The sequence below is a fragment of the Aotus nancymaae genome, unplaced genomic scaffold, assembly GCF_030222135.1.
Source record: "Aotus nancymaae isolate 86718 unplaced genomic scaffold, 86718_ANA_hifiasm-v0.15.2.pri h1tg000049l, whole genome shotgun sequence".
Classification (NCBI taxonomy): domain Eukaryota; kingdom Metazoa; phylum Chordata; class Mammalia; order Primates; family Aotidae; genus Aotus; species Aotus nancymaae.
Window position 1 is genome coordinate 4392895 of NW_026988463.1, and position 140591 is coordinate 4533485.

The 140591-nt window shown below is 48.3% G+C and overlaps 5 protein-coding genes, 1 non-coding gene and 1 pseudogene across 10 annotated transcripts in view; 4 read left to right on the forward strand and 3 right to left on the reverse strand.

The window, feature by feature from the left end:
* Positions 1-1225: 1225 nt before the first annotated feature.
* Positions 1226-19981, reverse strand: NMRAL1 (NmrA like redox sensor 1). 2 transcript variants are annotated; one of them, XM_012441869.2, is made up of 7 exons: positions 19889-19981; positions 15678-15901; positions 15340-15415; positions 8724-8962; positions 6117-6366; positions 4258-4436; positions 1226-1529 (listed from the first exon to the last, which is right to left on the reverse strand). In XM_012441869.2, the coding sequence occupies exons 2-7, from the start codon at positions 15843-15845 to the stop codon at positions 1350-1352; spliced, it is 1092 nt and encodes a 363-aa protein (XP_012297292.2). In that variant the 5' UTR covers positions 15846-15901; positions 19889-19981; the 3' UTR covers positions 1226-1349. The 2 variants fall into 2 exon arrangements, with proteins under 2 accessions (XP_012297292.2, XP_012297291.2); XM_012441868.2 differs by having other exon boundaries at positions 4258-4448.
* Positions 9999-10825, forward strand: LOC135269010 (large ribosomal subunit protein eL8-like). The gene has a single exon (XM_064362408.1). The coding sequence runs from the start codon at positions 10014-10016 to the stop codon at positions 10812-10814; it is 801 nt and encodes a 266-aa protein (XP_064218478.1). The 5' UTR covers positions 9999-10013; the 3' UTR covers positions 10815-10825.
* A 67-nt stretch (positions 19982-20048) lies between the features above and the next one.
* On the forward strand, positions 20049-63427 carry HMOX2 (heme oxygenase 2). 2 transcript variants are annotated; one of them, XM_012441870.2, is made up of 6 exons: positions 20049-20138; positions 53597-53720; positions 55001-55118; positions 55805-56296; positions 57514-57640; positions 57731-63427. In XM_012441870.2, the coding sequence occupies exons 2-6, from the start codon at positions 53638-53640 to the stop codon at positions 57856-57858; spliced, it is 948 nt and encodes a 315-aa protein (XP_012297293.2). In that variant the 5' UTR covers positions 20049-20138; positions 53597-53637; the 3' UTR covers positions 57859-63427. The 2 variants fall into 2 exon arrangements, with proteins under 2 accessions (XP_012297293.2, XP_012297294.2); XM_012441871.3 differs by lacking the exon at positions 20049-20138 and adding an exon at positions 47160-47711.
* Positions 59427-86843, reverse strand: CDIP1 (cell death inducing p53 target 1). 3 transcript variants are annotated; one of them, XM_012441875.2, is made up of 6 exons: positions 86746-86843; positions 62713-62799; positions 62189-62287; positions 61838-61993; positions 60910-61183; positions 59427-60802 (listed from the first exon to the last, which is right to left on the reverse strand). In XM_012441875.2, exons 3-6 carry the CDS (start codon positions 62271-62273, stop codon positions 60691-60693), a joined length of 627 nt encoding a protein of 208 aa, XP_012297298.1. In that variant the 5' UTR covers positions 62274-62287; positions 62713-62799; positions 86746-86843; the 3' UTR covers positions 59427-60690. The 3 variants fall into 3 exon arrangements, with proteins under 3 accessions (XP_012297298.1, XP_012297299.1, XP_012297297.1); XM_012441876.2 differs by lacking the exon at positions 86746-86843 and adding an exon at positions 86397-86500; XM_012441874.3 differs by lacking the exon at positions 86746-86843 and adding an exon at positions 62951-71307 and having other exon boundaries at positions 60605-60802.
* A 4919-nt stretch (positions 86844-91762) lies between these two features.
* On the forward strand, positions 91763-105975 carry LOC105709698 (ribosomal L1 domain-containing protein 1-like; annotated as a pseudogene).
* LOC135269131 (U7 small nuclear RNA) lies at positions 104846-104907 on the reverse strand. Its single transcript, XR_010337439.1, has one exon. It is a non-coding gene; the product is annotated as a U7 small nuclear RNA (small nuclear RNA).
* A 1631-nt stretch (positions 105976-107606) lies between the features above and the next one.
* Positions 107607-140591, forward strand: part of CUNH16orf96 (chromosome unknown C16orf96 homolog) — a 48639-nt gene continuing 15654 nt past the window's right edge. The window contains exons 1-9 of the mRNA XM_064362746.1: positions 107607-108026; positions 123781-123885; positions 127097-127177; positions 127340-127426; positions 127558-128875; positions 130289-130374; positions 131375-131485; positions 138481-138555; positions 140330-140494. Of these exons, the coding sequence (XP_064218816.1) occupies positions 107607-108026; positions 123781-123885; positions 127097-127177; positions 127340-127426; positions 127558-128875; positions 130289-130374; positions 131375-131485; positions 138481-138555; positions 140330-140494 (2448 nt within the window). The remainder of the gene's footprint in view (positions 108027-123780; positions 123886-127096; positions 127178-127339; positions 127427-127557; positions 128876-130288; positions 130375-131374; positions 131486-138480; positions 138556-140329; positions 140495-140591) is intronic.

Consider the following 140591-nt stretch of genomic DNA (forward strand, 5'->3'; position numbering starts at 1 on the left):
TTTTTGTGCCTAGAGGTACCAGAGCGAGGGTGGACAAGTAAAAAAAAAAATTGTGATGGTGGTCACACAAACCCAAACATGTCGAAATTCGTAGAACTGCTGGGCTCAGTGGCTCCTGTAATCCCAACTACTCAGGAGGAGAGGTGGGAAGATCGCTTAAGCCTGGGAGGTCAGGACTGCAGTGAGCTATGACTGCGCCACTCACTCCAGCCTGGGCAACAGAGCGAGACCTTGACTCTTTTTTTTTTTTTTTTTTTTTTGAGACGGAGTTTCGCTCTTGTTACCCAGGCTGGAGTGCAATGGCGCGATCTCGGCTCACCGCAACCTCCGCCTCCTGGGTTCAGGCAATTCTCCTGCCTCAGCCTCCTGAGTAGCTGGGATTACAGGCACGCGCCACCATGCCCAGCTAATTTTTTGTATTAGTAGACACGGGGTTTCACCATGTTGACCAGGATGGTCTCGATCTCTTGACCTCGTGATCCACCTGCCTCGGCCTCCCAAAGTGCTGGGATTACAGGCTTGAGCCACCGCGCCCGGCCTGAGACCTTGACTCTTAAGAAAAAAAATCAGAGCTGCCATGGACCGCTGTCAGGCAAATAACTGGTCTCTCGGCCTCTGTCCTTCTTCTCTGTGACCCACACCAGCAAGCAAGGTGGGCTTTTCTCTTTCAGTTTTGCTTCCCAACCTTTGCCACAGGCAGCGTCACCTTTTCCCAGCCTTGTCCAATTACTGTGCCCTGCGGGGCAGAGCTCTGCCACATCCGTTTTTCCTTTTTCCAACCTGTTTGAAGGTCACCTAAGTCCTGGAAGACACCCGAAGGTTGGCTCCTCCCAGGACAAGGATGAGGCAGGAAAGGGGGAGGCCTTTGTCTCCCCCCACCTCCTGCAGCACCTGTCCCCAGCTTACATGTGCAGGTGGCCTCACTAGCTCTGGAGATGAAGGGGATGTGTCAGAAGCACCGCTCCTGGGGCTGCTCTGTGTCCTGTGCTATGTCCCTGTCTGTGAATGAATTTCAAGTGTGGTGGGAACAGAGGCTGCTGATCAGAGCCACTCTACTAGCTGAGGTCAGATTGGGCCACTTCACACCTGTTTGACTAAACACGTTTAGGTTGCTCGTCACAGTCACCAAGTGATCCCTTCAGCCTTGGACCCCTGCTTACTGCTGTGCTGGTACCCAGCTACCACCCTAGCCAAATCCTGGAAGAAGAGTCCTTTCCTCCTGGAAGCCATCTGGGAGAAAACTGGCTTTATTCAGAAAGTTTTTTGGTAACATAGGGAAGGATGATGGTGCCTCTGCCCCTCTAGTACCCCCTCCCCCAACCCCCACAAGGGGCTGCAAGGCAGGCAGGTCACAGCAGGGTGAAGTCCCCTTTGTGCTGTTCCAGCCACTGGTCCAGCGTCAGGGCCTTGGGGTTGAGTCTCAGGGTCAGCTCGATGTCACGGTCGGGTCTCAGGGCATAGAAACGGAACATGTTGGCCAGGTCCTGGGCCCCAGGGAAGCCAAGCTTTTCGTAGTCCTCAGGAGTCATCTGGAAGCAGAGGATCCTGTCATGGCTGGCGTCCTCCAGTGCCCCAGGAGGTGGCAGGAGGAGGCCAAATGGGCTGGGGTCTCCTGACCTGCTACACCCAGAGCCACTATTGTCTCAGTTGCTGACGAGGTCCTCAGTACAAGGTCATTTGGAAATTTCTACAAAGAGCTCAAAGTTCAGAAACCACTGTTCTTGTGAGCTGCCTGGCATTCTAGATCAGTTTAAAGACTGTCCTTAGCCAGGCGCCATGGTTCATGCCTGTAATCCCTGCACTTTGGGAAGCCGAGGCAGGCAAATCACTTGAGGCCAGGAGTTTGAGACCAGACTGGCCAACACAGTAAAACCCTGTGTCTACCAAAAATACAAAAATTAGCCAGGCCTGGTGCTGGGCATGTGTAATCCCAGCTACTTGGGAGGCTGAGGTAGGAGAATTACTTGAACCCAGGAGGTGGAGGTTGCGGTGAGCTGAGATCACACCACTGCACTCCAGCCTGGGCCACAGAGTGAGACCCTGTCTCAAAAATGAATAAATAAATAAAACGACTCTTATTTTCAGATCATGAGATGAAAACATCTCAATCCCTTCCAAATCAGAAACCTGCCTGCATCACTTTCTTGCTCAAAAACCAAAGCTTGACCAGACATGGTGGCTCACACCTGTTATCCCAGCATTTTGGGAGGTGGAGGTGGGAGGATTGCTTGAGCACAGGAGTTCGAGACCTAGGCAACAAAGCAAGACCCCTTTGCCAGGCACAGTGGCATGCACCTGTAGTCCCAGGTACTTGAGAGGCTGAAGTGGGAGGGTTGCTTGAGCCTGGGAGGTTGAGATTGCAGTGAGCTAAGATTGCACCACTGCACTCCAGCCTGGGCAACAGAGTGAGACTCAAAAACAACACACACACACACACACACACACACACACCCACAAACCCAAAGCTGTTCCCATCCCTACTAAGCTGAATCTTAATTCCTTAGCGCCCCTAAATCCTCCATGACCTGGCTCAGATCTTTTACTTCTTTTTTTTTAAGCAACACAAGTCATTTAGTGCATATTTTTGAGGTGTTAGGCATAGCACTAAAACAAAGTTTTGCATTTTTTCGTTTAAACCTCACAACAAACTGAAGGGGTGTATACTATTGATACACTCATTTCACAGATGAGGAAACTGAGACGGGGGTGTCAAGGAATATGCCTAAGCCCACGTTGGCAGGTCTCAATGGCTCGAACCAGATCTCAGTCCAGGAGGCTGACCCATGTGAACCCTGAACCTTTCCATGCCATGGCCTCCTCCCATTACTGTTCTGGGCCTGGGTGAGCCTCTATGGGTAACTTTTTTCTTTTCTTTTCTTTTTTCCCCTGAGACAGAGTCTTGCTCTGTTTCCCAGGCTGGAGTGCTATGGTGCAATTTTGGCTCACTGCAACCTCCACCTCCTGGGTTCAAGCAATTCTCCTGCCTCAGCCTCCCGAGTAACTGGAATTACAGGCGCACACCACCGTGCCTGGCTAATTTTTGTATTTTTAGTAGACATGGGGTTTCACCATATTGGGCAGGCTGGTTTTGAACTCCTGATCTTGTGATCCACCCACCTCAGCCTACCAGATTATTGGGATTACAGGCGTGAGCCACAGTGCCCAGCCCAACTTTTGTCTTTTAAAGACTCTAGTGTTTCCCAGATTCTTTTACTTTTCCCCCCGAGACGGAGTCTTGCTCTGTCTCCCAGGCTGGAGTGCAGTGGTGTGATCTTGGCTCACTGCAACCTCCGCCTCTGGGGTTCAAGTGATTCTCCTGCCTCAACTTCCTGAGTAGCTAGGACTACAGGTACATGTCACCACACCAGGCAAATTTTTGTATTTTTAGTAGAGATGAGGTTTTACCACATTGGCTAGAATGGTCTCGATCTCTTGACATTGTGATCCACACACCTCCACCTCCTAAAGTGCTGGGATTATAGGCATAAGCCACAGCACCCAGCTGATTCTTTTTTTTTTTTTTTTTTTTTTAGTAGGAGTCTTGTTCTATCTCCCAGGCTGGAGTGCAGTGGCGGGATCTCGGCTCACTGCAACCTCTGCTTCCCAGGTTCAAGCGATTCTCCTCCCTCAGCCTCCCAAGTAGCCGGGACTGCAGGTGTGCACCATCACACCTGGCTTATTTTGTATTTTTAGTAGAGATGGGGTTTCACCATCTTGGCCAGGCTGGTTTCAAACTCCTGACCTCAGGTGATCTGCCTGCCTCGGCCTCCCAAAGTGCTGTGATTACAGGCGTGAGCCACCATACCCGGCTTCCCAGATTCTTTAATGAGTAGGTCTTACTTTCCTAATGGTAATGATAAACATTAGAAACCATGTACCCAGGAGTCTGTCCAGTGGGCTTCCTGCCCACCTAGCCAAGCCAGTGGGAGCAGGGGTTGGGCCTATCTTTCCAGCCTCTTTCCCTTCCAATCACCTCCCACAGAGGAGCCCAGCAGGGCCTGCATTTTCATCCCTCCTTGCCTTGGCTCCTATGGTCCCCTCTTCCTGGAAACTTTTCTCTCTACTTGGTCAAAACATCTAAGCCAGAAATTTCACTCTGTGACCAGAAAATAAACATTGCAGGAAATATACATTGACAATGAACAAACGAATTTAGATGCATTGCCCAGAGGGGCGAGTGGCCCTGGATACACCCTCCCTATTGGAGTTAGAAAGCCCTGACGAGGCTACCCAAGTCCCCAGGGGCGGGAGGCCCACCTTGGTGTCGTGCACGACCTTGCGGGTGTGCTTGGTGAGCAGGGCAGCGTACTCCTTGGCCGTGTGTCTACAAGTGCTCAGTCCGATGTTCTGGCCGACGTATTTTTCTGGCATCTTCAGCAGGCTGAGCACCACGGGACCCAGGTCGGACACAGACATGCCATCCATGGGAACGTCACCTGTGGGCAAGCCTGAGGGGTAAAGACAGGAGCTAGCTCTTGTCCCGAGAGCAGAAACGGGCAGGGCCAGAGCCCATCTCCAAAGGGTCCAAGCTGGTTTTTCCCAGCAGTCAGCTGCACATGCCAGCACTAGGGCATGGCTAAGACATGTCTTGCTATTTGTGGTAGCGCAGAGGCAGCAGTGGCATTGAGTCAGGAACGGATGGAATCCAAGTGCTGCCACCTGCGGCAGGCTGTTGAGGCTCTCTGAGCCTGGGTCACTGCATTCCTAGAACGGGGCTAAGAACCTGGGCCTGCCCAGCTCTCTCAGTGCTAAGATGATGGACAAGGGACAAAGGAAAGGGACTTTGAAAGCTGCTATGGAGAGTGTGGCTGGAGCCCAGGGTCTCCGCTGATCTCGAGGCACCAGCCCTGAAGTAGTGTCATATCCTAAATTCCTGGAAGCTGGAATGTCCACCTCTGGGTGGATACTCTAAGTACCAACTCACTTACTAGGAATCCTGATTAACCAGACACCAGGGCTGGCCCACAGCAGCACGTCCAGGATAAATCCTGAATGAATGACTCAACCTTCCAGGCTGAGGTTTTGTAGATGGGGAGGCTGGTGAGCGTCTGGGTGTGGCCCCAGGAATGTTTGGGTCCCATCCTCCTTACCTAGAGACAGGAGCCAGTGCAGCTGCCTATTCAGATCACCTGGGAGTTTGAGGGCACGGAGCTCAGAGATCGGAGCAAGGAGTATCCCTGACTGCAGCTTTGCAAAATAGAATAGACAGTGGTACCAAGGGGCTACCACTACCACCAGACTCAGCTCACCAGGTAGGCAGAAATCCCCTAAGCTGTCTTACAGCCCTGCAGGCCCTTAAGCTAGGGTGACCTGGCATTCACACAAAGGGTAAGGTGTAGCCAGCCAGAGGCACTGGACTTCCTGTCCTGATCACTGAGTGACCGGTAGGACACAGGTTGGGTGAGCCTCCTTCTCAGCCAGGGCCAGTGCACCTAACCAGTTTATAGACTTGCCAATGGGCACTGAGAAGAAAGAGCTTTCCTAGTTTGTGAAATCTACAACTGAACCTCATTTTCCAAATCCTCTCCTCCTTGTCTTTTTGTTTGTTTGTTTTGAGACGGAGTGTCGCTCTTGTTGCCCAGGCTGGAGTACAATGGCGCGATCTCGGCTCACTGCAACCTCCGCCTCCTGGGTTCAGTAATTCTCATGCCTCAGCCTCCCTAGTAGCTGGAACCACAGGTGCATGGCACCACACCCAGCTACTTTTTGTATTTCTAGTAGAGACAGTGTTTCACCAGGTTGGCCAGGCCGGTCTTGAATTCTTGACCTCATGTGATCCACCTGCCTCAGCCTCTCAAAGTGCTGGGACTACAGGGGTAAGCCACTGCGCCTGGCCCTCCTCCTCATCTTTGAAGAACTGACAATCACTAGATCCATTCTGTAAAGTCTTCCAAAGGACGGAGCGACCATCATGTCACCATTGTCTCCGTAGATCTTGCCACCCATGCAAATGTCAGTATAAAGCCCATCTCACAAAACAGGAAGCTGAGGTCCCACAAGCTGACAGGACGTGCTCAGTCCTGGGCCTAACGTGAGGAAGCCAGGGCCCAGACCCGGCACTAACGGCTTCACAAGGTGAGAGCTCTGCCTCACTGCGCACAAGGAAGGGCACTCACTTAGCAAGTAGCTCTTTCCGTCTGGGGCTTTCTGGGGCAAGAAGTGGGAGAGGAAGTTCTCGAAATAGCAGGGCAGCCGCACACTGGTCATGGGAACGCCGATGTCCCGGAAATATTCCTCCACCTCCCCTTTGCCATCAAAGTGCGCGGCGGTCAATCTCCCAGCCGTCAGCTTCTTGATGTTCTCCAGCCCACTGTAGACCACATAGTGGAGGCCCAGGCGCTTGGCCAGATCAGCCAGCAGCTTTCCCTGGAGGGCAGGGAAGGAGAGATTACAGGGCTCAGAGGAAGGACGTCTGTCCCTGGTCACGGCCCCAGCGCTCTAATCCCGGAGCGGCCACCATCTGCGAGGTTAACAGCCAGATCCCACTCACTCCTGAGGAGGCCCCCTTTCCTAGAATGATGTTCACACATGACACCATGCCTGTTAACACAGCCCTACCTTCTACCAGCTACCGACTCTGGCCCACCATGTGCAACATGGGAGGGGCAGGCAGGTCAGCTACGGGGGGACAGCCTGCACAGCAGCCCAGAGGACAATCCACACGTCTGATCATTGCTGATCCCAGAACTCCCTGCCCACGGAGCTCAGCCATCTTCCTCGAGAGCCCTGGGAGGCTAGACAGAGGCGCCACAGCTGCTTAGGTTCCAGTTAGGCTTTGCCATGTACTAGCTGTGTGACGCAGGTCAAGTGATGGCACCATCTGACCTCGTTGGTTAAATGCAGACGACAATGCTACCTGCTGCATAAGGTGATGCAGGGAGTCGGATGGTGGCCTCCAAAAAGATACGCCGCATCTTGTCTCCTGGAACCTGCGAATGTGACTTTATTCGGAAACACGGTCGTGGCAGATGTAATTATGTGAAGGATCTTGGGATGAGAAAGAACATCCCGTACTAACTAGATGGGCCCTAAATCTAGTAACCAGCTTGCTTATTTATTTATTTATTTATTTATTTTGAGAAGGAGTCTCGCTCTGTTGCCAGGCTAGAGTATAGTGGCACGATCTTGGCTCACTTCTCTTCCTGGGTTCAATTGATTCTCCTGCCTCAGCCTCCTGAGTAGCTGGGACTACAGGTACCCGCCACCACACCCAGCTACTTTTTATATATTTAGTAGAGATGGGGTTTCACCATTTTGGCCAAGATGGTCTCCATCTCTTGACCTCGTGATCTGCCTGCCTCAGCCTCCCAAAGTGCTGGGATTACAGGCATAAGCTACTGCGCCCGGCTCCATAACCAGGGTACTTATAAGAGATGAGAGAGGAAAAAAAAAAGAGAGAGAGAGGAGACAACTCCTGGAGAAGGCCATGTGAAGAGGGAAGTGGAGATTGGAGCTTTGTGGCCACAAGGCCAGGAATACCTGGAGCCATGAGGAGCCAGAAAAGGTGAAGAAGAAACTCCCTCAAAACCTTTTTTTTGCCAGGAGCAGTGACTCATGCCTGTAATCTCAGCACTTTGGGAGGCCGAGGCGGGTGGATCACGAGGTCAGAAGATCGAGACCATCCTGGCTAACACGGTGAAACCTCATCTCTACTAAAAAAAAAAAAAATTAGCTGGGCGTGGTGGCGTGCGCCTGTAGTCCCAGCTACTCAGGAGGCTGAGGCAGGAGAATCGCTTGAACTCAGGAGGCGGAGGTTGCAGTGAGCAGAGATCGAGCCACTGCACTCCAGCCTGGGTGACAAAGTGAGACTCTGTCTCAAAAAAAAAAACAACTCTTTTTTTTTTTTCTTTTTTGAAACAGAGTCTCGCTCTCTTGCCAGGCTGGAGTGCAGTGGCTCGATCTCGGCTCACTGCAACCTCCGCCTCCTGGGTTCAAGCGATTCTCCTGCCTCAGCCTCCCGAGTAGCTGGGACTACAGGCGAACGCCACCATGCCCAGCTAATTTTTTGTATTTTTAGTAGAGACGGGGTTTCACTGTTTTGGCCAGGATGGTCTCGATCTCTTGATCTGGTGATCTGCCTGCCTCGGCCTCCCAAAGTTCTGGGATTACAGGCTTGAGCCACCACACCTGGACTTGAAATTACTATTATTTCTGCCCCCCGCCCTTTTTTTTTTTTGAGATGGAGTCTCGCTTTGTCACCCAGGCTGGAGTGCGGTGGCCCAATCTCGGCTCACTGCAACCTCCGCCTCCTGGGTTCAAGCAATTCTCCTGCCTCAGCCTCCCAAGTAGCTGGGACTACAGGTGCCCACCACCACACCCTGCTAATTTTTGTATTTTTAGTAGAGACGGGGTGTCACCATGTTGGCTGGGATGGTCTCGATCTCTTGACCTCATGATCTGCCCGCCTTGGCCTCCCAAAGTGCTGGGATTAGAGGCATGAGCCCGGCCGAAATTATTTTTTTTAAAGAAACAACTTGTAACATTTTTGATTTAAAAAAACCAAACAGGGCAGGCGCAGTGGCTCACTGAGACTGAGACTGACTCAAAGAAAAGTCACTGGATGAGAAAGCAACCGCGTCCACCTGCATCGCAGGCTACAGCAGGCAGACGAATGAAGAGGGAAAGGGCTGCAGTGGCTGGGCCTCCCTGCAGAGTCAGAGCTCCTCCCAGATGCTCTGCTCCTAGCCTGGCGCGGCCTCCCTGCAGCTCCTGCCTGCCCTCACCTGCTTGACCTCCTGCTCCTGGCTGCAGTTCTCCCAGTAATTGGTCACGATGAAGGCAGCGTGAGCCCCAGTCAGGGCCAGTTCCATGCTGACCTGGTCATCTTGATCTCCCTGCACTACTTCTGCACCTTGCAGCCTCAGCTCCTTTGCTACCTTCTTCCTAGGATTTCGGGTCACCACTCGAACCTTGAATGTCCCATCTTCCAGGAGCGTGCGGGCCACAGAGCCACCCTGGGCACCTGCAAAGAGTCAGAAAGACCTCCCAGGTCACACCTGCCTGAAAGTCCCACTGAAGGCTGAAGCCTGAAGGAAGTGCTTCACCACAGCAAGGAACATCCGGGAAACCTGTGAGGATTCACATGCAACTTTTTATTTTATTTATTAATTATTTTTTTCAGATGGAGTTTCACTCTTTGTTCCCCAGGCTGGAGTGCAGTGGCACAATCTTGTCTCACTGCAACCTCTGCCTCCTGGGTTCAAGCGATTCTCCTGTCTCAGCCTCCTGAGGAGCTGGGATTACAGGCGCCCACCACCCGGCCAGATATTTTTCGTATTTTTAGTAGAGAAGGGATTTCACTATGTTGGCCAGGCTGGTCTCGAACTCTTGACCTCAGGTGATCCACCCACCTTGGCCTCCCAAAGTGCTAGGATTACAGGTGTGAACCACTGTGCCTGGCCTATTTATTTTATCTAAATAATTTTTTTTGAGATGGATTCCTACTCTGTCACCCAGGCTGGAATGCAGTGGCACTATCTCAGCTCAGTGAAACCCAGTCTCTACCAAAAAATGCAAAAATTAACTGAATTTGGTGGCACACCTCTGTAATCCCAGCTACTCGGGAGGCAGAGGCACGAGAATTGCTGGAGCCCGGGAGGCGGAGGTTGCAGTAACCCGAGATGATGCCACTGCACTCCAGCCTGGGGAGCAGATCGAGAATCTGTATCAAAAAACAAAACAAAACAAAAAACTCCTTCCAAGCAAAGTCCAAAAAAAAAAAGAGAGAGAGAAATATTTTTGATGTAATAAAGTAAAAAAAAGAGGAAAATACAAAACGATACTCAGATCTTGATGGGATTCAAATTCTTCCTGAAGTAGAACAAAAAGCCATACTCATACACATCAGAAGGACACAAAGGGTCAGATGTGGTGGCTCATGCCTGTAATCCCAGCACCTTGGGAGGCTGAGGCGGGCAGATCATGAGGTCAGGATATTGAGACCATCCTGACTAATACGGTGAAACTCTGTTTCTACTAAAAATTCAAAAAATGCTCTCTTCCCGCCGCCCAAGATGCCGAAAGGAAAGAAGGCCAAGGGGAAGAAGGTGGCTCCGGCCCCTGCTGTCATGAAGAAGCAGGAGGCCAAGAAAGTGGTGAATCCACTATTTGAGAAAAGGCCTAAAAATTTTGGTATTGGACAGGACATCCAGCCCAAAAGAGACCTCACCCGCTTTGTGAAATGGCCCCGCTATATCAGGTTGCAGCGGCAGAGAGCCATCCTCTATAAGCGGCTGAAAGTGCCCCCTGCGATTAACCAGTTCACCCAGGCCCTGGACCGCCAAACAGCTACTCAGCTGCTTAAGCTGGCCCACAAGTATAGACCAGAGACAAAACAAGAAAAGAAGCAGAGGCTGTTGGCCCGGGCCGAGAAGAAAGCGGCTGGCAAAGGGGACGTCCCCACTAAGAGACCACCTGTCCTTCGAGCAGGAGTTAACACCGTCACCACCTTGGTGGAAAACAAGAAAGCTCAGCTGGTGGTGATTGCACACGACGTGGATCCCATTGAGCTGGTTGTCTTCTTGCCTGCCCTGTGTCGTAAAATGGGAGCACCTTACTGCATTATCAAGGGGAAGGCAAGACTGGGACGTCTAGTCCACAGGAAGACCTGCACCACTGTCGCCTTCACACATGTTAACTCGGAAGACAAAGGTGCTTTGGCTAAGCTGGTGGAAGCTATCCGCACCAATTACAATGACAGAGATGATGAGATCCGCCGTCACTGGGGAGGCAATGTCCTGGGTCCCAAGTCTGTGGCTCGCATCGCCAAGCTTGAAAAAGCAAAGGCTAAAGAACTTGCCACAAAACTGGGTTAAATGTACACTGATGAGTTTTCTGTAAATAAAAATAATTAAAACAATGCAAAAAAAAAAATTTTTTTTCAAAAAATGTACTGGGCACGGTGGCATGTGCCTGTAGTTCCAGCTACTCAGGAGGATGAGACAGGACAATCGCTTGAACCCAGGAGGTAGAGGTTACAGTGAGCTGAGATCACACCACTGCACTCCAGGCGGGGAGACAGAGCAAGACTCCATCTCAAAAAAAAAAAAAAAAAAAAGGACACCAAAAAAATAGTTAACAGAAAGGAATACAAAAACTTATTCAGATCTCGATGGGAGCTTAGTTACACAGGGAAGTGCATCTGTCAGATGTACCCTTAAGATTTTCTGCACTGCAGCCGGGCATGGTGGCTCATGACTGTACTCCTGACACTTTGGGAGGCTGAGGCGGGCAAATCTCTTGAGCCCAGGAGTTGGAGACCAGCTTGAGCAACATGGCGAAACCCTATCTCTACAAAAAATATAAAAATTAGCCGGGCATGGTGGCATGTGCCTGTAGTTCCAGCTACCACGGAGGCTGAGGCTGAAGGGTAGCCTGAGCCCAGGAGGTTGAGGATGCAGTGAGCCGTGATCACACCACTGCACACTAGTCTGGGAGACAGAGTGAGGCCCTGTCTCCAAAAAAATAAAGAGATTTTCTGTACTTTATTATAAGTAAATTTTACCTCATAATTTAAAAAAGTCTGTAAACAAATACTGAACTCTAGCTACTGTTATGCATGCTTTTGTATGGAAGGGCAGTGTGCACATATCTGCAATTTACACAGAAATGCATCAAAAATAAGGACTGAGGCCGGGCATGGTGGCACACATCTATAATCCCAACACTTTGGGAGGCTAAGGAAGGCGGATCACGAGATCATGAGTTCATGACCAGCCTGGCCAACATAGTGAAACCCCGTCTCTACTACAAAATACAAAAAATTAGCTGGGTATGGTGGTGGGCACCTGCAATCCCAGCTTCTCCAGAGGCTGAGGCAGGAGAATCGCTTGAAACTGGGAGGCGGAAGTTGCAGTGAGTGGAGATCGTGCCATTGCTCTCCAGCCTGGGCAATAGTGACAGACTCCATTGCAAAAAAAAAAAAAAAAAATTAAGTACTGAGTCCAGGTACAGTAGCTCATGCCTGTAATCTAAACACTTTGGGAGGGTTAGGGGGTTGGATTTTGCTTGAGGCCAGGAGTTTGAGACCAGCCTGGGCAGCAGAGCAAAACCTTGTCTCTACAAAAAATTAAAAAATCAGCTGGGCCTGTTAGCGCTCACCTGAAGTCCCAGCTACTAAGGAGGCTGAGGAAGGAGGATTGCTTGAGCCTTGGAAGTCAAAGCTGCAGTGAGTGATAATTGTGCCACTGCACTCCAGCCTGGGCAACAGAGAGAGACCCTGACTCAAAAAAAAAGTGTACGCCAAGGGCAGGTACGTGGCTCACCCTGTAATTCCAGTATTTTGGGAGGCTGAAGTGGGAGGATTACCTGAGATCGGGAGTTCCAGACCAGCCTGACCAACATAGAGAAACCCCGTCCCTACTAAAAAAATAGGAAATTAGCCGGGTGTGGTGGCGCATGCTTGTAATCCCAGCTACTCATGAGGCTGAGGCAGGAGAATATCTTGAACCCAGGAGGTAAAGGTTGCAGTGAGCCAACATCATGCCATCACACTCCAGCTGGGCAACAAGAGCAAAACTCTCTCAAAAAAAAAAAAAAAAAAAAAGCGTACACCAGTGTTCATAGCAGCATTATTCATAATAGCCAAAAAGTGGAAATAAATCAAGTAGCCATCCACTGATAAATGGTTAAACAGAATGTGGTCTATCCATACAGTGGAATATTATTCAGCCATAAACATGAGTAAAGCTGTCAGGAGTTCAAGACTAGTCTGATCAACATGGTGAAACCCCGTTTCTACTAAAAAAATACAAAATTAGCTGGGTGTGGTGGCACACACCTATAATCCCAGCTACTTGGGAGGCTGAGGCAGGAGAATTGCTTGAACCTGGGAGGCAGAGGTTGCAATGAGCCGAGATCATGCCATTGCACTCCAGCCTGGGCAACCAGAGTGAAACTCCATCTCAAGAAAAGAAAAAAAAAAAACAAGAGTAAAGATGGCTGGGTGCAGTATTTCACGCCTCTAATCCCAGCACTTTAGGAAGCTGGGGTACACAGATCACGTGAGGTCTGGAGTTTGAGACCAGCCTGGTCCACATGGCAAAACACATCTCTACTAAAAATACAAAAACTAGGAGGGCATGGTGGCTCATGCCCACACCTGTAGTCTTAGCTACTCAGGAGGCTGAGACAGGAGAATCACTTGAACCCGGGTGGCAGAGGTTACAGTAAGCAGAGATCACATCACTGCACTCCAGGCTGGGCAACAGAGCGAGACTCTGTCTCAAAAAAAAAAAAAAAGAGTAAAACGTGGACATGCACTACAACATGAACAAACCTTGAAAATATGCTAAGTGAAAGAAGCTAGACAGAAAAAGCTGTATATTTTGATTTGTCATATGAAATGTCCCGAAAAGACAAATCCGTAGATACCAAAAGTAGATTGGTACTTTCTAGCGATTGGCTGAGAGGAGTAAGAATGGGGATTAACTGTTCATGGGTTCAGGAGTTTTTGTTTTGTTTTGTTTTTTGTTTTTGAGACAGAGTCTCACTGTTGCCCAGGCTGGAGTGCAGTGGCACGATCTCAGCTCACTACAACCTCTGCTTCTCTGGTTCAAGCATTCTCCTGCCTCAGCCTCCTGAGTAGCTGGGACTACAGGCGCCCACCACCACGCTCGGCTAATTTTTGTATTTTTAGTAGAGATGGGGTTTCACCATATTGGCCAGGCTGGTCTTGAACTCCTGACCTGTGATCCACCCACCTTGGCCTCCCAAAGTGCTGGGATTACAGGTGTGAGTCATTGGGTCTGGCCTTTTTTTTTTTTTTTTTTAAGACCAGGTCTCACTCTGTCACCCAGGCTTGAGTGCACTGGCACAATCAGGTCACTGCAGCCTCCACCTATTGGATTCAGGTGATCCTCCAACATCAGCCTCCCCAGTAGCTACAAATGCCTGACCCATGCCTTGCTAATTTTTGTATTTTTTGATAGAGATGAGGTTTTGCCATGTTGCTCAGGTTGGTCTCAAACTCCTTGGCTCAAACCATCTGCCCACTTGGTCCAATTAAAGTGCTAGGATCACAGGGTTGCGCCACTGCACCTGGGCCAGAGTTTCTTTTTTGGAGTGATGGAAATTTTCTAAAATTGATTGTGGTGATGGTTGTACAATTCTGTGAATACACTAGAAACCAGTGAGTTGACACTATTTTTTTTTTTGGAGATGGAGTCTCACTGTCACTCAGGCTGGAGTACAGTGGTATAATCTCAGCTCACTGCAACCTCCACCTCCTGGGTTTAAGCAATTCTCCTGCCTCAGCCTTCCCAGTAGCTGGGATTACAGGCGTCCGCCACCACACCCAGCTAATTTTTTGTATTTTATAGAGACGGGGTTTTACCATGTTGCCCATGCTGGTCTCGTACTCCTGACCTTGTGATCTGCCTGCCTCGGCCTCCCAAAGTGCTGGGATTACAGGCATGAGCCACAGTGCCTGGCCGAGTTGACACTTCATTTTTTTATTTTTTATTTTTTTTGAGACGGAGTTTTACTCTTGTTACCCAGGCTGGAGTGCAATGTCACGATCTCGGCTCACCGCAACCTCCGCCTCCCGGGTTCAGGCAATTCTCCTGCCTCAGCCTCCTGAGTAGCTGGGATTACAGGCACGCGCCACCATGCCCAGTTAATTTTTTGCATTTTTAGTAGAGATGGGGTTTCACCATGTTGACCAGGATGGTCTCAATCTCTTGACCTCGTGATCCACCCGCCTCAGCCTCCCAAAGGGCTGGGATCACAGGCATGAGCCACTGTGCCCGGCCCGAGTTGACACTTTAAACAGGTGGATTGTATAGTTTGTGAATTATATCTCAATAAAGCTGTTATAGATATTAAATATGTATAAATAAGAAAAAACAGGTAGGAGCAAAATAATATGCTATCATTTGAAAAAAACGACAATATATTTATGTTACCTACTCTGTCTGGCAGGATGTTCAAGAAACTTGGTAACAGTGATGGATGAGGTGGAAGAGGGGGCTAAGAAGATTTAATTTTGGTATCATGGTCAAGTACTTCTATTCAAATACATTAAAGTAATTGATTTTTTTTTTTTTTTTTTAAAGATGGGGTTTCACCATGATGGCCAGGCTGGTCTTGAACTCCTGACCTCAGGTGATCCACCCACCTCGGCCTCCCAAAGTGCTAGGAATACAGGCGTGAGCCACCACGCCCAGCCCTGATTTTTTTTTAATTGAAAAGCAATTCGGGCCTCATTCTTGCCGCCACATCCCCAACCCGGGTAGGGGGTCCCAATGATCTTACCCCTCCCTGCAGACCCCAGGGCGGGCGGTCTTCAAGGATGGGCGCCCTGGCTCTGTAGGAGCTTCAGTGGTCTGGGGTTTCGCTCACCTGTGCCTCCAAAAACCACCACCAGTTTCTTGTCCGCCATGAGGACGAGACCGGGACGAACGCGATCCACAGAGATCTGGGGGTAGCAGGAGGCGTGGAGTTGGGGGTGGGGCCGGGGTTCCCGCCGGGAGCCACAAGGGTGATACTCGAGTATCTGTCGAGTGGGGAGGCTGGGACCGGAGCAGCAAGCCGCCCATCCCGAGATCTCGGGGTCCCGCGACCCACCTTGTTCCTTTTGGGCCCAATCCTCTATTCCTTCCCGCCTCCCCCGAGTCGGGTCAGTCGACTCCCTGGCCCGGGTTCCACCAACCGGAGTGACCTCCACACCAGGCGCCTACCTCCTCCCCGCAGCTCCGGCCACACCCAGCAGAGCGCTGCCACCGGCCGCACCGCGTCGGAGGACCAGTGGCTACAGCCTGCAATACCGAGGTAGCGGCCGAGACTCCTCCCCTCCGCGCGGTTGGCTCCTCCAGGCTACCGCGGTTCTTGGCGTCCTTTCCGGGCATGTGCACAGTGAATTTGTGTAAATCGAAAACGCTCAAGGTGGAGAGCCGCTTAACGACTGGGAGGAGGAGAAAAATTACCTCTTTATCTTGCATGAACACCTGAATTTTCAGGTATTGGGTGTCAGGTAAAGATAATTAAAGCTATGTCTATGACTCCTATCCCTTGAGGCCTTGTTCGCTGGATTTCTTCATTGCCTAATTCACTTATAAAATTTTTATTTTATTTTCTATGTTTTTGAGACAGGGTCTCACTCTGTCCCTCAGGCTGGAGTAAAGTGGCACGATCTTGGCTCACTGCAGCCTCTGCCTCCTTGGTTCAAGCAATTCTCCTGCCTGTCTCCTGAATAGCTCAGATTACAGGTGCATGCCACCACACCTAATTTTTGTATTAAAATTCTAATATTTGTATATAAAGACAGGGTTTCACCATATTGGCCAGGCTGGTCTCGAACTCCTGGCCTGTAATCCCAGCACTTTGGGAGGCCGAGGCAGGTGGATCACGAGGTCAGGAGTTCAAGACCAGCCAGGCCAAGATGGTGAAACCCTGTCTTTACTAAAAATACAAAAAAATTAGCCCAGGTGTGGTGGTGGGCACCTGTAATCTCAGCTACTCAGAAGGCTGAGGCAGAGAATTGCTTGAACCCGGGAGGCCAAGGCTACAGTGAGCTGAGATCAGGCCACTGCACTCCAGCCTGGGCAACAGAAATGAGACTAGTCTCAAAATGAACAAACAAAAAACTAAAAAACAAACTGAAAAATGACCCTGGGCTTGGTGCAGTGGCTCGCCTGTAATTCTAGTGGTTTGGGAGGCCAAAGCAGGAGGATTGCTTGAGACCAGGCGGTCAAGGCTGCAGTGAGCCAAAATCGTGCCACTGTACTCCAGTCTGGGTGACAAAGTAAGACCCATCTCTTAAAAAAGGGAAGGGGAAGGGCTGGGCGTGGTGGTTCACGCCTATAATCCCAGCACTTTGGGAGGCCGAGGTGGGTGGATCAGTAGGTCAAGAGATCGAGACCATCCTGGTCAACATGGTGAAACCCCGTCTCTACTAAAAGTACAAAAATTAGCTGGACATGGTGGTGCGTGCCTGTAGTCCCAGCTACTCGGGAGGCTGAGGCAGGAGAATTGCTTGAACCCGGGAGGCGGAGGTTGCGGTGAGCCGAGATCGTGCCATTGCACTCTAGCCAGGGTAACAAGAGCGAAACTCCGTCTCAAAAAAAAAAAAAAAAGGGAAGGGGACCATAATGAATATATTTAAGCCTTCTTCATATGGTTAACAAGAATTCTGGACAGACATATAGTTATAATTAAGCACTAATCAGGCTTACTGTACTTTGACCCACTTCCTTGTAACTGAAAGTCACTGATAACTGACCTTTACCTCCCCATTGTTTCTATAGTTAGGATCTCTGACACTGGAATCATAAGCTCTTGTTTAAGAATTGCTTAAGATATTATGAAAGCAGATAGTGCATCATAAAAAAAATATTGATTAGGCTGGGCATAGTGGCTCAAGCCTGTAAGCCCAGCAATTTGGGAGGTTGAGGTGGGCAGATCTTGAGGTCAGGAGTTCAAGAGCAGCCTGGCCAACATGGTGAAACATGTCTGTACTACAAATATAAAAAGTTAGCCAGGTAGGGTGACGGGTGCCTGTAATCCCAGTTATTCAGGAGGCTGAGGCAGGAGAATCTCTTGAAACTGGGAGGTGGAGGTAGCATTGAGCCGAGACCACACCATTGCACTCCAGCCTGGGCAGCAGAGAGAGACTCCATCTCAAATAAAAAAAAAAAAAAAATTTGATTAAAAAATAGAAATAGGCTGGGTGTGGTGGCTCACGCCTGTAATCCCAGCACTTTGGGAGGCCAAGGCAGGCAGATCAAGAGGTCAGGAGATCGAGATTATCCTGGCCAACATGGTGAAACCCCGTCTCTACTAAAATATGAAAAAAATTAGCCACGCGGTGTGGCTCGAGCCTGTAGTCCCAGTTGCTTGGGAGGCTGAGGCAGGGGAATCACTTGAACCCAGGAGTCGGAGGTTGCAGTGAGGCAAGAGTGCCACTGCACTCCAGCCTGGGCGACAGAGCAAGACTCTGTCTCAAAATAAATAAATATATAAATAAATAAAAATAAAAAACAAATACGAACTTCAAAGAAAAACAAGAAAAATAGAATTGCTTGAGATATTTTTCAGATTCCAAATTCCAAGACAAAAGGTGATGTCAACCAGTTTGAAGACCCCATGGAGGAATGGAGTCAGCATGAGAAAATAGTTCCTTCATCTCCCTGTCCCAATGCTTCATTCTGCACTCTTCCACCAATCAACAATCTCCACACTATGGCCCACTTCAAAATCCTTAAAAACCCTACCCCTAAACTCCTAGGGGAGACAGATTTGAGGTTTCCTCCTATCTTTTCATTGGGGGGCCCTAAGATTTATTTTTTAAAAGACAGAGTCTCACTCTGTTGTCCAGGCTGTAGTACAGTGATGTGGTCATAGCTCACTACAGCCTCAAATCTCTGGGTTCAAGTGATCCTCCCACCTCAGCCTCCCCAGTAGCAGGGAATAAAGGTACATACCGCCATGCCCAGCTAATTGTTTTTAGTTTTTGCAGAAATGAGTTCTATGTTGCCCAGACTGGTCTCAAACTCCTGGCCTTAAGTGAGCCTCCTGCCTTGGCTTCCCAAACGCACTGGGGTTTTGGGAAGGGGCACTGTATTTCACTGGTGCTACTATTAAGCCTCTTTCTCTGCTGCAACCCTGTGTCTTGGTGTATTGACTTGCCATGCACATCTGGCAACAGGCTATTATGGTTATATTATTTTCACCAAAATTTTATTATGAAAATGTGTAAACATAGAATAGTTGAAAGAACTGAAAGGTGAACCCCCATATATTTACCACCTAGATATATTTATCCATCTACACTCATCAACTATCTTATTTTATTTTATTTTCTTGAGATGGAGCCGCCCTCTGTTGCCCAGGCTGAAGCACAGTGGTGTAATGCCGGCTCACTGAAACATCTGCCTCCCGGGTTCAAGCCATTCTCCTGCCTCAGCCTCCCGAGTAGCTGGGATTACAGGCACGCGCCACCACGCCCAGCAAATTTTTGAATTTTTAGTAGAGATGAGTGTAAGGCCGGTTGCCTCGCCGGGAGCTCGGACGCACACCCCCGCCCCCCGCCTTTTGTCTGAAAGCTCGGATATGCTTGGGCACGTTCCTTTCTCCCTTTCTCGCACAGCTTGGCTTTCCTTTAAAGAACCCAGTATGCAAGCGAGTCTTGTGATTCTAGCCAATAGTAGCCAAGTCTTTCTAGCCAATAGCAGCCGAGTAATTCTAACCAATAGCAGCCAAGTCCTGTATGCAAACAAAGGCTTGTAACCTTATCCAATAGTAGTCCTGCTCTCCCACAACCAATCGAGCTCCTTCACTCCCTATAAAACCCCACGTCTGAGAGGAGTCCTGCGACTTCTCCGGCCTCTCCTGTTGGACAGCAGAACCTTGCCCAGGAGCCTGAATAAACCCTTTGTATTGGATCTTCTTGTGTTGGCCTCAGTTTCTTCCTTTAAAACTCGGCAAGAACAAACCTTACAATGAGGTTTCACCATATTTTTTCGTATTTTTAGTAGAGACAGGGTTTCACTCTGTTGGTCAGGCTGGTCTCGAACTCCTGACTTCGTGATCTGTCTGCCTCAGCCTCCCAAAGTGCTGGGATTACAGGGTTTAAGATTATCTGTCATTCTGGCTGCTGTTTGAAGAATGCGAATAATGGGGCAAGACCAAGGCAGGGAGATCAGATACAAGACTGGAGGCAGAGATGTCAGAGTTGAAACTCACGTTTCGCAGTGAAGCCTGCACAGGGCTGGTTAATGGAATGCATTGGCAAGTGACCAAGAGGGCAGTGCCCCAGTTGACAACCCTATTTCACTGAGTGGATATAAGAAGATTAAACCACATTGGGCAAGAAAAGTGCTCATCTCTGAAGCACCCTCCCACACTTCGGCTCTTGTGAACACTAGCGTTCCTGCCGAAGCACCCGACTTACCGCGCTGAGCAGAGCCTGAGTCTGCAGCCTCCAGGGACCTGGAAAAGGAGCCTATTCCGCTTCCAGCCTCTCACAAGGACGTGTCCGCTACAAGGGGCGTGTCCTCCGCAGGCCCCACCCCGCGTTGCGTGCTCACGTCGCGCCGGTCTCACGCCCGCCCGCTGGGCTGCGGGGGCAGCGGCGCCTGAGGGAGTCGTTCACGGGCACGCTGCCTGGTGACTGGCGGACGGGCGACAGCGACTTGCGGCAGGTGAGCGGTCTGCGCCCTCCCGGGGCCTTCCTTCCGTTTGGCTCCTTGGGCCGCGCCGTGTTCTCCGTGGGCCCTACCTCGGTCCAGGCCTTCGGAGCTGGGCTCGGTCGGGCCACAGCCCTCTGCGTCTCCGATGCGGGCCTGAGGGGAGACCTGGCAGGGGACGGCCGGAAGCCGAGTGAGGCCAGGCAGGCGGACGAGAACAGGCGTGGAGGGGCTGTGAGGGGAGGGCGAAACCCCGGACGCCGCTCTTCAGAAGTCGTCTCTTAGGGGGCGCGGGGAGGTCTGAGCGTTTCCCTGGGGTTTCCCTGTTGGGCCCATCCCCTTCCAGCGTCACTGCTATGCGGGGCGAGGTGACCCTCGTAGCTGGGGACGTCAGCGGTGCGGACAGGGGGTGCTGGCAGAGATTGGAGCCCGCTTTGTCGGCTTCTCAGGCTGTTGGCATTGGCCGTTGGCATCTGCCCTTCCTCCAGTACCCCATCTCTGTGGGAAGTGCCCCTTGAGTTGGTATGGTGACTTCACGAGTGAACCCTGGTACGCCTTGGAGCAAAGTCAGACTGGGAGGGGTCAGGTGTGGGGGCAGCCGGTTAGTCCTGACGCGGGTTTACCTGTCACCTTCTGAGCGCAGTGCTCTGGGTGCATTAATTGTCCTGCAGAAGCTGCCGGGACCGCCTTGCAGCCTTTGCACGAGGCCTGCCTGCTTCTGGGCCGGGCGTGGTGGCTCACGCCTGTAATCCCATCACTTTGGAAGGCAGAGGTGGGCGGATTGCTTGAGGTCAGGAATCCGAGACCAGGCTGGCCAGCATGGTGAAACCCCATCTCTACTAAAATACAAAAATCAGTCGAGCCTGGTAATGTGCACCTGTAGTCCCAGCTACTCGGGAGGCTGAGGAAATCGCTGGAACCCGGGGGGTGGAGGTTGCATTGAACCGAGACCGTGCCATGGCACTCCAGCCTGGGCGACAGAGGAAGACTGTCTAAAAAACAAACAGGCCGGGCGCGGTGGCTCACGCCTGTAATCCCAGCACTTTGGGAGGCCGAGGAGGTCGGATCAAGAGGTCAAGAGATCGAGACCATCCTAGCTAATATGGTGAAACCCCATCTCTACTAAAAAAAAAAAAAAAAATACAAAAATTAGCTGGGCGTGGTGGCGCGCGCCTGTAGTCCCAGCTACTCGGCTGAGGCAGGAGAATTGCTTGAACCCAGGAGGCGGAGATTGCAGTGAGCCGAGAGTGCGCCACTGCACTCCAGCCTGGCGCCTGGCAACAGAGCGAGACTCTGTCTCAAACAACAAACAAACAAACAACACCTCTGACGAGCTGGTTGTCATGGCCTGTGGCTGTCCATCCTTAAGTAAGGTGTTTTGTTGATGACGCTATAAATGAGACAAGGTGGAATGTGATTGAAAAAAGGAACACTGGCCAGGCTCACTGGCTCACTTCTGTAATCCCAGCACTTTGGGAGGCCAAGGCGGGCGGATCACTTGAGGTGAGGAGTTTGAGACCAGCCTGGTCAATGCGGTGAATCCCAGTCCCTACTAAAAATACAAAAATTGCCCGGACGTGGTCGTGTGTGCCTGTAATCCCAGCTACTTGGGAGGCTGAAGCAGGAATCCCTTGAACCTGGGATGGGGAGCCTTGGCGATAGATTGAGACTCTGTCTCAAAAAAAGAAAGAATACAGAAGAAAAGCAATGCATAATACTTTCCTCTGGAGGACCCCTCTCCTCTCAGCCCCTTGCAAAGCCTTGGGAGTTGATCGTTTTTCCACGTGTAAAACAAGGTCAGTGTTAAGACTCAGCTTAGGCTGGGCAGGGTGGCTCACACCTATAACCCCAGCACTTTGAGAGGCCGACGCAGGTGGATCACCTGAGGTCAGGAGTTCAAGACCAGCTTGGCCATGATGGTGAAACCCTGTCTCTACTAAAAATACAAACAATTAAATGGTGGATTGGTGCGTGCCTGCAGTCCCAGCTACTCCGGAGGCTGGGGCAGGAGATTAGCTTGAACTCGAGAGACAGAGATTGCCGTGAGTTGAGATCGTGCCATTGCACTCCAGCCTGAGTGACAGAGTGCAACTCTGCCTCAAAAAAAAAAGAAAAAACTCAGCTGAAATGACCTGGCACAGATGATCTTGAACCCGGTGGTCTGCCTACAGATTTTGTGTTGTTTTCCAAATGGAATTATAGAGATTGGAAAAGGATTATTATTAGTAGTAGTATTTTTGAGATGGAGTCTTGGCTCACTCCATCCTCTGCCTGTCGGGTTCAAGCGATTCTCCTGCCTCAGCCTCCTGAGTAGCTGGGAATACAGGCGTGTGCTACTGCTCCCAGCTAAATTTTTAGTAGAGGTGGGGTTTCACCATGTTGGTCAGGCTGGTCTGGAACTCCTGACCTTGTGATCCACCCACCTCGGCCTCCCAAAGTGCTGAGATTACAGGTGTGAGCCACCGGCACCCGGCTAAGATTATGGTTTTTTTTTTTTTTTTTTTTTTTGGAGGGGAGACGGAGTTTCGCTCTTGTTACCCAGGCTGGAGTGCAATGGCGCGATCTCGGCTCACCGCAACCTCCGCCTCCTGGGTTCAGGCAATTCTCCTGCCTTAGCCTCTCGAGTAGCTGGGATTACAGGCATGCGCCACCATGCCCAGCTAATTTTTTGTATTTTTAGTAGAGACGGGGTTTCACCATATTGACCAGGATGGTCTCGATCTCTTGACCTCGTGATCCACCCGCCTCGGCCTCCCAAAGTGCTGGGATTATAGGCGTGAGCCACCAGGCCCGGCCGGATTATGTTGTTTAAGATGACTTCCTCCTTCCCTTAAACTGTCCTCTCAAATAGGAGGAAATAAGCTTACTTTTGAATTTCTAGTATAGTGTTAAAACGGTGTTTTGATGGAAATTTTAACTTCCTTATTGAAAATTTTAGTGTTTCTTTTGGAAAGGAGGATAAGGAATATAAGTTAGTGAGTCTGTGGTTTATTCATTAGGTTTTTTCAAGAATATCATGACAGCTTGGCGTGGTGGTGCCTTATCGCCACTCTCAGCTGTTTAGGAGGCTAAGGTGGGAGGATTGCATGAGCCCAGAATTTCGAGGCCAGCCTGAGCAACATAGTGAGACCCTGTCTCCTTAAATAAATAAATAAATAATAATAAATAAATAAAATAAAAAGGCCATGCACTGTGTGGTTCATGCTTGTCATCTCAGCAGTTTGGGAGGCCAAAGTGGGAGGATCACTTGAGGCCAGGAATTCAAGACCAAACTGGACAACATAGTACAAACCTGTCTTTGCAAGAAACACAGAAATTAGCTGGGTGTGGTGGCTGGTGCTTGTAAACACTGAAGGATCACTTGAGCCCAGGAAGCGGAGGTTGCAGTGAGCTGAGATCGCATTACTGCACTCCATCCTGGGTGACAGAGTGAGACCCTGTCTCAAAAAAGAAAAACATAAAGAAAAATACCACAAGACAAAATTTGTGCTTACCAGGAGTTCACAGTTAAACAGAACATGTAAGTTTACTTGGTGAAATTAGAAAAAGTTATCAAATACAAGCTTAGGTTAAAACACTGGTGAGGGTGTGGGAATTTGTGGAGCCTTGGAAACACACTCATTGAATGACTTCATCTAACTGGGGATGTAAAGAGGGAAATCCTGTGATTTCCTCCATTGTCTGACTTGATTTATTTTTCTCCTTTGCTGTGGCAATATGTTGAAATGCTATGAGTCACCAAAGGGGGAGAAAATGAGCAACTCTAGAAATGCGAGTGCCAAGGAGTTACAGAGAATAAAGCATTGACCACCTTTGGCTCACCCCTCATAAAGTCTGTTGAAAACTTGTGAAATTGGACAGCCAGAGCTACCTTGATTTTTTGGCTTCCTTTTAACAACTGACTCTTTTCACAGCACAGTTGGGCTTTACATCAGAATTGCATCTAAAACTGGAATATCACTTCTCCAGGAAGAAGATATTTAATTAGAATTGTGTATTTCAGTCTAAAATTTGAAATTCAGCTTCTAACTCCTTGGAGAGGAAAGAGATGAAAAACGTGACCTAGGGAAAAACTTGATCTGGGCTGGGCGCAGTGGCTCACACCTGTAATCCCAGCACTTTGGGAGGCCAAGGCAGGTGGATCACGTGAGGTCAGGAGTTCAAGACCAGCCTAGCTAACATGGTGAAACCCCTTTTCTACTGAAAATGCCAGTATTAGCTGGGTGTGGTTTGGGTGCCTGTAATCTTAGCTCCTGGGGAGACTGAAGAAGAATTGCTTGAACCTGAGGGGGTGGAGGTTGTGGTGAGGTGAGATTGTGCCATTATAGTCCATCCTGGGTGACAAGAGCGAAACTTCATCTCAAAGGAAAAAAAATTCTATTAGAGTGAAAAATAAGTGGGATGCTGGCACATGCCTATAATCTCAGCTATTCTTGGGAGGCTGAGGCAGGAAGACAGAAAGTTAATACTTGATGAGCCTTAGTTTTTGGTGTCTTTGGATGTTGCTTGTTTATGTAAGGGGTTTGCAAACCTTTTTTTTTTTTTTTTTGAGACAGAGTTTTGCTCTTGTTACCGAGGCTGGAGTGCAACGGCGTGATCTCGGCTCACCGCAACCTCTGCCTCCTGGGTTCAAGCAATTCTTCTGCCTCAGCCTCCCGAGTAGCTGGGACTACAGGCATGCGCCACCATGCCCAGCTAATTTTTGTATTTTTAATAGAGACGGGGTTTCACCTTGTTGACCAGGATAGTCTTGATCTCTTGACCTCATGATCCACCCGCCTCAGCCTCCCGAAGTGCTGGGATTATAGGTGTCAGCCACCGCGCCCAGCCTTAATTTTTGTATTTTTAGTAGAGACGAGGTTTCACCTTGTTGACCAGGATAGTCTTCATCTCTTGACCACGTGATCCACCCACCTGGCCCTCCCAAAGTGCTGGGATTATAGGCGTGAGCCACCGCACCCGACCTCTTTTTTTTTTTTTTGAGACACAGTCTTGCTCTGTTGCCCAGGCTGGAGTGCAGTGACGCGATCTCAGCTCACTACAACCTCCACCTCGTGAGTTCAATTGATTCTCCTGCCTCAGCCTCCCTAGTAGCTGGGACTACAGGCGCCCGCCACCACGCCTGGCTAATTTTTTGTCTTTTTAATAGAGACGGGGTTTAACCTTGTAGCTAGAATGGTCTCTATCTCCTAACCTTATGATCTGTCCGCCTCAGCCTCCCAAAGTGCTGGATTACAGGTGTGAGCCACTGAGCCCGGCCCCCAACCTTTTTTTCTTGGTAAAATTGGGATTATGACTGGGAATCTGTGTTTTTAGAGTTTCCCAGGTGATTCTTGTTTGAGGTCCTTGTCTAAAGCACAGGCTGGAAAGGGGAGGGAGTGGACTGGCAGGAAAGATAGAGAGGTAAGTGAATAGAATACCTGGTGAAAAGGAATGGCAGAAGAGGTGATTGTTGTATGGTGAACTGTGCTGTTAGTTTGTATGTCAGAGGCCAACGAAGTGGATGTTCTCTTCACTTTGCTTAGGGAAAAAATTAATTTTTGTTTCACAAATAGATTTCCTTCTCAGGAGTATCATAGGCCTAATTGTTGTCATAGTTCTCAGTAACTTTAAAAAGACTGTGAGAAAGAGTGACATAACAGACCCGTGTCTTGTACCCAGTCTGCCTTTTTCTTGTTTTTTTTTGTTTTGTTTTTTTTTGAGACAGTCTTGCTCTGTCACACACGGTGGAGTGCAGTAGTACAATCTCAGCTCACTTTCACCTCGACCTCCTAGGTTCAATCAATTCTTTAGCCTCAGCCTCCAGAATAGCTGGAATTACAGGTGTATGCCACCATGCCCAGCTAATTTTTGTATTTTTAGTAGAGATGGGGTTTCACCATGTTGGCCAGGCTGGTCTCCAACTCCTGACCTCAGGTGATCCGCCCACCTCAGCTTCCCAAAGTGCTGGGATTACAGGTGTGAGCCACCATGCCTGGCTTTTTTGTTTGTTTGTTTTGAGACAGAGTCTCGCTCTGTCACTCGGGCTGGTAAGTGATGGCGCCATCTTGGCTCATTGCAACCTCTGCCTCCTGGGTTCAAGTGATTCTCCTGCCTCAGCCTCCTCAGGAGCTGGGATTACAGATGTGTGCCACCACGCCCAGCTAATTTTTATATTTTTAGTAGAGACGGGGTTTCACCATGTTGGCCAGGCTGATCTCGAACTCCTGGGTCCAAGTTATCTACCGGCCTTGGCCTCCCAAAGTGTAGTGCTGGAATTAGAGGCGTGAGCAACCGTGCCTGACTGAGGGCCTACTGTTTTTTTTTTTTTTTTTTTTTTTTTTTGGGATGGAGTCTTGCCGTGTTGCCCAGGCTGGAGTGCAGTGGTGCAATCTGGGCTCACTGCAACCTCTGCCTTCCGGGTTCAAGAGATTCTCCTGCTTCAGCCTGCCAAGTAGCTGGGACTATAGGTACGTGCCACCACGCCCAGCTAATTTTTGTATTTTTGGTAGAGACAGAGTTTCTCTGTGTTAGCCAGGATGGTCTCGAACTCCTGACCACGTGATCCACCTGCCTCAGCCTCCCAGACTGCTGGGGTTACAGGCGTCAGCCACTGTGCCCGGCCTTTTTTTTTTGAGACAGAGTTTCACTCTTATCACCCAGGCTGGAGTACAGTGGCGTGATCTTGGCTCACTGCAAACTCCACCTCCCAGGGTCAAGCAATTCTCCAGCCTCAGCCTCCTGAGTAGCTGGGATTATAGGCCACGCCACCACACTCACCTAATTTTTTGCATTATTAGTAGAGATGGGGTTTCACCATGTTGGCCAGGCCGATCTTGAACTCCTGACGTCAGGTGATTCACCCACCTCGGCCTCCCAGAGTACTGGGATTACAGGGGTGAGCCACCTCGCCCAGGCGGGCCTACTATATTTTGTTTATTTTGCTCATGTTTACATGTCAGAGATAGAGGGCCTACTATTAAAGCACTGTGCTAAGGCTGTGAGAAGGTCCTAGTGTGATTAAAATAATCTGGCATCATAATGCCATCTGATATTAGTTAACCTAGTTGGCTGGCTGGCCTCATAAGTAGCTGTGATGATCATAATTTTTATGCCAAACACATGTCATTGTCTGAGCTTACAGGTTTACTGAGAGAATTGGTGGAACAGGATATTTGAAATCAGAATTGTTCTGGAAAGTCGGGAACATAAAGCTCTATCTTTAACACAATTGTCTGTATTGCACAATTAATATTTATAGAATGGTGCACCTTATCTTTTTATTTTTCCAGCTAACTCTCTCTCTAGATTGAAAGGTACTTGATGTCCAGAACAAGATCTTATCCTTCTTTGTAGTCACAGAACTCAAGAGGGTGATAAATGTTTGTCGATCATAGTGTAATGTCACCTGTCCAAGTGTAGCCATCGTCTCCAGTAGTTACTTGATCTACTGTTTTCTCTGGCGAGACCACTGTGTGCTGCTGCAGAGGAGCTGTTGTCACCTTGAACTATTTCTCTGGCAGTCTGGAGGAGGGCAGGGGAGACAAGGGAAAGAATAAATGAGCAAAACCGAGTGTGGATAGTAGTGTTTGAAGGCATATGAAAAGGCAAACTTAGTGACGTGGGGCCTGGAAGTTCCTCTCACTTCTACCTAAAAGACATTAAACCTTCACTCCATTCTTTTTATGTAGGAAGGCAGAGGCAAAGTCAGGCCTTCAGTCTGCTTGGTAATAGCAGGTATCCCGCTAATTAGAAAATAACTTTAAAAACTCAATTCCTCTTCCATATACTTGAGTATTTATCAATCTCAGCAAAATTTTCGAATATCTCTGCTCAGTGTCATGTTTGTCCTGCTTTGTAATTTTTTTTGTGTTTATGGAAATGTAAATGGACCCAGAAGGGGAGAATTGTGCTCTGCTGAGAAACTAGCTACTATAGGTTATACTTTTCTGTCTTTGCATGTGGCTCTTCTAGTTATTTGAGAGAGGCAAAAAAAACCCTAAGTATTTTTCCTACCCTGTTCCCACAGTCACTCGACACTACACTTCTGAAGTCAGATGTATGGGAGTTGTTTCCCCATGTACCAAGCAATTCTCTAATAACACCAGCGGGGTGTCCTTTAATTCAGTTAAATTCTGACACTCTCTATCTGCAGATAGCGTTAGATTCCACCAGTTGAGGGCTCAAGTCCCACAAAACTGTTCCACCTTGAGGCACTAGTCATAAGTAGTAGATTGTCACCTATACTTCTGACCTACCAGTTATAAATCAAGAGTTCTGACAATCCCACCTCAGTCTGCTAAAGTGGCTCATAAAACTCAGGGAAACACTTTACTTAAACATTTACCCATTTACTATGAAGGATATTAAGAAGGATACAGATGGCTGGGCGCGCTGGTTCATGCTTGTAATCCCAGCACTTTGGGAGGCTGAGACAGGTGGATCACCTGAGGTCATGAGTTTGAGACAAGCCTGAGCAACGTGATAAAACCCCGTCTCTACTAAAAATACAAAAAACTTAGCTGGGTGTGGTAGTGCACACTTGTAGTCCCAGCCACTCAGGAGGCTGAAGCAGGAAAATTGTTTGGACCTCAGAGGTGGAGGTTGCAGTGAATTGAGATCACGCCCCTATATTCCAGCCTGGGCATCAGAGTGGGAAAAAAGAGGATACAGATGAATAGCCAGATGGAAGAGATGCATAGGGTGAAGCATGTGGGAAGGCGAAGGGGCATGGAGGCTCTACACCCTCTCTGGAACTTTTGTGTATTCAGCCATCCTGAAGCTAATGCAAACCCTGTTGTGTGTGTGTGTGTTTGTGTGTGTGTGTATGCTTTAATTAATTAATTCATTTTTTGAGGCAGGGTTTCACCATGTTGGCCAGGATGGTCTCGATCTCTTGACGTCGTGATCCACCCACCTTGGCCTCCCAAAGTGCTGGGATTACAGGTGTGAACCACCGTACCCTGCTGTTTTTGTTGTTGTTGTTGTTTTATGGAGGCTTCCTTACAAAGGCATAATTGAGTACATTATTGGCCACTGGTGATCAACTCAACCTTTAGACCTTCTCCCCTCCCCTGAGGTTAAGACAGTGGGGCTGAAAGTCCCCAGGCAACCAGCCCCGATCCTGAGGCTGTCTAGGAGCCCACCAAGAGTTGCTTACTTAGAACAAAAGATGCTCCTATTACCCAGGAAATTCCAAGGGATTTAGGCAATTACAAAAGTTTTAGGAGCTCTGTGTCAGGAACTGGGGTTAAAAACCAATATCAGAACGAAAGATTCTCCTAGTGCCCCCATCTACAAAGGTTTTAGGAACTCTATGCCAAAGGCAAAAAAAAAGAAACAGAGGAACTCTATGCCAGAAACCTGGGATGCAGATCAAATATATCTAGACATCTTTTTTGTTTATTTGTTTGTTTGTTTATTTGAGATGGAGTCTCACCCTGTCCCTAGGCTGGAGTGCAGTGGCATAATCTCGGCTCACTGCAACCTCTGCCTCCTGGGTTCAAGTGATTCTTCTGCCTCATCCTCCTGAGTAGTTGGAACTGCAGGCGCATGCCACCATGTCCCCCTAATTTTTGTATTTTTAGTAGAGACAGAGTTTCACCATATTGGCCAGGATGGTCTCTATCTCTTGACCTCGTGATCCACCTGCCTCGACCTCCCAAAGTGCTGAGATTATAGGCGTGAGCCACTGTACTTGGTTGTTTGTTTGTTTTCTGAGACAGTCTTGCTGTGATGCCCAGGCTGGAGTGCAATGGCACTATCTTGGCTCACTGCAACCTCTCCTTCCTGGTTCAAGCTATTCTCCTGCCTCAGCTTTCCAAGTTTCTGTGATTCAGGTGCATGCCACCACGCCCGGCTAATTTTTGTATTTTTAAATGTTTTTTGAGATGGAATCTTGTTCTGTTTCCCAGGCTGGGGTGCAGTGGCATAATCATGGCTCACTGCAACCTCTGCCTCCCGGGTTCAAGCAATTCTTTTCTGCCTTAGTCTCTAGAGTAGCTGGGACTACAAGGCGCCAGCCACCACACCCAGCTAATGTTTGTATTTTTAGTAGAGATGGGGTTTCATCATATTGGCTAGGCTGGTCTTGAACTCCTGACCTCATGATCCACCCACTTTGGCCTCCCAAACAATTTTTGTAATTTTAGTAGAGATGGGGTTTCACCGTATTAACCAGGCTGGTCTCGAACTCCTGACCTCAAGTGATCCGCCTGCCTTGGCCTCCCAAAGTGCTGGGATTACAGGCTTGAGCCACTAGGTGCAGCCTCAAATGTATATCTTGTTAAAAATTACAGTATCATACCAGTGCATATGCTCAAATTTTAAAGGAGGAAACACATTCAAGTCCAAATGCCTAAAGGTAGAAGGATCAAGAAACAATAATATGAGGCCATTTGGCAAGTATACACATTCATCCCTCAGTATCTGTGGGGATTGGTTTCAGGACACCTCAAAGGTACCAAGATTCATGATCCTCAAGTTTCTTATATAAAATGGTGTATAGTATTTGCATATAACCTATGCACATCTTCCATATTCTTTAAATCATTTCTGGATTATTTATAATACCTAATGTAGTGCTATGTAAATAGTTGTTACACTGTATCATTTACATGATCATGACAAGAAAAAAAGTCTGTACATGTGTAGTACAGATGCAGCCATCATTTTTTTTCCCCCTAAATATTGATTGATTGAGACAGAGTCTTGCTGTGTCATAAAGGCTTGAGTGCAGTGGCACAGTCTTGGCTCACTGCAACCTCCATCTACTGGGTTCAAGCGATTCTCTTGCCTCAGCCTCCCGAGTAGCTGGGATTACAGGTGCCTGCCACCACAGCCAGCTAATTTTTATATTTTTGGTAGAGACGGGATTTCACCTTGTTGGACAGGCTGGTCTCAAATTCCTAACCTTAACTGATTCGGCCACCTCCGCCTCCCAAAGTGCTATGATTACAGGCATGAGCCGCCATTTAAGGCCTTTTTCTGAATATTTTTATTTATTTTATTTATGTTTGAGATGGAGTTTTGCTCTTGTTGTCCAGGCTGGAGTGCAATGGTGCCATATCAGCTCACCACAACCTCCACCTCTTGGGTTCAAGCAATTCTCCTGCCTCAGCCTCCCAAGTAGCTAGGATTTTAGGCATGTGCCACCACACCTGGCTAATTTTGTATTTTTAGTAGAGACGGGGTTTCTCCATGTTGGTCAGGCTGGTCTTGAACTCCTGAACTCAGGTGATCCATCCGCCTTGGCCTCCCAAAATGCTGGGATTACAGGCATGAGCCACTGTGCCTGGCCTTCTGAATATTTTTAATCTGAGTTTGGTTGAATCCACAGATGCAGAGCCCATGGATATGGAGTGCTGACTACTGTGTTGAGCTTGAAAGGAGTACAGAGTATGGAGTAGCAGGAGCAGCCATGGGAAATGGATCTCTGGAACACGGAATAAAGGAGGGAAGAGTTTATTCCTCTGGGAGACCAGGCAGTAATTTGTCAAAAACCCAGCTCCTCTAACGAAGGAAGGTTCTGCCTTTATATAGGCTTATACTTTAGATGTTACACGTGGAAGAATCTTGGGTTCATAGTTTTAGGACTCACATGTGAAAAGGTTTCTGGTTTGATCTTGTTTTAAGTAAAAATAGTGCCTTCTGGCCGGGCGCGGTGGCTCACGCCTGTAATCCTAGCACTTTGGGAGGCCGAGGCGGGTGGATCACGAGATCAAGAGATCGAGACCATCCTGGTCAACATGGTGAAACCCCGTCTCTACTAAAAATACAAAAAATTAGCTGGGCATGGTGGCGCGTGCCTGTAATCCCAGCTACTCAGGAGGCTGAGGCAGGAGAATTGCCTGAACCCGGGAGGCGGAGGTTGCGGTGAGCCGAGATCGCGCCATTGCACTCCAGCCTGGGTAACGAGAGCGCAACTCCGTCTCAAAAAAAAAAAAAAAAAAAATAGTGCCTTCTGGAGAGTTTCCCCAAGGCCTAGCCTGTCACCTATAGGAAGGTAAAACCGGAGGCACCAATCGGTCAACCTTTTCTTTTTTTTTTTTTTTTTTTGAGATGGAGTTTCACTCTTGTTACCCAGGCTGGAGTGCAATGGCGCGATCTCGGCTCCGCAACCTCCGCCTCCTGGGTTCAAGCAGTTCTCCTGCCTCAGCCTCCCGAGTAGCTGGGACTACAGGCGTGCGCCACCATGCCCAGCTAATTTTTGTATTTTTTAGTAGAGACAGGGTTTCACCTTGTTGACCAGGATGGTCTCGATCTCTTGACCTCGTGATCCACCCGCCTCGGCCTCCCAAAGTGCTGGGATTATAGGCGTGAGCCACTGCGCCCGGCCCAACCTTTTCTTCTATTGAAATGCAGCATGATAGTCAAAGGGGAAGTTGATCTGAGAAGTCTGGGTCTCCCTCTTCAATGGCATTGAGTGGATGTGCAAATACGACAACAAACCCATCATAGTCTTTATTTACTAGGAGTTGGTAGTAACTTTGGGAAGACACAAAATTACTTTGTAAGGTGTATGAGAGTTTTGAGAGGCCAGGGAAGTTATAGAGCTGAGAAGTGGAGAAAATGGGAGAACTTGCACTGAACCCACTAGGACAGAATAGGAAGAGAAGAGAAGGAGCCAAAGAAAGAAGAAACCCTTTTTAGAGCACTCAGGGTCTTACTGAAAACATTACCCAAAAAAAGAGAATGTCACTGATAAAGAGACTCCTTTTAGAACAAGAATTCTTAACCTGAAAGTCTGGGTCCACAGATGAACGTTGAAGGCCTGTGGTTGCTCTGGAATGACATAGGCAACTTTTTTTGTTGTTGTTGTCGTTTTGAGACCAAGTCTCACTCTGTCACCCAGGCTGGAGTGCAGTGGCACAATCTCACTGCACCTCTGCCTCCCAGATTCAAGTGATTCTTGTGCCTCAGCCTCCTCAGCCTCCTAAGTAGCTGAGATTATAGGTGCATGGCACGATGCCTGGCTAATTTTTGTATTTTTAGTAGAGACAGGGTTTCACCATGTCAACCAGGCTGGTCTTGAACTCCTGATGTCAGGTGATCCACCCGCCTTGGTCTCCCAAAGTGCTGGGATTACAGGTGTGGTACACAGTGCCTGGCCACAGGCAACATTTTTAAACTACGTGATTGTCCTGGAGAATCTGAAGCCTTACTCTGATTCTGAAAGGGATTTGCAACCAAAAAAGCTTAAGGATTGTTCTGACAGATACCCTTTCTTCCCATCTTCAGAAGTACACATCTCTGAATTTGTGTCTTCAAATGAGGAAGTATTTGAGTAAAGACAGAAACCCTAGATCATTCCTTTGTAAACAAACTGCTTTTTACCAAACACCAACTGTCAAGGGACTTGCCTGAATACTTGTCCAAAGGACAACGTGTCCCCGTGTGTAGGCAATAGTCTAATCTGGTTCCTAGGAGAGAACTGCTGAGGCCACAGCAACTTAACTGGCTAGTGTGGATGAGGCAGAGGTGTTTAAAGCTCAGGGTCTGCCCTTAGGAACCCTATAGTCAAGGACAGCTGATTAGAGTATGTGCCTGTCCCTAATACAGAGTTAGAGCTAAGTACGAATTCTGGGGATGAGGTGAGTTGAAGACACAGAAATCACATGCCTTTTTTGGAAGGTCATGAAGTTTTTAAGGAGCTAATGGGCAATTAGAAATGATGTGTGAAAGAGTAGCGGGAGCTCTGGCCCAGCGGCCAGATAGCTCTGGGCCGGTCAGGTCTGGGAACTATGGCTAATCCGGGACCAGCTTCCCACTACTGTTTGGGACATACAGACTTAAAAGACCGTGCCCAGAGCCGCTGGTCACTTAGCACAGATAGTGGGAGTTGGTAGCCAGCAAATATTTAATTGTATATCTTATGTCCCGTAGTTCACACCTGAGCAAACTAGGCCAAGCTCAAGGTCCTGAGGGGACTGAGGAGTTGAGCTCAGTCCCCTTTGGCCCTTCTTTCTCTTTCTCTCCTCATTTTAAGTATGAAAGCTTACTTATTTCCTTTATGTATTGGGCTTGTGTGTAGGATTTTTGAAAAAAGGCTTGAGGCTGGGCACAGTGGCCCATGCCTGCAATCCCAGTAATTTGTGAGGCTGAGGAGAAACTCCGTCTCAAAAAAAGAGAAGAAACAAAAAGCCTTGAGTATACCTCTCACAGCCATGGAGAACCTACATTCCTGCCTGAGCTGTTGGACAGTTGCCCTTTTCATCTTGTCTGCTTTTTTCTAAAGTTATTTATTCATTGTTGCTTAATCATGTCCTCAGTCAATAGTTGATGTTCTGGACTATTTGAATTTCCTCTGAATAATGATTAATGGAGATCATGAGGTTTGAACAGTTCTGGGAACTCTTGGGAATTAAAGGAATTAAACTCTTGGGCATTAAACTTCATTTTAATGTGTATATTTATGGGTGCTGCCTCATTGGAGAAGATTATAACAGGAAGTTACTCAGTTTTACAGCACATTTCTGGGATTTTTTATTTTTATTTTTTAATTTTCATTAAATTATGATAACCGTAGCATTTCCCTTTGCAATAATGATAAGCTAAGGCCTTGCTGTTTCCTCCAAAATGTGCGTAGATACAGGATGTGGGCTTGTTACAAAGTTTTATAACTATTGCCTTTTTGTGGCTGACCCCTTCCCTAGAGAACAACATGAAGAGACCTTGCTGCTGCTATGAAACCCAGACTCTAAGGACAACTTGGGGACACTGGATTTTTTTTCACAGATGCAGACATCAAGGAGTCTGTGGTTTGTGTATGTGTTGAGTGGAGAAGACTGGCAAGCACTTGCTACTATGACTGTTAGAAATGTGCCTGTACATTTTCTTTTTCTTTTTTTTTTTTTTGAGATGGAGTCTTGCTCTGTTACCCAGGCTGGAGTGCAGTGGTGCGATTTCGGCTCACTGCAACCTCTGCCTCCTGGGTTCAAGTGATTCTCCTGCCTCAGCTTTCCGAGTAGCTGGGACTACAGGCGTATGCCACCATGCCCAGATAATTTTTTCCTTTTTTTTTTTTTTTTTTAAGTAGTAGAGACGGTGTTTCACTGTGTTAGCCAGGATGGTGTCAATTTCCTGACCTCGTGATCCGCCTGCCTTGGCCTCCCAAAGTTCTAGGATTACAGGTGTGAGCCACCATGCCTAGCCTACTTTTCTTTTTCTTTTTTTTTTTTGAGACAGAATCTCGTTCTGTCACCCAGGCTGGAGTGCAGTGGTGCATTTTTGGGTCACTACAGCCTCCACCTCTTAGGCTCAAGCAGTCCTCCTGCCTCAGCCTCCGGAGTAGCTGGGGTGACAGGCATGTGCCACCATGCCCAGCTAATTTTTGTAGAGACAGGTTTTTTGATAGAGATGGGGTTTTTGCCATGTTGCCTAGGCTGGAGTACATTTCTTTATATAAGGAGGTGGCAGGTAACGCAATGTTATGCTACCAGTGAGGCTTTTGGAGACCATAAAACAAAATCTAAAAGGTACACTCTCAGTAATCGTATCTGTGGAATGTAAGGAAGCTGGTTTAAGACCAATCTAATGCAGCATTTTCCCTTCATATATGAAACAGTGAGTTATTTGAGCACAAAGCATCAAATGCTTGAGTCCATCCACAAGGCCATTCTCACCTTTCACCAAATGTTTAGTCACTAGGCAGCCATCATTCTCCTTCCCTCCCTCCATCTCTCCCTTCCGTCGTTCTTTCTGCAGTGGCACACTCATGGGCTCAAGTAATTCACCTCAGCCTTGCGAGTAGCTGGGACTACAAGCACTCACCACCACATCCAGCTAATTTTATTTATTTTTATTTATTTATTTATTTTGGAGACAGAGTCTCGCTCTGTCACCAGGCGCCAGGCTGGAGTGCAGTGGCGCGATCCTGGCTCACTGCAACCTCTGCCTCCCGGGTTCAAGCAATTCTTCTGCCTCAGCCTCCCAAGTAGCTGGGACTACAGGCACACGCCACCACGCCCAGCTAATTTTTGTATTTTTTAGTAGAGACGGGGTTTCACCATGTTGGCCAGGATGGTCTCGATCTCTTGACCTTGTGATCCGCCCGCCTCGGCCTCCCAAAATGCTGGGATTACAGGCGTGAGCCACCGTGCCCAGCCCTAATTTTATTTTTAAAAATTTTTTGAGACAGAGTCCTACTCTATCATGTAGGCTGGAGTGCAGTGGCATGATCTTGGCTCACTGCAGCCTCTGCCCCCGGGTCAGGTGATCCTCCCACCTCAGCCTCCCAGGTAGCTGGGACTACCAGTGTGTGCCACCATGCTCTGCTAAGTTTTTTGTTTTTTGTTTTGTCCCTCCAGCTTAGCTTTATTGCATTAACTGCTAAGTTTTGTACTTTTTGTAGAGACAGGGTTTCGCCATGTTGGCCAGGCTTGTTTGGAACTCCTGTACTCAAGCTATCCACCTGCCTTGGTCTCCCAAAGTAATGGGATTACAGGCGTGAGCCAAGCGTCCAGCCTCATCCAGCTAATTTTATAATTGGTTTTTTTTGGTAGTGACAGGGATCTCCCTATGTTGCCCAGGCTAACCTTAAACTCCTGGCGTCAAGTGATCCTGCTGCCTCAGCCTCCCAAAGTGTGTTGGGAATATAAATGTGAGCCACCACACCTGGCCTATTATTCTTATAGCTAAGATTCACCTTAATTGCTCTCTGTCATCAGCACTTTGAGAATGCCTCAATTTTGAGAATACCTTGTATTCCAGAAATCATTCATTTAGTCAACAAACCCTGACTGGTGTGTAGTTGAGCAGTAGGAAGCAAAGATAAATGAACGGTAATCTGGAAAACAAACATATAAACAGATAAATACTGTAACAAGCTACAAGTGCTAGGCTAGATCATAAAAGGCTTACTTAGGTAGTTGTGAATGTAATATCAGGTCTATAGTATTATCACTTACATTGTTTTTTGGATCTTATGTTTAGAAGCAGCACAGCCTTTTTTTTGGGAGGAACTATAGCAAGGAATAGGGGAGCTGTTCTGACTGAAGCCGGGTATGGGAGGCCCACAGCCTTTCCTGCTTTGCCTCCTATTCAAAGCCATCCTCCCTGCAGTTTGCTGAGAAATGACTCATTGGAGCTCCAAGGAAGTACTACAGCTAGCTGGTAGCAGACCTGGTAGTAGAAGTTAGTTCTTCTGATTCTTATCTTATTAGACTGATAAACGATAATCAGACTTCTCCCAGTTGTATGTTACATCCCACAAAGAAGTCAATAAATATATATATGTATTTTTTGAGACGGATTCTCGCTCTGTTACCAGACTAGATTGCAGTGGCATGATCTTGTCTCACTGCGACCTCCACCTCCCAGGTTCAAGTGATTTTCCTGCCTCAGACTCCTGAGTAGCTGGGGTTATAGGCATGTGACACCACACTCAGCTAATTTTTCTATTTTTATTAGAGACAGGGTTTCACCATGTTGGCCAGGATGGTCTTGATCTCTTGACCTCATGATCCACCTGCCTTGGCTTCCCAAAGTACTGCGACTACAGGCCTGAGCCACCGTGCCCAGCCAATAAACACATTTCTGTCAGGAGCTTCAGCCTGCCTGGCTTTGTTACTGAGCTTGTTTTAATTGTTTAATTGAGTATAATCAGTTACATCAATAATCCTAGCACTTTGGGAGTCTGAGGTGGGTGGATCACGAAGTCAGGAGATTGAGATCATCCTGGCTAACATGGTGAAACTCTGTCTCTACTAAAAATACAAAAAATTAACTGGGCATGGTGGCGCCCACCTGTAGTCCAGCTACTTGGGAAGCTGAGACAGGAGAATCACTTGAACCTGGGAGGCGGAGGTTCAGTAAGCCAAAATCACATCACTGCACTCCAGCCTAGGCAATAGGGCAAGACTCCATCTCAAAAAAAATGAAAGTAAAAATGTTTAGCTTCCAGAGATCCAAATACATACAAGTAAGGCCTGTTCCTGGGAAGGTACTATAACCCTTTCCATTGTCATTTGTGGGCAGTGGCAAGTTGCCTGTCCTACTAATAGCATCTTTTGTTTTTTTGGTAGAAATTCAGTTTCCTCAGAAATCTACGTTAAGGGATAGTAGATAAAGGTGACTAACAGTCTCATCTCTAAATTGATGAAGGGATGAGAGCGTTATTAGATTCATGTCCTCTGTAGGTGGGGCTTGGTAACTCATGCTTGTAATCCCAGCACTTTGGGAGGTCCATACGGGTGGATCATCTGAGGTCGGGAGTTTGAGACCAGCCTGATCAACATGGTGAAACCCCATCTCTAAAAAAAAAAAGATTCATAGCCGGGCTCGGTGGCTCAAGCCTGTAATCCCAGCACTTTGGGAGGCCGAGGCAGGTGGATCACGAGGTCAAGAGATCGCGACCACTGGTCAACATGGTGAAACCCTGTCTCTACTAATACAAAAAATTAGCTGGGCATGGTGGCGCGTGCCTGTAATCCCAGCTACTCAGGAGGCTGAGGCAGGAGAATTGCCTGAACCCAGGAGGCGGAGGTTGCGGCGAGCCGAGATCGTGCCATTGCACTCCAGCCTGGGTAACAAGAGCGAAACTCCATCTCAAAAAAAAAAAAATGCACTGCTTTTGTGGTTTAGCAGGGTTTCTCAATGTTAATGCTGTTGACATTTTGGGCTGGATCATTTTGTGGTGGTGGAATGTCTGTGTGTGTATGCCTGTGTATGCAAGCATTTGTGTGTGCATGTGTGTGATTTCTGTGCATAATAGGACATTGAGCAGTATCCCTGATTTCTGCCTACTATTGCCAGTAGCACACTCCCATCTTTCAGTTGTGACAATTAAACATGTCTGCAAACATTGCCATATCTCCAAATGGGTTCCTTGGGGGAAAAATTGGCCTCCGGTGAAGAAAACACTGGATTGGAGATTGGTTCATGAGATAAAAATGCAAATCAGATTTGTCACAGGATTAAGTAAAGTGGTTCATGAGATAAAATGCAAATCAGATTTGTTCATGAGATTGGTTCATGAGATAAAAATGCAAATTAGATTTGTCACAGGATTAAGTAAATTTTCAGTTACCTAACTAAATCTTTACTTTTTATAAGTTGCTCTAAAGAAACAAAATGCGCCCTATCTTCCATCCTGGAAGGGCCTTCACCCAACTCATGTTCAGGATCTCTTTGAAGGAGTTAAACTAAAAGGATACACTATCTTCCCTTAGGTCTTTTGCAAAATTTACTTTGCTAGGCTGGGCACTGTGGCCCACTCCTGTAATCCTAGCACTTTGGGAGGCCAACACGGCTGGATTTCTTGAGCTCAGGAGTTCGAGACTCACCTGGACAACATGGTAAAACCCTATCTCTACAAAAAATACAAAAAAAAATTAGCTGGGCATGGTGTTGTATGTCTGTAGTCCCAGGTACTTTCGGGGCTGAGGTGGGAGGATCACTTGAACTCAGGAGGTCAAGGCTGCAGTGGGCCGAGATTGTGCTGCTGCACTCCAGCCTGTGTGACAAAGTGAGACCCTGTTTTATAAAAAAAAAAATTATTTTGCTACAAATTCCAAGATTTTTGCTTTCTTTTAGTTTTTCTCAGCCTTCTAAGTAGATAGGACCAGAGGTGTGTGCCACTCCCCCACACCCTCTTCTGCCTGCCAGCTAATTAAAATTGTTTTTTTTTTTGTTTTAGAGATGGGGTCTTTGTTGCCCAGGCCAGTATCAAACTCGTTGGCTCAAGCAATCCCTCTGCCTTGGCCTCTCAAAGTGCTGGAATTACAGACATGAGCTTTGGGCTCAGCCATTAATTTTAAATTGCAAGTGATGTTTTCTTTAGTTTATTAATGAGTACCATATGATGTCACAGTTTTATAACTCATTTATCTCATTTAATTCTTGTACCTACCTTGTGGAATTATTATCACTGTCCTTTACAGATGAAGAAAGAAATTCCAAAAAATTAAGTAGCTGGCCCAAGTCTACCCAACTGGGATGGGCAGAACCAGGGTTTGCTCTTGATTGTGCCTATCTAGAGCCTGTGCTTTAACCACATCCATGTGCTGCCTCTTGGCTGCTGTGTGGCCGGTAGATTTTCTCATGGCCAGGCTCATCTTAGTTAACATTTGTTGGGTGCCTACCATGGCTCAGGCTCTAGAGATCATTGTAAAATCCAGTCCACTGCCCCAGCCCCTCATGTGTCTTTTGAACACATTAGTATTGTGCTTTGTAGAAAGGACTTCTGTGCATATGCCTGCTGTTAGACTTGTTGAACCCATCTTCTAGAAACTTTCATTCAGATGGAGGGATTTGGTCTTCTTATCATAGAATATATGCAGAAATACAAATATTTAAAATTATATCTGAATTAATAGTCACATATGCTATTTATACAGCTAGCAAGCCAAGTGACTGTTGTGATGGGAGGCCATGTCCTGGGAATTTCATGATAGTGAGGAAAGTAGAAAATGTGGCTGTGGAAATTTAACACATTGACTGGGCGGAGTAATGCATGGTGATCTCTTTTCTCCACCCTACAATCCTGAAAGGTTTCTTTGAGGAGCTGAAGTGTCTAGAAAGCTTTCCTAGAAAGCTAGTGTACAATTTGCTAAGTAATCACTGTATCACTTCAATTTTCTGCTCTTTAAGTGTGGTTAAGAGGTGTGTTACGAATAATTTGTTACTAACAATGAAGTTTATGAATGCTGTGCCTTTAAAAAAATAAGTTTGGGCTGGATGCAATGGCTCATGCTTGTAATCCCTGCACTTTGGGAGGCTGAGAGAGGCAGATCGCTTGAGTCCAGGAGTTTGAGACCAGCCTGGACAACATGGTGAAACCCTGTCTCTACTAAAAATACTAAAATTAATCTCGTGTGGTGGCATGTGCCTGTAGTCCTAGCTGGAGGATTACTTGAGCCTAGGAAGTCCAGGCTGCAGTGAGCTATGATCACAAACACTGCACTCCAGCCAGCATGAAAAAGTGAGACTGTCTTAAAAAAACAAAACAAAACAAAACAAAAAAGTTTGGCCAGGTATGGTGGCTCATGGCTGTAATTACAGCTCTTTGGGAGGCCAAAGTGTGAGGATTGTTGAAGCTAGGAGCTGAAGACAAGCCTGGGTTTGATTGAGTTAAAGATTATCCCTGTAAATTGGCTCTCATTCTGAGAGTTTGTTTAGAGTAGAAGAGAGGGCTGCATTTACAGCTAATTGCTAGTAATTTCACATCACCTGCAATATATTTTCTGTATGCTCTGTCCAACTACTCCTATGGGATGTTGTCATTCATGTGCAAATCAGGCCCCATATACTGAAGGAGGAAAACAGTTGAGGAACTCTATTTTTAGGAACTCTTGGTGTCTTGCGCTTTAAGATAGGGAGTCAATGGGTAAGAAGGAAGCAGATTCCACTCCCCTTACCACTCCTTTGGTGTAGGTGGGGCCTGCTGGTAGTGCTGGGAAAGCAGACCATCCTCCTTCGAGCAAGTCCAATAGCTGCTGGTGCTAGTTCCTTCCCACCATAGGCACAGTCTGTGTAGTATGAGCCAACCTTGTGGAGTTACTGGTTCTTGGCCTGGGCTTGTTTCCTTGCCCCAACTCCAGCCCCCACCAGAATCTGGGCAGCAGTCATTGTGAAGAAGCCTAGGAATAATACCTTACTCTATAGGCCTGTGGAAACATGTAAAGATGCCTTGCAGGCCCAGAGTGAGAAATTGGAGCCACCTTGTTCGATTGACCGATGTCTTGTTCTATGGAATTGCTAACTTTACAAAAAGTTTATGATTCCATCCTTTGTGCTGCCATTTCTGAGGCGCAATATCTTTCACTAGGCAGAAAGGTAGGACTGCTTAGATTTTAAACACTCAATACATGCTTGACACAGTTTCATTGCAGTGGTGCCATCTCAACTCACTGTAACCTCCACCTCCCGGGTTTAAGCGATTCTCCTGCCTCAGCCTCCTGTGAGTAGCTGGGACTACAGGCCCGTGCCAGCATGCCCGGCTTATTATTGTATTTTTAGTAGAGACGGGGTTTCACTGTGTTGGCCAGGATGATTTTGATCTCTTGACCTCGTAATCCATCCACCTTGGCCTCCCAAAGTGCTGGGATTACAGGTGTGAGCCACCATGCCTGACCAGTTCCAGGTTCTTGAAACCAGATAGTCTATTTCTCTTTAGGAAATAGTTACTATAGCAATGGGTGCTATAGAGATGTGCAGACCCTATTGTGACCTCCCTTTGGTGTAAGGATGCCCGGCAGGTCTGATTGCCTCTCTTCAGGCACTGAGTGGTGGGGTATGCCATCCTCCCCTGCTGGAACCAGCATTGGCCTGCCCTGTTAGTCAACAAAAATAGATCTCCTCAAGGGACAGTCTTCTCAGGTTGTTGTGTAATCTAAGTGAGCCAAGGTGAGTGTTTTGGGGACAGGCAGCATCAGCTTCTGAATCTTCAACTGGGCCTGAGCAGTTATTTCTCAGAAATAATAGAATCTTGCTCACTTTTTTTATTTAGATGGAATCTTGCTCTGTCACCCAGGCTGGAGTGTAGTGGTTTGATCTCAGCTCACTGCAACCTCCACCTCCTGGGTTCAAGAGATTCTTCTGCCTCAGCCTCCTGTGTAGCTGGGATTACAGGCATGCCCCACCACGCCTGGCTAATAATTGTATTTTTAGTAGAGACAGAGTCTCACCATGTTGCCCAGGATGCTTTCGAACTCCTGACCTCAAGTGATCTGCCTGCCTCGGCCTCCCAAAGAGCTGGGATTATAGGCATGAGTCACCATGCCTGACCTCTTGCTTATTTTTCATACTAAAACAACAAATTACAGGCTATGGTTTAACCTCTACACTGTATGCATAAATGCAGTGTGGTACAAGTGCCTCTTTAGCTCATAACCTCAGTTTCCATGTTGCTAACAATCTGTGGTGACACCTTACTAATCTCACACACAGGAACCAATGAGGATTAGCCTGGGACACAGGAGGAGTCACCTTGCATTCAGAATAACTCAAGTTTAGTCTCAACTTGAGCATTAGCTCTCTGAGTAACCTTGCCCATGTTAATTCTCTTGATCTTAGTTTCTTCATAGCCAGTGAGACACTGCTTAAAAGTGACTTAGCCTGGTATACCCAGGTCTGTCAGATTTATAGTCTGGTGCTTTCTTGGGTGAACTTGAGGGCCTTCTCCCAGGACAGGAATGGCTTCTTTGGGGGGAAAAATATATTTATTTATTTTATTTATTTTTAATTAAATTAAATTAAATTTTTTAAATTTATTTGAGACGGAGTCTTGCTCTTTCGCTGGGTGGAGTGCAGTGGTGCAATCTCAGCTCACTGCAGCCTCTGCCTCCCGGGTTCAAGCGATTCTTCTGACTCAGTGGAGAGGTTATCCATAGTAGCTGGGATTACAGGCATGCGCCACCATGCCTGGCTAATTTTGTATTTTTAGTGGAGACACGGTTTCTCCGTGTTGGTCAGGTTGGTCTCCTTGGCCTCCCAAAGTGCTGGGATTACAGGAGTGAGCTACCGCACCCGGCACCCAGCTAATTTTTTTATGTATTTTTTTTGTATCTCTTGACCTCATGATCCCCCTGCCTCAGCCTCCCAAAGTCCTGGGAATACAGGTGTGAGCCACCACCTCCAGCTAAAAAATGTTATTTTATTTTATTTTTGTAGAGATGAGAGTCTCACTATGTTTCCTAGGCTGGTCTTAAACTCCTGGGCCCAAGTGACCCTCTGCCTCGGCCTCCCAAAGTGCAGATTATAGGTGTGGGCTACCAGGCCCAGCCTCCAGGAATGGCTTTTAAGGCTTCAGGCTGTTTGGAGAGAGGAAAGCACCTGGGAGCTGATAGTACTCTCAGGTTTCCCAAAATGGCAGTTCCTAATAAGCACCTTAATCACCTACTTTTTTTTCCCTCCACTCCCAAATGCTATTCACAGTCCCTGTTTATAATAGAAGCTGAGACTTAAAGGTGACAATTTTTATGCTTGTGTGAAAGGAAACATGACTGAGTCCACTTATCCACAAGATACCTTCTTTCAAGGTTGTTCAATGTTGGAATAATTTTTGCTTGATAGTAACCTAGGGATGACCCAAGGTTTCATTGGCATTTCCTCTGTTAAAGCCAGCTCTGTGGGATATGAAGCCTAGGCTCTGTCCCTTTAAAAATCCCACCAGTGCCGGGCGCAGTGGCTCACACTTGTAATCTCAGCACTTTGGGAGGCTGAGGTGGGCGGATCACGAGGTCAGGAGATTGAGACCATCTTGGCTAACATGGTGAAACCCCGTCTCTACTAAAAATACAAAAAATTAGCCGGGCATGGTGGCACATTCCTGTAGTCCCAGCTACTCGGGAGGCTGAGGCAGGAGAATTGCTTGAACCTGGGAGGTGGAGGTTGCAGTGAGTCGAGATCGTGCCACTGCACTACAGCCTTGGGTGACAGAGTGAGACTGGTCTTGAAAAAAAAAAAAATTCCTCCAGAACCATTTTAGAATGAATTCAGGCCTTCACCCCTCTCCTTCCTGGTACTGCTTATGGCACTAAAGAATTCTTACCTTCCCAGCCCTGGGACCCATTGTCCTTATATAAAGTGAGGTGGCAGTCAGGGCACAGGGGCGAGTCTTATGTTTATTTCAGTTATAACAGGAGTAATAGGAAGACTCTACCAGGACTCATTGTTATGCCAGCAATAGTAGATTCCAGGCCTCTCCTTTGAACTCTTTCCAGTGTTTCAGGTTTCGCCCTTGGTGTCTGCCTTCTCAGTTGTATTTGAACTGCTTGCTCACTTGTCTTCTCTAATCAGAAAAGCCTGCAGTCCGGACGCGGTGGCTCATGCCTGTATCCCAGCACTTTGGGAGGCTGAGGTTGAGGGATCATGAGGTCAGGAGTTTGAGACCAGCCTGGCCAGCATGGTGAAACCCCGTCTCTACTAAAAATACAAAAAAAAAACTATTAGCCAGGCACAGTGGTATGAGCCTGTAGTCTCACATACTCGGGCGACTGAGGTAGGAGAATTGCTTGAACCCAGCAGGCGGGGGGTCCAGTGAGCAGAGATCGCGCCATTGCACTCCAGCCTGGTTATACTCCAGCCTGGCGACATAGCAAGACTTAGTCTCGAAAAAAGAAAAAGCCTGCAGTTGGTTTTTTTTTTTTAATTGAATATATTTTTTGAGATGTGGGGGAGTTTCACTTTGTTGCCCAGGATTGTGTTGAATTCTTGGCCATAAGTGATCCTTCTGCCTCAGCGTTCCAAAATGCAGAGATTACAGACTTGAGCTTCTGCATCTGGTCTGTTGTCAGTTTTCGAGGTTACTTAAGAGGCTAATGCCTTTAGATTAGCTTTCAGTTGTTGTGCTCTCTCCTCCCTTCTTGCCCAAATGTGCAAGTGCTTATTTAGTAAATCTGAGTCAAGTGCTTTGTGTCCCCAGAGTCCCCACTTTTCCAAGATCCATTGTCTTTTTTTTTTTTTTTTTGAGACAGAGTCTCACTACTCTGTCACCCAGGCTGGAGTGCAGTGGCACTATAGGCTCACTGCAACGTCCACCTCCTGGGTTTATATGATTCTCATGCCTTAGCCTCCCAAGTAGCTGGGACTACAGGCACCCATCACCACACCTAGCTAATTTTTTTTTTTTTTTTTTGAGATGGAATCTTGCTCTGTTGCCAGGCTGAAGTGCAGTGGCACAACCTCTGCTCATTGCAACCCCCTGGTAATTTTTGTATTTTTAGTAGAGACAGGATTTTACCATGTTGGCCAGGATGGTCTCGAACTCTTGACCTTGTGGTCCACCCGACTCGGCCTTTCAAGTGCTGAGATTACAGGTGTGAGCCACTGTGCCTGGCCCCAGCTAATTTTTTATATTTTTAGTAGAGATGGGGTTTCACCATGTTGGCCAGGCTGGTCTTGAACTCCTGACCTCAAGTGATCTACCCACCTCGGCCTCCTGAAGGGCTGGGATTACAGGCATGAGCCACCACACCCAACCAGACTCAATCTTAACTTGCTGTTTTTTTTTTTTTGAGTCTCACTCCCTGGCCAGGCTGGAGTGCAATGATGTGATCATAGCTCACTGCAGCCTTGAACTCCTAAGGGTCAAAGGATCCTCCTGCCTCAGTTTCCTGAGTGGTTGGGACTACAGGCATGTGTCACTACACCTGGCTAATTATTTTATTTTTCATAGAGATGAGGTCTGGCTGTGCTGCCCAGGCTAGTCTTGAACTCCTAGGTGATCCTCCCACTTTGGCCTCCCAAAGCGCTGGAATTATAGGTGTGAGCCACCACACCCTGCCTGGATTTGGTCTTTTATCAAGAGGTTAATAGTTATTAATCCATTCAGTGAACTGTGGAATTGAATGTCCCCAGTGATTGAAATGAAAGGGCTTATGTATAAGATTTCCTGAGGAGTGGCAGTACCAGAGTTCATAGGAGACCTCAGGCCATTTATTCTATAAACTCAGAAGCCATGATCCTAGATGATGTGGCTTCTTCAGGGTGTTGAGAAGCCTCTTTTATCTAGTGCCTTATTGGATAAGAACTGATTCAGCTCTGTCTGCTGCCCCAAACATGTGGCTCAGCCAGTCTCTAGTGGCATCTGCAATGTGTCTATTCTAGCCTGCAGTGGTCACATGGATCATGTTGGAAAGGGCAGATATTTCTATTTCCTGATGCTGCTGGAGAATGAGGTCTGAGTCAGAAGTCCTCAGGTGTGACCTGCCCAGAACTATCTGTGAATTTGCTGGATTTCTTGTTCTTCCTCAGTGTTTAACAATCACCCAGTTGTTCATTCTCACCAGCAACTTCCTCAGGAAGAGCTCAATATTTGAGGTGGTGCTGCATTTCATCAGACATTCATACATGTTAGCCCACTTAGTCTTCACAGCACACAGTGGATTAATGGATTTTTAAAAGCTAGTATTTATGCATAATGGAATACTACTCAGCCATAAATAAGAAGGAAATTCTGTCATTTGTGACTACATGGATGCATCTAGAGGACATTATGCTAAGTGAAATAAGCCAAATACAGACAGACAAATGGTGCATTATATCACTTATGTGTGAAATCTGAAAAAGTCAAGAGTCGTAGGAGAGTGTAAAATGTTGGTTACCAGAGGTTGGGACAAGGGAAAGGTGGGTGTGGAAAGGAGAGATGTTGGTCAAAGGGTACAAGATTTCAGTTAGGAAAAATAAGGTGTGATGATCTATTTTACAGCATGGTGACTATAGTTAATATAGTTAATATATAATAGTATTATATATTTAAAAATTGCTAAAAGAGTGGATTTTAAATGTTATCACCACAAACAGATGATAAGTATATGAGCTGATGGGTATATTAATAACCCGATTTGATTATTCCCCAATGTATATATGTGTAAAAACATCACATTGTATACCCCATAAATATAATTGTCAGTTAAAAACTTAGAAGACTAAGTCAGATCTGAAGAGAAGTAAAAAACAGATTTCATACAGTTAATTTAGAGACATAGGACCCAATTAAAAATTTGTATTTCTTTACTTGGTATTTTAGAATTTAACTGTTATTTTCTTGTTATACACATAGGCACAGGCACACAAATCCTTCATGTAACTGGCTTTTTCAGAAGGAACTCCATCTGTGTATTTGCAACAGCTGTGACTTAGGTTGGACCCTCCCAAGGATGCTAGGCTGTAAGTCATATTGGACCCTCATCTGAGTCTGAGGGAATCTTGATCTCTCTTGTAGGAAGCTTTTGGTTTAACTGGGAAAACAGGATGACAGTCAGTTGTGGAAGCTGAAGAGTAATCACCTCATATTAATATGGTGTCAGTTCTATACAAGAGTGAGCTCTGGGCTACAAACAGCCTTCTAGGAAACAGGCAAGGGGCCCTCATCCAGGGCCATGGTAGGAATCCTGATGGTCAGCTGCAAGGTGTTCAGGAAGGAGGGAGCATTGGCAGAGTCCCAGTGCAGAAGTCTCTGAGCATCAAGAAAGAGATGTTCAGAAATATCTTAAAAAAAAAAAAAAAGGTCTCTGAGCAGCCACTTAGCTTCCCTGTGCATGTGGGATAACAACCCAAGTTCATGTTGTGGGAATCTCATGCAGTGCAGTAGCTGGTCACTGTCGAGTGTCACTATTTCATTGAGTCAGAAGCCTGCAGAATTGTTCTCATTCCAGGGAGTGGGGTCACTCTGCTGTTCCTTCCCGTCAGTGCTGGCTGAGCTGAGCAACCTGCTCCCTTCCTTCACTTGAGGTTTCTCCAGGACAAAGAAGTCTTTATTGTTCCTTTCTGTATTACCAGATGGAAATGAATTATAATATAGTCCTTAGATTATATTCCCACCTGGCAGCAATGCACTGAGTTACCTGACCTGAAATTTGTTGGACTTAGTCTCCACGGAGGAGGATTTAACATCTTTTCCTGTGGTCTCAGAAGTCCTAGTAGTGCCTTGTACCAGCAATTTAGCAGGAGCAAAAGCTTTGAGACAGTGTTCTGGATCTGCTGAGCTGGTCTAAAGGAATCTCTTTTGCTGGGCGTTAACTGTGATAGGAACTTTGTTACTGTTTCTCTTAGCTCAAGGGTTAGAATGAAAATCAGCAGCTGATCAGGTGAACAGTTAGGAGTACTGGAATTACGGAGTAGTGGAGGTAGATTTTATAAACAGAGGGTCAAAGTTTTTTGGAAATGGGAAAGAGAGAGGGCAGATTGGCCTTTCTAGAATTTGTAATAGAAAAGTAAAGAGGCCCCAGGAACTTCCATTGACTAGTTAGTTAATGCAGTGCAGGATGTTAGCTGGTTTGCTTGGTCCAATTCCTGTCTCTTGGTTTCTTTTTTTCCTTTCCCTGCCTTTCCCTCCCTCTTCCCTTTTTCTTTCCAAGAGAATTGAGTCACTTTATATAAAAGAAGCAGCCAGTTGGCTAAAAAGTCCAACAAAAAACAGTATTTATAGTTCTCCAAATTTCCTGTTTGTCATTGTCAGTATACTTGTAAAATTTTGCACACAGTTGCAGTCGGTGTTTGGGTCTTTTTTAAAAAAAAAAATTTCTGTAGGCTTTTCCATGCATGAACACAGCTTACCAACTTGTCCCGGCTGTGCCAGGATTCCATTGTTTACTATTGTTTGAGCAGTCATGCCCTTTGTTCTTAGGCTGTGTGTTGTTTTTTTCCTAGCATCATAGTATGGCTGTGTATTATTTTGATACCAATTAGGATAACTATTACTATTTCTTGAAGTGTATTTCCCAGAGTGGAATATTTTAGGATATTTTTTCTTCTTTTCTTTTGGAGGGGGGGGCAGGTTGGGAATGTGTAGCTTCTCATTGACAATAGAGATTGAAGTCTAAAAAGGTTCTACATTTATGATTTGGCCCCCAATTTTCTAGAGATTCCAGTGGTTCCTGCAAAGCTTAGCATTCAAGTATAGAAGTCAGCCAGACTAAGTCTGGACATGTAGCTTTTCAGAAAGTGAAAAAAGTTCTGTTTCTGCCATTGCAGGGTGGCCCCTGAATGACTCACTGTGTGGCCACTCCCTTGAATGATGGCTAGGCCACAGAGATGGACACAGGTCGCCTCCCCTGACCCCTGTGTTGAATGTGCCTTCCCAGGAGCCTCCTCTGTCCCCAGCCCCCAGCTCTGCACAGATGGTACTGGTTACTCTCCTTGAGGACTCAGAATTCTTCTTGTTAGTTTTCCTTCAAATTAAAATCAGAAAACTATTGAAGTCATGGACACCAGATTACTTTTTCCTGTTTTTAAAAAATTGCATATTATTGGCATCATGCACGAGATATTCTCCTTCCTTCCTCTCACCACAACCCTGTTTTTTTTTTTTTTTTTTTTTTTTTTCCTGTTGGATGTTTTTATTCAACAAGTATTTATTGAGAATCTAGTATTTTTTAGACCCTGGAGCTATAGCAGTGGAAAAGACAGCTCTGGTCCAGAGTTTGGCTTCCCGTGGGCTGGGAGGACAAGAGTGAGGTTAAACTGGGTGTGCCCAAAGGGAGATGATAACACAAGTAAAGTGCTGCTGAGAAAATGCCCAAGTGGATACCAGAGGAAGCAGCTTTCTCTTCCCTTTTTTTTTTTTAATTTTTTTTTGAAACAGAGTGTTGCTCTGTCTCCCAAGCTAGAATGCAGTGGCATGATCTTGGCTCTGCCTTTTTTGTTTGTTTGTTTGTTTTGTTTTGAGACAGAGTCTCGCTCTGTCACCCAGTCTGGAGTCCAGTGGCTCAATCTTGGCTCACTGCAACCTCTGCCTCCTGGGTTCAAGCAATTCTCCTGCCTCAGCCTCCTGAGTAGCTGAGATTATAGGCTCCTGTCATCATGCCCGGTTAATTTTTGTATTTTTAGTAGAGAGGGGCTTTTACCATGTTGGCCAGGCTGGTCTCGAACTCCTGACCTCAGGTGATCCACCCACCTGGGCCTCCCAAAATGCTGAGATTATAGGTGTGAGCCACTGTGCCCGGCACCTTTTTGTATTTTTAAGAGAAGCAAAAGGACTTGTTGCTTAATTAAGCAAGACTACACTCTCCCAGAGCATACAGTTATTATTGAGTAAAACACAGTTAATGAGATTTAATCACATTCCCAATCACTGTTGTGCAGCATGATCGTTAGGTGCAAATGGCAAGGATGCATACTCAAGGTACTGGTAACCTGGGCCATGAATTGCACTTGTCTTTGCCTCATTTTGCTTGTAAGGAGCATGGGGCCTGCAGTCCTCAGGTACCTGGGGTGTGCCCTCAGCCTGGTTCTTTGCCTCCATCACTGTCTAGAGGCTCTGGGACCCTTTACTGCACCTCTCCCGCCTTTAGACAGCTCAGTGCTTTCTTCCCAGCACCTTTTTCTCTGCTCCCTGAGAACTAAGCAGCCAGAAAGAAATTTTGGATCTTGAGGTCCTCAAGGGTGTACAGCAAAGCTGTTCATATTTTTTATTTATGTATTTATTTATTTTTTTTTAATAGAGGCAGGGTTTCACCATGTTAGTCAGGCTGGTCTCAAACTCCTGACCTCAGGTGGTCCACCTGCCCTGGCCTCCCAAAGTGCTGAGATTACAGGCGTGAGCCACCGAGCCTGGCCTGTATGTATTTATTTATATTTTTTGAGACGGAGATTCGCTCTTGTTACCCAGGCTAGAGTGCAATGGCACGATCTCGGCTCACTGCAACCTCCGCCTCCTGGGTTCAGGCAATTCTCCTGCCTCAGCCTCCTGAGTAGCTGGGATTAGAGGCACACGCCACCATGCCCAGCTAATTTTTTGTAGTTTTAGTAGAGACGGGGTTTCACCATGTTGACCAGGATGGTCTCGATCTCTTGACCTCATGATCCACCTGCCTCGGCCTCCCAAAATGCTGGGATTACAGGTATGCGCCACCACACCTGGCTAATTTTTGTAGTTTTAGTAGAGATAGGGTTTCACCATGTTGGCCAGAATGGTCTCAAACCCCTGACCTCAGGTGATTTGCCCACCTCAGCCTCCCCAAATGCTAGGATTACAAGCGTGAGCCACTGCACCCAGCCACTAAAGCTGTTCTTTTACAAAAAAAAAAAAAAAAAAAAAAAAAAAAAAAGTATAAATCAAGGTCTGAAGGCCATGTAGAGCTTCTTCTGCAGCTTGCAAAGCCTGTCTTGGCCTCTTGGTAAGTGCATGCACAGCTGGGCAGCCTTATATCTGTGAACTGCCCGTTTCTGGCTTTGTTCATATTATTCCCTGGATCTAGAGCCCCTCCCCAACCCCTGCCCCAAATCCTGTCTGTGTTGAGGGTCCTTCCCCAGGAAGCCCGCTGCATACTGTTCCCTCCATGTGATACCCGCCTGCTTTCACATTCTTCTAGACTGTGCTGTGCACCATACAGTTCATCAGCGTTATTTCAGAGGAGAGTGTCTCTGATTTGGAGTCAAGAGAAGGTTCCATTTTTCTTTACATCCTGATGTTTATTTTCTGAGTGTTCTCAGATGTCACTAAGCCTCAGTCAAAATAAAGTATAATCATGATGTAATGTTCATTGAGTGCTCACCACATGGCAGGCATTGTGCTATATGAATTATTGCTTGACTTCCTAAAATAATCCCAGTACAGATGCTAAATCTAAAGATGAGAGAGATGGTTCAAAAAGGCCACAATGAATAAACCATGTGTTATATAATATCCTAAAAGATAACAACAAAAATGTTACTAACTCTAGAGGAAACTTAGGAAAGATATGTACCTTGAGCCTTTCCAGGACCATTTCTTACACTTCTTTGTTCCTCTTGACACCTGTTGTTTCTGGATAGAGCATATAGAAAATGCTCAGTAACTAAGTTCTTTTTCCTTGGCCCAGTTTGGTGTGATTTGGCCCCAGTGTTGGTAGTTCTGTCTTCGTGAGTTACTTTATTAGTTGTGGGTGCTACTGTGCTGCTATGCGTGTGGAAGTTTCCCCAGATGGGCTGTGCCTTCCTAACATTGCCTGAGCAGAAGCCCCCAGGGATGGAGGATCAGCTTGCCTTATTATGGGACTGTATTTCCCTGGCTGACGAAGGCTCAGCCCTTGCAGCAGGCAATGGGAACTGATTGACCAGCTTATTGTTTCCTTCACCTTAGCAAAGTCCTGAGTAGGCTAAGGACAGTCTGCTTTTTTGGTAACTCCTGCAGACTGTCTGCACAAGGTACCCAGCCTCTCACAGGTAGGATGAGCTGGCCTCAACACCCTTGCAGAGGGGTGGAACTGTGTGTTACTTGTCAAGCTTTTTTTTCCCCTAAGCTTTTTGAGGTTTTGTTTTGGTAACTTTTGATACAGTTGTTCTTTTTGGTTTTTTTGAGAAGGAGTTTCACTCTTACTGCCCAGGCTGGAGTGGAGTGGCGCGATCTCGGCTTACTGCAGCGTCGTCCTTCTGGGCTCAAGTGATTCTCCTGCCTTAGTCTCCCAAGTAGCTGGAATTACAGGCGCACACTACCATGCCCAGCTATTTTTTGAAATTTTAGTAGAGACAGGGTTTCACCATGTTGACCATGTTGGTCTTGAACTCCAGTCCACCTCGGCCTCCCAAAGTGGTGTGATTACAGTGTGAGCCACCACGCCCGGCCGTGATACAGTTTTAAGCATACAGAAAAATGGTAAGAATAGTACAAAGAACTCTCATACGTTTTCCCCAGATTCACTGCTAGCATTTTCCCATGTTTGCTTTTCTGACTTGCCAGTGTCCCCTGCCCTGTAGCCTATGCACGTGCACACACACTCTTCTGAACCATTTGATGGGGAGTTGCAGGCAGCGTACCTTTACTTCTGAATAACCCAGTGTGTATTTCTTAGGAACAAGGACATTCCCTTACATAATCACAGTACAGTTATTTAAAAAAACCAGCAAGCTTAATGTCAATACAATGTTATTACCTAATACATTGTTCATGTTCAGATTTTTTTCCATATTTCACTATGGTCCCAGTAATGGCAGAACTTTATTTTAAAGAAAACAATTCTGGGGTGTGTGGGTGTCACCTTGGTTACATTGGCTCTAAGGAGAGCAGAACCGGCAGGTATTTGGGGAAGTTACTGCCATGGGTTCCACATCACCAGCTCCTTGTGTCTCTACAGGACCAGAGGAGCAATAGCAGCAAGAACCACACCCAGCAGCAATGTCAGCGGAAGTGGAGACCTCAGAGGCGGTAGACGAGTCAGAGAAGAACCCTGGGGCCTTAGAAAAGGAGAACCACACGAGGTGAGCCATGGGGGCTGGCTGCACTGAGTCGGGTGTGCCCTGGTTTCATCTGCTGGAAGCACTGGGGAGTGGCCATGGGCCATGACCTGTGGACCCCTGGGTACCTGCTTGGCCCTGCAGGGACAGCATACAGCTTCAGCTGCTTAGGACTCTCCCCACTGGTCCATTGTCTCATCCAAGGAGGCAGGACAGGTGCTGCTGGGAGTGCTGATAGGATTTGATGGTCATCATCCTTTTTTCTTCTTAGAAACTTAAGTGTTTTCTCATCTGGGTTGAGAAAGGGTAAACGGAAGCAAAGCTGGCTCTGTTCATAGTCTTTTACCCCATAAAATGTTGGAGTAACTCTGACTGCAGAGCAGGCTTTCCTTACTCTGTATAGGGACAGCTCATGCTAAACCTGAGCTACCAGGCCCTATTCTGCATCATTAGCCTCTCATTATAGCCCTATCATTGTCCAAGTTTGTTTTTTTATCCCTTGAAATAATTGCTAATAATAAACTGTTTCTCAGAACATGGGAGATACCAAGCTAATCTCCCAAAGAAGCCAGCAGAGGACAGACCATGATAAGGCCGAATTTTTCTCACTCTTGTAGACAGACTGTGTGGACACATCTAAGACCTTGCCCAGGTGCCACCATCTTTAGGATCACACGTTTTCTACCTTGTCCAACCATCAGCACACCTTTATCCTGTGTAATTTCATTAAGTGGTGCAAACCTAAGGTCCTGGCCCCAGCCTCTCTGTTGTCTTCCTTTCATCCCTCTGTGCTTGGGCCTAGTCATGTATAGTCCCAAAGAGGCTGTAGGTCCAAGGTCTGAGGAAGGCAGCAGGGCCGCCCCGGGAGACCCACAGTCACAGCCTTACTGTGAGGTGTGTGGATTCTAGGAGACACAATCCAAGGCAGGCTGTTCCTGGAGAAGCCCGCAAATGCTGATGGGAGTACAGATGTGTCTCTTCGGCCGCTAGGTGGCAATAGAAGCAAAGCATTGCTCTTTTGGGTGGTTCCCAACACAGACACATAGATGTCGGTACTATCTTAAGGAGTAGGCCACAGTTGTCCCTTGTGTCCCGAGTCCTTGAAGCTGACTGTCAATGTCTGCTTGCCCTGCGTTCCCTGACAAGTGCCTGCTATTCATGTTGGAGTGAAGTGTCTGAGCAGCCCCAGCCTCCAGTACAGCAGGTGGTCATCCTGGTGTCTGGACTCAATCTTCCTCCTATGGTCCTTTTTGGGGAGCTGGGAAGGGCTAATTGACACACAAATACCTCCCATCTCTCCACAGAATGCTCGACCTCTCCGAACTCCTGAAGGAAGGGACCAGGGAAGCACACGACCGGGCAGAAAACACCCAGTTTGTCAAGGACTTCTTGAAGGGCAACATTAAGAAGGAGCTGTTTAAGGTTTGTGCCCTGCACTGGGTTCCAGACTGTTGTATGGGGTTGGGGTGGGGGATTTAGTCCCATGAGAAAGGTGCCCCTGGAGCCACTCTGAGGGAAAAGCTGGACTTTCTCCATACTCCATTGTTTCTTGACGTTAAGCTGTGGCTCTCGGCTGAGTATGGTGGCTCATGCCTGTAATCCCAGCACTTTGGGAGGTTGAGGCGGGTGGATCACCTGAGGTCAGGAGTTTGAGACCAGCCTGGCCAACATGGGGAAAGCCCATCTCTACTAAAAATTAAAAAATAAGTAGAGGCATGCACCTGTAGTCCCAGATACTCAGGAGGCTGAGGCAGAGAATCACTTGAACCCAGGAGGCAGAGGTTTCAGTAAGCCAAGATTGTGCCACTGCACTCCAGCCTGGGTGACAGAGTAAGACTCTGTCCCCCGCGGGCAAAAAAAAAAAAAAAATGGGGCTCTCATGGTTTAGGTGGAATAACATAGTGGTGTCAAGGAAGCAAAAGTATGTATGTTCCACAGATTCCTTTAAGAAACACAAAAACTTCTTTGTGTGTTAAATAATTAACTACATAAAAATGGGCCATAGGGTTGGGTCTTTGGGGTTGGGGGTTGCCGCTTGAGCCTCTGCATCCAGCTGCTGGGATGTGGTAGGCTCAGGCATTGCCAGCCTCCTCCTGTCACTTCCACAGCTGGCCACCACTGCACTTTACTTCACATACTCAGCCCTCGAGGAGGAAATGGAACGCAACAAGGACCACCCAGCCTTTGCCCCCTTGTACTTCCCCATGGAGCTGCACCGGAAGGAGGCGCTAACCAAGGACATGGGGTATTTCTTTGGTGAAAACTGGGAGGAGCAGGTGCAGTGCTCCGAGGCTGCCCAAAAGTACGTGGAGCGGATCCGCTACATAGGGCAGAACGAGCCAGAGCTGCTGGTGGCCCATGCGTACACCCGCTACATGGGGGACCTCTCGGGGGGCCAGGTGCTGAAGAAGGTGGCCCAGCGTGCACTGAAACTCCCCAGCACAGGGGAAGGGACCCAGTTCTACCTGTTTGAGAATGTGGACAATGCACAGCAGTTCAAGCAGCTCTACCGGGCCAGGATGAATGCCCTGGACCTGAATATGAAGACCAAAGAGAGGATCGTGGAGGAGGCCAACAAAGCCTTTGAGTACAACATGCAGGTACTATTGGGGCTGCCAGATGCCAGGGCTGAAGAGGGAACCTTTGACAGTGGTAGCAGATCCAGAGTGGCCTTGGAGGGTACATGTGGCATTAGGACAGATGATCTGCAGGGTGCCAAGAGGAAGGTGGCCACCAGAGCTCATGGGCCCGGTGGGTGGTTCCCAGCATGGAGGCCTGGTTTGGTAGATGCCAGTGGGTAATGTTTTGGGAAGGGTGAGTCCTCCAGCACGTGGAGGAGTCTGGGAGAATGGAGCTGGCTCCCTCCCTCATTGCAGGATACTGGTCTTGAAGAATGGATAATTTTCTTTTTAGTAAGCTTTGCTCTGAAAAGCCCTGCTTGGTAAGTTCAGAGAGAGCCAGCGTCACCAAGTAGAGAGTAAGTGAGCTCTGTTTACAAGTAGCCTTTCGACGAGGCTGAGACTGGGGAGACTTACTCTGTCCCCAGATCCTGTCAGCTTCCAGTGAGGCCTTCCAGGGCCACTCAGGGTGGGTCTGCCCTGCCACAGCATTAGTCTCCCACTTTCCAGTTTTTCTGTTGCTTCCTGCTAAAAAATAACCAGCAGCTAGAAATGGGACACTCACGCCCTCACGTATCTGTGCTGTGGTAGTTTCAGTGGCTTGAGCCACCTCAGAGAAGGCAAGGCATGGTGCATGTCTGGTCAGTTCCTAGGGGAGACCCAGTAGTTGGTAGCCGCCGCCTTGGGGTACCAGCATCCACACTTCCCAAGAGCTCGTGCTAGGGAGGAGCATCAGGCAGTGTAGCTGCTGCCCACTAGGGCTGCTAGCTGTGTAGTTGGCACTCCTAAACAAGCTCACCTGCTCCAGCTCACTCTATCAGGAGGGAGTGTCCTCTAAAAGCAAAGTGTGGCCGGGCGCAGTGGCTCATGATTGTAATCCCAGCACTTTGGGAGGCCAAGGCGCAGGGATTACTTAACCCCAGGAATTGAAGACCAGCCTGGGCAACAAGGTGAGACAAATCTACACAAAAAGATTTAAAAATTAGCCAGGTATGGTGCTACACACAGGTAGTCCCAGTTACTTGGGAGGCTAAGGTGGGAGGACCACTTGAGCCTAGGAATTTGAGGCTGTAGTGAGTTAGCCATGTTCACAGCACTGCACTCAAGCCTGGGCAACAGAGACTTCATCTCAAAATATATTAAACAAAAAAAAGTGTGGGCAGCCCAAAGATGGCTCAGTTGGTCCTCTGCTTCTGCAGATATTCAACGAACTGGACCAGGCCCGCTCCATGCTGGCCACAGAGACCTTGAAGGATGGGTTCCCTGTACACGATGGGAAAGGAGACATGCGTAAATGCCCCTTCTACGCTGCTGAACAAGACAAAGGTAGGTCTGCGTGTCCTAAGCTCCCCTTCTGGGGCAGGTGTAGCAGCAGACTCCACTGATGCCATGTCTTTTATTGGTGCTGCCACACAGGTGCCCTTGAGGCCAGCAGCTGTCCCTTCCGAACAGCCATGGCTGTGCTGAGGAAGCCCAGCCTCCAGTTCATCCTGGCCACTGGTGTGGCCCTGGCTGCTGGATTCTTGGCCTGGTACTACATGTGAAGGACCCATCATGCCACACCGGTACCCTCCTCCCGACCAACCACTGGCTTACCCCTTTTTTCACCCTTGACTAAACTACCACCTCAGGTGACTTTTTAAAAAATGCTAGGTTTGAGAAAGCAGGCGACCAATAAAAGCCAGATGCTAGAGCCTCTGCCTGACAGCATCCTCTCTATGGGCCAGATTCTGCACTGGGCACAGGCTGTCACCCTGGGAGCAGCCGGCACAGTGCAGCAGGCCTAGCCCCCGACCCATCTCTACTGCAGCCTCCCACACCTCTGGGCCGTAGGCTGCTTCCAGTAGTCCCTATTTTTGCAGTATGTGGATGACTGTCTCCCCCTGCTGGAGTTGAGCGGCTGGTAAGCCCAGGCTGTGGGAGGGGGCCTTGCTGGATGCTACTGTTCAACCTCTGGGCCTCTCTTGGACCCTGGGGGTGAGGGTGGGTGTGGGTGGAAGCCTCAGAGGCCTTGGGAGCTTATCCTTCTTACCCAGAATTCCTCTAACCCCTTGGGTGAGGTCTTCTCAGCCCCAGCTTGTCTCTTCCTCTGCCGTTTGTAAAGGCTCCAGCACTCAATAAAGTGGGCTCTGCAAACTGCCTCCTTCCCTCCCTCCTGGCAAAGGATAGGTCAAGCCACCTCCCCACAGGAGAGTCCCTCAGAAGCAAGGGCATGTTATGTCTGTGTGGGGAGTGGACATCCTCCATGATGGCCCCCAGAAGCCACCTCTTGCCCTTGGCTTACTCTCCATCCAGCACCCCTTATCTCCAAAGCAAAGTCAATCTGACCATCCTGCAAAGATCTTTAAAGTGTATCCAGCACTGTGATTTTTTAGCTCAGAAATACTTTGGAGGTTTCCTACTTAAAAGGTTTAAAATATTTTATATATATATATATATATATATATATATATATATATGTTTTTAAAAAGCATATATTTGTATTTAAACAATTCATTGTCTAAAAAGAAACATGACCTTAAATACTTTTATTAATAGAATCTACTATCTGTAAAAGTTTTATTTCAAAAAGGGTTAAAAGGTAGGGAAACTCTTAAAACTACTGACCAAGCCTGCCACCTTCATAATTCAGATGAGTTAGTGCAGAGACGGCCAGGGCCAGTGCTGGCTCAGAACCTGGCTGTGCAGACTGTGCCGTTAGTCTTCAGCCTATCAGCCTCCGCCCAGTCTGTCTTGCTTAAGAGTGTGCCTGTGCAGGGCTGGATGCTGCTGGGCTCAAGCGTGTAGGTAGGAGGGCTCCAGCTTGCAGATCCCATGTGTGGCTGAAATCAGCATCAGATGGTTGAAATCAGCATCAGAGGAAGGAAGGTGACCTTACAGCCACTGCCGAGGCCAACATGTGCCCTGGCCCAGTCACAGCTGGAATTCCTAGGGCTGGTCTATACCTGACTCTAGTCTGGTTTAATTAGGTCCTTAAGTGTTGGTGTTGTCCTGGGCAGCTGGCATGGCATCAGCACTAAGGATGTGAGACTCTGAGGACTCAGCCTCCTGCCCTGCCAGTAGACTGACTGCAGTCCCACCCTCTTTCCCTCAAAAAAGAAGGAAGCCAGGCAAGAGAGCAGAGGCCCAGGGCGGGAGAGTGAAAGGGCCAATTTAATGAGGAACTACAAACTGAGACTGGGCCACGATTCACAGTGACAGGAGGCCATGCAGTGGCAGTGCGAGACCAGGAAGGACAGTGGCAGGATACAGCGGTCCAGGTGAGCAAGTTCACAAACAAACAAATCATTCAGGAAATAAAGACAGGGTGGGGCTGGTGTCCACCCAGGCAATTCTACCTTCCTTGCCCCCAGTCCAATGTGCCTGCAGGAGCAGGTGTGAGCAGGCACAGCAACAGCCTGTCAGCTGGGACGAGGGGCCTGCGCTTACTAGGAAGAAAACTCATGGAGAGGGCTCTTCACATCCAAGTGCACCCACAAGGGGGACCCTCTGCCATCTCTTGTCCCAGCTGGGACACACCAGCCACTGGGCAGAGCTCACACCCACACGCAGTGAGGACACAGGGCAGATGGGAAGGGGCTAGGCTCAGGGGCTCCTTCCAGCCCCAGAATACAGGGTTCACAGAGGCATGGCCAGAAAGGGGGTCTGCACACTGACTCAAAAGGACAAGTTCCTTTTTAGCTACCAGGCTCTGATCCCTCACCCAGGTACAGTGTCCTCTTTATCTGACACCAGGCAGCTCTTGGGCACTGGGACAGGGTATTAGACATCCTGGGTTTCTATACCTGAGAGTTCTGAGGGCCAGAGTTGGCAGTCTTTACTTCTGACCACCATGCCCCACCTCTAGCACCCCAGAGGCGCAAAGTACCCAGAAACAAACCCAGGCTTTGTGACCCTGTCCTACATGGGTCCACCTGACTCCACACAACTTACCCATTCTCGGCCCAGCAGGTCAGAAATGACCGTGGCTACAGGCCTAGGGAGCTAACTAACTGGTCACTGCTCTAGCTGCTTTTGGTCCCAGGGAGAAAGTCTGGACTGAACCTGTACCTTGTTTGGAAATGGAGGAATGAGGACCCCAGCAGGAGACCCCTCCCAGCTTATCTTCCTGATCACACACACCAAGCAGACCACCACCACCACAAGCTCAGTGCTAGCCCCCTGCCACCCACTGACCCTTGGCCTTAAATCCCAACAGAATTTTTGCCAGAAGAGTCAGCTGCTCAGGGTAGGGCAAAGTGAAGAGGACAGGACTTCTAGGGGATGGTGGCACGGCTCCCAGCCCCAAGTGGGAGCGGGAAAGTGACCACCGGGTGCAGGGAGCAAAGCACAGGGGGCCAGACTGACAGGCGGGGGAGTCCTGAGTCCCAGCTCCGTTAGCACAGGCGCTTGTACGTGTAGATGTAGGCTTTGCAGCTGGGGCACGTATGCGTCACATCCTTGAAGTCATTGATGAGGCAGGGGATCAGGCAGCAGCCCAGATCACATCTGAATCAGAGACAGGGAAGAACAGGCTGAGGCCTGCTGTGGAGGAGGCAGAGGCAGCCAGTTGACCCTGGTGCAGCTCCCACCCTACCAGTGCCCACACCACCTACCCCATGAAGCAACAGAAGAAACCCAGGACGAAGTTCATCAAGCCAATCTCATAGGAGATCTTGGTGGTGATGGCCTGCTGGCAGTGGGGACACACGGTCTGCACAGGCGCGCCCTCAAAGATCTCTCCCTGAAGCACTGTCACCGTGGTGGCAGCTCCTGAAGGGACCAGGACTGTGGCTGTGTGGCCCCCAGGGCCAGGGTAGGGCCCTGGTGTGTAGGGCCCTGGGGGGTAGTAGCCCATGGGTGGATGGGGGCCTGGAGGAGGGTAGAAACCTGGAATGGCAAAGAAGATGGAACAGAGAGGTCAGTGGCCTGCCACCTGCCCTAGACAAAGAGATTGGGGCAAAGCCCTACAGTCCACAGTGCCCAGGGTGCAAGGCTAGGCCTCAGACTTCCTACTGCCCACCTACTGGGCCAGTGGGAGGCCTTGCAACTGGGGCCCTAAGTCAAGTGGGGCCATTCTCCCAGCCCTTCCTGTTCCCCACCCCTTGGGGGTCCTGACAGATATGGCATAGAGCCAGGCACATGGCCCGGTACCCAGGCACATGGCTCGGTACCCAGGCACATGGCTCCTGGGTGTCTCTAGCATGCAGGGACAGGGCATTCAGCCTCAAGCCCATGACCAAGGGAGGTAAAGCCTAGTGGGTCACACGCCCCTCTCCTGCACGTAGAGCGCCCCTCCCCACCTCTGTCAGGTCCTGGTGTGCCAAGGACCAGCCCTGCCCAAGCAGCCTAAGTAAGAGCAGTCCCATCTTCCCACACCCACAATCCCTCTCTACACACAGCCTGAGCTCCTGGCCAGGGCGGGCTGGGCGTGTTGGAGTCCCTGCCCTATAGCAGATGCCCACCTGTACTGAGGACAGCCAGTGCAGCCCAGATGGCAGCCGGGAGCTCCCCATGCTCCCCTCAGATCCCTTCCCTACTCACCTGGAGGCATGTAGGCGCCATCCGCACTCATGTGTGGGGGGATGAAGCCAGGCTGGGGCATTGGGTGACCTGGTGGCTCATAGGGTGGGGGGCCAATGTCCGCAGGGGGCAGTGGCATGCCTGGAGGGGGCTGCATCACAGCCGGGGAGGAACGGCCTGGACAGAGAGAAGCAGAAAGAAGGAGACTCAGCTGTAGTCTCTGCATGATGAGTTGGATCAGAGGCCACTGCTTTGGGACACAGATGGGGCCCAGGGATGAACCTGGAGCAGGCATCACCACTTAGAGAGTCCCAACCATGCAATGGGGGCAGGGGGCTGCAACAGGGAGCCTCAGGAGTGGTGACCCCCTACCTGGGGTGGGTGGAGCTCCACTTTTCTCCTCCAGAAGTGGGGCTGTGGGGCCCCCAGGATAAGGAGGGGGCGGCTCGTTGGACATCTTCGCTGCTTCTCCTGGACATGAAGGGAAATCCCAGACATGAACTAAGCTCCCAGCCAGGCTCCTTCCCCCTTCAGCCCTGGGGGTGGCTGAGGGATGCTGGACAAGACATATGACCATCCTCAGAAGGGGCTGCCTCCAGGCACTGGGGATCCCCCACCTTCCCCAGGGCCACCTAGCCCAGAGCCACCATCCTCACCTCTCAGAGGTCACCTGCTGGAGGGCAAGGACAGAACCAGTAAATGGCCTAGCGGCCTAGCGAGGTAAGGTCCCCCAGGGAGCCTAACTCAGCACTCGCCGCACAAACAGCAGTTTGGCACCGAGTCCTCCCCTCCCCAAATGTTTAGGGGGCACTAAGGCAGCCAGGGAGAAGACACTGGACCGATCTCTGCCAGAGGCTGCTGTGGGCTGCGAATGGGGATTCTGGGGGATTTCTTACCTCAGATCCCTGCTACTCAGACAATAGAGGCAGGTGAGACTCCAGCTACTGGCCTGGACAGACAGCGAACAGGCGGTACTCTGGGAGCTGTTTCAGGGGAAGGAAAGGCAGGGCCCTCAGCAGGAAGCAGGAGCTGCTGAGCCAGGGCTGGGCCCAGGGACTTGGGCACACCATGCAGTCCCACCCCTCCCCACACGTTGAGCTTCTCCCTGGCTGCCCCCCTACGCCATCCACTTACCCGACCACCAGCCCTGTCATAGGTCTGCTTCTTTCCTTGCCCAAGACTGTTGTCATCCAAGGGCCACAGCTGGGCCCTCTGCATTCCCTCCCACCAGGCCTGAGGTCCCATGCATGAGGACTGCCAGGAAAGCTGTGCTCTGGCCTATGCCCTTCTGGTTTGTTTGTTTGGGCGGGGGTGGGAAGGAAGAAGAGTCAAGTGAAACCTTTTCCCTCATTTCTGTCACCAAACTCCCCGTGCACAGCTCAGAAAGCTGAGAAGCTTTTGCTTTTACTTAGCATCATAAAGGACTTTCGAAGTGGAGTTCAGTTACCTTTGCTGAAAGTAATAAAATGAGACGAAATCAATTTCAAGGCAAGAAAAGGATACAGGGAAAGGAGCGCTTCCCAGAGAGCCCAGCACCCATAGGGGATGCAGGGCACATAAGTTTGAATATGAAGTTTAACAGGAACAGGGCCAGAGGAACCAAGTCCAAGCTCTCGGGTTCGACTATAAAGTAACATGGCAGTTTGAAAAACTGAAAGACAGGTATCAAAAAGCTCTTAGAAGGAAATGCAGGTATCAATCTTTATGACCTTTGATTAGGCAGTGGCTTCTTAGATATAACACCAAAAGCAAACCAACAAAAGAAAGAAAACTTAAAACTGGATGTCATCAGAATGAAAAACTCCTGTGCTTCAAAGGACACCATCACATTTTATAATTCATATATCTGGCAAAGGACTTATTAAGAACATACAAACAACTCTTTCAACTCAACAGAAAGACAACCTAATTTTTAAAATGGGTAAAGGATTTGAACAAAGACTTCTCAAAAGAAAAATGGCCAAAAGCACATGAAAAAATACTGAGCGTCTTTTCATAAGGGAAATGAAAACCAAAACCACAAGGAGGCTACTTCCTATCTACTAGGAAGGCTAAAATTTAAAAAGACAGTACTAGGCATTATGTAGAGAAACTGGAACTCTCAATACAGTGCTGGTAGTGGATAGCCCCTGCCAACCTTTTGAGGAACTGCCAGCCTCTGTTCCCCTTTTGAGGAACCATCTTACAGTTCCTCAAAAGGTTAAACCTAGAGTTACCAGATGACCCAGCAATTCCACCACTAGTTATCTACCCAAGAGAAACAAAAACCTATGTCTACACAGACACTTGTATACAGATGTTCACAGCAGCATGATTTTAACAGCCAAACAATGGAAACAACCCAAATGTCCATCAACAAAGAGTGAATAAACAAAACTGTGGGCTGTCCACACAATGGAAGACTACTCAGGTATAAAAAGGAAGCAATTATACTGTACAGCACAAACCCTGAAAACATGCTTGGTGAGAGAAGCCAAACACAAAAGGCCACAAACTGTATGATTTCACTTATGAAATGTCCCCAGTAGGCAAACCCAGAGACAGAAAGTGTATTAGTGGCTGTTTAGGTCTGGGGGAGAGGGGGAAATGGGGAACATGTAATCTCCTGGGGTAATAAAAATGCTCTGAAACCAACTGTGGCAATAGTTGAACAATTCTGTGAATATACTAAACACGACTGAATTGTATGCTTTAAATGAGTGAATTGAATGGTATATAAATTGTCAGTAAGATTAAAAAAAAAAAAAACGAAGAAAATTAGTCCTACCTCCCTACTACAACCCATCTCCACATGTCCCTGCTGGTCTGTATGCACAAGAACCTTTACTTTTTGGTTTGGTTCAAGGCTGGTCTTGAACTCCTGGCCTCAAACAATCCTCTTGCCTTGGCCTCCCCAAGTGTTGGGATTACAGGTGGGAACCAACATGCCCGGACCATACTTTTATATAGTTGCTGTCCTGACAGTTTTAAATCCTTTTAATGCTGTGTCACACATAGTCCATCTTATAAGACTCCATGACCAGCGATACTAGTATTCCATAAAATGGGTCTACTTGACCAACCCCTGTTAAGGCATTTAGGCAGGCTTCTACTTGCTGCTTTCATGAAATACAGGGAACATAGCTGGCCACTGCTCTTTCCCTTTCTTGTATTATTTCCTCAGGCTAAACTTGTCAGAGTGAGATGACTGGGGTCAAAGGACATGAGCATTTTATGCCGTTTTGAAAGGATGCCAATTTATAGTGCCAGTTATTAATTTTAATATTAAAATATCACTTGGTTATTTTTATATGCATTTCTTTGACAATCAAGAGATAGGACATCTTCCGAAGTGTTCAGAAATTACATGCCCACTCTTCTGAGTTGCCTTACTATCCACAGAAGACATGGAGGCCCAGAAAAGGAGGGGCGGGGCATAAGTCTAGGAGTGACTCTCCCACCCTCCTGTCTGCAGAGTGAATTCCAATAGCACAGGGTTAAGAACAGGGAGCAGTGGCCAGGTGCAGCAGCCCATGCCTGTAATCTCAGTACTTTGGGAAACTGAAGCTGGAAGAAGGGTTGAGGTCAGGAGTTTGAAACCAGCCTGGTCAACATGGCAACACTCTGTCTCTACAAAAAAAAAAAATTTTTAATTAGGCATGATACTGCATGCCTGTAATCCCAGCTACTGAGGAGGCTGAGGCAGGAAGATCAACTGAGCCCAAGATTCAGAGGCTAGTGAGGCAGCAGTGCCTCTTGAAGCTGGTCCTGGGGGCCCTTTCCCAGGCAGCTACTAGTCTGCCAGGTGCCCTCCTGCAGGGGAGAAGGCAGCCTCTCATGGGGCTTTACTTGCATCTGGAAAATTGTTCCAATATGCTTAATTGGAGTAGGTGCCAGCCCCTGCTACAAACTCGCAGACTCCCAGAAAATGCTCTCTAACATGCCTCTAGATGGCACCACTGTTCACCAAGCATCAGATCCCACAAGTTGAGGGCCCAACACTGTGGTCTGCAGTGGTCTTGCTCACCAGGGAATGGGCCAGGCCCTGGGATGCTCAGATTAGACTGGGAAAATAAGCTGCACTGTGCTTGGTGAGTCACTTAAGCACCTGCAGATTCCAGCCTGGGTCCCTTGCAGGGAACATGCACGCACGCGCATGCACACATGCCACATCTGTGAGAATGGAGGTATTGCCTTTCTCTGGCCCATCTTTTCATCAAAGTCAACAGATAATCCTACAGTCTTCCAGAGCTCAAAATTGTATTTCTGGAATTGCACGTATAGCCTTGCCTATGATGATAGGGTGCAAGCCCACAGCGCAAAAAGCCCTCCCTTGGTGTCCACCCAACCTGGGTAAACAGGATGCAGGCCACAGGGAAGGGTTTAAATCTACACAGGGCTGGCTTGCAGACCTCACCTTCTCTTTGCCCTCCAGCTCGCTAGCCACACCAGACTCCATCTTCTCTTGGGGCCACAGGGCCCTGTTGCTCCTCTGTGTCTTCCTCACCCAGAGCTATGCCTGGCACTCACTGCTCCCTCTCACCCTTCCATATCCACATGCGTCCTCCTGCTGCCTTCCCGAACCCCAGCAGAGACTGCAGGGCAGATCCTTCTCTACCCAGAAGGAGTATCTGGAGAACAGCTCATGAAGATTTCCTATATTCAGACACCCATTCTCCCAGTGCCTTCCAATATAAAATCAAATATGCTGGCTGGTTGTAGTGGCTCACGCCTGTAATCCCAGCACTGGGAGGCTAAGTTGGGTGGATCACAAGGTCAGGAGTTCGAGACCAGCCTAGCCAATATGGTGAAACCCCACCTCTACTAAAACTACAAAAATTAGCCAGGCATAGTGGCGGGCACCTGTAATTCCAGCTACTGAGGAGGCTGAGGCAGGAGAATTGCTTCAACCTGGGACGCAGAGGTTGTAGTGAGCCAAGATTACGTCACTGCACTCCAGCCAGGACAACAGAGTGAGATTCTATCAAAAATAAATAATTAATTAAATTAAATGTCCATTCCCACAAAACCATGTTGTATAGGGTGTTAACAAAAACAAAAATAGAATCTTTCAATCACACAATCAAAAGCAAAACAGTTTTCCAATAAAAATGAGCACTGTTCAAATTAAGCTACAAAATGCAAAATGTCTTATCTGGAAATGCAGCCCCAGCATCTCTTGCTGTGGAAAGGTGCTGGTGAGGGAAGGGGCTGGGAGACCTGGTGATCTGCCCAGTTCCCAACAGAGGAGGGAGACTTGGGGGTCTGGAGAACCCACTGAAGTCAACTTCCAGCCATGACAAATCCAAGAAAGCCTTCTTGGCCTTCTTGCTTTAAATCTTGGGTTTATAAATTGCAAACAAATTAGGTGCCTGTTCAAAAATCTTTACAAGTCAATCATAAACTTAACAGTAAGTTGCTCGTCTGGGGGACCAGAGGCCTCTCCATTCCATCCCTCCACAGCTTCTGGGTTCTGTGGCATGTGAAGGTGTAGAGAAGAAAACCTGTTTCTCCTCTGTTTTCACACCTTAACAGTCAACAGAGAAGACTTCTGTGGTCAAACATGTGGAGTTTCTCCCCACTAACAATGAGTCAATTCTGCAGCAGACACCAGCTGGATGTCTTCTAGTCACATTCAAGTCTGATGCTACTGCATCAGATCCCATCACAGGTTGAGGGCTCAGTCCCAAGACTGCCCCCCACTTGTGATGTCAAGTGAAATTCCCAACTTGCAACTTATGCTTCTGACAGACTGGCTATAGATCATTATCTTGGGAATGGATTCCTTATAAGAGGATTAGTTAGTCTTCTGTGGGTGCATCTCCCTGCTGCCTTTCCACCATGGGATGAAAGCAAGAAAGCCCTTGCCAGATGCTGGCAGTGCCTTGATCCTGGACTTTCTAGCCACCACGGTTTGGTTTGATCCCTCCACTGGCAGCAGGGCTTAATGGGAGGTATTTGGGTCATGGGAGGTGAATTCCTTATGAATAGATAAATGCCCTCCCTGGGGTGAGGGAGGAGTGAGTGACTTCACACTCTTGTTAGTCCCTCCTCCTAAGCTGGTTGTTAGAAAGAGCCCAGCGCCTCCCCTTCCTTTCTCATTCCCTCTGTCACCATATGATTTCTGCACACAGAGGCTCCCCTGTGCCTTCCGCCATGAATGGACGCAGCCTGAGGCCCTCAACAGAGCAGATGTTGGCACCGTGCCATCCTGTAAAGCCTACAGAACCAGGAGCCAAAAAATCTCTTTTCTTTATAAACTACTCAGCCTCAGGTAATTTATAGCAACACAATGGACTAAGACACCAGCCTCCAGAACTGTAAGGAGATAAATCCCTGTTCTTTATAAATTACCCAGTCTCAGGTATTCTGTTAGAGAAGCACAATGGACTAATACTACATCAAGACTTGACAAGTGATAGTTTCTTAAGGGTTAGATGCCAAAGGGAATTGGAATCCTTAACAATTTTTTTTCCTCTAATCTGTTACATTAGAGGTCACTGGTGTACCTTGCATTTGGTATGGGTCTTTTACACAGGCATGATTTCTTTTTTTTTTTTTGAGACGGAGTTTCGTTCTTGTTGCCCAGGCGGGAGTGTAGTGGCACGATCTCAGCTGACTGAAACATCCGCCTCCCAGGTTCAAGCGATTCTCCTGCCTGGCGTCCTGAGTAGCTGGGATTACAGGCGCACCACCACGCCCGGCTAATTTTTGTATTTTTAGTAGAGACAGGGTTTCTCCATGTTGGTCAGGACCTCAGGTGATTCGCCTGCCTCACTCTCCCAAAGTGCTGGGATTACAGGTGTGAGCCACTATGCCCAGCCAGACATGATTTCTTATCATGTGTGCGTCACCTGAAAATACTGGTTCTTGTAATGCAGATCTGACAATGTTGACACATCTCATTGAAAAATAAATATTTTAAAACTCACATTGCTGGTATTGCCACCAATGTTATCATTAAAGTCTTTAAATATTGTTATGCTTATCATCATTTCAAAGCTTGAATTTCATCACCGGCAACAAAGCAGTAACAAATTTAGCAACAGCAACGTATAAAAAAAAAAAAAAGATCAGTTGTTTTCCTTGAAGTAGCAGGTTCACTTTGCTTATTTTCAAGAAACTGTATGCTAAATATCCAAATCTGAATAATCACGATTTGTGCCAGCTGTTCTTTAAGATGGAGTCCATGAAAAAGGCAGCTAGTTCAGCCCAGACCTCAAGCGACTACACGTGTGCTTTTCCTCACGACAGCATCAAACTCCACGTGACATACTTCATGTGTCCCTCCCTTCATCACACAGGATGTTAAAAAGATGTGGACTCGTGTCAGGTCTTAATAAAGTTGACTTTTACTGCTTTTCTGATCTAACACTGGGGGGCATGTGTACAGTGTGTGTGGTGGTGAAGACTCAATTACAAGATCAGCATGCTCCCAGTCTTAAGTCAGTGCAGACCCCACAGCTTCTTTCTCCACTGCTCCTGCACCATCGGCGCAAAAGCCATCACAACCAAAAAGGCACGGTAACAAATCATGGCTGTGTTATTATTAAAATAGTTCTGAGCCTCAGCTCCCCAAGTGGTCTCAGGAAGCCCCGAGGAAACTGCAGATTTCACATTTCAAGAACTGCTGTGCTAGAGGAACCCCCACTAGAAGTTAAGGGGGTGTGATACCAGCCAAGTATAGGGCTGGGACAGGGCTTCACAGCTAGGAAATCAAGAGTGGCCTGCGAGTCTTGGAGTCGCTCCTAGGGAGTCCCTGAGTTTGTTGTTCTGGCAAGGCCCCACCCAGGGATGTGCAAGCAGTCAAGAACATGGGCTCTGGGCCAGGCATGGTGGCTCAGGCCTGTAATCCTAGCACTCTGGGAGGCTAAGACAGGAAGATTACTTGAGCCTAGTCGTTCAAAAGCAGCCTGGGCAAAACGGTGAGAACATCATTATTACCAATAAATAAATAAATAAATAAATAAAAAGGGGCGGGGTCTGCATCAGATTAGTTCAAACCCAGATCACCACTTTTCAGCTGTGTGAGCTGAGCCTTGGTTTCTTTCTTTGTAAATAGAGATGCTCATGCCTGCCTCTGAGGGTGGGAGCAAGGATGAAGAGAGACTGTGTGCGAAATGCCTGCACACAGGAATGCCAATTAATGGAACCTGCTGGACCTAGCACACAGGAACGCCAATTAATGGAACCTGCTATTATTATGCTTCATTAGGCAACTTCCAACAGGAAGGAAAACAACAGGTACTGACACCTCTGCCATGGGGTGGCTTCTGATCCCCTACAATAAGGGATCCTGGCTCACGTTCACTAACACGACTTGACAAAGGGACACCTCTACAGGATTCTGGAGGGACGTGCAATCAAAACCCTGCCCTAAGAGCTCAGCTCAGCAGCGTTTCCTCACAGCACAGCTCAGCTGGACCACCTGCTCCATGGGAACCCGAGACAATCCTTTGGGAAGACAGAGACACTAGCAGTTCTCCAAGGGCCACCTCTCCCGGCAGGCTGCATGAAATGCCAGGGGCCTGCAAGGGAGCACCCAAGGTTGGCAATGCCTCTGGAAGGGGGCTCCACCCACAGACCCTGGTGGCAGGGGCTCTGCAGCAGCTGCTGCCCAGCCACATTTCTCAGGGCTGGGCTGGCTTTATGCTGCCTCCCCAGGAGGTGCTTACCCACATAGCAGCCATGGCACCAAGACGCCAGCTGGCCTCAGAGGGGCTCCTCTGTCCCCAGGAGGCAGATCCCAGGCACCCAGCCAGGAACAGGGCTTTCTGCTTTGCTGGGAAAACTGAAAGGCCGTTTTCTGCCTCGCCTGAAGCTTCCAACTGATGAACAAAGGAGGCGCCCACTGCTCCATGAGGGGCAGAGCCGAGGTAAAAGACAAACACTCTCTGTGCCCCTTGGGTCTGAAAAGAGAATGGCAAGGCCCAAACCAGGTCTAGGGGAAGAAGCCAAAGCAAGAAGCAAGCTGGAAGCAAGCAGGAGCTGATGTGGACCTCAGGGAAGATGCTCTCAGTCCAGGGGGCAGCACCCAGCAGGGACAGGGCAGTGGGGAAAGGAGAGCAGAGTCCCTGTCAAGGGTGCAGGCCCGAAGGGGACCCTTCCATGGAGGCTTGGCCCACACTAGGCCTTTCCATCCCGTGACATCTCCATCCAACACACAGCCAGATTAGTTCACACCCACCTTGGAGGGCAGTGTGAGAATTAAGTGAGGTATGGATATAAAACTTCCTGAGTCTGGGCGTGGTGGCTCACACCTGTAATCCCAGCACTTTGTGAGGCTAAGGTGGGCAGATCACCTCAGGTCAGGAGTTTGAGACCAGCCTGACCAACAGGGAGAAACCCCATCTCTACTAAAAATACAAAATTAGCCGGATGTGGTGATATATGCCTGTAATCCCAGCTACTCAGGAGACTAAGGCAGGAGAATTGCTTGAACCTGGGAGGCAGAGGTTGCAGTGAGCCGAGATCGTGCCATTGCACTCCAGTCTGGGCAACAAGAACAAAACTCCATCTCAAAAAAAAAAAAAAAAAAAACTTCCTGAACTGCTATAACAGGCCATGCAGTGTGAGGGTTATTAGGAGGAGGGGTGTTACTTCCGAGGGATGGCCACTGACTCCCTGCACAGTACCATGCAGCTGTTCTGCCTGTTCTCCCAGGCACCCCAGGGCCAAGCGGAAGCAGTCTGTGAGGTGACCCTGTAAGAGAGGCCCTGTGAGGGGAGGCTGGGGGATGGTGCTTCCTCCTGGAATTCCTTCTGATAGTTACTCAGCACATCCTCCGTGCCAGATACAGGCTGGGGTGCAGTGGTTCAGGCCTGTAATCCCAGCCTTTGGGAGGCCAAGGTGGACAGATCATGAGGTCAAGAAATCGAGACCAACCTGGCCAACATGGTGAAACCCTGTCCTACTAAAAATACAAAAACTAACTGGGCATGGCAGCAGGTGCCTGTAGTCCCAGCTACTTGGGAGGCTGAAGCAGGAGAATTGCTTGAACCAGGAGGCGGAGGTTGCAGTGAGCCAAGATCCCACCACCCCACTCCAGCCTGGCGACAGAACGAGACTCCATCTCAAGAAGAAAAAAAAAAGACACGTCCCTGCCTTCCAGAAGCTCACAGTCAAGTGAAGGGGATGAGCATTAAATAATCACCACCCCCACCAAAAACCCCAAACACAATTACATCTGTGACCAGTGGTGTGGAGAAAGCTTAGGGCACAGTAGACGGACAGCAAGATAGCCGTTCTGGAACTCTAACAGTGTCTCTTCAAGCAAGCCTGGGAGGAGGTGACAGAACAGTTAATGAGACCAGCAGGCAAATGGAGGGATGGGAACAGCAGAGGGAACAATAAGTATACAAGGCCTAAAGAAGGATGGCTGTGCCCCTCAGAGTGGCCAGATGGCAGGCTGGGGTCCTCACAGTGACCCGGCCAGAGGTTGTTCCAGAGCTGAAATACCCCAGATCTCCAGGACAAGGATGACAAGGCCAGCTGGGCAGTGTCCCAGGCCCTTCTCCTCAGGCTTTAGGCTTCCCCAGGAGACCTCTGGCACCACTCAGCCTTGTTGCACTGTGGCACTTAGGAACAAAGACAGCAGCCTTCTTTGCTTGACTGTGAATAGAATATTGGGAGAGCACAGGTCTCCCTGGGACCCTGCCTCACCAATGATTGCCTGAAGCCCTGGACAAATTCCTCAACCTCTTTGAGCCTCAGTTTTCCCATGTGGAAAATGAGGTTCTTGGGAGGCTGAATGAAACCCCTCATGTAACTGTCCAGGCTGTATGACTGCAGATGCCTTGCATGAATGACTATGCAGATAACATCACCCATACAGGGCTGTGCTGTGTTCCTCCACATCACACTGCAAAGGAAGAAGGTAGAATAACAAGATCTCGAGCAGCAATGTTCTGCCTAATGAACTACGGAGCGCAGACTGCCAACTGCACTCAAATCCACTTTCCCCCATTCTCGAAAATGGAACTCCACTTTCACTCAGGGCAGCAGTCAGTCAGCCAAGATGGTCCCAAGCTTTCTTGTGGTGACAAAGCTCTGGCTGATATAGCTGTAGGCAGAAGTGTCCAGACCATGAGAAGGCACTCAAGGCAAGTCGACGCAGCCTTCATCCTTCCTGCCTTCTTCCCATCTGCCACCTTGAAGATGGATTCCATGGCTCCAGCAGCCGTGCTTGACCATGAGGGCCTTGGGATGGAGGCCAGTGCCTAGGGCAGCCATGGGACACCACATCAACAACACACTAATCACCTCCCTTATCTTCCACATGAGAAATAAAACTTGTTTTATTGGTTAATTATTGGTAAATTAATTTCAAGTCAAGTATTAACAAGGAAGAAAAACAAGTGTCATTACAAATATACGGCACAGACAGGTGCAGTGGTTCACACCTGTAATTGCAGCACTTTGGAGGCCAAGGTGGGACAATTGCTAAGGCTAGGAGTTCAAGACCAGCCTGTGCAACCCATAGCAAGATCCCATCTCTACAAAAAAATAAAATTAGCCAGGTATGGTGATGGAACACTTGTGATCCCAACTACTTGGGAGGTTGAGGTGGGAGGACTGCTCAAGCCCAAAGATTCTAGGCTACAATGAGCTATGTCACACTAATGCACTCTAGCCTGGGCGACAGAGTGACACTCTGTCCCACCTCCACCAACAAAATGTATCTGTATAGTTCCTTAGGCCTAAAGGAACACAAGTTCTCTTCAAGTGATCCATGATCAAAAGGATCATGGCTTTCTCTAGGTCACACAACATAGCCTCAGCCAGTGCAGAGGCCAAGGCATGGTGGGTACCCTCTGGCTGCAGGCTGGAGCACATGCTTCCGTCGTTAAAAGAGGTCCTGAGAGAAGTGAGCTGGTTGCCCTGGAGCGAGGGCACATTCTTCTGCAACCCCAGCGCTCGTTTCAGCATGACCACTGACTTGAGGAGTTACAGAGGAGGATGATGGTGTGCACTGAATGTTAATAGAGCATGAACTGTTTGGATGCAGGTGCCAAGCACAGAAACACAAAGGAGGTGCTCGTAAGGGAGCCGCTGTTGTGAGACTAATCCTGGGCCCCCAACCCTCTCCATTCCCCTCTCCACCAAGCCCTTCCCAAACCTGGGGCTAATCCAGCCACCCCAGTCCATGTGGGACCAGGCCAGGATTACCTGTGGCCTTTCAGCCTCTGACTAGAGGGACCTTATTCCCAATGCTGGGTGAGGAGCAGGAAGGAGGAGGCCCTCCACAAAAGTCTACTCAGTTGCAGAGCAGCCTCTGGTGAGGCTGAGCCCTCCCAAGACTCAGGAAGGTTACCAATGTGTCCCCTTCTCTGGGACTGTTGTCCTCGGCTGCCAAGTTCCAGCACAGGCAGGACTGGGAAATCCTGAAGATGGCCCATTTCCCATTGTCCTGATGGAGGTAGGACAACAGAGACAGTCCCTCCCTCAGATAACATCGCTGGTAGCTCTGAACCATTTATTTATTTTTACACTTGAACACGGGGGTATCTGATGCCTTGGGAATTCTAAACAATTCAAAACAAGCTCAAGTTAAGTCACAAAAATGACCACAAAACACATCTGGTTTCCCCATCTGCCGGCTCTCCTCCCACCCAACCTTGTATGCTCCTCCTCAACCATGTTGTATCTCAGCAGAGATAAGACACCAGCCTGGCTGGGCCTGATAGCTCATGCCTGTAATTCCAGTACTTTGGGAGGCCGAGGTGGGCGGATCACTTGAGGTCAGGAGTTCAAGACAAGCCTGACCAACATGGTAAAACTCCGTCTCTACTAAAATTACAAAAATTAGCCAGGCATGGTGGCAGGCTCCTGTAATCCCAGCTACTTGGGAGGCTGAGGCAGGAAAATCGCTTGAACCTGAGAGGCAAAGGTTGCAGTGAGCCAACATCATGCCACTGCACTCCAGCCTGGGCAACAGTATGAGACTCCATCTCAAAAAAAAAAAAAAAAAAAATAGGCCGGGCACAGTGGCTCATGCTCATAATCCCAGCACTTTGGGAGGCCGAGGCAGGTAGATCACAAGGTCAAGAGATTGAGACCAGCCAGGCCAACACAGTGAAACTCCATCTCTACTAAAAATACAAAAATTAGCTGGGGTTGGTGGTACACACCTGTAGTCCCAGTTACTTGGGAGGCTGAGGCAGAAGAATCACTTGAACCCAAGAGGCGGAGGTTGCAGTGAGCCAAGATCACACCACTGTACTCCAGTCTGGCGACAGCAAGACTCTGTCTCTAAATAAATAAATAAATAAGACACCAGCCCAACTCCATGGCCTCAAACACCACTGAACCCTCCAACAGAAATATGAGCCCTGTGTTACAGGCAGAGCTGCAAGGGAAGAATCTTGCATCGAGAGGAGCACAGGCATCAGGTCACATGCCCACCACTCTGCCCTGCCATCTGACTCTCCAGTCTCAGATTTTTTTTCATCTGTGACATGGCAGCAGCAGCAGCACCTTATCCAGTTGTGATGAGGCATCGGTGAGGCCATGGGTGAAGAACACACCACTCAGGGCCTGCCACATAGTATGCAGTAAGCACATGTCACTGTGCGTACTCATGGGGGCCAAGCCGAGCTTGAAAGAAGTAGTACACAAGAAAAAAGAAGACTTTGGGAGGCCAAGGTAGGTGGATCACCTGAGATCAGGAGTTCAAGACCAGCATGGCCATCATGGTGAAACCCCATCTTTAAAAAAATAATAAAATAAGACCATCCTGGTCAACATGGTGAAACCCCGTCTTTACTAAAAATACAAAAAATTAGCTGGGCATAGTGGTGCATGCCTGTAATCCCAGCTACTCAGGAGGCTGAGGCAGGAGAATTGCCTGAACCCAGGAGGCGGAGGTTGCAGTGAGCCGAGATCGCGCCATTGCACTCCAGCCTGAGTAACAAGTGCGAAAGTCCGTCTCAAAAAAAAAAAAAAAATAATAATAATAATAAAAGAAAAGAAAAAAGAAGACACTGTTGCTCTGAAGCAGAAGCAAAATCAAAAGGCAGACAGGACTCAAAGAATGGTTCTAAACTCAAAAGTAGTAAGGCCTCTAGGAACTATGATGACGACAATTACTGTGCAATTTATATCACTGAATTTTAGTCAAACCTCCTGGCAAACCACGCTCACTTGGTGACACACCGTCCATGGCACAGGGCCACAGCACAGCAGATTGGTACAACTTTTCTGGACAGCTTTGCTACCTGGATACTCTTGTTAACTCAATTTCATTTCAAGGTATTTGCCCTAGAGATAAATGGATGTGTGAACACAGATTCACAGGCAAAGACGTTTATATGCACCACTGCCTTGATGTTCAAGAAAAGGGAACTAGTTAGATGCATGTGGTTATCTATATTAATGTAACTGTATCAGCCCCTAAAAAATGATAGTTTTGTTTTTGTTTTTTGAGATGGAGTCTTGCTCTGTCACCCAGGCTAGAGTGTGGTGGCACGGTCTCGGCTCACTGCAACTTTCGCCTCCCAGGTTCAAGCAATTCTCCTGCCTCGGCCTCCCAAGTAGCTGGGATTACAGGTGCCTGCCACCACGCCCGGCTAATTTTTGTATTTTTTGTAGAGACAGGGTTTCACCATATTGGCCAGGTTGGTGTTGAACTCCTGAGCTCAGGTGATCCGCCTACCTTGGTTTCCCAAATTGCTGGGATTATAGGCATGAGCCACTGTGTCGGGCCAATGATAGAGATTTTTACTGACATAGTAAGATGGTTTTGATATAGCAGTGAGTGAAGAATATAAAAGCAGTATCACAGTGTGATTCTTCTTTAGATATATGTATTTGCATACACAACATATTTTTTGTCTTTTTTTCCTTTTTGTGAAGAACGGGGTCTTGCTATATTGCCCAGGCAGGTCTTGAACTCCTGAGCTCAAGCTATCCTCCCGCCTCTGCCTCTCTAAGAGCTGGGATTACAGGCATGAGCCACTGCACTCAGCCATACTACATATTAACAGTTTTTCTGGGCAATAAGCATTTAGGGGATTTGTTTATATGTAAGTACATATGCAGAAACTTTCTATTGATGTGGAGTTTATTGTTTTGTTTTTAATGGGGGGCAGTACTTTGCATGATTCCTTCCTCAAAATGTTCATTATAAGCTAGGCACAGTGGCTCTTGCCTGTAATCCCAGCTACTTGGGGGGCTGAGGAGGGAGGAACACTCGAGCCCAGGAGGTGGAGGCTGCAGTGAGCCATGATTGTACCGCTGCACTCCAGCCTGGGCAACAGAGGGGAACCCTGTCTCAAAAAAAAAAAAAAGCCAGCCATAGTGGCTCTAACCTATAATCCTAGCACTTTGGGAGGCTGAGGCAGGTGGACTATCCAAGGTCAGAAGTCTGAGACCAGCCTGACCAACATGGTGAAACCCTGTCTCTACTAAAAATACAAAAATTAGCCATGCATGGTGGCTCATGCTTGTAATCTAAGCTACTCAGGAGGCTGAGGTAGGAGAATCACTTGAACCTGGGAGGCAGAGGTTGCAATGAGCCGAGATCACACCAGTGCACTCCAGCCTGGTCAACAAGAGCAAAATTCTATCTCAAAAAAAAAAAAAAAAAAAAAGTATACCCCTCCTCAATCTAGAAACATGCCTCAGACTATAATCTAGTTTCACCTATAGAGAAAATGCTCTGCAGAGCAAACCAGAGGCCTAGACTGGTTAGTCTCTCCTAAGCCAGCCCTTTATGGCTTTTACATAGGTCTCCCATGAGTTTGGCCAAACGAGTCAGTTCTGCCAGATCACCTCCCGGTACTCTAGGTAAATTGAAAGTCTAGACCTGTAAAGTTGGAATGTAATGACCCCAAGGTCCTGCTAGCCTGGGAGATCCTGCCAGGAAAGCCAGCAGGAGGTCACCTGACTGAGAAGGCTGGTAACAAAGTCCCCATTGGATGCATAATAAGAACAAGAGTGATAGAGTCCACGCTGAGGACACAGCCCCAGCCTCCCAACTCGTCCAGTGAGCTCCTCGGGACTCTGAGCTGCCTCCCAGGCAGAACGCTGCTCAAGAGCTTGTTCCTGCATGTTCTCCTGCTGGCACAGAAAACGAAGAAAGCATAGACAGGAGGGGAGATGTAGAGCAGAAGGAAAAAAACAGACACAGCGCAACCACAAGTGAATAAACAAGTCATCTGCACCTGTCCCACAGGCAGGACTTGGTAACTACAAGGCTAATTTTAGAAACAGCATGAGCCTAAGGAACCATCACTTAAGCACTCAAAATGTAGCCCTTAAAAAAATATCTTTCCATCTGCCTGTACCAAGCAGACACAAAATGGATTGTCTTGGGTTGACTTTATTCAACCACTTGTCTCTTGGGTGAGATCAAGACACACCATTCCAATCTACAGAAAAGCACCAGGCCTGTAAGTGCAGTCAAGCTACATGGCCACTCACGGCTGGTCACTCAGGTGGAAGAGTCTTAATTCAGACACAAATGTCTCCTGGCCGTCCTTAGACAGGGAGCTGGGCTCTGCCCTCAACTAGGCCTTGCCTTAGTCTCCCTATTTGGTGGTTGGCAGTGGGGTGTGGAAAAGCAAACCTCTAGGCTTTCTTCCTCCAAATCTGTCAAGTCATCATACATACCTTTACACTCCAGCTTCCCCTCCAGCAATTTTCCCTCAGAACAGTGAGAAGAGTGGCTCATCCCTGAGACATTTCGATCTCTCATGTTACAGGGCTTTCTTTCAATTATTATGAAGAAAGTTATGCTGGGTGAAGAAAGCGTTCTAGGAACTGAGAGTGGGAATCTAATTAGTATTTTATACTGCATCAGATGCAACAGTATATAGCATATGGAAATTTTTATTTTTTGAGACGGAGTCTCATTCTGTCACCCAGGCTGTAGTGAAGTGGTGTGATCTCGGTTCACCGCAACCTGTCTCCTGGGTTCAGGCGATTCTCCTGCCTCAGCCTCCCGAGTAGCTGGGATTACAGGCGCCCACCACCACGCCCAGTAGAGATGGGTTTCACTGTGTTGGCCAGGCTGGTCTTGAACTCATGACCTTGTGATCTGCCTGCCTTGGCCTCCCAAAGTGCTGGGATTACAAGTGTGAGGCACCACGCCTGGCCAGCATCTGGAAATTTAAATTCCTATCACTCTTAGTTGGCATCTGACCCTAAGAATTCACTCATGCTGGCTGGGTGTAAAACAAACTGAATTAGTAGTTTATACTGCACTATGTGAAACAGTATATAGTAAGCCAGGCACAGTGGCTCAGGACTGTAATCTCAGCACTCTGGGAAGTCAAGGCAGGAGAATCGCTTAAGACCAGGAGTTCAAAGCTGCAGTGAACTATGATTGTGCCACCGAACTCTACCCTGGGCAACAAAGCAAGACTCTACTGAAAGAAAAGAGAGGGGAGAGGGGGAAGAGGGGAGAGGGGAAAGGGGGAGGAGAGGGGAGAGGGAGAGGGGAGAGGGGGAGGAGAGTAGAGAAGGAAGAGCGGAGAGGGGAGAGAAGAGAGGGAGAGGAGAGTGGGAGCGCCTCTGAGCTAAGAGGCAATTCAAGGACTTTAGAGGACAGTTTGACTAATGAGGTCTTTGCTCTGCTAGTTGACTTTAGAACCTAACCCAATGAATGTTTACTAAAGAATTCAATCCTGCACGTGACACAACACCCCCAACGCTCAGGGAACAATGGAGCATATCCAAACCATGGTCCCTGCGTCTTGGCTCTTAGGACGATGAGATGGCTGAAATGCAGGCATGGTATATCATTTTATTCAACCAGTAAGTATGGACCACACACTCTCTGTGAGGCACTTCCTAGGCACTGAAGATGGCAGATCAATGTCTGTCTTAATAGTGTGCACCTTCAGTGCGGGGTTGAGTGGAGAGCGTAAAATACAGAAATAAAACATCAGGCCCCGCACAGAATGATGTGTGGCATGGAGGAAGAAGAGCAGGGAAGGGGGTGCCACGAAGCTGCAGTTCTAACCAGGGACAGCTCCACTGAGCAGGGAATGCTCCCTGTGTTGGAGGAGGGGTGGGCCAGGTCCTCTGGCCATAGCAGGATGCCCACTTTTACTCTGATAAGCCCAGAGGCTTGCAGAGAGCTTGGGAAATCAGGTCACTCTGTGATTCTCCATTTTCTGTGCTCACCTGCTGTGCTAATCCAGTCCTCCAAAGTCCTGATATCAAATAGGTGGCTCCTAGAGCTTGGGAGCTGGGGAGCCTGAGAGCACTCAGCCTCCACCTCCAACAGGTATAGTTCCTTTTGGGCCAATTTTACTGGGCCACAGAGAAATGTGTCATGGTGTGGCCACTCTGCCTGCAAAGCAGCGAAACACACACCACAGAAGGTGAGCTTGACCACACTGGGGACAGAAACTAAGGCCTGAGGTCAGATGACACAGAATGCCTGGGGAATCCAAGAGCTGAGTGGTGCTCACTTGAGGCCTTCTCCCCAGAGCAGAACAGGACTCTTTGGGTTCAAGGATGAGGCCGTTTCACTCAGCAGAGCCATTACCATCCACATTCCTTTCTCTCTTTTGTTTAAGTAACTACCTGTTTGAAAAGACTCATCAGACCCTCCATGGAGGTCACTCATCTCATGGTCCCTGCCCTCGGGGAGGTGCAGATGCACCCGCCAAGACAAGTGACACTTGAGCAGAATTTATTAAAAAAACACATGGGCAGGCCAGGCATGGTGTCTCATGCCTGTAATCCCAGTACTTTGGGAGGCCAAGGCAGGTGGATTACCTGAGGTCAGGAGTTCGAGACCAGCCTGACCAACATGGTGAAACCACATCTCTACTAAAAATATAAAATTAGCCAGGCATGGTGGTGTGCAACTGTAATCCCAGCTACTCAGGAGGCTGAGGCAGGAGAATCACTAGAACCTGGGAGACAGAGGCTGCAGTGAGCCAAGATTGCGCCACTGTACTCCAGCCTGGGCCACAGAGCAAGACTTCCTCTCAAAACAAGCAAACAAAACACACAGGCAAACTCAGCAGGAGCTATCACCTCTGTGACAGCAGGTGTCCCAGCAGAGAAAAGCGGAGGTCTGTCGGGGGCTTTCAGGGCTCTGCAGGGAGGTGGCCAGGGAATTCTAGGTCAGGGCAATAGTCATTCACAGCAGGCAGAATTATAAAGTAGGGATTAGGACCGTCTCCCAGTTAGACCCATAGCTCCTGGAGGGGAGGGTCAGTGTTTGGGGCCAGTTTCTCCAGGGCACCGGGCAGCCTGTGAAACACGGGTGAGTGGGTGGATGGGCTGCAGCTTGGCTGCTGCTCCAGGCAGGGGCTCCGCTCTCCAGCCTGAGGGCCCTACTTCTGTTCACTTCACTCCCATCGGCAAACTGGATGGCTGAGAGGTGTTCCAGACCTTTCTCGTCCCCTTAAACCATGACCAGTAAGCAAGTCCTACTAACTCCATGGTTCGAAGGCCCTCAGATCCACTATATCATCTAACAGTCAAAGGGTGACAAGGAAGTCTGGACTTGGCCCATGTCCCAGATCTACCATGATCCCACCAGATTGTAACTCACACTCTTCCCAACTATTGCGTGCCTCCATCCTCCCAAAGCCCTCCCCTGGACTCCTTCCCTGGCCTCCAAAGACACCTGCACCCCACTTTCCAGCAAACCTGGGCCTTCCTGAGGATTCCCCTGCCAGGCGATTCTTTGTCCCTTGTCTTATCTCCCCTCGAGAATGCTGGGACTCTCCCACTTGTATCATTGGGCCCTGCTCAGGTACCTGGTCCATGTGTGTTGAAGAAATGAGTGCAGAAGTTTGGGGCTAACCTAAGTGGACCTCTTGTGCCATTCTTTTTTTGTTTGTTTGTTTGAAGACAGAGTCTCGCTCTGTCGCCCAGGCTGGAGAGCAGTGGAGTGTTCTCGGCTCAACCTCCACCTCCTAGGTTCAAGAGCTTCTGCCTCAGCCTCTCCAGTAGCTGGGACTACAGGCGCCCTCCACCACGCCTGGCTAATTTTTATATTTTTAGTAGAGATGGGGTTTCATTATGTTGGTCAGGTTGGTCTCGAACTCCTGTCCTCAAATGATCCACCCACCTCGGCCTCCCAGTGCTGTGATTACAGGTGTGAGTCACAGCACCTGGCCCCTCCTGTGCCATTCTTAACCCAAAGGCCACTGCCCAGGGCTAGAACACAGCCGCAGCTGAGATGGACTTCACTGCCTTCTCAGCAAAGTACTTATGTGTTTATAGCCAAAAATCCAGACTGGAAAAGACACCATTTCTTGAATTCCAGTCAACTCTGTGACAAAGTGATCATAATAGGGCTAGGAGAGCCCATGTCTCTCTCAGCTGCTCTCCCGCCACCTCTGCTGTTTCAGAAGGGCCAGCATGGGGCTTTCTCTGCCATTATTTGGCAAATGTGGGCAAGTCACTTATACACTCCGGTTGCTGCCTCAGTTGGGCAAGTCCCACCGTGCTGCCAACTCCCTGGCTGACAGGTGAGAACAAAGCATGCTCACAGGGCTGCACGCAGCAAAGAACCCCATTTCCTCCTGCATCCCCAGCCTATTTAAATGGGTTTTTTGTTGTTGTTGTTGTTGTTTGTTTGTTTGTGACGGGAGTCTTGCTCTGTTGCCCAGGCTGGAGTGCAGTGGCCCGATCTCGGCTCACTGCAAACTCCGCCTCCTGGATTCAAGCAATTCTCATGCCTCAGCCTCTGAGTAGCTAGGATTACAGGTGCACACCATCATACCCAGCTAATTTTTGTATTTTTAGTAGAGATGGGGTTTCACTATGCTGGCCAGGCTGGTTTTGAACTCCTGACCTCAAGTGATCCACCTGCCTTGGACTCCCAAAGTGCTGGGATTACAGGCGTGAGCCACTGTGCCCAGCGTTTTTTTTGTTGTTGTTGTTTATTTGTTTTCTGAGATGCAGTCTCACTCTGGAGTGCAGTGGTGCAATCTCAGCTCACTGAGCCTCCGCCTCCTCAGTTCAAGCGATTCTCTTGCCTCAGCCTCCCAAGCAGCTGGGATTAAAGGCAGAGGCCACCACACCCAACTAATTTTTGTTTTTTTAGTTTTTGTTTTGTTTTTTTCTTTTGAGATGGAGTTTCGCTCTCATTGCCCAGGCTGAAGTGCAGTGGCCCTATCTCAGCTTACCACAACCTCTGCCTCTGGGGTTCAAGCGATTCTCCTGCCTCAGCCTCCCAAGTAGCTGGGATTACGGGCATGCGCCACCACGCCTGACTAATTTTGTATTTTTAGTAGAGACAGGGTTTCACCATGTTGGTCAGGCTGGTCTTGAACTGATCTCAGGTGATCCACCTACCTCGGCCTCCCAAAGTGTTGGGATTACAGGTGTGAGCCACGGCACACAGGCTTCATGTTGCTCAGAACTGTGACAACGGAGTTCACTTTCTTTCTGAAGTAATAAAGGTTGGAATTCTCCCTAAACCCTCCCAAGGCAACTCTCACACCCTTCTCTACCTACTTCCACCTGCCTTGGCCTCTCTTCCTTCTTGGAGGAAAAACCCAGACACTGGGACTAGATCTGAATTCAGACTTAATTATCATTGCATGAACAATTACATCTCAGCAAGACCCTCCGTGTTTACTGAACCCCCATTACACCTCCCTGTAGTAAGAATCGATGCTGCTGGATCACTCAAGTGTATAGACCAAGCCAGGTCTCTCCCACAAATCAGGAGCACTGAAAAGGTGACAAGAAATGTTTTCTGGAAAGATGATCCAATATTACCAAAAATGCATCACAACTGCTTTCAAGGAAAGAATCAGAATGCTGCTGCCCACCCCCAACCCCCGCCCCGACCCTGCACTGCAGGCTTTGAACTGGTTTTGCTTTGTCTGCTGTCAGGGGACCCTCATCTCTTAAGGACTAACAGCAGATGCAGGCCTTCCTGTGGCCTGGGTGCTGCTCTTTACCTATCACAGATGTGGTAAGCAAGGCCTGTCACACCAGTTCAAAGTGACAGAGAGGCCTCCATGTCTAGGCAGCCCTGGTCCCAGGATACCACTACAGTCACCAGAGCACTGCCTGATGACTCATGAAGTAGGAGAAGCGGTGACCAGGGCCATTAGGCCCACAGGTTCAGGAGCGGCCAGACCAGTGTCTTCCCGAGTGGGCAGCTCTCAGGGAAGGGGGAGGTTCTGGTACAGGCCCTAGGCATCCCCCTGTGCTACACTGTATTGCAAGGTAGCCTCTATCACCTCCCATAGGGACTGTGGCTGGGAGTCCTGACTGGACAGAGATGGAAACAAACTTTTTGTGGGATCCTAGAAAGGTGCACATTTCCACTGTGAGCAATCTATTTCTACATCCCCTCATGGGGAGAAAGGGAACCTCCCGTCACCACTGCCAGCCTGGCTCTCTCTATCCTCCCCACGGAGCGCCAAGGTCCTCTGCAGAGCTCTGTCACCTTCTCACCAGCACTTCCTCCACCTACAGGACAGTGAGATGATATAAAATGCCACAACTTTAACTGCCACATTTCCCTGTGTCCTTTATGAGTAAAAACATGTCCATGCCCTTGTAACCATGTTCCTCAAAGTAGAGACACATTTTTCACAGGGCCCGTCCTTTCTCTCCGACTAAGGCAACTGAGTAGGATGAAGCACTGGTGTTTGTGGCTATAGAACAAAGTACCTGGGCCCAGGGGTCTCAAAGCCATGCCCTGTAGTTCATCAACACCATGAGCGCAATTGCACTACACACTCCAGTTCCCCTAGGAGCTTAGAGAACACACACCGAACTGGCAGGTTCAACGTGGACAAGATTACAGTGTAAAGAGCTGACATGGAGCTGCAAGCTGACTAATGGCTTCAATTACTGCCAACGTGCCAACATGATCCGCTGGGGCAAGCTGGCCTTCAGGACGCATTCTGTTAGCTCCTTCTCAAAACAATTTTATTCCCTTTAGTATTACTCTACATCACACAGTCAATGTTCTGCTCTTACAGTGATTCTCATACCATGACTGGATGCTTTTAAATCCTTGTAAGAAGTCAGGCACGGTAGCTCCTGCCTGTAATCCCAGGACTTTGGGAGGTTGAGGTGAGAGGATCACTTGAGCCCAGTAGTTAGAGACCAGCCTGGGTAAAACAATGACATGCCATTTCTACAAAAAAGTAAAAAATTAGCTGGGCATGGTACACATGCCTGTAGTTCCAGGTACTCAGGAGTTCACTGGAGCCCAGGAGTCTCAAGGCTGCGGTGAACCATGATGGCACCGCTGCACTCCAGCCTAGGCCACAGAGCAAGACCCTGGCTCTGAATAAATAAATGAAGCGTTGCAAGAGCACCTGGTTCGAGAGACCCATCCTATGGAAAAGCCTCCAAACTCCTTCAAATTCTCAAGGCTGAAAGAGGGATTTCTAAATACCCAGGACTTCCATTAAGGTAAAACCCATTAAGAAAATAAAAAAGTCAAACCCTATCAACAATTTTAAGACTCTAATTAATGATATGCATGCTTAACTATTTGGGAGGGAAAGGCACCAATGTCTGCAACTTACTTTGACAGCAAAAACAAGAGGGTCTGTTGGGTGGACAGATATGAGATGAAATACAATAAAATGTTAACTGTACATTCTAGGTGGTGGTCTGTGGATGTTCACTGTAAAATTCCTTCGACTTTTTTGTATGTTTCACGTTTTTCATAACTGAATGTGTGGAGGTGGCGTCTTCTGAGTCTGGCAAATGACCGGGCATAACCTTTCCGGTTAAGGGCAGAGGGCAAGGCAGAGCTGGCACGCCTCCCTCCACCCAGTTCTACTTAGGTTGGCCCCAAGGGAAGCAGCAAAGAACCCAGCAGACAGGTCAACTGCCCAGGCACCGCCCTGCCCAGCATCAGCTCCCAGAAAAAACTGGCAGAAACGCTATGGAACGTCCCTGCCCCGGCTCCGCCATCATCCTCTTTAGGTCAGGTTCTCAGCCCCAGCTGCGCCCGGGAATGATCCGGGAAGCCTACTAAATGCAGATTCCCAGGCCGCGCGACAGAACTACAGAATCGCAACACCTGGGTGGGCCCCAGTAATCTGCCCGTTTCCCAAGGGCCCTAGGTGGTTCTGACGCAGAGGATCCTGAGCTCACCTTTGGAGGAACTCACAGCCGCTGGCCCCACCTCACCTGACACCTGTTGAGAAGCCCCCAAGGAGAACCTGCTAAACCGAGGTCCTCGACTGCGCGCCTCCTGGTCCAAAGCCAGGCCAGGCCGCCGCCACCTCCGCCGGGGGTGCGCCGCCGAGCGCCACATTCCGCCTCCACACGTCGGCGAGCCGGGCGCGGGTGCAGGGCGCCGCTGGGCTCCGGGACCGCCAAGGTCACCCGCAGGACTCCGCAGGGGCGGCTCGGCCGCGGGGCGCCACCCCGACCCTCTTTCCTTGAGAAAACAGCTCCCGCCCCTCCCCTCCCCGTCTCGCGCTGCAAAACGGAGATAGCAATTTCCACCACCTTCCCTGACAGAAAAGAGAGCGGGCGAGCGGGGGGCCATTCCGGGCGCCCACCCCGCGGCACACAGCCGGGCGCCCAGGCGGGCCCCGCCACCGCTGCCGCTTCGACAACCCCAGGGCCACTGTAGGTCTCGGCAGCGCCCTGAGGGGAGGACGGGTCCCGCGATGCCGCACCCCCGCCCCCATTTTACCTCCAGAAGCCCGGCGCCTGAGGCCGGCCGAAAGCGGAGACTGGCCGGGGTTCCTGCAGGCGCCGGCGGACTAGACCCTCAGCCCCGCGGGGCTTTGCACGCACAACGACCCCCACCGCCCAGAGGCTTCTGGGACTTGTAGTCCCCCCGGTCGCCCCCAGCTCGCTCTGCGGGACAGGGGACTACGATGCCCAGCATGCACCGCGCAGGCGCCGCGGGCGGGGGCGGGGAGTGGGCGCCTCGGTTTGAGGTCACGCCCCGACCTGAGGGGCGCCGGCGCCCAGACCCTTCCCTCAGGGAGGAGGGCTCCCGCGGGAAGACGTTTCTGAATGTGTCCTGGCAAACTCACCGTGTCCGCAGCCCCCGGACAGCGGCCGCAGGAGCAGGAATGGACGCCTAGGCAGCTAGCGGTCGCGCTTCTGTCAGAAGGAGGCGGGTAGACTTTGGACCAGAGCCGAAGCCTGTGACGTCACGGAGGGAGCGTGATCTCTGGAGGCACGTGATGCTCCTTGGTGACATCAGTGGGAGCGGGGGGCTTTTAGGCCTGGAGCGGGGCCTGAGCACTGAGATTCTCGGGGCCAGTTTCCCCATTGTATACAAGGCAAGAGAACAGGGAAAGAATCCTCCCTGTGAGTGCCTCCTCTTCACTCATGCCAGCAGCAGGGCAGGGCATCTTCCTCCAAGGCTGCATTTTTTTCCTTTATGCCACTAATATTTATTGAGTTTGGGAGGCACATTACATCCCTTGAAACACATAGTCACTGTTCCTGCGCTTGAAACTGCCTTTGCAAAAATTATAACAAAATTATGACGGCGAAAGAGAGCTGACCACTTCGTCTTGCTTTTAACCTCCAGATCGTCCTTGTTCTTTCCTAAGCATAGGCGGAACTAACTTTGGGAGCAACTTAGTTTATAGTTTAATACTGAAACAAAAATAGTAACAAACCCCCTTTCCCAAAACAAACCCCCTTCTTGCCTGAAAACCAGGTCCCCTTTGTAAGACTAACGCATTAGCTACAAGACAAGAAATTATAGTTTAGGGCTCAGAACAGTAACTCATGCCTGTAATCCCAGCAGTTTGGGAGGCCAAAGCAGGTAGATCACTTGAGGTCAGGAGTTCAAGACCAGCCTGGCCAACATGGTGAAACCCTGTCTCTATTTAAAAATACAAAAATTAGCCGGGTGTGGTGGCACGCACCTGTAATGCCAGCTACAAGAATTAGGGAGGGGAGGCTGAGGCACAAGAATTGCTTGAATCCGGGAGTCGTAGGTTGCGGTGAGCTGACTGCGCCTCTGCACTCCAACCTCAGAGACAGAGCGAGACTCCATCTCAAGAAAAAAAAATTATGGTTTAGGAGTTGTGCACCTAGAGGCCGCAAGATTCTAAACTTCCCCAGCTGATCCTCGGTGTAACATCACTATTGTAAAACCTAAGACTAGGCTCAGACCACAATACAAAGTTAGGAAAAAAAAAAAAAAAAAAACCTAAGACTGATGCACCAGCCAAGGCCACCCAGATCTGGCTCAATCAGTTCTTCCATCCTTTTAACACCCTGTGATTTCATCTCCCACCCAACCAGTCAGCACTGCCTACCCCTTGGCAGCTTATCCACCAAATTACCCTTTAAAAACTCCAGGCTCTAAGGGCCTGGTGTGGTGGCTCATGCCTGTAATCCCAGCACTTTGGGAGGCCAAGGCAGGTGAATCACGAGGTCAGGAGATCGAGACCATCCTAGTCATGCTGAAACCCTATCTCTACTAAAATAACAAAAAATTAGCCGGGCATGGTGATGCACGCCTGTAGTCTCAGCTACTCGGGAGGCTGAGACAAAGGAATCACTTGAACCTGGGAGACAGAGGTTGTAGCAAGCCAAGATTGTGCCACTGCACTTCAGCCTGAGTGACAGAGTGAGACTCTGTCTCAAAAACAAACAAACAAACAAACAAAAAAAACTCCAGGCTCTGATTTTTCAGGGAGACTGATTTGAGTAATAAAACTTTGGCCTCCCATTCAGCCAGCTCTGTGTGGATTAAACTCTTTCTCAATTGCAATTCCACTGTCTTGATACATTGGCTCTATCTGGGCACCAGGCAAGAAGAACCCACTTGATGGCTACATGCTCAGGTGCTTCTATTCTTACAGACAGTATACAAGGAAACCACAAAATGGCCAGGACTGTGAAGAAGAGGAAGGGATGCCCTAACAGAGTTACGGGGTGGTGCCTCTAGACAGGGAGTTTAGAAAAGGCCCCTCAAAGAAGATGATGCCGAGGCAGGGTCATGAAATAGAAAAGACATTCTACAGCCAGGCACGGTGGCTCATGACTGTAATTCCAGCACTTTGGGAGGTCCAAGCGGGTGGATCATGAGATTAGGTGTTCAAGACCAGTCTGGCCAACATAGTGAAACCCCATCTTTACTAAAGATACAAAAAAAAAAATTAGCCGAGTGTGGTAGCATGCACCTGCAATCCCAGCTACTCCAGAGGCTGAGGCAGGACAATCACTTGAACCCAGGAGGCAGGTATTGCACTAGAGCCTGGGCGATGGGGTGAGACTCTGTCTCAAAAAAAAAAAAAAAAAAAAAATACATTCTATTCTGGAATGCCTCTGGGTGAGAGACTCGACAAAGTGAGGGTGTCAGTGGGGTAGGCTGGATCCAAATCATGCTGAGATTTGTAGGTTATTTTAAGAACTCTGGCCTGGCACAGCGGCTCACCCACTGGTGTAATCCCCGCACTTTGGGAGAACGAGGCAGGTGGCTTACTTGAGGTCAGGAGTTAGAGACCAGCCTGGTTAACTTGGTGAAACCCACCCCCCTACCGTCTATACTAAAAATACAAAAATTAGCTGGATGTGTGCACATGTAATCCCAGCTACTTGGGAAGCTGGGGCAGCAAAATTGCTTGAACCTGGGAGGCAGAGGTTGCAGCAAGCTGAGAACACAACCACTGCTCCCCAGCCTGGGAGACAAAGCAAAACTCCATCTCAAACAAGAAACAAGAAAAAAAAAAAACCTCTGGATTCTTTTTTATTTTTATTTTTTTGAGCTAGGATCTTGATCTGGCACCCAGGCTGGAGTACAGTGACATGATCATAGCTCACTGTGACAGAACTCCTAGGCTCAAGCTGTTTTCCTGCCTCAGCCTCCCGAGTAACTGGGACTATAGGTATAAGCTGCTATGCCTGGCTGGAATTTAGATTTTATTTCAAGTGGAATTTAAAGCCCTTGAAGAGTTTTAAGCAGTAACATGGCACTCAATCTTCATTATTTATGGATTTTGTGTTTGCAAATTTCCCTATTCACTAACATTTATTTCTAACCCCAAAATCAATACTTGTGGTGCTTTCTCATTCATTTGTGGACATAAGGATCCTGCACATTCTCCGCTGAGGTCAAATAAGGCAACGCTGACCTGGCATGATGGCAGTCGCCTGTAGTCCCAGCCAGTCAGGAGGCTGAGGTAGGAGGATCGCTTCAGCCCAGCAGTTTGAGGCTTCCGTGAGCTGGGATTTCACCACTGCACTCCAGCCTGGGCAACAGAGCGAGACTCTGTCTCTAAAAAGAACAGGACAGCGCTGTCTACAAGTCTCCTTTTTGGTCTATTTAGTGTCATCTTTTTCTCATTTTTGTGCTTTTTGTTGGTGATTCTGCTGTTTCAAATGGCCCTTAGTGTAGTGTGGAAGTGCTGTCTGGCATTCCTAAGTGCAAGAATGTGGTGATATGCCTTAAGGAGAAAACAGCTGTGCTCAGTTCACTTGGTGCAGGCAATTGAGTGAGACTACCCTGAATCAACAGTATATGTTAACTAAGTTGCCTTTAAACAAAAACACCCAGAAAACACAGTTATGTATTGATTGGTTAACAAAAATGTTGCTCCCACAGGCTCACAGGAACTTAACCCGGTAGTTCCCCCAGAAGCAGTGGTTCAGTATTTGCTAATTTAGTGTTTGTGGCAACTTACTAGAACCAACAATCTACCTCAGAGAATGAGACTGAACTTAATATGATTTGATTGACATTTCACAGGATCATCTGACTAGGTGTGGAGAATGGTTTAGACCAAGAGAGGCAATTAGAAGGCTGGGAGACCAGTACATATATAATTCCAAAATTTCCAGGCTGGGCATTGTGGCTCACACCTGTAATCCCAACACTTTGGGAGGCTGAGGCCAAGAGTTTGAGACCAGCCTGAGCAACATAGTGAGTCTTCCATCTCTACAAAAAAAACTATAAAATTAAAAAATTAGCCAGATGTGGTGGCTCACACCCATAGTCCCACCTATTTGGGAAGCTGAGGCAGGAGAATCACTTAAGCTCAGGAGTTTGAGACTGCAGTGAGCTAGAATTGTGCCACTGCACTCCAGCTTGAGCAACAAAGTGAGACTCTGTCTCTAAAACAATAAAAATTAATATTAAAAAATAAAAAGTTTCAAGTAACCACATTAAAAGTGTAAAAAGAGACAGGTGAAATTAATTTTAGTAATAAATTTAACTCAATATATCCAAAATATTGTTTCAATAGTCAACATAAAAAATTATCAGCCAGGTGTGGTGGCTTACGCCTATAATCCCAGAACTTTGGGAGGCCAAGGCGGTGGATCACCTGAAGTCAGGAGTCCAAGACCAGACTGGCCAACACGGTGAAACCCGTCTCTACTACAAATACAAAAAATTAGCTGGGTGTGGTGGCAGGCGCCTATAATTCCAGCTACTCGGGAGGCTGAGGCAAGAGAATCACTTGAACCCAGCAGACAGAGGTTGCAGTGAGCCGAGGTGGCGCCACTGCACTCCAGCCTGGGTGACAAAAGCGAAACTTTGTCTCAAAAAAAAAATTATCAATGACATTATTTTACTCTCTTTTCACACTAAGTCTTTGAAATGCAGTGTGTACTTTATATTTACAGGACATCTCAAATTGGAGCAGCCATATTTCAGGGGCTTAGTAGCCACATGTGGCTTGTGGCTACTGTATTGGATAGTACAGATCTAGAATATTTATTCATTTACTCATTTGACCAAGCAAGGTCCTGTTCTACGCCTGGAAATACACAACATGTAATAAAGCCCAATCTCTGTCCTCAAAAGTGCACACAGTCTAGCACGGGAGACTAATATAATAGCTTACGTTCAAGATGTCAAAACAGACTGCTTTGAGAGTTCAGGAGAGGGAGTGCCCGAATAAGGAGGGCTTCAGCAAGGAGGACATTTAAACTGAGACTTCAAGTATGTGTAGGATTCCCCAGTTGAAAGAAGTGGGGAAGGGCACTCCAAGCAGTGAGAGCTGCTGATGCAAAGTTGCAGAGAAATGAAATGCAGAGTGTGTGGGGAAATGCAAGCAGTTTTGTATGGCTGGATGGTAGGCGATGAAGGAGGAGGGCAGAGGGTGAGGAAAGATGAGGGTCTTATAGACCAATCTATGGCATTTAGAATGTATCCTGTTTGGTAGGTAGGGGGTGATATAATGTTGAGAATCTTGGGCTGAGTGATATGACCAGATTCATATTTCAATTAATTAATTAATTATTAAAATAGAGACAGGGTCTTGCTAGGTTGCCAAGGTGGTCTTGAACTCCTGGGCGCGAGTGATCCTCTCACCTTGGCTACCCAAAGTGCTGGGATTACAGGTGTGAGTCACCATACCCAGCCAAGATCCTTGTTTTATTTTATTTTTTTATGTTTGTTTTTGCAGTGGTGTGATCTTGGCTCACTGCAACCTCTGCCTCTTGGCAAGGGATTCTTCTGCCTCAGCCTCCCAAGTACCTGGAATTACAGGCATGCACCATCACAACTGGTTTATTTTTATATTTTTAGTAGAGACAGGGTTTCACCACGTCAGCCAGGCCAGTCTCAAACTCCTGACCTCAAGTGATCCTCCCACCTAGGCCCCCCAAAATGCTGGGATTACAGGCATGAGCCACCGTGCCCAGCCAGGATTCATGTTTTAGACAAATCATTCTGACAGTGTAGAGGGAGTGGAAATTTGAGGCAGGAAGACCCAAGGGAAGGGAAGGGGCTCTGGGATGGATCCAGATGAAGGACCGATGAAAACTAAGAAGAGGGCCTAGCATAAGCAAAGGGGTGGCCCCAAGTGTCCCATGCAATAAAAGTCAGGTAGAACAGTCAATGTGAACCTTACCGTGCCAGGCGCTGGGTGAAATCTTGCTGATCTCTGGAGCCGACCAAGTAGTGGAGGGTTCGAGAGCCAGTGAGAGCTGGAAATGAGTCAGCTGGAGCTGGTTCAAGTCTTACGCCACACCACTTCACGGCCCTCTCCAAAATACATTTTTCTGAATGGGTGCGATGGCTCACTCCTGTAATCCCAGAACTTTGGGAGGCCAAGACAGGCAGATAACTTGAGTGCAGGAGTTCGAGACCAACCTGGGCAACATGGCCAAACCCCGTATCTACAAAAATACAGAAATTATAGCTGGGTGTGGTGCGCATGTCTGTGGTCCCAGCTACTCTGGAGACTGAAGTGAGAGGATCACTTAAAGCCGGGAGGCAGGAGTTGCAGTGAGCCTGGTGATCACACTGCTGTACTCCAGCCTGGGTGAGAGAGGTGACCCTGTCTCAAAAATACATATATTTAATTTTTCTTTTTATTTCATTTTTTAAAATTTCGTATCTAGCCTCCATGCTTATATATTTAATTTTTCTAACTACCAAATGGGGATAAACCTAATCCCAATTTCATGGGGCTGTTGTGAGGATGGGATGACTTAATGCATTTAGGTCACTGCTCAGAGTGCCTGGCACACAGTCAGCCCTTAGACCAATGGCAGCTGGTATTAATTGTTAGCCTTTAAGGGCTCTGGGCCTCAGCTCCCTCACCTACAAAAACAAAATTGTCTTAACTGGGCATAGTGGCACGTGCCTGTATTCCCAGCTACTCAGGAGGCTGAGGGAGAATTGCTTGAACCCAGGAGGCAGAAGTTGCAGTGAGCTGAGATAGCACCGGTGCGCTCAAGCCTGGTGACCGAGCGAGACTCCGTCTCAAAAAAAAAAAAACAACAATGAAATTGTCATCTCTCACCTGATTTTGACAGGAATCAGGGACTAGATAAGACGACTGAAGTGTATGTGCAAACGTAAAGGCTATATTCCTCGAAAGGTTGAACATAGAGCCACTATGTGACCCAGAAATCCCACTCCTAGGATTGCCCCTGAGAGAAATGAAAACACATAGCCACATGAAAACCTGTAATACACAAATATGCATAGCAGGTATTCATGTCGTAGCATGAATGTTTGTATTCATAATAGCCAAAAAGTCAAAACAACTGACAAAAGTTCTACTTGACCAGACATGAGTTGGGTGCTCCTCTGAATCGTCTCCCCAAGCAGACCTCAACTTTTGGACTTCTGTGTCTGTCTTTGCATCACCCAATTGTTTGTTTGGAGACAAGGTCTGGTTCTGTCACCCAGGCTAGAGTGCAGTTGTGTGATCATAGCTCGCTACAGCCTCAAGCTCCCAGGCTTAAGCGATCCTCCTGTCTCAGCCTCCCAAGTAGCTGGGACTGCAGGTACATGCAACCACACCCGGCTATTTTTTTTTTTTTTAATTTGTCGTAGAGACAGGTCTTGATATGTTGCCCAAGCTGGTCTCAACCTCCTGAACTCAAGCAATCCTTGCGCTCCAGCCTCCCAAAGTGTTGAGATTACAGGCATGAGCCGCTGCACCCAGCTGAGGTGCTCAGTTTCAGCAAGAATTCTTTAAAACTGATTAAGCCGGAATCCCCCCTGAATATCTGACCAAGTTTCACAACCCCCATCATCCTCCAGGTGTTATTTGATCACCCTTACTTGCCTTCAGCAAGAATCTTGTTAGAATCAATTTAGCAAAGAATTGCCCTACTCTCTTAGTAACTTTCCATCCACCAACAGCACCCGCCTCCCACTCCTTGGCTGTAAATCTCTACTTTTCCTTGCTGCAGTCGGAGTTGAGCCTATTTCTGTACTGAGGTCTCTTCCCTGCTATTGCAGTAGTCCTGAATAAAATCTGTTTTTACAGCTTCAACTACTGTTGAGCTCTGGCTTCTTTTTATCTTTTTCTTTTTTTTTGCCCAGGCTGGAGTGCAGTAGCACGATCTCGGCTAACCATAACCTCCACCTTCCAGGTTCAAGCGATTCTCCTGCCTCAGCCTCCTGAGTAGCTGGGACTACAGAGGCATGCCACTATGCCTGGCTAATTTTTGTATTTTTAGTAGAGATGGGTTTTCACTATGTTGGTTAGGCTGGTCTGAAACTCCTGACCTTGTGATCCGCCCGCCTTGTCCTCCCAAAGTGTTGGTTTTACGGGTGTGAGCCATCTTGCCTCTTTTTCTTTTCTTTCTTTTTTTTTTTTTTTAAGAGACAGGGTCTCACTGTGTTGCCCAGGCAGGAGTGCAGTGGCACGATCATGGCTCACTGCAGCCTTGACCTCCCAGGCTCAAGTGATCTTCCTGCCTCAGCCTCTTGAGGAGCTAGGACTACAGGCATGTGCCATCATGCTCAGCTATTTATTTGTTATTTGCTATTTTTGTAGAGACAGGATCTCACCACGTTGCCCAAGCTGGCCTCAAATTCCTGGGCTCAAGCAGTCCTCCCATTTTAGCCTCCCAAAGTACTGAGATTATAGGAATAAGCCACCACACCTGACAGCTCTGGTTTTCTTTGACACAACCAAAATGTTCATCAGCTGATAAATGGATAAACAACATGTGATTGCTCCATATAATGCAGTATTATTCATTCCATACAAATAAATGAAGCATTGATCTATGCTACAATGCAGATGAACTTTGAGAACATTCTGAGTGAAATAAGCCATCCATTTCTCTCTTTTTTGTCTTTTTTTCTTTTTGTGGAAAATGGGGTCTCTCTATATTGCCCAGGCATGTCGCTAATTCCTGGGCTTAAGCTGTTCTCCTGCCTCTGCCTTCCTAAGAGCTAGGATTACAGGCATGAGCCATTGCCCATGGCAAAAGAAGCCATTCCCAAGTGAAAGAAGCCAGTCACAGAAGACCACTTACTGTTTTTTTCTTTTGAGACAGAGTCTCGCTCCGTCACCCAGATTGGAGTGCAGTGGTGTGACCTTGACTCACTGAAACCTCCACATCCCGGGTTCAAGTGATTCTCCTGCTTCAGCCTCCTAAGTAGCTGGAATTACAGGTGTGCCTGCCACCAAACCTAGATAGTTTTTTGTATTTATAATAGAGATGGGGTTTCACCTTGTTGGCCAAGCTGGTCTCAAACTTCTGACCTCAAGTAATCCCCCCACCTTGGCCTCCCAAAGTGCTGGGATTACAGGTGTGAACCACTCCGCATGGCCCGCTTATTGTGTGATTCAGTTTACATAAAATGTCCAGACTAGGCAAACCCATAGAGGCAGACAGTCAGAAAATAGATTAGTGGTTACCTAGGGCGGGGAGAGTTCAGGCGAAATGGGAGGTAAGTGCTAATGGGTAAGGATTTTCTTTTTTCTTCCTTTCTTTTTTTTTTTTTTTTAAGAGATGGAGTCTCCCTATATTGCCAGGTTGGTCTAAACTCCTGACTTCAAACCATCTTGAGTCCTCCTTTCTCGGCTTCCTAGGTAACTGAGACTACAGGCGTGAGCGACTGTGCCTGGCTGAGTTTTCTTTTTAGGATAATGAAATATTCTAAAATTGATGGTCATGATATTTGCAACCATCTACAAATATACTAAAAGCCATTAAATTGTACATTTTAAATGGGCGGATCATATGTTAGGTGAATTATATCTTAGTAAAGCTGTTATCAAAAACACAGGGGCGGGGCTTCACAAAAAGCAGCTCCAGAAGAATTCAGACGTGGGATGAAATAACAAAGTAAAGGCAGGCCCAGAGACAGGACGATGTTCCTTGTGTTCTACCTCACTCGCTGTCAGATCAGGAGCTCACGGCTACCCCGAGCAGTGTTATTATCAGGCTTGCAGTGGAGCTGCTTGTGTCATCTTTCCCTGGGCAACGTTCACTTTCTGCAGAACACAGCTCCTCCTCCCTGGCACCCAAGGCGCACCTCTGAGCCTCACACTGGGACTGCAAAGCCGCCACCTTTTATTTTTAGTCCAGATTTCACCACAAGTGGGGTAGCAGGAGCACTGTATGCTGGGCACATCTTCAGTGACAGGTGTCTTTGCACCTCGTGGCACATGCTACCAGAAGACCATTCTCCACCAGTGGGGGAACACCTGCCTGTGTTCAGCAGGGTAGCCCATGGGGTTCCCAAGAACTTTTGCTCCTAAAAGTATGAAAAGCAGGAGCTCGGCCGGTCACCGTGGCTCATGCCTGTAATCCCAGCACTTTGGGAGGCCGAGGTGGGCAGATCCCCTTAGGTCAGGAGTTTGAGACCAGCCTGGCCAACATGGTGAAACCCTGTATCTACTAAAAATACAGAAATTAGCCGGGCATGGTGGTGGGTGCCTGTAATCCCAGCTACTCAGGAGGCTGGGGAAGGAGAACCACTTGAACCTGGGAAGGAGAGGTTGCAGCGCATAGAGATATCGCCACTGCACTCCATCCTGGGTGACAGAGTGAGCTTCTGTCTCAAAAAAAGAAAAGAAAAGCGGGAGCCCTTCCACCTTCTCTACAACCAGTGCCATCTGCTGGCAACACAGTGGCATGGGGATGTGGTGGAGTCCCTTTTCCTTGCCTTTCCTTTCCCGACTTGCAGTTTGCATCACAGAGACCCAGGGGTATAACGTTTATCTCTTAGTTTAGTTCTTTTAGGCCAGAGTTAAAATAAGGACTCATTCTCATATGGAGACCCCATAAAGAAAAGTGCATATGAGTGTTGACCTTGGAGAATTTTCACAAACCTCACTCACTAGTGCAATCAGTACCATGTCAAAACAGAACACCGGCTGGGCACAGTGGCTCACACCTCTAATCTCAGCACTTTGGGAGGCCAAAGCGGGTGGATCATCTGAGGTCAGGAGTTCGAGGCCAAGTGGGGAAACCCTGTCTCTACTAAAAATACAAAAATTAGCCCGGCACAGTGGCAGGCACCTGTAATTCCAGCTACATGGGAGGCTGAGGCAGGAGAATCATTTGAATCTGGGGGGCAGGTGGAGGATTGCAGTGAGCTGAGATCACACCACTGCACTCCAGCCTGGGCAACATAGGGAGACCCTGTCTCAAAAAAAATAAAAAGGAGCCTGGCATCTTCCCACTGTCTTGCTTCCTTTCTCGCCATGTGACATGCTGGCTCCCCTTCACCTTCCACAATTTGAAGATTCCTGAGGCCTCACCAGGAGCGGATGCTGGCGCTGTGCTTTGTGTACAGCCTGCAGAACCCTGAGTCAAATGTCTCAGGTACTCTTTTATAGCAATGCAAACAAACTCATACACTCATTTTGCCTGTTTCTGTATCTTGTTGTTAATCGGAGCTGGTTAGAGCATACACTGGGTAATTTTTTTGTTTTTGAGACAGAGTTTCACTCTTATTGCCCCCACTGGAGTGAAATGGCATGATATCTGCTCACTGCAGCCTCTGCCTCCCAGGCTCAAGCAATTCTCCTGCCTCAGCCTTCTCAGTAGCTGGGATTACAGGTGCTCACCCCCACACCCAGCTAATTTTTATATTTTTAGTAGAGACCAGCGTTTCACCATGTGGGCCAAGTTGGTCTCGAACTACTAACCTCAGGTGATCCACGCGCCTCAGCCTCCCAGCCACAGTGCTGGGATTACAGTAATTTTTGTAATTCAAAACCCAAGGGCATTTTGAATACAGTTCTGTGCATCAGGGCAAAGACTGACTGGTCTGAGGAGATACCTCTCTCCTCCCATGTCCTCTGCTTCCTCCTTGGCCTGCTCTCCAGCATCAAACTGATGCATTATTGCCTTGAAAGCCTAAACAAAATTGTATACTCATTTTGGGAGATGCAGCTAATGTCAGTGAGCACTTTGTGGTGGGTACCATGCCATGCTCTTTACCTCCCTTCATCTTGACAAGGAAACTGCAGATGTCTACCTCCAGCTCCTAAAGCTACATGGAGGGTTTAAGGCACAGGCTCAGGGTCACACAGCCCATGCCCAGCAGACCTCAGGTCTTGTGGTTCTAGCCTGAGGGTGCTGGTCACTGCCCAAGCTGCTCTCCTGGCATGGGTATGAATCAGCAAACACTGAAGTGACAGAAGAAGCTGTTATATTCAGGCCAGTTTTTTTTTTTTTTTTTGAAAAAATCTGTCTTTATATCCAGCAAGAACTGGGAAGGAGCCCACTAGAGCTGAGCCAGCAACCCAAATGGATTCTACGTTGTGGACCTCTTAATTTGTTTGAATTGTTGCAGATTCCCAAACTTCTGATACAGAAAAGTGCTAGGGTTGAGTGCGGTGACTCACGCCTGTAATCCCAGCACTTTGGGAAGCTGAGGCCGGAGGATCGCTTGAGACCAGGAGTTTGAGACCAACCTGGCCAACATGGTGAGACCCCCATCTCCACAATAATAAAAATAAACATAATTAGCCGGGAGAGGTGGTGCACACCTATAGTTCTAGCTACTTGGAGGTTGAGGCAGGAGGATTGCTGGTACTCGGGTGTTTGAGGTTGCATAAGCTATGATCGCACCACTGCACTCCAGCCTGGGTTACAGTGAGACCCTTTCTCAAAAAAAATGCTCGTATTAGAAGCGAACAGCTTGATGAATTTTCCCAAACTGACCATACCAGTGTGCCAACTCCCTGCAACTCAGCTTCATGCTTCCTTCCAAGCATGAGGTCACCCAAGAGTAACCACTCCCCATACCTCCAACACCTAAGATTTGTTTTCTCCATTTGGGGACTTTTTTTTTTTTAGACAGAGTTTCGCTCTTGTTGCCCAGGCTGGAGTGCGATGGTACGATCTCAGCTCACCACAACATCCGCCTCCCGGGCTCAAGTGATTCTCCTGCATCAGCCTCCCAAGTAGCTGGGACTACAGGCATGCACCACCATGCCTGACTAATTTTGTATTTTTAGTAGAGACGGGGTTTCTCCATATTGGTCCGGCTGGTCTTGAACTACTGACCTTAGGTGATCCGCCTGCCTCAGCCTCCCAAAGTGCTGGGATTACAGGCACGAGCCACCATGCCCAGCCGTTTTTTTTTTTTTTTTTTTTTTAACTTTAAGTCCTGGGATACATGTTCTGAATGTACAGGTTTGTTACATAGGTATGCATGTGCCATGGTGGCTTGCTGCACCTCTCAACTAGTCATCTAGGTTTTAAGCCCCACATGCATTAGGTATTTGTCCTAATGTTCTCCCTCCCCTTGCCCCCTACCCCCCGACAGGCCCCTGTGTGTGATGTTCCCCTCCCTGTGTTCATGTGTTCTCATTGTTCTACTCCCACTTATCAGTAAGAAGATGCGATGTTTGGTTTTCTCTTCCTGTGTTGGTTTGCTGAGGATGATGTTTTCCAGCTTCATCCATGTCCCTGCAAAGGACATGAACTCATTCTTTTTTATGGCTGCAGTTTTGGGACTTTTTTAAGCAATGGTTTCAAACAGCATGAACCTTTTTTTGTTTTTGTTTTTGTTTTTTGAGATGGACTCTCCCTCTATAGCCCAGGCTGGAGTGCAGTGGTGCGATCTCGGCTCACTGCAACCTCTGCCTCCCAGGTTCCTGTTCAAGCAGTTCTCCTACCTCAGCCTCCCAAGTAGCTGGGATTACAGGCATGAGCCACCATTCCCTGTTAATTTTTGTATTTTTTAGTAGAGACAGGGTTTCACCATGTTGGCCAGTCTTGTCTTGAACTCCTGACTTCGTGATCCACCCGCCTCAGCCTCTCAAACTGCTGGGATTACAGGCATGAGCCTCTGTGCCCAGCCGAACTCTTTTATATATATGTCATTTTGCTCAATTTTCTATATATGAAAGTTGGCTAGGGCGCGGTGGCTCACACCTGTAATCCCAGCACTTTGGGAGGCCAAGGCAGGTGGATCACGAGGTCAGGAGTTTGAGACCAGCCTGACCAACATGGTGAAACTCTGTCTCTATTAAAATTAGCCAGACATGGTGGCGCGTTCCTATAATCCTCAGGAGGCTGAGGCAGGAGAATTGTTTGAACCCAGGAGGCAGAGGTTGCAGTGAGCTGAGATCGTGCCACTACACTCTAGCCTGGGCAACAGAGCAAGACTCCATCTCAAAAAAGAAAAAAGAAAAGAAGCTCATCACGCTGTTACATGTAGTTGTCTTTGTTCATTCTCACTGCTGTGTCATGGTCTATTATTTGAATATAGCACAGTTTGTTTTTCTGTTCACTGGTGTCTGGGCAGTCCCAGGTGGGAGTTTGTAGCTAGTTTGAGTAGTGCTGTCACAAACATCGTGTGCGTGGTATATGTCGATTCCTTGTGGGTTCCGATCAAGGGCTGGCCTGGCTTGGTCATAGCGTGTGCAGTTTTTCAGCATTACAGACCCTGCCGATCAGTTTTCCAGCGTCTGCTAATTTCCGCTCCGTCAGAGCAGATGAGAGTTCCGTTGTTCATATGGTATTGCCAAATCTCCACATTTAAATGCCTAATTATTCTAAAAGAAACATTGATGGTTGCAATGTTACCATTCATTTTATAATATTTCTATCAGTAATATGGCCCCATGAGTGTTGACAGCTCCTTTGGAGCTATCATCCATTTACCTAATACTTACTGAGCACCTACTATGTGCAGGGATCTGTGTTCTGATACTAGAAAGAGAAGAAAGAGAAGGTCTCTGTTCTGAAAGAGCTCAGGAATGCCCTCTTCTCAGGTCTCAGCTCAGATGTCACCTCCCCAGAGGGGCCTCCTTGGGTACCTTTGCCCAGCCATTATCTCATTGTCTGCCTCCACGCCTGGCTGAAGAGCTAGATTTTGTGGATGGAGTAGTAATGACCTCAGCAGCAGCATCTTTTGTGAAGTGAAGAACATGGGATTATTCATCACAACATCCCTGAAAATATCTCAGTGTTCAATTCAGAAGAAGTTTCCCTGGGCTCTTGCTCTCACGGTTTTAGCCATTGGCAAGAGTGGCCGCCAGATCAGTTCTGGTCAAGGAGCAATTTGTGTTTTGTTGTGTTGTTTTGCTTTATTTGAGATGGGGTCTCACTCTATTGCCCAAGCTGGAGTTCAGGGGTGCAATCCCAGCTCACTGCAGCCTTGAGTAGCTGGGATTACAGGTACACACCACCATGCCCAGTTGATTTTTGTACATTTTTTTTTTCCTTTGAGATGGAGTTTCGCTCTTGTTACCCAGGCTGGAGTGCAATGGCGCGATCTCGGCTCACCGCAACCTCCGCCTCCTGGGTTCAGGCAATTCTCCTGCCTCAGCCTCCTGAGTAACTGGGATTACAGGCATGTGCCACCGTGCCCAGCTAATTTTTTGTATTTTTAGTAGAGATGGGGTTTCACCATGTTGACCAGGATGGTCTCGATCTCACGACCTCGTGATCCACCCGCCTCGGCCTCCCAAAATGCTGGGATTACAGGCATGAGCCACCGCGCCCGGCCCTTGTACATTTTTTAGAGACACGGTTTCACCATGTCCCACAGGCTGGTCTCGAACTCCACTCCTGGGCTCAAGCAATCTACAAGGAGGCTGGGATTCTCTTTTCACAGAATTCTTGTCCCACGCAGAGCCTGACAATACCTCATACCTCCATGCAGCCTCATGGTCCTCTGGCAGCTGGCTCATGGCCATGTCCTTGTGATGTCAGAGCAGGGCTGAGACCCTGCTTGGGAGCACAGAGGTCTTAGAGAGCCCAGTTCAAGCAGGGAGCAGAGCAGAGTCTGGCAAGGGCACTGTCACTTGGGTGGGCAGGGACATGCATGGGCCAGAAAGGACAACGCCCTTCTTACCACCTTGGCTTTCTTTTTTTTTTTTTGAGACGGAGTTTCGCTCTTTGTTACCCAGGCTGGAGTGCAATGGCGCGATCTCAGCTCACCGCAACCTCCGCCTCCTGGGTTCTGGCAATTCTCCTGCCTCAGCCTCCTGAGTAGCTGGGATTACAGGCACGCACCACCATGCCCAGCTAATTTTTTGTATTTTTAGTAGAGACGGGGTTTCACCATGTTGACCAGGATGGTCTCGATCTCTTGACCTCGTGATCCACCCGCCTCAGCCTCCCAAACTGCTGGGATTACAGGCTTGAGCCACTGCGCCCGGCCCACCACCTTGGCTTTCTTTCCCAGAAAATGGAACACTTGGCTGGATGTGGTGGCTCACACCTGTAATCCCAGCACTTTGGGAGGCCGAGGCAAGCATATCACCTGAGGTCAGGAGTTCAAGACCAGCCTGGCCAACATGGTGAAACCCTGTTTCTACTAAAAATACAAAAATTAGCCAGGCATAGTGGCAGACGCCTGTAATCCCAGCTACTTGGGAGGCTGAGGCAGGAGAATCGCTTGAACCCAGGAGGCAGAGGTTGCAGTGAGCTGAGATTATGCCACTGCACTCCAGCCTGGGTGACAGAGAGAGACTTTGTCTCACATACACATACACATACACACACACACACACACACACACACACACACACACACACACACACAAATGGAACACTGCAGGGGGCTTTTGGATGTGTCCAGAAATGAACTTAGTTCTTCAGATTCTTTTTTCTTTTCTTTCTTTCTTTTTTTTTTTCTTAAGACAAGATCTCACTCTGTTGCCCAGGCTAAGTGCAGTGGCACAATCATTAGCTCACTACGACCTCAAACTCCTGGCTTCAAGCAATCCTCCCACCCCAGCCTCCTGAGTAGCTGGGACTACAGATACACACCTGCACAACCAGCTAATTTAAAAAATTTTTTGTGGCCGTGCATGGTGGCTCACACCTGTAATCTCAGCACTTTGGGAGACTGAAGCGGGTGGATCACTAGGTCAAGAGATCGAGACCATCCTGGCCAACATGGTGAAACCCTGTCTCTACTAAAAATACAAAAATTAGCTGGGTGTGATGGTGCATTCCTCTAATCCCAGCTACTCAGGAAGCTGAGGCAGGAGAATAGCTTGAACCAGGGAGGTGGAGGTTTCAGTGAGCCAAGATTGAGCCACTGCACTCCAGCCTAGGTGATACAGAGAGACTCTGCCTATGGGGGAGAACCCTGCAGGAGCCAAGGCAAGGATCTGAGGCCTCAGTCTGCTCTCATATAAATATAGAATTAGGAAAGAATTCGAGATATAGTTAGTTACTCCTATATATATAATCATAAATAATCACATAGCTATTCACATGTAATTATAAATATATAACATATATAATCATATAATCTTTAATCTTACTAGTAAGTCTCAGGTCAAGAAGTATGGGACTGAAGTGGCATTGGAAAAAGAGGTGACCCTAAGGCAAGACACTTTAAGCCCTCTGTGACGCCTGCATAAGGGCTGCTGGAGGGCACCTTGGCTGTGCGGCAGCACCAGTGCTGGGAAGGTTCCTGCTGTTTAGCCAGCTAGGGAAGGAGACATCCAAGATGGCTGAGACGTCTCCTTCCTTGGGGGAGTTATGAGAAAACTCCGCTCTTCCTAGCTTTCGTGGTAGTTTTGATGGCTGTCAGGGAGGGCTGCAGACATCCAGGGGTTGTCTGTTTGCGATGCTGTGCTTCGGCGGTCATGTTCCATGTCAACCTTCATGTTCTGCTTCTGCACCTGGTTCCTCTCTTTCTCAAAGGATAAGAATTAGTAATAGTAACATAAATCTTAGTGACCTTGTTATTTCTTGACAAGTATGAAAAAAGTGCTGATGCCTTAGGTTTTCTCCTCGCCTCAGCTTCTTGAAAATCCTGAGCCCCTGTCTCCAAGACATGTGATTTACCTGACCCTATCACTGACCACCATTACCTCACCCTACCTTCCCTGCCTCCTGTTTTGTACTTAATAAAAGTCAGAGTGTCCAGGCACTCGGGCCACTGCCAGACTCCGAATTTTGGTTGGCAGTGGACCCCCGAGCCCAAACTTTCTTTTCTCTATCTCTGTGTCTTGTGTCTTTATTTTCACAAGTTTCTCGTCTCCACACCAGCAGGGAGGAACTCACAGGACCCTGCAGGGCTGGACCCTACATCCGCCTCAAAAAAAAAAAGGTGTGCCCGAGAAGTCAGCAGTGGGTTCTACATGTGCATCTTCATGACGTGAAAACAAAAGGGAGAACTTGGCCTTCACGCCTCGACTGCAACCTGCGCCTCGACACCAGTGACCCTGACAGCACAGAAGCCACTGGACGAAGCAGGTTAGAAAGGCAGTGGATTGTTCTCTTGACACATGGCAAGTCCAGGAAGAATGATTATGAGTTGCTTTTGAATGAGAATGAAAATTTATTTTTGATGGTGATATTATGGAAAATTCCAAGTAAAGAACTGAGAGTCAGACTGTCCTTGCCTCATGGTATTTGATCAGATTTAGAAGACATCCATTTATTTACGAAGCATGAACCCAATTCAACCCCTGAAAAGACAGAACAGTTCTACAGAAAGCTTTTTTAAAAAAAAATTATTTATTTTTTAAAATAAAGGGACTTTCTGGCAAAAACTGGAAAGCCTGCTAGACAAATTCTAAAAGAGCTGTAACACTTACAGAAAGCTTTTAAACAAGCATGGAATTAAAACCATTTCTCAGATTATTCCCCTCCAAACTCTAAAGAAGGAATATAAAGCCTTTGAAGCCAAGCTCTGCCTTCTGAGCACTTTTGACTTCATCCTTACTGATGCCAGAATTAGGTGGCTCTTACCCTCACTCACTGGGAAACATTTCTATCAAAGAAAGTAAGTTCCAGTATCTGTAAACCTTCTGTCCAAGAATTTATCAAGAGAGATCAATGATTGTATAGGTAGAACGGTCTTAAACATTTCTTTTTTTTTTTTTTTCCCCCTAAATACGGGGTTTCACCATATTGGTCAGGCTGATCTTGAACTCCCAACCTCAGGTGATCCACCCGCCTTGGCCTCCAAAGTGCTTGGATTACAGGTGTGAGCCACCACGCCCGGCCTAAACATTTCTAAAAGTGGGTCTTGCCCTGCTATATGCATCCATCACATTGGAATGCAAATTGAGCACATCACTGAAAACACTGTTTCTGTCACTAAAGGACTTTCAGAAAAACTGCCAGAGAAGTGGGACAGTGTGAAACTCCTGTTTGTGAAAACTGAGAAATCAGCTGCCCTTCCCATCTTCTCCTTGTTTGTCAGCAATTGGGATGAAGCCACCAAAAAAATTATACTTAATAAGAAGAAAAAAGCGGCAAGGAGAAAACGAAGAGGAAAAATCCTTGAAAAGCAAAAGGAAAGGAACAAAAACAGAAAGAAGAGGCAGCAGGCTGGCAAGCTTCATCAGTCCTTAGTAAAGACGGCGTGGCACCTGAACGTGTAACACTACAGTGAAGAAACCTGAATCCAAGAGAGAATAGGCCCCAGAGCACGGGAAGAAAAAACATGGCAAAGGAAAAGCCCAAGGTAAAGTGACAAATGAATCTGAAGATGAAATACCATAGCTGGTCCCAAAAGGAAAGACTCCAGCTAATGAAAATGCAGAGGTTCAAAAACATGCCACAGGAAAGAAGTCTCCAACAAAGAGTCCTAATCCCAACACATTTCGTGGGAAGAAAACAAAGGCCTTGGCTGGGCGCAGTAGCTCACACCTGTAATCCCAACACTTTGGGAGGCCAAGGTGGGTGGATCACCTGAGGTCAGGAGTTCGAGACCAACCTGGCCAACATGGTGAAACCCCATATCTATAAAAAAATAAAATAAATAAATAAATAAAAAGAAAGGCCTTGCCAGCATCTGAGACCCCAAAAACTGCAGAGTCTGAGACCCCAGAGAAAGACCCAGGGAAGAAGCCAAAAATCAAAGAAGAGGCAGGGAAGGAAAAAAAACTCCTTCGCTGGGGAAAAAAGATGCGAGACAGACTCTTAAAAAGCCAGACGCCAAGTTCTTCACCACTCCTAGAAAATCTGCGAGAAAAGCTTCCCACACCCCTAAAAATAGCCCAAAAAACCAAAGTATCCCAGTCGACCTAAAGTCAGTGATTTAACTGGAAAGAAACCTCAGAGCTGCCTCAAGAGCTTTTTAGAAATACTCAGGTCCTGACCCACTTTGCAACCTTCTCCAAGTGTCAGGCCTGGACATAAAAGAGTTTTTAAAAACCTCCATAGGTAATTCTGACATCTGTTTCCTGGGTATAATATCTGTTTTTAAATTGTCCTTCTGTGTATTTGCTAATATAATAGAAGAAATACAGAGTGCTTCTCAAAAAAAAAAAAACTTAAAAAAATTTTTCTTGGCTGGGCATGGTGGCTCATGCCTGTAATCCCTGCACTTTGGGAGGCTGAGGCAGGTGGATCATGAGGTCAAGAGATCGAGATCATCCTGGCCAACATGGTGAAACTCTATCTCTACTAAAAATACAAAAATTAGCTGGGCTCGGTGGCACACATCTGTAGTCCCAGCTACTCGGGAGGCTGAGGCAGGAGAATTGCTTGAACCTGGGAGGAGGAGGTTTCAGTGAGCCGAGATTGCACCACTGCACTCCAGCCTGATGATAGAGCAAGAAGACCCCTTCTAAAAATATATATATATATATTTATATATATATATATTTATATATATATTTATATATATATATATTTATATATATATTTATATATATATATTTTATATATATATATATATATATAGTAGACACAGGGTCTCACTATGTTGCCCAAGCTACTCTCAAACTCCTGGCTTTAAGCAGTCCTCCCACCTTTGCCTCCCAAAGTCCTAGGATTATAGGTATGAGCCACCGCACCCACCTGGCCAGTACCTCAGATTCTTATCCCTTCGTGAAACCTGGGTCTTCCTAACTCTAAGAAACATATCTTCTTCCTAGAGTTAAGAGCATTCTGAGGAGGGAGCTGCCTCTCCAATCCCTTCCCTATGCGCTTCTAGCAAAAGTTTACCAGTCTTACATCACCAGAAGGCATGAATGAAGAGGCTGCCATCAGCTATTCAAACATTTACGCACTATTAACTGAGCATCTATTCTGGGTGAGGCTCACCTGGGAACACCCTGCCCATTCCAGACTCGGAAGCACGCCCACTTCACCACATTCTCTGATGTCCTGGCAACCAGAGACTCTGGTCTGAGCTCCAGCCACAACAAAGAGTCCTCCGTAACTTCTGTGACCCGCCACTTCCCTAAGCCTCTGAGGACCAGTCCGTGTAGTCTTGGGACCACTGAAAGTTACCCCTTGTCCTCAAGGACTCCGAGAACCCCAGCCCCACTGACGGCAGGATGAGCTTCTCAGTCACGTTCACCGAGCTGGCCAACATCGCCATTCCACAGTGCGGGGTGCTGAACTTCAAGGCCCTGAACCTCCTGCTGCAGGGCATCCTGGAGCACATCCACATGGCTGAGCTCAAGAAGGTCCTCTCGGGGGACGAGGACTTCCTGCAGCCCTCGCAGGTGGTCATAGCGCCCAGGGAAGGAGACGCCCAGCCCATCCTCAACCCCATGAAGAGGCTCAGCAATGTCTTCGACCACGTAGTTAGCCGCCTCGACAAGATAGAGAACCAGCTGGCCCTGCTGAAGGACCTGCCCTCTACCGCCCAGCTGCTGGAAGGCAGCCAGGGCACTGGCCAGCCCGCCCAGGACCTGTGGCATATGATCAAGCTCCGGAAGACAGTGGAGGCTCACGACGAAGCCCTGGCCAAGGTATGTCCCCAGCCGCCAGACACTTCCTTTCCCCACCACACCCCTTGCTCTCTCCAGGGGCGTTTTTTTTTTTTTTTTTTTTTTTTTTGAGATGGAGTCTCGATCTGCCACCCAGGCTGGAGTGCTGTGGTGCAATCTTGGCTCACTGCAACCTCTGCCTCCTGGGTTCAAGTGATTCTTCTGCCTCAGCCTCCCTAGTTGCTGAGTTACAGGCGCATGCCACCACATCCAGCCAATTTTTTATTTTTAGTAGAGATGGGGTTTCATCATGTTGGCCAGGCTGGTCTCGAACTCCTGACCTCAAGTGATCCTCCCACTTTGGCCTCCCAAAGTGCTGGGATGACAAGCATGAGCCACTGCTCCCAGCCCTCTCCTGGGCATCTTGTTCCTTATTCCTCTACAATGGGCCATTCCCTTATGCAGAGTGGGAAGAAGTAGGCTTTGGAGTCAGTCACAATCAAAACGCCAAGCTTGCAGCCTCCATCAAGTATTGAAAAGGAGCCAGATACACAAGGCTATCTAGTATATGATTCCATTTATACAAAATGTCCAGAATAGGCAAATCCATGGAGACAGAAAGCAGTGGTTGCCAGGTGCTGGGAGGAGGAGAGAATGAGGAGTAATTGCTTTGTGGAGACAGAGTTTCCTTTTGGGGTGATGAAAATGTTTTCAAACTAGATGGAGGTGATGGTTGTACAACCTGATGTACTAAATGCCACTGAATTGTTCACTTAAAAATGGCTAATTGTACATTAGGTGAATTTCACTGCAATTTTTTTTTTTTTTTTTTGAGACAGGATCTCACTCTGTCACCCAGGCTGGAGTGCAGTGACTCAATCACAGCCACTGTAACCTTGACCTCCCAGACTCAAGCAGTCCTCCCACCTCAGCTTCCCAAGTAGCTGGGACCACAGGTGTGCACCACTGTACCTGGCTAATTTTTGTATTCTTTGTAGAGACGGGGTCTACCTATGTTGCCTAGGCTGGTCTCAAACCCCTAGGGTCAAGTGATCCTCCTGCTTTGGCCTCCCAAAGTGCTGGAATTACAGGCGTGAGCCACCGTGCTCAGCCTCATCCCAATTTCTTTCTTTCTTTTCTTTCTTTCTTTCTTTCTTCTTTCTTTCTTTCCTTCCTTCTGTCCTTCCTTCCTTCTTTCCTTCTTTCTTTCTTTCTTTTCTTTCTTCTTTCTCTTTTCTTTTCTTTCCTTTCCTTTTCTTTTCTTTTCTTTTTTTGAAATAGAGTCTCCTTCTGTCACCCAGGCTGGAGTGCAGTGGTGTGATCTCAGCTCACTACAACCTCTGCCTCCCAGGTTCAAGCGATTCTCCTACCTCAGCCTCTTGAATAGCTGGGACTACAGGCATGTGCCACCACGCCTGGCTAATTTTTTTGTGTTTTTAGTAGTGACGAGGTTTTTCCCTGTTAGCCATGATGGTCTCGATCTCCTGACCTCGTGATTCACCCACCTCAGCCTCTCAAAGTGCTGGGATTAAAGGCATGAGCCACTGCAGCTGGCCTTCTCACCCCAATTTCTAAAAAATGCCTGGAGGAGCTACCATGGGAGAGGTACCAGGGTAGTCATGGTGAACAGGCACGCCCGGCCTATCAGGGGTGATAGACACAAGTGAGTGAGAACCTACAAGAACCAGCCCCGTGAGGAGCATCAAAGAGGCATTTCTTCTGTCTTCTAGGTGAGGAAACTGATGCTTAGAGGAGCTCACTGATTTGCTGAAGGCCCAGCAGCCAGTGGGCAAGGGAGCTGTGATCCAAGGCAGGGCCTCTGACCCTGGCCTACCTTTGACTGCTGAGTCCTGCTAATCCCACCAGCACATGGACAGTGCTCAATTACTGGCAGCCCAAGAAGGAATAAGAAAGGGAAAATAAGCTGGGCGCAGTGGCTCATGCATGTAAACAGTGGCTCAAGACTGGGGGACAGAGGAAGACCCTATGTCTAAAAATAATAGTAATAATTTGGCCAGGCACGGTGGCTCACACCTGTAATCCCAGCACTTTGGGAGGCTGAGGCAGGTGGATCACAAGGTCAGGCGTTTGAGACCAGCCTGACCAACATAGTGAAACCCCGTCTCTACTAAAAATAAAAAAAATTAGCTGGGCGTGGTGGTGGGCACCTGTAAACCCAGCTACTCAGGAGGCTGAGGCAGGAGAATGGCTTGAACCTGGGAGGTGTATGTTGCAGTGAGCAGAGATGACAACACCGCACTCCAGCCTGGGTGACAGAGCAAGACTCCGTCTCAAAAAACTAAATTAAAAATAAATAAATAGGGAGGGATGGAGCAAACCGCCATGGCATGTATATACCTATGCAGCAATCCTGCAGGATGTGCACATGTACCCCAGAGCCCAAAGTACAACAACAACAAAAAGGGATAAATAAATAGAGGGGAAATTGACCTAACATAAAATCAGCCATTTATTGTTTTTTTCTTTCTTTTCTTTTTTTTTAGAGACAGGATTTCACCATATTAGTCAGGCTGGTCTCGAACTCCGAACCTCATGTGATCCGCCCACCTCGGCCTCCCAAAGTGCTGGGATTACAGGCGTGAGCCACCGTGCCTGGACCAAATCAGCCATTTAAAAGTGAACATTAAACACTGAATTAATGGAAATTCGGTGGCACATGATACATTGACATTGTTGTGTAGACACCTCTATCTAGTTGTAAGCCATTTCCACCACCCCGAAAGGAAACCCTATTTCCCTCAGTTACTCCTCCTCCCTGCAACCCCTGGCAATCACTAATCTGCTTTCTGTTTTACGGATTTCCTTATTCTGGATATTTCATCTAAAGGCGTAATCCGTATATTTCATAGAGACAGTAGATTAGTGGTTTCCAGGGGCTCTGGAAGAGGGGAACAGAGAGTAACTGCTAATAGGGACGGGATTTCCTTTTAGAAGAATGAAATGTCTTGGAAGTAGATAGTGATGCACATACCAAATGCCATCAAATTGTTCACTTTATTTTTATTTTTTTGAGATAGAGTCTCACTCTGTCATCTGGGCTGGAGTGCAGTGGTGCAATCTCTGCTCACCGCAAACTCTGCCCCCCAGGTTCAAGTGATTCTCATGCCTCAGCCTCCTGAGTAGCTGGAATTACAAGTGATTGGCACCACACCTGGCTAATTTTTCTTGGTATTTTTATATTTCATACTTTTATATTTTAACATTTTAGTACTAAAATATTTTTATATTTTTATACTTTAGTATTATGTGTATTTCACCACAAAAAAAGCAGAGATTGGCAGAATAGATTAAAAAAAACAAACAAACTGGGCCCAGTGGCTCACACCTATGATCTCAACACTTTGGGAGGCCAAGGGGGGCAGATCATGAGGTCAGAAGATCAAGATGATCCTGGGTAACACAGTGAAACCGTGTCTCTACTAAAAATACAAAAAGTTAGCTGGGCATGGTGGCATGTGCCTGTAGTCCCAGGTACTCAGGAGGCTGAGGCAGGAGAATCGCTTGAACCTGGGAGCTGGAGGTTGAGTGAGCTGAGATCGCCCTATTGCAGTTCAGCCTGGGCAACAGAGTGAGACTCCATCTCAAAGACAAACAATAAAACATGACCTAACTACTATATGATGCTTACAAGAGACACACTTAAGATTCGAAGACACGGGCGGAGAGGGGGCGGGCAAAAAAAAAACAACAAGATTCAAAGACACAAATAGGGCCAGGCATGGTGGCGTGTGCCAGTAATCTCAGCTCTTCGAGAGGCTGAGGCAAGAGGATTGCTTGAGCCAAGAGTTGGCAATTGCAGTGAGCTCTGATTGCTCCACTGCACTCTAGCCTGGGTGACAGAGTGAGACCCTGTCTCTACAAAAAAAAAAAAAAAAAGACAACATACAAATAGGTTAAAAGTAAAAGGATATAAAAAGATATTCCAGCTGAGCGCCGTGACTCATGCCTATAATCCCAACACTTTGGGAAGCCAAGGCAGGTGGATCACATGAGGTCAGGAGTTCAAGACCAGCCTGGCCAACATGGTGATGTCTCTACTAAAAATACGAAAATTAGCAGGGTGTGGTGGTGGGTGCCTATAATCACACCTACTGGGGAGGCTGAGGCAGGAGAATCACTTGAACTCGGGAGGCAGAGTTTGCAGTGAGCCGGTATCGTGAGATCGTGCCATTGCACTCCAGCCTGGGCGATAAGCTTGAAACTCTGTGTCAAAAAAAAAAAAAAAAAAAAAAAGCTATTCCTTGTATTCCTTTCAAGCAGTGACCAAAGGAGAGTGGGGTCTTCTCAGACAAGATAGACTTTAAGACAAAAATTGTTACTAGAGGCAGGGCTGCCTGGTGTGGCTGAGGGCATGTTATGGGGGCCTTGTTGGCAGGACAGGTGGATACCAGGATCCGAGGTGCTGGCACCCCAGAGGCAGCTTGCCTCCTGGTCTGCCTTGATGGATGAAGGCTTCTAGAAGGCACGGGTACCCCGAGCAGCTCAACAGGGCAACCCAACCAGCTCACAAAAAGGGCTTGTGGACAGGTTCAGACCTAGGTGTGCAACCTCCAGAACTGTTTGTGCAGCTAAGGAATGTCCCCATCATTAGAGAATCTTGCCTTGTCCCGGTCTGATTGAAGTTGCCTGAGGTTCCCACAATGACCCATTGAAGGGAATTGCCATGGCAGCTGGTTCTAGAATGGTGCAAACTGCATAGCTAACTGTCTGCACCACCAACTAGTAAGGCTGCTGGGGGTAGCCTGGCAAATGATGTTGAAGGGACAATTTTCCTTTCGAGAGTCCCCGTCTGCCTTCTTCAGGCCTGGCTTTTTCTCATCTATAATGATAACCTCTTGCAGCTGGCCTCATAGGCGAAAACGAGGGATGATGTCAGCTGCTTGTTGTTGAGACTGTTTCGTCTAACCCTGCTTCCATAATATTGTGGGTCCAAGGCTTAGGGGATTTTTGTATTGTAGAAAAGTTTTAATTTTTTGGTCTTTTCAAGGGAATTAGATGCATCACCACTGCATTACAACTAAGCCATTAATCCTGCAGCTTCTTCAGCAGTAACTGGTTCACTTTCATGAAGCTACTGGGGAATCAGTTCTTTCTACAGTTGTTCAAGAGAAAGGATTGCCAGGTGTGGTGGCTAATGCCTGTAATCCCAGCACTTTGAGAGGCTGAGGTGGGAGGATCCCTTGAGCCCAGGAGCTCAAGACCAGCCTGGGCAACATGACGAGACCCCCTTTCTACCCCCAAAATTTCAAAATTGGCTGGGCATGGTCATGTGCCTGTAGTCTGAGGTACTCAGGAGGCTGAGGCAGGATTGCTTGAGCCTGGGAGGTTGAGGCTGCAGTAAGCCTGGACAATGGAGCAAGGCTGTCAAAAAAAAAAAGCTTTCTGAGAAGTGTGCGTGTTCTTTTATGAATTTACAAAACCTTTATTCACTCCGTTAACTTTTGTTTTTTTGTTATTTTTATTTTTATTTTTTTTAAATAAAGACGGGGTTTCACCGTGTTGGTCAGGCTAGTCTTAAACTCCCAATCTCAGGTTATCCACCTGCCTTGGCCTCCAAAGTGCTTGGATTACAGGCGTGAGCCACCACGCCCAGCCCTGTTGTTTTTATTTTTAAGGCAGGGTCTCACTCTGTTGCCCAGGCTGGGGTGCGGTGGTACAATCTCAGCTCACTGCAGCCTCAGCCTCCCTGGGCTCAACCCAGGAGGTGATCCTCCCACCTCAGCCTCCTGAGGAGGTAGGACTACAGGCCTGTGCTACCTCACTGGCTAATCTTTGTATTTTTGGTAGAGATGGGCTGTTGCCATTTTGCCCAGGCTGGTCTGGAACCCCTAGGTTCAAGCAATCCTCCCGCTTTGGCCCAAAGTGCTGGGATTACAGGCTTGAGCCACTGCGCTCACCGTCCGTTAACTTTTCTTTTTATTATTATTACCCAGTGGCTCACACCTGTAATCCCAGCACTTTGGGAGGCTGAGGCAGGTGGATGACCTGAGCTCAGGAGTGCAAGACTAGCCTGGCCAACGTGATGAAACCCTGTCTCTACTAAAAATACAAAAATCAGCCGCTGCACTCCAGCCTGTGCAACAAAGTGTGATTCCAAAAGATTAATGGTAACTGATTTTACTTTGTTTTTAGCCTTGAAGTGTTTTTGGCTGGCTATGTGAAGCCCATTCCTGGACTTCTGCCCTCCTAATTTGTTCTTGGTCATTATCAGACTTGGAAACCTGCACGCAGCTTCTGCACCTCAGGTGATGCAATCTGCATGCACAGGGTCTAGGAAGTCCGGTCTAAGGGGATGCTAACAACCTGTTGTCGGTTTCTTTATTTCTTGACTCCCTCCCCATTTTACTCCCGAAGCAACTGGAAAGCACTTGCTATATATTGCACAGGTGAAAATGATTTCACATTTAAACTGGATTTTAATGCTGGGCGAGGTGGCTCATGCCTATAATCCCAGCATTTTGGGAGGCTGAGGCAGGCAGATCACCTGAGCTTAGAAGTTCCAGACTAGCCTGGCCAATATGGAAAAACCCCGTCTACTAAAAATACAAAAATTAGCTGGGCATGGTGGTGCTTCCCTGTAATCCCAGCTACTCAGGAGGCTGAGGCAGGAGAATCACTTGAACCTTGGAGGTGGAGGTTTCAGTGAGCTGAGATTGCACCACTGCACTCCAGCCTGAGCAACAGAGCAAAACTCTTTCTCAAATAAATAAATAAAATACAAGTAACAATTGGATTTTAAGTATTTCATAACATTACTTAAAGGTATGGAAGACACTTTGGGCTGTTAGAGTACCGAGGTTGCAGTGATTGCAGTAATAGTAACAAATACTCAGATGACATTGGTATCACCTTCACAGAGTGTCATGAAGTGCCCTTGCATTCCTCGTTTCCATGGAGGGAAATGTTAGCATTCCTATTTTCCAAAGTCCTGGCTGTGACCATGTGGACAAGTCTAGCCGCTTGTCTGAGGTGGTGTTTGCTTTAGCCCCTTTTTCAGGCCTCTTAAAGTCTTTGTAAGTACTGGGCCCTAGCTCAAACCCAGCATCCTTGAAGCCCTCTTCAGACAGAGAGAGAGAGATACAGGGCAGGTTTAGACAAGCCCTGCTTCAAGTACTATGCCATGGGTCAACTTCCGGGAAGGGCAGCTGTCTGGGGCTCACTTTCCCTTGAACTCAGCACCATCCAAGCCCTGAATGTGGCAACATCACCCTGCGCAGAAAAAAGACCTCAACTGCTTTCCCCACAGCTCTCTCTCTCCTGCCCCTTCTTCCCTGGTGCCAAGACCAGCTTGGTCATGGAGACCCCAACCCAGGCGGCATTGAAGGAATTAAGAAACAGACATAGGCCGGTGCAGTGGCTCGTGCCTGTAGTCCCAGCTACTCAGGAGGCTAAGGTGGGAGGATCACTTGAGCCCAGGAGCTCTAGGCTGTAGTGCGCTATGCCGATCGGGTGTCCGCACTAAGTTCAGCATCAATATAGTGACCTCCCAGGAGTGGGCGACCACCAGGTTGCCTAAGGAGGGGTGAACCAGCCCAGGTCTGAAATGGAGCAGGTCAAAACTCCCGTGCTGATCAGGAATCACGCCTGTGAATAGCCACTGCACTCCAGCCTGGACAACATAGTGAGATCCCGTCTCTAAAAAAAAAAAGGGAAAAGAAACACAGAGTGCAAAAGTGGGATCAGAGTGGGACGTCAGGGGTCTGCCAGCATTTCCCAGCTGAAAGCCCAGAGCAGACTCTGACCACGTATATATTCTTTGTGAACAAGTGCCTATTTTTAATAAGCAGGTGCTCAGTGTTTCTTCATAGAATAGACTAAATAGGCAGGTAGTGCCTGTTCACTACTAAAATAGAAATAAGCTAGAAAGCACTCTCTGTGAGTCAGCAGTGGGACAAGGTCATGTATCCTGTGTTTTGGGAGCTGGTTTAACTAGTGCATGACCACTACATACTGCTTACTATTCTAGCAATTTTCTGCCTGGAGATGGTTCGGTATTCCTTGCCATCACCTCTCAGCAAACAACATATACTCCATCACACACACGTCAAGACCTTCTCCCAGCATCTAAGATGGGAGTCCAGAGCATGTCCCCTACATGTGAGGCAGCAGGTGGGTCTAGAGTGAGAAACCTTTCACTGCGTATCACAGGGAGGTGGAGGCTGCAGGAAGCTGAGATCGTGCCACTGTGATCTCCGTGTGAGATACTTGGAGCCTCACTCTTGTCGCCCAGGCTGGAGTGCAGTGACACAGTCATGGCTCACTGAAACCTCTGCCTCCTGGGTTCAAGCGATTCTCATGCCTTAGCCTCCCAAGTAGCTGGGATTACAATTCTGGGTTTCTTATTTTTGTATTTTTAGTAGAGACAGGGTTTCACCATGTTGGCCAGGCTGGCCTCGAACTCCTGACCTTAGGTGATCCACCCATTTCGGCCTCCCGAGGTGTTGGGATTACAGGCATGAGCCACTACACCCAGCCTTGTTTCCGCCTTTTGGCTGTTATGAATATGCTGCTATAAACATCATGTGCAAGCTTTTGTTTTGTTTTTGGGGACAAGTCTTGCTCTGTTGCCCTGGCTGGAGTTCAGTGATGCCATCATAGCTCACTGCAGCCTCAAACTCCTGGTCTCAAGCAATCCTCCCACCTCCACCTTTCAAGTTTCTGGGACTACAGGTGCTTGGCACCATACCTGGCTAATTTTTAAGATTTTTTTTTGTAGTGATAATGGTCTTACTGTGTTGCCCACACTGGCCTTGAACTCCTGGCCTCAAGCAGTCTTCTGCCTTGGCCTCCCAAAGCAGTAGGATTACAGATATGAGCTACCACGCCTGGCCCACATGTAGACGTTTTTTTATGGACCTATGTTTTCATTTCTTTTGGGAATATACTTAGGATTAGAATCAGTGAATCATCCAGTATCTCTGTTTAATCTTGTGAGGAAGTGCCACACTGACTTCTAAAATGGCTGTACAGTTTACCTTCCCACCAGCCGTGTATGAGAATTGTAATTCCTCTTGTGATTAACAGCACTTATTATCTGACTTTTGATTTTAACCATCCTACAGAGTTTGAAGTGGTATCTCATTGTAGTTTTGAGTTTCACTTCCCTGATAACAAATGATGTTGGGTATCTTTTCTTTTTACGTGCTTATTGGCCATTTGCACATCATCTTTGGAGAAATGTCTATTCAGATTTTTGCCCATTTTTAATTGGGCTATTTGAATGATCAAGTTGTAAGAGTTCTTTATATAATCTGGATATATTGGGTCAGATATGTGATTTGCAAAATGAGGTTTTCTCATATTTTGTGGATTGTATTTTCATTTTCTTGCTGGTGTCTTTTGAAGCACAAAAGGTACTTTTCATTATGACTTTAATCTCTTCTTATAGGTTTATTCAGATTGTCTATTTCTTCTTGAGTCAGTTTTAATAGTTGGTGTCTTTCTAGAAATTTGTCCATTTCACCTAAGTTATCTAATTTGTCAGCATGCAGTTTTTCATAGCATTTCTTTGTAATCCTTTTTATTTTTGTAGAGTCAAAGAATGTCCCCTCTTTCATTTATGATTCTAATAATTTGAGTCTTTTTCTTGGCCAATCTAGCTAAAAGTTTGTCAATTTTGTTGATTTTTTTAATTAACCAATGTTTAGTTTCATTGATTTTTCTCTATTTTTTTGTTCTCTATTTCATTAATTTCACCATACTCTGCTATTTTCTTATTTCTTTATTATTATTTTGAGACAGAGTCTCGCTCTGTCACCAGGCTGAAGTACAGTGGCGTGATCTCAGCTCACTTCAACCTCCACCTCCCGGATTCAAGTGATTCTCCTGCCTCAGCCTCGCGAGTAGCTAGGACTACTGGCACTCACCACCATGCCCAGTTAATTTTTGTACTTTTAGTAAAGACAGGGTTTCACCATGTTGGTCAGGATGGTCTCAATATCTTGACTTCATGATCCGCCCACCTCAGCCTCCCAAAGTTTGGGGATTATAGGTGTGAGCCACCAGGCTCAACCTATTTTCTTATTTCTATTAGTTTTAGGTTCAGTTTGCTTTTCTTGTTCCAGTGTCTTAAGGTGGAAGGTTAAGTTATTGATTCACGATCTTCCTTTGTTAATATAGTCACTTAAGACAATAAATTTCTCTCTAATCACCACTTCAGCTGCATCCCATAAGTTTTGATGTGTTGTACTTCCTTTTTTTTTTTTTTTTTTTGAGACAGAATCTCACTGTGTCGCCAGGCGCTAAGCTGGAGTGCAGTGGCACAATCTTGGCTCACTGCAACCTCTGCCTCCTGGGTTCAAGCAATTCTCCTGCCTCAGCCTCCCGAGTAGCTGGGACTACAGGCGCATGCCACCACGCCCAGCTAATTTTTGTATTTTTGGTAGAGACGGGGTTTCACCATGTTGGCCAGGATGGTCTCGATCTCTTGACCTCATGATCCGCCCGCCTCCGCCTCCCAAAGTGCTGGGATTACAGACTTAAGCCACCGTGCCCGGCCTTGTACTTTCATTTTAACTCATTTCAAACTGGTTTCTAGTTTCTATTGTTATTTCTTCTTTGACCTACTTGTTATTTAGTAGAATGTTTTTAAATTTCCTACGTATTTGTGAATTTTCAATAGTTTCTTCTGTTGCTTTTTTTTTTTTTTTTTGAGACAGAGTTTTGCTCTGTAGCCAGGCGCCAGGCTGGAGTACAATGGCGCAATCTCGGCTCACTGCAACCTCCACCTCCCTGGTTCAAGCAATTCTCCTGCCTCAGCCTCCCGGGTAGCTGGGACTACAGGCGCACACCACCATGCTCAGCTAATTTTTTTTGTATTTTTAGTAGAGACGAGGTTTTACCATGTTGGCCAGGATGGTCTCGATCTCTTGACCTCGTGATACCAAAGTGCTGGGATTACAGGCTTGAGCCACCATGCTAGGCTTTTTTTTTTTTTTAAACATGGGGTTTCACCTTGATGGCCAGGCTGGTCTTGAACTCCTGACCTCAGGTGATCCACCCACCTCGGCCTCCCAAAGTGCTAGGATTATAGGCATGAGCCACTGCGCCCGGCTTTTTTTTTTTTTTTTTTTTTTGAGATAGATTCTCGCTCTGTCACCAGGCTGGAGTGCAGGGCGTGACCTCAGCTAACTGCAACCTCTGCCTTCCAGGTTCAAGTGATTCTCCTGCCTCAGCCTCCCAAGTAGCTGGGACTATAGGCACACGCCACCAAGCTCAGCTAATTTTTGTATTTTTTAGTAGATACAGGATCTCACTATGTTGCCCTGGCTGGTCTGGAACTCCTGAGCTCAAATGATACTCCCGCCTCAAGCTCCCAAAATGCTGGGATTACAGGCATGAGCCACCATACCTGGCCTCTCTGTTGCTTTCTAATGTAATTCCATTGTGGTCAGAATATGTATTTTGCATAATTTCAGTCCTTTTGAAATTTGTTAAGACTTGTTTTGTGGCCTTACCATATGGTCTACCCTGGAGAGTATTCTATGTGCAATGTGTGCTTGAGAAGAATATGTATTCTACCATTGTTGTATCCTATAGATATCTATCATGTCTAGTTGGTTTATGGTATTGTTCAAATCTTCTCTTTTCTTGCTGGTCTTTTGTTTTGTTAATTTTATTTATTTTATAGGAACAGGGTCTCCCTTTGTTGCCCAGGCTGGTCTGGAACCCCTGGGCTCAATCCGTTCTTCCTCCTCAGCCTCCCAAAGTGCTGAGATTACAGGTGTGAGCCAATGCACCCAGCTCCTTGCTGTTCTTTTTTTCTTTTGTTTTTTTTTTCTTTTCTTTTTTTTTGAGACAGGGTCTCACTCCTTCACCCAGGCTGGAGGGCAGTAGTACAATCACAGCTCACTTCAGCCTCAACCTCTTGGGCTCAGGTGATCCTCCCATCTCATCCTCCCAAGGACTGCAGGCATGCACCACCATGCCTGGCTAATTTTGGTATTTTTCGTAGAGATGGGAGACTGCTGTGTTGCCCAGGCTGGTTTCCAACTCCTGGGCTCAAGTGATCCACCTGCCTCAGCTTCCCAAAGTGCTGGAATTGCAGGTGTGAACCACTGCACCCAGGATACTGTTCTTTTTATCTTAGGCTTTGTTTTTTTGGGATTGAGTCTTACTCTGCCACCCAAGATGGAGAGCAGTGGCATGATCTTGGCTCGCTGCAACCTCTGCCCTGCAGGTTTAAGTGATCCTCCCACGTCTGCCTCCCAAGTAGCTGGGATTGCAGGCGAACGCCACCATGCCTGGATAATTTTGTATTTTTAGTAGAGATGGGGTTTCATCATGTTGGCCAGGCTGGTCTTGAACTCCTGACCTTAAGATCCACCAGCCTCAGCCTCCCAAAGTGCTGGTATTAAAGGCGTGAGCCACCATGCTGGACCTTATCTTAGTTATTCTATTCATTATTGAAAATAGGATATTGGCTGGGCGCAGTGGCTCACGCTTATAATCCCAGCACTTTGGGAGGCCGAGGCGGATGGATCACGAGGTCAAGAGATCAAGACCATCCTGGTCAACATGGTGAAACCCCGTCTCTACTAAAAATACAAAAATTAGCTGGGCATGATGGCGCGCGCCTGTAGTCCCAGCTACTCGAGAGGCTGAGGCAGGAGAATTGCCTGAATCCTGGAGGCGGAGGTTGCGGTGAGCCGAGATTGTGCCATTGCACTCTAGCCTGGGTAACAAGAGCGAAACTCCATCTCAAAAAAAAAAAGAAAGAAAGAAAGAAAGAAAGAAAATAGGATATTGAGGCTGGCACAGTGGCTAACACCTATAATCCCAACACTTTGGGAGGCCAAGGAGGGTGGACCACCTGAGGTCAGGAGTTTGAGACCAGCCTGATCAATATGGTGAAACCCTGTCTCTACTAAAAAATACAAATATTAGCTGGGCATGGTGGTGGGGGCCTGTAATCCCAGCTACTTGGAAGGCTGAGGCAGGAGAATAGCTTGAATCTGGGAGGTAGAGGTTGCAGTGAGCTGAGATTGCACCACTGTACTCCAGCCTGGGTGACACAGCAAGACTCTGCCTCTAAAAATAAAAATAAATAAATAAATGAAAATAGGATATTGAAGTCTTGAACTATTCTTGCAAATTATCTATTTCTTCTTTTGTAACTGAGTACCCTGTTGTTCTAAAAGATAGTTTATTTTTAAAATTATTTTATCTTCCTTTCTCCTTCCCTACTGTTCCCTACTTCCTGCTTAGCACTTTAGAAATGCAAAGAGAGGGCTGGGTGCAGTGGTTCACATCTGTAATCCCAGAACTTTGGGAGGCCTAGGTGGGGGGATCACAAGATCAGGAGTTTGAGACCAGCCTGGCCAATATGGTGAAACCCTGTCTCTACTAAAAATACAAAAATTAGCCAGGCGTGGTGGCGGGTGCCTGTAGTCCTAGCTGCCGGAGAGGCTGAGGCAGAAGAATCACCTGAACCCAGGAGGCAGATGTTACAGTGAGTTGAGAGTGTGCCACTGCACTCCAGCCTGGGCAACAGAGTGTGACTCCGTCTCAAAAAAAAAAAAAGAAATGCAGCCGGGCGCAGTGGCTCACGCCTGTAATCCCAGCAGTTTGGGAGGTCGAGGCGGGTGGATCACAAGGTCAAGAGATCAAGACCATCCTGGTCAACAAGGTGAAACCCCGTCTCTACTAAAAATACAAAAATTATCTGGGCATGGTGGCGCGCGCCTGTAGTCCCAGCTACTCGGGAGGCTGAGGCAGGAGAATTGCCTGAACCCAGGAGGCGGAGGTTGCAGTGAGCCGAGATCACGCCATTGCACTCCGGCCTGGGTAACAAGAGCGAAACTCCGTCTCAAAAAAAAAAAAAAAAGAAAGAAAGAAAGAAATGCAAAGAGAAGCCAGGTGAGGTGGCTCATGCTTGTGATCTCAGCATTCTGGGAGGCCGAGCTGGGCAGATCGCTTGAGGTCAAGAGTTCAAGACCAGCCTGGTCGACATGGTGTAACTCCATTAGCGCGGCGTGGTGGTGCGCCCCTGTAGTCCCAGGTACTCATGAGTTTGAGGTGAGAGAATCACTTGAACCCGGGAGGTGGAGGTTGCCTGGGTGACAGAGCAAGACTGTCTCAAAAAAAAAAAATGCAAAGATAGCCTTTGACCCTTCTTTCACCAGGCACTCCCTACAGGGCAAGTTCCTGTAACTCCTGGAGAGATAAGAAACAGATTTAGAGACCAAAGCACGTCCCTTATAGGACTTTCACCTGGGAACTTCCACCCTCCAGGGGTTACCTGGGAACTCACACTCACCAGGAGGGCAAGTTGAAAGCATGCCCACTTGGCCACTTTTACAACTTCTTCCCAGGAAGGCGCCAGCTCAGCTGCCCAGTAGATAAGACATCAAACTCACAGGCGAACCCCTGCCCTTGCTGGCTCTGTACCTTACCTCCTAAAAGTGCCCACTTTTTGTTCCAGAATTGAAGTGGCACATTTAAAGCCAGGACACTTTGTGCCCCCTCCTCAAGCTAGCTTCTGAATAAATTCAGTTTCTTTTTGGTACCAGACCTTGCTCATAGTAACTGGACCCTGCAAAGCAGCAAGCAAACAACGTGCTTTTCAGATGTACTTTCAGTTCTGTCAGTTTTTCCTTCATGTATTTTATAAAGGGCTGTGTTGTTAAATATGTATGTTTATAATTATTATATCTTCCAGATGGATTATTGATCCTCTGAGTAGAAAAAAACAAACTCAGTTTCTTTCACACTGCTCTCATAACACACTTTTTTTTTTTTTGAGACAGAGTCTTACATCATCATCTAGTCTGGAGTGCAGTGGTGCCATCTCGGCTCACTGCAACTTCTGCCTCCCACGTTCAAGTGATTCTTCTGTCCCAGCCTCCTGGGTAGCTGGGATTACAGGAACAAAATACCACGCCCTGCTAAGATATTTTTGTATTTTTAGTAGAAATGAGATTTCACCGTCTTGACCAAACTGGTCTTGAACTCCTGTCCTCAAGTGGTCTGCTCACCTCAGCCTCTCAAAGTCCTGGGATTACAGGCATGAGCTATCGTGCCCGGCTCACAACACACTTCTGACACCAGATGTGTGAGGATTTCTCTCTGCCCCAGCAAGCAATCAGTTCTGCAGGCAGGCTGCTTCCCCTTTTGTCCTCTGGGAGCAGTGTCTCATATCCCAGCACTTTGGGAGGCCGGGGCAGATTGCTTGAACTCAGGAGTTTGAGACCAGCCTGAGCAACATGGTGAAACCCTTGTCTCTACCAAAAAAACAAACAAAACAAAACAAAATTAGCTAGGTGTGGTGATACACACATTGTGGTTCTAGCTACTCAGGAGGCTGAGGCAGGAGAATCACTTGAACCCGGGAGGTGGAGGTTACAGCAAGCTGAGATTGAGCCACTGCACTCCAGCCTCCGCCACAGAGTGAGACTCCAACTTAGAAAAAATAAATAAATGCAACCCTGTCTTCCCTGCTCCTGATCCTCCAGTGGCTTCTACCCAGGAATGGGCTGTGCTTCCTCTGTGGCTGACATCTATCATACAAGAAAGGGTGTGAGATGCTTCATAATGAGTAACTCCTGGTTACTGGATATATTCAAATACAGAGTTGCCTCCTTCTCATCCAGGCCACATGGAGCTCAGAGCACTGTTGACTTTAGTAGCATCTGCCGTCCCCTTGTAGGTTCAAGCCTCTGCCTTGGGAGAGCCAAGAGGACCCCTTGGACAGCAGCTATCATCAGGAAGCTCTGCACTTCACTCACCTTCTCCTCCAGCCATACCTGACTTCATATTTTCTCCTCCTCTTTTGCAGTCAATGCAGACCCTGCAGGACCTGCTCACTGATCTTCATGCACTCCAGGTCACCGTCAAAGCACTCAGGAAGGACGTGGACATGCTGAAGAACATGCTTGACAAGGTTGTCCCTCCCCAGCATCCTCCTTTGCCAGCTGCGACGCTCAGGCCATTGGGGGTTGGAGCAATGAGGAAAATCTAGGAAGCTTACTCTTAGGCCAAGAGCGCAGCTGTGAGGGCGTGCTCACATGGCACCTCCACTTGGCCAGTGCCACTGAGTTCTCTGTGACCCCTCCATGCTTCCTTTCTTTTTTTTGTTGAGACGGAGTCTCACTTTGTTACCCAGGCTGGAGTGCAGTGGCGCGATCTTGGCTCACTGCAACCTCTGCCTCCCGGATTGAAGTGATTCACCTGCCTGAGTAGCTGGGATTATAGGCGCACACCACCATGACCAACTAATTTGTGTATTTTTAATAGAGATGGGGTTTCACCATGTTGGCCAGGCTGGTCTTGAACTCCTGACCTCAGGTGATCATCCCACCTCGGACTCCCAAAGTGTTGAGATTACAGGTGTGAGCCACCACACCCGGCTGACTTCTTCATGCTTTCTACCCCACTGTGTTAAGACATTAGTTATAAGTGACAGAAATCGAGTTCATCCTGGATTAGGCAAAATAACAGATTTATTGTCTCATTTACTAAAAGGTCCAGGGATGGCCAAATCTAGGTACTTATGCAATACTAATATCTCTCAGTGAGGCTTTCCTCTCAGTTGGCTTCATTCTCAGGCAGGTGCTCCCCAAGTCTTGGCAATGCCAGCCTTGTATTCCACCAACTTAGCAAAAAGAACACCTCTTCCCCTTCTGGAAAGCTCTGTCCACACAGAAAGTGGACTAATCACAGGGTAGGCATGCATATAAGCTTCTGTAGCCAAAAACCATCGACCAAGTATGTTCTCACACCCTACCATGAATGGAAGGATGTGGAGTCCCTGAGACTTGAGGCAGCTTCCCCCGTCACAACTGATGAGTCACAGCTGACCAGCTCTCCACATCCTCAGGTTTAACAACTTCCCCCCAAATAGCATAATTTTCTGTATTTCCCTGCTTCACAGTTCAGGGCCTGTATGTGATCATCTTAGCAACTGTGGGAGCTTCAGTCATGGGCTGGATGGCTCCCAACTAAGCAGAAAGGGTGCTGTCAAAAGCTGCATTATGAGCTACTCGAAAGGGCCCCTTAGAAAAAGCTGTTAGAAAAACAGTACCTTCTTGGCCTGGTCAGGTGGCTCATGCCTGTAATCACAGCACTTTGGGAGGCTGAGGCGGGCAGATCACTTGAAGTCAGGAGTTCGAGACCATCCTGGCCAACATGGTGAAACCCCCGTCTCTGTTAAATATACAAAAATTAGGCAGACATGGTGGTGAGCATCTGTAACTCCAGCTACTGGGGAGGCTGAAGCAGGAGAATCGCTTGAACCAGGGAGTTGGAAGTTGCAGTAAGCCAAGATGGAGCCACTGCACTCCAACCCAGCAACAGAGTGAGACTCTGTCTCAAAAAAGAAAAAAAGAAAGAAAAGAAAAACAATGCCAATGCCTTTTTGAGCTGTCTCTAGGAGATTTTTTTTTTTTTTGAGATGGAGTCTTGCTCTGTCGCCCAGGCTGCAGTGGCACGACCTCGACTCATTGCAACCTCCACCTCCCAGGTTCAAGCTATTCTTCTGCCTCAGCCTCTCGAATAGCTGAGATTACAGGTACACACCATCACACCTGGCTAATTTTTGTATTATTAGTGGAGACAGGGTGGTCTAATGTTGGTCAGGCTGGTCTCGAACTCCTGACCTGGTGATTTGCCTGCCTCAGCCTCCCAAAGTGCTTTTGCCCATTCAAGGCTCTGGGAAGTCCTGCAGTACATAAACCTGTTGAAATGCTTTATTTATTTATTTATGAGATGAAATCTTGCTCTGTTGCCCAGGCTGGAGTGCAATAGTGTGATCTCAACTCACTGCAACCTCTGCCTCCCAGGTTCAAGTGATTCTCCTGCCTCAGGAGAATCCCAAATTAGCTGCGATTACAGGCACATACCCCTGTATGCGAGGCCAGCTAATTTTTTTATTTTTATTTATTTATTTTTTTTGAGACAGAGTCTCGCTTTGTCACTCAGGCTGGAGTACAATGGCACGATCTCTGCTCACTGCAACCTCTGCCTTCTGGGTTCAAGCCAATTCTCCTGCCTCAGCCTCCCACGTAGCTGGGATTACAGGCACACACCACCAGGCCAAGCTAATTTTGGTATTTTTGGTAGAGACAGGCTTTCACCATGTTGGCCAGGCTGGTCTCGAACTATTGCCCTCAGGTGATCTGCCCACCTTGGCCTCCCAAAGTGCTGGGATTACAGGCATGAGTCACTGCACCCAGCCCTCTCGGAGATTCTTAATGTGCTTTTGCCTATTCAAGGCTCTAGGAAGTCCTGCAGTACAGAAACCTGTTGAAACCCTCCCGTCCCCTCCCCTCCCCTTCTCTTCTCTTCTATTCTTTCTTTTCTTTTCTCAAAGTCTTTTTTTTTCTTTTCTTTTTTTTTGAGACGGAGTTTCACTCTTGTTACCCAGGCTGGAGTGCAATGGCGTGATCTCGGCTCACCGCAACCTCCGCCTCCTGGGTTCAGGCAATTCTCCTGCCGCAGCCTCCCAAGTAGCTGGGACTACAGGTGTGCGCCACCACGCCCAGCTAATTTTTTTGTATTTTTAGTAGAGACGGGGTTTCACCATGTTGACTAGTATGGTCTCAATCTCTCGACCTCGTGATCCACCCGTCTCGGCCTCCCAAAGTGCTGGGATTATAGGCGTGAGCCACCGCGCCCGGCCTACTCCAAGTCTTGATCTGTTGCCCAGGCTGGAGTGCAATAGTGTGATCTCAGCTCACTGCAACCTCTACCTCCCAGGTTCGAGTGATTCTCCTGCCTCAGGAGAATTCCGAGTAGCTGGGATAACAGGCACACGCCACCTGGCCCAGCTAATTTTTGTATTTTTAGAGAGATCGTATTTCAACATGTTGACCAGGCTGCTCTCGAACTCCTGACCTCAAGTGATCCACTCTGCCTTAACCTCGCAAAGTGCTGGGATTACAGGCGTGAGCCACTGCACCCAGCCTGAAATGCTTTTTAGCCCAGCATTTCCCAAACTTGTTTGCCCGTGGAACCCTTTCCCACTGCCTGGGAAACACTGGCTTTGGAACCCGTTCTTCCTCCTCAAGCACTTAGTCTCTTAGAGCCACGGGAAGAGGAGGCAGGGATGGGACAGAACCTGGAGCCCCAATCCACAGACTTGCTTCCCTTTACAGATACACCCAGAAAGAATGGATATGTTCACTGAAGACTTCAGAATCCAGAACCGGAAGATGGTCGCACTGCAGCGGGAACTGGTAAGGGCCACGATTCCTGCCTTCCCCTATCTCCCGTGTCCTGGGTACTGAGGGTAGCGAGGGGCAGGGAGGAGAATACAGCCTGGAAAGGTTTCTTTGTGGATGTGGGGAGCACTGCCCCCTCCAGGTTCACACCCCTCATTTTCCACCCCCACCCCGCAGGCTTCTCTCCAGAATAAGGTTCAAACCATCCCCAAAACTGAGGACATGGTGCTCTGGAGTGGCCTCCATGATGCCATGTTCACCTCGGTGAGTGAGGAAGGAAGGGGAGGTTAGCAGAGGGTTGGGGACAGCCTTGGGAAGCTGGGGAGCAGGTGGGCGGCTGAGAGTGGGAGGTAGGGCTGAGAGCCAGCTGAGCCCCTCTGCCCCCTCTTCTGCAGGAAACTGGTTCATCACACCTGGACTTTCCCCCACTATGGCAGTCTGTAGAGCAGCTCCCAGAGGCTGCCCTGGCCCAGACCGCCGAGTACCTTGAAGCTGTTCGTGCCATCCACGTCTCCGAGCCCATCCAAAACCCCCAGCTGCTGCAGACCATCTGGCATTACAAGGTCCCAGAGCTCCTCCCAGAGGAGCCATCTGCCCAAGCAGCTTCACTCAGCAGTGCCCAGGAGTCAGCGCAGCCTCTGGCCCTCACACCTGAGACTTCACCTGGGCATGCAATTGAATTTGCACCTGGGCCTGAACCTGTGCCAGGGCTGGATCTGGAGGCTGTGCCCAAACTGGGGCCTGTGCCGGGGCCCAGTGTGACACCTGGGTTCTTGCCAGCACCTTGGCCTGTGCCTGGACCTGTGCCTGCCCCAGGAGCCTACTCCTCACCTCCAGGAGACTGGCCTGCACTCCCAAGACTCTGGCCTCTTCCCCAAGGCTTGCCTGGGCTGGGCTCTTGGTCTCTCTGGGACTCAGGCATCCTGCGGCCACCTCAGCCCCAGCCCTCCAGGGCCCCACCACCGGCCACTGAGTTTGGCTTCATGTGGCCTCAACCACTGCAGCCATATCAGTCTCACCAGGGAGAAGCCCTCCAGGTCGCAGCTGTCCAAGAAAAGGGGGAAGAAAATGATGTCCCCAGCATGAGGGGCCCTCGGGAGAGGGCTCACAAGGATGGGCCCCCTAAGGATAGAGCTCGCAAGGTTGGGATCCCCAAAGATGGAAGTGGCAAGGATGTGGCTCCCAAGGATAGAGGTGGCGAGGATGGGGCCCCCAAGGAAGCACAGCCTAAGACTCCCCAGTCTGCCCTTCACTGGCTGAAAACCACCGCTGCCATCGCTGCCGCTGCCGCCGCAGCCTATGCAGCTGCAGCATCCTCTGCTGCCCAGACAGCCAAAGTTGCTGCCAAGGTTGTCAAAGACGCCCCAGCCACCAAAATGGCCACCACTGCAACAGACATGGCTTCAGCTGGGCCCCTAGGGGTCTTTGCACATGTCCTGGGTGCAGGGCCTGCCTGGGGAGCCATAGAATCCCAAGACGTGGACGATGATTCTGAAATCCTCTCTCCCTCCTACTCTGCTGCCACCATCGGTCCCGATATAGCCTTGTCCCAGGGCATGCTGGCTGCCAAGCAGGCCACGAGCCCTGACGACAAGAAGAGGGCTGTCAGGTATTCCATGAGCCACATAGCCCAGATGCCCGTCAAACACGACTCCCTGAAAGAAGAATTTGCCCAGCTGTCTTTTAACCTGAACCAGCACTTGACTCGTCTAGGTAGGCCTGGTCTGGCTTTGGGAAGGGCACAAGGGAGTGGGGCCCTCCCTTGCAGCCTTTGAGAAGCACCTCCTGTCCTTCATTTGGCTCCACCAACAAAATCTTCATTCCACTATTAGCCATTCATTGCTTTGGCTTAAGCATTTGGCTCTTAAAAGTCTATTCCATTGAATGTACAGTGAGGTCTTATCTTAGGTCAGAGAGGCTGTTAGGGTTTAAAGATGTCACTTGAGAAAAATGTGACATGTCAAAATTACTCTCAAAAACTCCTTTGTGATAGCCCATAACACAGTATTGTATTGGCTAAGCATGGTGACTCATGCCTGTAATCTTAGTACTTTGAGAGGCCAAGGCAGGAACATTGCTTGAGCCTAGGAGTTCAAGACCAAACGGGGTAACATATCGAGACCCCATCTCTAAAAAAAAATTAAATTGGCCGTGTGCGGTGGCTCATGCCTGTAATCCCAGTACTTTACGAGGATGAGGCAGGCAGATTACATGAGGTCAGGAATTCGAGACCTGGCCAACATGTTGAACCTGGCCAACATGCTGAAACCACATCTCTACTGAAAAATAAAAGAATTAGCTGGTGTGGTAGCGGGCACCTGTAATCCCAGCTACTCAGGAGACTGAGACAGGAGAATCACTTTGAACCCGGGAGGCTGAAGTTGCAGTGAGCCAAGATAGTGCCACGGCACTCCAGCCTGGGCAACAGAGTGAGACACTGTCTCCATACAAGCAAAGAAAAACTTTTATTTTTTAAAATTTTTTTGTTTGTTTTTTGAGACAGAGTTTCACTCTTGTCACCCAGGCTGGAGTGCAGTGCTATCACACCTGGCTAAATTTTTATGCAAAAATTAGGCTGGGCATGGTGGGGGGCACCTGTAGTCCCAGCTACTCGGGAAGCTGAGGCAGGAGAATCACTTGAGCCCGGGAGGTGGAGGTTGCAGTGAGCTGAGATCACACCACTGCACTCCAGCCTGGCAACAGAGCAAGACTCCGTCTCTAAAAATAATGTAATAAATAAGGAGATCAAGACCATCCTGGCTAACACGGTGAAACCTGTCTCTACTAAAAATGCAAAAAATTAGCCGGATGTGATGGCACGTGCCTGTAGTCCCAGCTACTCAGGAGGCTGAGGCAGGAGAATCACTTGTACCCAGGAGGCGGAGGTTGCAGAGAGCTGAGACTGTGCCACTGCACTCCAGCCTGGACAACAGAGTAAGACTCCATCTCAAAAAATACAATAAATAAAATAATAATAAATAAATAAAGTAACATGAGCTGAAAGGCCCAGGGCATTTCCACTGGGCAGTGCTGCCTGAGATGCCCGGTAAGAGAAGCAGCTAGAGTCCAGCAGAAACATCTTCCTCCATCCCTGCCCCCAGCAGCCGCCCCATCCTCTGTTTTCAGCCAGTATGGGAGGCCCTTCCAGCCTTAAGGCAACAGTGGACATATTGCAGGAAAAGATCGGCAGCCTCCAGAAATCCAGGCTCAAGGTCAGTGTCTCTGGCGAAGTGCTTTTGAGGCAATGATGGCTTGAGGTGAACTGACGGAAGACTCCTTGACCCCCCCCACCCCACTCCACCCTCCCAGGCACAGCTGTGTCCTGTAGCAAAAGAGGCTGGGGGGAAGTGAGTCAGCCACAAAGGCAGCTGCCGCCTTGTAAAGCGGATCCACTTGTGCTGGGGAGCTGGCAGGTGCAGGGCTGCATGGTTCTCCTGTTTCTCAGGTGGCTATTAAGATAGATGGCAGGTGGGGCCGGTTTGGTGGCTCACACCTGTAATCCCAACCTTTAGGAGGCCAAGGCAGGCAGATCACTTGAGCTCAGGAGTTCCAGACCAACCTGGACAACATAGTGAGATCCCTTCTCTACAAAAAAAATAAAAATAAAAAAATTAGCCAGGCATGGTCGTGTCTGCCTATAGTCTCAGCTACTTAAAGGCTGAGGTGTGAGGATCACTTGAGCCTGGGAGGTAGAGGCTGCAGTGAGCCAAGATCACACCACTGCACTCCAGCCTGGGTGACAGAGCAAGGCCATGTCTCAAAGAAAAAAAAAAAGATGGCAGGTGGGAGGCACCCTGGTCTGATACATTCGTCTTTTTTTTGAGATGGATACTTACTCTGTTGTCCAGGCTGGAGTGCAGTGGCATGATCTCAGCTCACTGCAACCTCCGTCTCTTGGGTTCAAGCAATTCTCCTGTCCCAGCCTCCCGAGTAGCTGGGATTATAGGGGCCCGCCACCACCCCCGGCTAATTTTTGTATATTTTGTAGAGACAGGGTTTCACCCTGTTGGGCAGGGTAGTCTCAAACTCCTGACCTCAGGTGATCCACCCTCCTCGGCCTCCCAAAGTGCTGGGATTACAGACGTGAGCCACCACGCCCAGCCTGGTCTGGTACATTCTTCTTGGCCTCACCCCTCCCTCAGGCCTCTTCCCAGCCCGGCCATGGTGACCTCAGAAGCAGAGGCCTTGAGTGTCTGTGTCTCCCCCTTTTAGGAGGAAGAACTTGAGAGAATTTGGGGCAATCAAATAGAGACAGTGAAGGATCACTACATCATTTTGGACAAGGCGGTGGAGAAGCTGCAGATTCGCATGGATGAGTTCAAGGTTAGAAGGTCTGGGCAGGCTGGAGAAGGGTTGGCAAGGGGAGAATTCCTCACCCAGACCTTCAGACCCTTCCTGAAGGTTCTGTACAAGGTGGAGATGCCCTAGAGGTTGAGAACCAGAGGGACTTCACTGGCATTTTACTGTGTGTAAATTACACTTCAATGAAAAGCAAACGAATCTCACCACCCCCCCACACCCATATAAACTGAAGGGCCTAGACAGTGTTTATCTTTTTGAACGTTGTGTCACCTGCTCCTGGAAGGGGCGGGGTAGTGAAGGCTCCATCACATTTGCTGAATGACTCAATGAGTGATTAAGAGAATTTCTTGTGCCAACTGTTATGTTCTTAACATTTCCCTGGGCAAGTGGTAGAAATGTTTACTGACATTTTGGGCTACGTGATAAAAATAAAAAACAATAATAAAAGAAATATTTAGGCTGGGTGTGGTGGTTGGCATCTGTAATCCCAGCACTTTGGGAAGTCGAAGTGGTAGGATCACTTGAGGCCAGGAATTTCAGACAAGTCAGGGCAACACAGAGAGATCCCATCTCTACAAAAATAAGAAATTAGCTGGGACTGGGCAAGGTGGCTGACGCCTATAATCCCAGCACTTTGGGAGGCAGAGGCAGATGGCTCACTTGTCAGGAGTTTGAGACCAGCCTGGCCAGCATGGCTCTTCTTCTTTTTTTTGAGAGGATTCTCGCTCTGTTGCCTGGGCTGGAGTGCAGTGACACGATCTTGGCTCACTGCAACCTCTGCCTCCCAGGTTTAAGTGATTGTTCTGCCTCAGCCTCCTGAGTGGCTGGGACTACAGGCGTGTGCCACCACACCCGGCTAATTTTTGTATTTTTAGTGGAGACAGGGATTCACCACATTGGCTAGGCTGGTCTCGAACTCCTGACCTTGTGATCTACCCACTTCGTCCTCCCAAAGTGCTGGGATTATAGGCCTGAGCCACCTCACCCAGCGAAACCCGATCTCTTCTAAAAAAAAAAAAAATACAAAATTAGCAGGGCATGATGGTACACACCTGTAATCCCAGCTACTTGGAAGGCTGAGGCAATGACAATGGCTTGAACCTGGGAGGTGGAGGTTGCAATGAGCAGAGATTACACCATTGCACTCCAGCCTGGGTGACAGAGTGAAGTTCCATCTAAATAAAAAAAAAAAAGCTGGATGTATTGACTCACACCTGTGATTCTAGTGTTTTGCGTGCAGTGGCTCACACCTGTAATGAGGAGGGAGGCTTGCTTGAGGCCAGGAGTTCTTGACCTGAGCAAAATCACAAAACTCTGTCTCTACAAAAATTTTTTTTTAATTTTTTTTTTTTTTTGAGAGGGTTTCACTACGTAGCCCAGGCTGGAGTGCAGTGGCTATTCACAGGTGAGACCCCACTAGTGATCAGCACAGGAGTTTTGACCTGCTCCATTTCCAACCTGGGCCAGTTCACCCCTCCTTAGGCAACCTTGTGGTTCCCCCTGCTCCTGGGAGGTCACCATATCGATGCTGAACTTAGTGTGACACCCGATCAAAATATCGCGCTACAGCCCAGAACTCCTGGACTCAAGCGATTCTCCCACCTCAGCCTCCCAAGTAGCTGGGACTACAGACATGCACCACCGTGCTCAGCGGTTACAAAAAAAATAAAAAATTAGCCAGGTGTGGTGGTGCATGGAGGCTGAGGTAGGAGGATTGCTTCAGCCTGGGAGGTTGAGGCTGCAGTGAGCTATGACGGCATCACTGACTCCAGCCTGGGTGACAGAGTAAGGCCTATCTTAAAGAAAGAAAACAAAGAAACAAGCAAAAAACAAAAAATCCACCACCAAGGGCCGGGAGCCATGACCTGTAATCCCAGCACTTTGGGAAGCCAAAGCAGGCAGATCACCTGAGGTCAAGAGTTTGAGACCAGCCTGGCCAACGTGGTAAAAATAGAAAAATTAGACAGGCATGATGGTAGGTGCCCGTCTCTAGTTAAAATACAAAAATTAGACAGGCACGATGGTAGGTGCCTGTAATCCCAGCTACTCGGGTAGCTGAGGCAGGAGAATCACTTTGACTAGGGAGGCGGAGGTTGCAGTGAGCCAAGATTGCACTATCGCACTCCAGCCAGGGCGAGAAGAGGGAGACTCCATCTCAAAAACAAACAAACAAAAAACCCCCAAAACAACCCACCAAGGTTGTTTCCATGAAGGCTTCTGATCCTATGGCAGGGGGGCTGTTGCTGGGATGCATTGGGGTGTGCGGTGAAAAAGGGACCAAAGCCAACCCATGGCATTTCACTGCCTCCAAGGTCGGCACACAGTGTAATCAGGCTGGGAACCACTCGAGGAACTTTGAATGGAAAATGAGTCATTAAAGGAGAACCAATTCACAGCCTATGCAGCGGGGGTGGGCAGGAGGGTTGGCCGTCTCTGGGGATGCCAGAAGAGGGAGTGTGCGTGGACTGCACGCAGGGGTACGTGCTCAGATTGTGCTCCACTGGTCAGTAGCCAGGTCTCCTGCCAACACTGCTCTTCAGAGAGACCCAGGCCACTGTGTCCTGGGGTCGTCTTGGTCGCCGTGTCTCCATGGAGCTGGAGCCAGTTCCATTCAGCGTGTCTGATGTGCACCCAGTGCTACACCAGACCCTGCTTGGGGTAAGTGGGAGCTGCAGTGTCTGCCTGCATGTCCACAGTTGTCACTTGCTGAAAGACTCTGAAGGTGATGAAGCCTTGCCAAGTGTGCCAAAAGAGAGCACGTCTCTTCTCCCATGACCCTTGTCCTTGCTCCCTGATTCTTATGCTATCAAGATTTTATTGCTGGCCAGACATGGTGGCTCACACCTCTAATCCCAGCACTTTGGGAGGCTAAGGCAGGCAGATCACCGGAGTTCAAGACCAACCTGGCCAAACAAGGCGAAAACCCATCTCTACTAAAAACACAAAAAAATTAGCCAGGCATGGTTGCAGGTGCCTATAATCGCAGCTGCTCAGGAGGCTAAGGCAGGAGAATCACTTGAACTGGAGAGGTGGGGGGTTGCAGTGGGCCAAGATTGCACCACTGCACTCCATCCTGGGTGACAGAGTGAGACTCCATCTCAAAAAAAAAAAAAAAGATGTAATTGCTTATAAAAATTAACCCTGGAAGACCTAGGAACAGCACTTATAACACATTAACTATTTCTTAAAAAAAAATAAAGACAGAGTTGGACATGGTGACTCACACCTGTGATCTAGCACTTGGGAGGCTGAGGCAGGAGGATCACTTGAGCCCAGGAGTTCCACACCAGCCTGAGCAATGTGGTGAAACCCCATTTCTAAAAAAATACCAAAATTGGCCGGGCACGGTGGCTCACGCCTGTAATCCAAGCACTTTGGAGGCCAAGGCAGCAGATCACCTGAGGTTGGGAGTTCAAAACCAGCCTGACCAACATGGTGAAACCCCGTCTTAAAAAAAAAAAAATACCAAAATTAGCTGGGCATGATGGCGTGCACCTGTAATCCCAGCTACTTGGGAGGCTGATGTGGGAGGATCACCTGAGCCCAGGAGGTCAAGGCTGCAGTGAGCCATGACTGCACCACTTCACTCCAGCCTGGGTGACACAGTGAGATCCTGTCTTAAAAAAATAAAATAGACTGGGCGCGGTGGCTCACGCCTGTAATCCCAGCACTTTGGGAGGCCGAGGCGGGTGGATCATGAGGTCAAGAGATCGAGACCATCCTGGTCAACATGGTGAAACCCTGTCTCTACTAAAAATACAAAAAATTCAAAAAATTAGCTGGGCATGGTGGCGCGTGCCTGTAATCACAGCTACTCAGGAGGCTGAGGCAGGAGAATTGCCTGAACCCAGGAGGCGGAGGTTGCGGTGAGCCGAGATCGCGCCATTGCGCTCCAGCCTGGGTAACAAGAGCGAAACTCCGTCTCAAAAAAAAAAATAAATAAAAATAAAATAAAATAAAATAGAGACGGGGTCTCTGTGTGTCACCCAGGCTGGTCTCAAATTCCTGAGCTCAATTGATCTTCTGGCCTCAGCATCCCAAAGTGCTGGGATTACAGGCATGAGCCACTCCACCCAGCCTAAGTGTTTCTGAAATGACCACATACTTCAAGAGATCAACAACTCTGTTTAACTTTTCCAGTAAAGAAGTGAGGGAGGCATGGTTCTGCCGCAACTTCTGCAACAGCGGGGAAGCACCACTGCTATTACCTTCCTGGATGTCTGTGTGAAACTGTTAGGAACTTTACAGTGAGTGCAAGAAATCCTCTTCTTCATGCATCCATTCATACATCAAATGTTATTGAGTGCTCATGCTGCACAATGTGCCATTTTGGGCACTGGCAAGATACAGTGTTAACAGACACTATCCAGGCCTTTTTGTGTGTGCAGGGGGTGGTAGTGGAATATATATATATATATATATATTTTTTTTCTTTGAGATGGAGTCTCACTCTGTCACCCAGGATGGAGTGCAGTGGCACAATCTCAGCTCACTGCAACCTCCGCCTCCCAGGTTCAAGCAATTCTCCTGCCTCAGCCTCCCAAGTAGCTGGGACTACAGATGCATGCCATCAGTAGAGACAGGGTTTCACCATGTTGGCTAGGCTGGTCTCGTAACTCCTGACCTCGTGATCTACCCACCTTGGCCTCCCAAAGTGCTAGGATTATAGGCATGAGCCACTGCACCCAGCCAAATTTTTTGTATTTTTGGTAGAGATGGGGTTTCACCATGTTGGCCAGGCTGGTTTCAAACACCTGACCTCAAGTGGTTTGCCTGCATCGGCTTCCCAAAATGCTGGGATTACAGGCATGAGCCACTGCACCCGGCCAAATTTTTGTGTTTTTAATAGAGATGGGGTTTCACCATGATGGCCAGGCTGGTCTTGAACTCCTGACCTCAAGTGATCCACTCACCTCAGCCTCCCAAAGTGCTGGTATTACAAGCATGAGCCACCTCACTCAGCCAAAATAACAAGATCATAAAGCATGAATATAGCGGATCACTGGCGCCTGGGAGGTGGAGGTTGCAGTGAGCCAAGCTCACACCACTGCATTTCCAGCCTGGGTGACAGACTGAGACTCTGTCTCAAAAAATAAAAATAAAAAGCATAAATAAGGCCAGGCATGGTGGCTCCTGTAATCCCAGCACTTTGGGAGTCTGAGGTGGGAAGATCATTTGAGCCTAGGAGTTCCAGACCAGCCTGAGGCAACATACTGAGACCCCTGTCTCTTAAAAAAAAAATAAAGCTAGGTGGGTGGTGTCGCCAGCAGTCCCAGCTCCTCCGAAGCTGAGGCAGGAGGCTTGCTTGAGTCTGGGAGGTTGAGGCTGCAGTGAGCCGTGATTATGCCACTTCACTTTAGCCTGAGTGGCAGAGCAAGACCCTGCCTCTAAAAATAAAAAAATTAAAATTAAAGAGGAGGCATAGGGTGGAGGGTAGCTCATCAGTGGGGCCACGAGCTGAGTAAAAAATAAAAATAATAAAGAGAAGGCAGAGACTCCAGCAAAGAAACTAGCCCAAGCCTGTTTTGCTGGAGGTCGCCTGGCGTGCGGGCGGTTCAGAGCCCAGGCTTTGGAATAGATGTGCCTGGGTTTGAATCCTGATTCTGCCATCTGCTGGTTGGATCAGTTCCCTGCTGCTGCTGTGGCAAATCACCCTCTTCTGGAGGCGGGAATTCTGAAATGAAGGTGTCTTAGGCTGTGTTCCGCCTCAAGTTTCTAGAGGAGCCTCTTCATCTCTCCCAGTTTCTGGTGGCTCAAGGTTTCCCTTAGCTTTGGAACAACTTGGATGGAGGCAGGGGCCACTATTCTAAGGGAAGCAACTCAGGAATGGAAACCAAAGCCTGCATGTTCTCGCTTGTAAGTGAGCTAAGCCCTGGGTGTGCAAAGGCAAACAGAGCGGGATGATGGACACAGCAGACTCAGGATAACAGAGTGGGGGAAGGATAGAAAACTACATATTGGAGCCAGGTGCAGTGGCTCACGCCTCTAATCCCAGCACTTTGGGAGGCCGAGGCAGGTGGATCACTTGAGATCAGGAGTTTAAGACCAGCCTGGCCAACATGGTGAAACCTGGTCTCTACTAAAAATACAAAAATTAGCCGGGCATGTGGTGGGTGCCTGTGATCCCAGCTACTCAGGAGGCTGAGGCGGGAGAATCTCTTAAACCTGGGAGGCAGAGGTTGCAGTGAGCTGAGATCACGTTACTGCACTCCAGCCTGGGTGACAGAGCAGATTCTGTCTCAAACAGAACAAAACAAAACAAAAAAACAAAGGAAGAAAAACGTTAAAGATACCTATTCATTTGCATTGACACCCCGGTGGCCAAACTAAGCTGTAAGGAAGGTTGTGAAATGGAGTCTTGATTCTGGGCAGCTGAGTTCCAGCTAAAAGTTCTGTTCCTAAGCGTGAGAGGGAGACCCGACAGCAAGAGAGGAGTAGAAGCCTGTTCGCAGCTTTGCAGGAACTCGGGAAATGAAGTCTCTTCCCAAGCAGATCAGCTGCTGCTCCTATACAAGGGGGATCTAGTAATTGGAGAGAGGGTGGAATTCATGCAGGCAGTTGGTTCTTTGTGGAGTTGTGGGGATGGGACGTAAGATTTTCCCCTCACACTTGGGCACAGTGTGTGTGGCATGTGGTAAATGTTCAGTTGATAGACTGGAATTCCTGTTGGGACCCCGTTACACATCAGAAGTGGTAAACATGCCTTAAACATCCAGTGAGCGACATCGTCCTCATGGCTTTGTGCTTTCCTTCCTTGGATCTAACTCCCCAGGCAGGAAAGTTCCGATGATACCACCTCTGAGGGGACAGCTTGTCCCAAGTCCCACGTTCCTTCCCTTCTCATCCGGGCACCTGGAGGCCTTGAGCCTGAATCTCCTAATGCCCACGCCCACCTGCCTGCTGTCCACACAGCCCACTGTCCCTCTCCTGCACATGGCAGTGCTGGAGGTGGGAGGTGGGCATTCTATCATCAAGGCTTCCCAGGATGACAGACAGGCCTGTGCTTCTGTTCTTAGACTCTCCAGGATCAAATCAAAAGACTGGAAATGAACAAGGTGAATAAAAGCACTATGGAGGAGGAGCTGAGAGAGGTGAGTGAGCAGAGGTTCCTCTGCCTTGCCTGCTTCCCCATCCTGAGCCCCGGGTCTCCCACCCAGGGAAACCGAGCCATCCAGACAAAGCCCACCAGAGAGCCTTCCAGAGCTTCCCTCTGCCTTTGTTCATATTGAAAACAGGAGTTGGCCATGCACAGTGGCTCACACCTATAATCAATCCCAGCATTTTGGGAGGCCAAGGCTGGTGGATCACCTGAGGTTAGGAGTTTGAGGTCAGCCTGGCCAACATGATGAAACTCCATCTGTACTAAAAATACAAAAAATTAGCCAGGCATGGTGGCAGGTGACTGTAATCCCAGCTACTCAGGAGGCTGAGGCAGTAGAATCACTTGAACCTGGGAGGTGGATGTTGCAATGAACTGAGATTGTGCCGTTGCACTCCAGCCTGGGCAACAAGAGCAAAACTTCATCTCAAAAAAAGAAAGAAAGGTAGGAAGGAAGGAAAGAGGGAGGGAAGGAAGGCAGGAAGGCAGGCCAGCAGGCAAGAGGGAGGGAGGGAGGGAGGGAAGGGAGGAAAGGAAGGAAGGAAGGAAGGAAGACAGGTGTCACATCAACTCCCATTTTCAGCATCTGAGGATTATTAACACTCTGTTGTGTAAACGTAAAAATCACTCATCAGGCCAGGCGCAGTGGCTCACGCCTACAATCCCAGCACTTTGGGAGGCTGAGGCAGGCAGATCACGATGTCAATAGATCAAGACCATCCTGGCCAAAATGGTGAAACCCCATCTCTACTAAAAATACAATAATTAGCTGTGCATGGTGGCATGCACCTGTAATCGCAGCTACTCAGGAGGCTGAGGCAGGAGAATCTCTTGAACCTGGAAGGTGGAGGTTGCAGTGAGCAGAGATTGCACCACTGCACTCCAGCCTGGTCGACAGAGCAAGATTCCGTTTCCAAAAAAAAAAATAATCACACATCAGCTGTGCATGGGGTGGCTAATGCCTGTAATCCTAGCACTTTGGGAAGCCGAAGTGATAGGATCACTTGAGGCTAGGAGTTTGAGAACAGCCTGGGAAGTATAGAAAGATCAGATCTCTCTGGGCACAGTGGCGCGTGCCTGTAGTTCCAGCTACTTGGGAGGCTGAGGCTGGAGGATTGCTCGAGTCCAGGACTTCTGGGCTGTAGTGCACTATGCCGGTCGGGTGTCCGCACTAAGTTTGGCATCAATATAGTGACCTCCCAGGAGCGGGGGACCACCAGGTTGCCTAAGGAGGGGTGAACCAGCCCAGGTTGGAAATGGAGCAGGTCAAAACTCCCGTGCTGATCAGTAGTGGGAACGCGCCTGTGAATAGCCACTGCACTCCAGCCTGGGCAACATAGTGAGACCCCATCTCTAAAAAAAAAAAAAAAAGAAGAAGAAACATCAGATCTCTATAAAACATAAAAAAATTAGCTGGGCATGGTGGAACACACCTGTACTCCCAGCCACTCAGGAGGCTGAGGTGGGAGGATCCCTTGAACCCAGTAGGTCGAGGCTGCAGTGAGCTATGATTCCACCACTGCATTCCAATCTGGGCAACCTAGAGCAAGATCCTATCTCAAAAACAAAAAATAATAATAATAGTAAAATCACACATCAACTTCCTGTTACGGGAAAACCTTGGGTTTGATGTCAAGATTGCATTTAAGCCAAGGCTCAAAGTCCAGAGTCCCAAACTAGAAGCAACAGACCCAAGGGGTCCATCTCCCAGCTTTGCCTTCCTCCATCCCAGCAGCCTTGCCTCCCTGAACTCCCTGTCTCTCTAGAAAGCTGACAGGAGCGCCCTGGCAGGCAAGGCAAGCCGAGCTGACCTGGAGACTGTAGCACTGGAGCTGAACAAGATGATTCAGGACATGCTCTTCAAGGTCACAATCCATGAGGATGACTGGAAGAAGGCTGTAGAGCAGCTCAGCAAGGACATGAACACCAAGGTGAGTGCCCCTGTGTGGATTTTCATTTGCTTCCTAACACATTAACCCAGAATTTAGCAGCTGCAAACAACAAATGCTTCCAGTTTAGGAGGAGCAA

Excerpts from the sequence above, each read along its gene's own strand:
- HMOX2 (XM_012441870.2), top strand. The coding sequence starts at position 53,638 with ATGTCAGCGGAAGTGGAGACCTCAGAGGCGGTAGACGAGTCAGAGAAG. Across the intron at positions 53,721-55,000 it reads GAAAAGGAGAACCACACGAG|AATGCTCGACCTCTCCGAAC; the intron begins GTGAGCCATGGG and ends ATCTCTCCACAG. Across the intron at positions 56,297-57,513 it reads CCTTTGAGTACAACATGCAG|ATATTCAACGAACTGGACCA; the intron begins GTACTATTGGGG and ends CTGCTTCTGCAG.
- LOC135269010 (XM_064362408.1), top strand. The coding sequence starts at position 10,014 with ATGCCGAAAGGAAAGAAGGCCAAGGGGAAGAAGGTGGCTCCGGCCCCT.
- CDIP1 (XM_012441875.2), bottom strand. The coding sequence starts at position 62,273 with ATGTCCAACGAGCCGCCCCCTCCTTATCCTGGGGGCCCCACAGCCCCA. Across the intron at positions 61,184-61,837 it reads TGGCGCCTACATGCCTCCAG|GTTTCTACCCTCCTCCAGGC; the intron begins GTGAGTAGGGAA and ends TTGCCATTCCAG. Across the intron at positions 60,803-60,909 it reads TTCTTCTGTTGCTTCATGGG|ATGTGATCTGGGCTGCTGCC; the intron begins GTAGGTGGTGTG and ends TCTCTGATTCAG.
- NMRAL1 (XM_012441868.2), bottom strand. The coding sequence starts at position 15,845 with ATGCCCGGAAAGGACGCCAAGAACCGCGGTAGCCTGGAGGAGCCAACC. Across the intron at positions 6,367-8,723 it reads AGGAGCAGGAGGTCAAGCAG|GGAAAGCTGCTGGCTGATCT; the intron begins GTGAGGGCAGGC and ends CCTGCCCTCCAG. Across the intron at positions 4,449-6,116 it reads CGGAAAGAGCTACTTGCTAA|GCTTGCCCACAGGTGACGTT; the intron begins GTGAGTGCCCTT and ends TTTACCCCTCAG.